The sequence below is a fragment of the Ischnura elegans genome, chromosome 8 (genome assembly GCF_921293095.1).
Source record: "Ischnura elegans chromosome 8, ioIscEleg1.1, whole genome shotgun sequence".
Lineage (NCBI taxonomy): Eukaryota > Metazoa > Arthropoda > Insecta > Odonata > Coenagrionidae > Ischnura > Ischnura elegans.
Genome location: NC_060253.1, coordinates 29,529,233 through 29,673,411, shown reverse-complemented (window position 1 = coordinate 29,673,411; position 144,179 = coordinate 29,529,233). Strand labels below are relative to the sequence as shown.

The 144,179-nt window shown below is 38.9% G+C and overlaps 1 protein-coding gene and 1 long non-coding RNA gene across 2 annotated transcripts; both read left to right on the top strand.

Moving 5' to 3' along the window:
* The first annotated feature begins 10,288 nt into the window (after positions 1 to 10,288).
* On the top strand, positions 10,289 to 12,567 carry LOC124164158. Its single transcript, XM_046541355.1, has one exon. The coding sequence runs from the start codon at positions 10,843 to 10,845 to the stop codon at positions 11,284 to 11,286; it is 444 nt and encodes a 147-aa protein (XP_046397311.1). The 5' UTR covers positions 10,289 to 10,842; the 3' UTR covers positions 11,287 to 12,567.
* Positions 12,568 to 75,581: 63,014 nt separating this feature from the next.
* Positions 75,582 to 138,268, top strand: LOC124163237. The gene is made up of 2 exons (XR_006865738.1): positions 75,582 to 75,655; positions 136,606 to 138,268. It is a non-coding gene; the product is annotated as an uncharacterized LOC124163237 (long non-coding RNA).
* Positions 138,269 to 144,179: the final 5,911 nt, after the last annotated feature.

Here is a 144,179-nt window from a genome sequence, read left to right as displayed (position 1 = left end):
GAGCCCACAAATTTATCCTTAAGTGAATAAAGCAGGTTGACTGCTACTTCTTACAATCAACTTCCGCTATCCAGAGCTCCACAATGGCGATATTTGAAGGACTGTTATTAGTGGAAATACGAACAGGAAATATGTGACGTTTCATTTTCCAGGGAGCTTGAATACGAATAATAATATTTCACGTACTATCATCATCTCCTCCTGCTTTCTCTTATAACCCAGATGTTACCATACGATGTCTTCTTACCATCTTGTCCTAATTGCGTAAAACCTTGCAATGCTTTTGATGTCATTTAATTCATATTATAAACAAACCCAAATAAAATCTGATTCTCCGAAGTTTTTCAGAGGAATCCACCGGAAAGTATTGATGATTGCAATATATACATATATATATATAGGACATTGTTTATGAAGGAGACCTATGGATGGGACATGAGATAGCTGTGAACGAAAAACTTGATCGATTTAGGATGGAATCCTAAAAGCCTTCCGGCCATCATCATCATAAATCAACGACGCCAAAATTGGTTCGACGTAGGTATCCACCCAGTTCTTCAATCAGCTTGCCGTTAATAACTTTCGTAATCCTGTTTTATATCCTTCATCAGCTCCTTCGTATGTCTTATCAGAGGCATTTATCTGCCGTTCTTCTATTCCACCTGTCCTTTAACGATTTTATTTATTTATTACATATTGCTACAAGTAGGCTATTTCCTGGTGGCAGCATTAGATTTTAACAAATGAATGACAAGTCTACCTATCTAATAACATAGTAAAAAAGAGAAAATACACCAATAGTGTAAAAATACATTATTTCCAACATCATAGAAATAACAAATGAAAATTGACCCAAATAACCCGATTTCAAAATCTCTATAATAAACCATAAGTCCATAGCATCGCATTATGTGGCCAGGCATCCTGTAGTCTAATTTGAATGTAGGTTCCAATATTTAAAACCAATATTACTAAATGAATAAAATTCAATGATTGTGTAAGGCAGCATTAACGTTAAAAAAGACTATGCAGTTTTTATATTTTGAAAATTGCATATTTATTGCTTCATTCCAGTGGCATTTGCCTCTTGTTTACACTACACATCGAAGATTGACGAAAAACTTAACATTTTGATCCGCCTCTTCTATTTGGAAGTTTTGATGAAAATATTTTTGCAAGAGGGTATTCCCGGATTGAGTCAGCTCCGATAAAAGTCAGGCAAATAAGATCAGTCATCATACCCCTATGCCCGGATACTCCGGTACTGTTTATTTTATCAGCTCGCCAATATGGCTACCTTCATAACGACCGACCAACCACTTTCTCTGTCTTTCCTTTCCCCGTACACCAAACAATCTTTCCTTAAAAAAATAATTTTGCCAGAATCAGAAAAAAGTGAAAGTTCCTTCCGTCAAAGATGTAGCGACAATTCTCATTCAGTAGACATCCGCTTAATGATGGGTTCGACTTATGAAGGATTCATTATCCTATCAAAGCTGATTCTGCGATTTTTTTTTCAGATTTCGCCGACTTCATTTCCATTCGCATCTATTACGTAATTGTTCGCCTTGTTTTTTACGAAACGCATTTTTTTACATTGAGACATTTTCTTGCCCTGAAGATTTGTGAACTGATTCCTCGTTCGGATTTACTACGCATTCAAAATGTGACGAAATTCACTTTGCGATCATTTACTACACTGGAGTTGGGAAGTTACCATTAGTAGAAAATTAGCCGGCATAAGTTGACGGTGGAGAATTTGCTTTCGTTTCTTTCATAGCATTAAGTGAGGGTAGTATGTTAATGACTGATATTTGGAATCAGGGGCGCAGCTAGGAATTAAGGCTAGGGGGGGGTTTCAGGCGCAGCTAATACATGGGTGTCTGGGGATGTGGTATACCCGCCAGGGTAATCGGGAGGTGCGGTTGCCCTCTGCCAGAAAAAAATTAAGATAAATGGTTCAAAATGTTGTTTTACTGCCTTCTGAAAGATATTTTGTTAATACTCACACTATTTTACAAGCAATATTAATCCAAATAAGTGAGATATATTTAACTTAAAAATTTCTCTGAGCTCTGGGAGGGGGTTTATCCCCCAAACCCCCCCCTCGCTGCGCCACTGGTTGGAATAAGATGGGTAGGTGTATTTTGGGGTAGAGAAGAAATATGCTAGCCACTTTCTGCATTGGTCGTCTGTATACCGTTGAGAAAGCGACTAGCATCGGTCGGAAAACGTTGGGGCCACCCAAACATAGACGCGACGGAGCAGCTCCAAAGTTTTTAATCACCATGACCACCACCCATGATAATTTAACGAAGAATTATGTGAAATCATATTCCATTGCTGACTAAGAGGAAGATAAATGCCAGAAAAATCCATAAATTGATGGCAGTATGACTATTTTACCATTATGTATGTATAATTTTAAAGGGTACTTTGGTAGCCTAGTGGATGGAGCCATTGGTTGCTGAACGTTCTGTCACGGCATTATTTCCCTGATTAAGCTTTCCAACAACAACAAAGAAAATTTTCGAAGTAAGAAGTGGCCTAGGGAAAATAGCTGGCCCTCCTACCTGTAAAGACGGAAATTTGCACGTCTTGGCGTAGTTATAAGCTTAATGATATTGTAACCCCATGTGCAGAATTACTTCGAGTAGCTATCTAAAAGTACATCCTTCTTTACAAGAAAATTGAAGACATTTTTTTAGAGAATATAATTAATAATTTCATCAACATCATTGATAATTAAGATCAAAAATGTGAAACCTTCGCAATAGACAGAGGGGGCTGTCGGTATTTAGTCGGTGACGTCATCAGCATATCTTCGAAAGGTCGATGATACTACGCCGCGAAAAGCTGGAGAAGTAGTCGACGAATGGAAGATAGGAGAATTAGGGATTAAGTATTATGCTTAAGGATTGGCGATCTAGCCCGTAACGAGGGTGTACCCATCTACATTTATATTACAAAAGGCATGTGGGTTCAAACGCAAAATTCTGATTGGGAGATGTCAAGCCGAATCTCACCCAATCTCACGCGGGTGAAAGGGGAGTCCCGGCACATATCACGGAAAATTTTCGGCAAGGAACAGTGAAAAATTTCGAGAAGTGTTTAAGTATTTTATTTTTCAAGTTAACCGCCGTGACTCTTGGCTGCGATCTAAGTAGTCTGAAAGAAAATTCTTTATTAGCCTGAAATATAAATAATCAAGTAAGGTAAAAAAAATAATTTCGACGCAATCAATCGCATGTTATCTCATGTAAAAACTGTCCCATTAATTGTGTGTAATATTTTATCTCTAATTTTAGGCACTGTGAATCGCGCGATTTTTTAAAATTTGGTTCACATATGAGGAAAGGTTGTATGGTTTGTATGACGTAAAAAGAATATTTTATAATTTTCACCTTTTGACCTCATAATGTGGGTTCAAACGCAAAATTTTGACTTCTTCTTAGGGGAGTTTCAATTTTTAACTTTTCTCAGTACAGTTAAGCCTGAATATATTGGTAAAAATTTCCTTTCCAACATTCGCGTTTTCACGTTTTCAGCTCAAGGGAAAATGGACGAATTAGGAAGATTTTGTTTTTCGTCATCATTAATCTTCCACCAAACGCTTCTGATCGTCCCCTTATTCAGAGCGAACGGCCAAACTAATCTTATCATGGGAAATAAATAATTACACCTTTAGAGTTCACTGATTTCCGAAAGGCAGGAATTGTGTTTCATAATTTGGTTACATCCTCATCCCTTTAGATACATCCTCAGGTACCTACCAACCACTCACTATTTATTTTACATCAGAAAAGTTACATCGGAGAGAGCTACGATTTATTCTATAAAATTCTCTCATCTTCTCCAAGTTAACTTGCTCGAATTCCTCACAATTGCATTTTCCTCTGCGATGGAACCTTCGCTCTTGAGGATGGCAGTCTCTGAAAGTAGGTCGCCGCGGGACAGTCATTTCCTCCTCTGCCTGTAGCGTAGCGAGGGGGTATTTCCAGGGGGCCCTGACCCCTCTCCCCCTCACCCCCCCGAAATATAAAAACACAGTTACTTTTATTCATAAAAGAAAACAAAACATTGAAAAATCATGTATTTACTAAATATATCTTGTCAAATGAAGTTTTTTCGTTTATTAAAAGTTTTAAAATTAGTTTCAAACTTTCTACTTAGTACTCTATTGTTTCCAGAATTATCCATTCTGGTTTTGGAGCCCCCCCCCCCCCCCCCACCCTCAACCCCGAACGAAATTCGTGGATACACCACTGTCCTCGGCTAATGCGTTGATCAATGCCGGTGATATTTGGTAGCGAATATCAACAGTAGCAAACAACTGATCAAAAAATGGAAAAAATATGTGTCTCTTTATTTTATAAACTGTATCACAATCGGCATTACACTCGTATAAATTAAAAAAATTTCCGCCCAGAGAGCTTTTCCCTTGCGATTGTGAGGATATTTAGGTACATTGCTCCAACGGTTGTCTTTTGTAATCCAGGGAAATATTTTAGTGATACATAATCTTTTTCCTTCAGAATGACCAGGCCCGTGCTGGACTGCCGGGACACCGGGACGTATCCCAGTACGCCCTCCATAGCCTGGGTGTCTTTGACGCCCTCCCGTTCCGAAACTCACAGATTTTACAGTCAGAATACCAACATTAAACCCTTCCAATTCGATTAATTTTCCGAATATCGTGCTCCCATTCTCTATTTATTTTTTTCTGTGGTTCTCTTTTAAATGTTAGGTAAAGAAATGATATTTTGTAATTTGAAATCAACGTAGAACCGTGAAATACAATGTGATTATTAAACATGGAGGTCATAGCCATGGCTACTCGAATAAAATCATTTTTATCCTTCCAATGCATCATGTTTCATGAAATATGAATTATTTATGTATACTATGAATGTTTTAACATTTTTAAGCTTTCAAAATAATTATATTGTTCCTCTAAATAGTGCTAAACTTATGACAATCCGATGACGAGGTACACTCGTCATTGCGCGCTTTGGCGTCGAAAGTTCATGACGAGCTAGACTCGTCATTACAGCGCAAGGGGTCAAGCAGTTGACTTGATTTCAATGATGCCTCATTTAACTGCATACTAAACACCGTCTTGAGTGAACAAAATAAGAATTTAAATTAAAACAATTCAATGTGGTGAGATTCAATTCAATCTCGAGAGGTTAAGGATTAAAATTTCAAAATTAATTAATCATATTCCACATTCCCAGAATCCCCGGTGGTCCTCCACCTGCATAGTGCTGGCGCCCGCTCGCCATAGCCGTCCACCACACTAAGAAGGGGTCCAGCACGGGCCTGAGAATGACCCGTAATGACACCAGGTTCTGAAGAAGTCGGGATATAATCTTGTTCAATATCTATGAGTGACCTTGATAGAAAGCATGAATATAATGATATAAACTCTATGATAGAAAGGATGAATCTTCAGAGCAAGCATATATTGGGATAAAGGAATGTCAAAATAATTTATGTAATGCCATTTCCTTGTTTACTTTTATGATAATTGCATGTAATTTACCGATATTAGGAGTCCATATTGAACTACCGTTTCGCATCCGCCTCTTCTCGTCGGTGGGCTTATTTCGACCGGCTTCAAAAATAAACTAAGTAAACCTAAGGTTTCCGCGGCGTTTCTCCATCGATTCTCGGCTTTCGGGCGTTCCTCCGCGTTGGTTTGTCAATAGGGGCATGCTTCGCTACTTTTGACCTGAGGACGCTAGCAGGATGGCTGGAGTAACTGTCGTCACCTATGGACAACTCAACGCGGAAGTACGCCCGAAAGCCGAGACTCATATAAACTAATTAGTGGATTAAGTTACTGCATGCGCCAACAGCATATTTGTGACAATTCGACAGCAAAAAGAAGTGCGGGTTTCCTTCAAGAGTCTGATATACTGAGAATCGTGGGATATAGCCATATGGCTACAATAGGCGAAATGGGTTAATTGGTGAATGAGCTCATTGAGGAAATTGTACCGGACCCGATGTATCCCAATTAACCGGAATATACTCTAAGAAGACGGAACAACCTTATAGGTCACATCTTGAGACATGATGGCCTGATGAAGACAATCGTCGAAGGACAAGTGGAAGGCAAGAATGGAATAGGAAGACCCCGAACAAAATATATGGAACAAGTAAAGAGAGATGTGAAAGAGAAGAAATAAGTAGGTGTGAAAAGATTAGCTGATAGGAGAACTGAGTGGAGAGCTGCGTCAAACCAATCCTAGGATTGTTGACCAGTGATGATGATGATACTCTAAACTCCGTGATCATGGCATCAATATGGTTTTCTCCGAGTTGAAATAGCTATACACGCTAGAAGTCACCCACAAAAGCATTGCTTCAGCTTACGTGAAGACGTAAAAAGTTTATGAGGATAAAAACCGATTTTGTTATACTCCCTCGCCAATTCACCATCTCTGGACACTTATTCTCTTACATTATCTCTCTTAATGCTTGGTAATCCATATATTCACGCATAATGGCAGCTTGAATCCACCAAACCTTATCTTTAATCTTAGTTCTCAAAGAATGAATTTGAAACATAATTTTAGAATATTTCATATCTATAGGTCAGCTATGATAAAAGTTGAATTATATTTATGCACTTCAATCTATAAAAGCTTATCTTTAATCTCGGTACTCAATGGATAAATTTTAAGATTACCTTAGAGTTTCTCATACTTATAGTTTTACGAATAGGTAAATTATGACTAATTATTTTAATTAAGCAAAAATAGTTATGCGTAGTTCGTCAGAAAATACGATGCAGAATATTCCCGTCGATCAAAAAAAACAGATTTTAAACACTTTTGATTATGAAAACTTTATATATATTCATTTTAAATAACATACCATGAGGTAGGTATGGCTAATGAACCGCCAATATAGGTATGTCTCAACTTTCTGTCTCAATTAAAACTGGAACATTTGAAAACACATTAATTTTAAGCAAATTAGGTGATAGATATTCTGAGAAAGGTTTGATATCATCAATTCGGAATATTTGATAGCTTTACAAAAGTTTTCTACGTGTAAAATTGTATTTTGATCATTTTGCGTCAGTGCTACATAAAATTACTTACAGCTGGGGTCTCAGATTTGGTTCCAAACTCAACCGGTGTTGAAGACTCTCAAGATAATGATTTTGAAAACAATTTTTGAATATTTCAAAAATTTTGTAAGAGTAAAATTTTAAACAGATCATTCAACGTCAGTGCTACGCAAGATTTCCTGCATTAGGGGTCTCAGATTTCGTTCAAAATTGTTAACAAATGCATTATGACTCTAAACAGAATCATTTTTGGAAAAATGTTTGGAAGAAAATATATATTTGTGCCATTTTTTTTAACATTGACCAATTTTTGAAAGATATAAATAAATTTGTGCCACAAAATTCATTTTATTTTCTTTCTTATTTTTGCAGAAATATTCTTTAATCATGTAATTTATCATATCTTATGCCGGAAACTTAATATTATCTTTTTTATAGAAAGATCAAAGGATTGTGATGTTTTATTGATAATCGAGGGCGTGCTTTCCAATTTTACCGGCCTAAGAGAAAAGACTTTCACATGGGACGGATGATGTTATCATAGGCCGGCAGTGACGCAGCTGTGATTGAACGAAATGATGAAGAACATAGTTGAAAAATATAGTTTGGATGAGAACTCGAAGATCAGGGCTCGATCTATATTTCCTCGATCTTTGATAACTAAAACTCGATTTTCGGTTTCGATCGAAATCGAATATTCCATCATTTTTCAGATAGTTTAAGTACACTAGTTAACAATTTTAAACTTTTTTTTTGCATCTGGCTTGTAAATGGGTGGATTTACCTAATTTTGGGGTGCTGAATACAATGGTAAAATCAGTTTATCTCTAGGACGTCACATTTCCTAGATACACAGCAGAATAAAAATGGTAATAGCGAAAGTTGACACAATTAAGAAAAACAAAAACAGACATTCAGAAAGTTTGAAATCAACACATTTTTGTATGATATATGGGTATGATGCCAATAAAAGATCCAAAATAGTTCAGAAGATATTTTCACCTTTAATCGTCTTTATTTTTTTTTTAATGCGACGACGGATTCTTTTGTTTGGCTTTTCATCACTATCCCTAACAAGACCCCATCATGGGGCACAGGCAAATGCACTGAAGATACATTTGGGTACTTTATTTTATGTCTAGTTTTGCTTGAATGTCCCGAAACATTTGTAAGACAGAAGTAACAGTCTGAATAATGCTCTTTAGGCTCACACTACACCACCGGGACAGCGAATTGCATGCCTCGGCGTTTTCCTTTCAACCACCCGGTTGAGGTTGTAGTACAGGTTATGCAGGCAATATGAGGCGCAAAATTTTTATTTTGATCGCCAAGAGGGCATTCAAAATAAGTTTTATACACCTTCTTAACCAAATCAGTGATTGGTTTTCTTTGGGTTTTTGGAGTGAATTTCCCACACACAAAACAAAAGTTGTCGGGGTGGTTTACATAGCAACGGGATTTACCAGTTGCCATTTTTCTTAGTGCAAGCTTTATACACAAAAATTTCCACCATCTTTCACACGAAACACTCACTGACGATCTCTTTTACTCCACTGGATTACCAAACCAACCATTTACAGACGATTTGTAGATCTTCCAGCTTTCCTCGGCAAATAAAAACAATTAACAACAAACAATTAAACGTTAAAACAGAAGACCAGAAAAAAGCGAAATACTAAGTACGAAGAATTTAAAAAAAACTTTAAAAACCCAAAAATGGTACGTGCTAGAATATTTTGAAAGGCATATTCGGATTCTACGCACCAAATTACATACAAATTGATGTATCACATCCCAGATGCAAAATGGCTGTTGACTAGAGGTGTTATTATAATGGGGTGTATTTTTTCATAGTTAAACGGTATACCGAACTACATATCATTGGGCTCTCTTCGATCAATCCATCATCTCTTAAGTTATTGATTACAAGGGTACACGCGATACTTACAGATAGAGAAACCCGAAGGTCCAAGAAATAAATTTGATTCAATGGATATTTAATTGACCAACAATACTATTGTATATAGCTTCTGCCGCAGAATAAGCAGAAATAATAGATCCAAACAGTGTACAGGAGGCATTTGTAAGGCTCTTCATACTAGTTAAAAACTGTACCAGATTTAGTTGGGTGTTGTTTCATGAAAATATCCATTGCCTACACTTCGAAATTTTATTTTTTCTGTCGTCGGGGGTTGAATTATCTTCTAAATCCGATAAAAACTGTGATAACACGTAAAATAAGGACCATACGCTATATTAACGCCAAAAGATGTTTGCGAATGCGAAATTTTCGAGACCTCATTCCTGCTTGCTGTTTATGAGTGTGGCGAGGGCTCCGAACTACGAAAAGGTATTTTGCATAAGTCCACCTGGGTAGCGCAATGTGTGAAATAACGTGGGAATGGGAGTCGTAATTGAAATTGATACAGTAACAAGGCAAAACGTTACTAAAAATATTCGAATCGTTTCCCCTTTTATTGAAGAATATAAATTGAAAAATCTCATACCGTTGAATTCCCTCTGGGTGTAATGATTTCCTAAGGCGAAGACTGTTTGAGATGCCGTCTAACGGACAGCATTGCAGTTGTAGAAGCGAAAACGAGTCGGCCAAAAATCCCCAATAGTCCTTCGTAGCTAATATAATGGTCCGAAGACGATCCGAAATCGTGGAAAAATCGTAGTCAACAGATCGAATACAAAACAACGTTTGTCATCAAAATACATGAAGCTAAGATGCTTGCTAGCAAAAGTGAAGGAGCATTACACTTAGTTCATAAATTCATCACGCACCGTTCTCGTAACTCATTATTATGACTGACAAGATGATGACAAGTTGGCTAATTATGCAATGAATACAGAAAATATGCCAGAAAATATGGGTAGCGCTACGTGTGAAATAACTTGGGCGTGGAAGTCGTCGTTCCATCGCTATACATGTGCATTCATAGTGGTTCCTTCCGAGTTGTGATGATTGTACATTGCGAGAAAGTCCCCCGCACTAGTCGCCCTCATCTCTGCAACCACTCATCCTCACTCACCACGCGCCTTTGGCCGAGTCTCCGCAGCCGCGCCGGGAATTCCCAGTCTCCCGGCCGACTCTCCCCCCTCTTGCGGCCGGGGGTAGTGTGAGGTCGAACCAGCGGCGAAGGACGACGCTATAAAAACAGAATACACTCTCCCCTGCCCATCACTCGTGAGCCACGCTGTGTGGAGATCACTCACATAAGCACACTCATCATCCACTGCAATACTCGCTCGTGAATTCGTCACATCAGATCCACCTCAACACACCTCCTAAGTGTTACGCTTTTGCCCGTGCGAACGTTTTGGAGAAAAAAAGGAATATCGTGAAAGGACTCCGTTGCCAAGATACAGGAAGTGACAATAGGAGGTCTTATCACCACAAGATCCACCCTCGCATAGCGTTATACCAACAGCACAGCGGATATTTCGCTTCTAACCGCGCAGACATTCAGATCGAAGGAGGTAGCGGTCCCAGTTCCTAAGGTACAGGAGGCGGAAATATTATCTCCATCACCGCAGCACCTGTCCAAGAGCACTTCACCTGCTCCGCAAAATATCTGCAAGGTGATTCGCCTTTGAGCGGGCGAATATTTTGAAGAAAAAAAAAGATCGACTCCCGTTCCAGTCTGACCTCCTTCCCCTTTCCCCTCTTCCCTCCTCCTTCCCCCCCTCGGCGACGGTGCTGCACTCTGCAAAAGGGCCACTGAACTTGCCTGCAAGTTTCATTCTTCGCAATGGCGCTGTCAAGTCCGCTTTTCATCCTCACGGCAATTCTTCTGACGGCGGAGTGGGCTCTACCCGAGTCTGAGGCTCGGAGGCTCTCCCAGGCGGTGCATAGGGACAGCGCGGAGTTCTCCACCCACATGGCCCGCGTCATCGGCTTCCGGTGCTCCGAGCCTCAACCGAGGGCCGTACTATCCAGCGACGTGATCACGGAAGGCATATCGCCCGAGGAACACATCATGCCGCCCATGACCGTCCTGCACCGCTGTGATGGCGGCACCGGGTGCTGCGACCAGACCGAGGGGATGAGCTGCTCGCCGGCCGAGGACGGGGTCGCCACCGTGTCGCTGGTGTTCCGGGTGCAGGCGCACTTCCAGCGGAAGGCTAGGTTCGTGTGGGCCACGGCTACCAACCACACGGCATGCGAGTGTAGGAACCAGAACTCGGTGAAGTAATCATCATTGTGGGAGGAAGGTGATTAGATAGTACCCGTATTCATACTCACTAAGATACCACTGTGCATCCTCCTGCCGGGGAATTGAACTCGAGGACTGCTAGTGTTGAATAAATTGATACTTTGAAGTGTATACAGTTTTTTGAGGAAAGTTACTGAAAGCAAAAGTCATTGGCGTTAGGGAAGGAGAAAAGTGGTTGAGATGCGTGGAGAAAAAGCCGGTGTAAGCGTTGGGCTGCTTTTGTTTTTGTTCTTCAGTCTATTTTCCCTGCTCATAGATAGCCCTATCCTAAGCGACAATCCGGCTATTTCTGAAAATTCGTCTGCATCAGCGGGATACGACCTCCTATCCTTTGGAAGAGGAGCCAACATTTTCACCATCACCCCAGCCCTAATCCCATGGGGTGAATCATTCGGCAGCCATGCAGGCGTGGTATCCTGTGTTTTTCCTGTTTTTCAAAACATTTTTTAAGGAATTTGGGTCGAAACTAGCGGATAGCGGAATTTTTTCAATCCACAGAGACATTCCCTGTGATTTTTATTATTGTTCCTACGAGAAATTCATTCGTCCCACTTCCAATGTATTCTACTTTTCTAGTCAATACCATGTAAATGGATAGCGTTTTTTTGTGAGTTTCAATGAGTGTGTCGTTTAAGCCTTCATTTTTTCGTTTCATTTTTTTAGACATGTACTCTGAGGTCTATTCGATGGTACCACAACGTCTGCTTTTGTCATGAGCGACCAGATATTTCATTTGTGTCCAAAGAATTTTTGTGTGTGTTTTTTCAATGAGACTTTCATATTTGCATTCCGATCCGCATCAGTATTAAGAGGGGATGAGTGTATTCATTATCATTCGGTTGATCTTGGGGCCTCAACGGGAACAGTTAGTGACATCCACGCAAGACGAATTCCAAGAAGGTTGAGGCCGCCTCAGGCGGATTAGAATTCGGATCGTGTCGCAGTTGCAAATTGGCCGATCATTGAAGTTCCCGGGCTCAATGGAGTGATTTAATATTCAAACACCCTCGTTTGGAGGATTTGTAAATATGTACCTGACAATGTTTGCTAATGTCCTCGAATCATCCCTCATTGGTGACTGAATGTTTGTGCACGAAAATTATTATTTATTGACGCAAGACCATACACATTAAAATCATATATATGTTTCATTTTTTAACTATTAAATGCACTACTGAATGTGAGCATGTTAAGTGGACCAACGTTTTTATATGAAATATTTTTAAGTTATCAATAAAATGATTTATATTTAAAATTTTATCTTTTGTGTGAATTATTTTCCCCTTGCTAGTTGATGGATGGATAACTTCACACTTTGGTTGATTGTCATTCAATAATATGTTGCATTTTAAGTTCATATGGGTAATCAATATACACGAGAAGTTATAGAAGGAACCCGAATAAAATTTATTTTGCCACTAAGGTGTGATAGCTTTGAAATGTAAGCATAACATGATTTATATAAAGAAAAATTGTTTTTATTGGAAATCATTTTCCTTACTGACGGACAAAATGCCTTAGGCTTTATACCAGATGGATATGTATTTGTTTTGCATCTGGATGTAATAAGTGGTAATAAATTTTAGGTAAAAGTAACTGAAGAAACCCGAATTAAGTTTTTTACATTGCCAATACGAAATGTAAGCATAACATAGTTCTTTCATATTTGGAATTCATTTTAAATGAAATATTTTTTCAATGTGCACTTCCCGCAATTCAAACTATATACTTCCACAGTAAGCTTAAATGAAAAAAATGAATCTGGGGTACAGAAAATATTGATTCAAATTATTACAGAAATGTTTCACTTAATTTTCATTTCTGTGAATTTGATTTGTCTTTACTTCTTTATTGTGCTAATTTATTCTTATCAAATTAGTCAAATCAAAAAGTACCTCTTCTAAACCTGACTTATCCCTCAGCAACTCACATTTAGGGTAAAGGAAACGATATATCTCCTAGGTTATGGCTGAAGTATAAATCAGATTTAGGAGAGGCACTGCAATTTGATAAAAATTAATTATCACAGAAAGGAAATAAACAAAAATCAAATTCACAAAAATGAACTTTAGATGAAAATATTTATGCAATAACTTGAATCAGTATTTCTTCTACCCAAGATTGATTTTTTTTCATTTGAGAAAACAGTGGAAGTATATACTTTGAATTGCGAGGAGTACGCATTGCCACTGTCCCTATGAATAAAGTCGATTCTTGCTATAAGTTCTTGAAACTTGCATTAAATCATTGTTATCATTTGAGAAAGGTTTATTACTTCAGCCAACCCTTGATATTTGAATATTTATAATTAATTGATCATTACCTCATCAAATTCATATGCATAGTGAGATAATAAGGTTATGTTCTCCTAGTCGTTTTGAAATACATCAGCTCTTAATGCCTCAATCAGTCTAAAACCATCCTGTTTATTATGAGTCTCTAGCGACCTCCAGCTTAATTCGTGCAAAAGTAATAAAACGCTCTCCATTTTCTTGCAGCAGTTTTTGACGAGTCGAGGAGCTTTCCTTTATGTTTTAACTAGTTCACAGATTCAATCTACCTGCATCGCATCATCTAGGCGCTGCTCTACGAATTGTTGCGGTAACTGAATGAATGTCATTGAGTTATTAGATAGATATCAACTCTGCTTCATGTATTCTTTTGAGAAACTTCGTCAGCATATGAATTAAAGTGAACAGATGTGAATTCTTGGAAATGCTTGGGTTTGTTGATGCCAAAGATACTACTTTTTTAATGTTTTTATCAAAAACGATGTATGTAACATAAAGTATTGCCATAAAGATGACAAAGATAGATTATACGTAAAGATAAAAAATAAATTATCGCTTCAAAGAATATTGTGTAATAGAAAAAGCGAAAACTCTTCAATGCAGCTTAACTTCTTTTATCATAATTTTATATTTCTCGCTGCTTTCCCTGGAGAAGTGTTCTATGCCCAGTTGCCCCAAAAATTAGGATACTTTTAGCATTTAGCGAGCTGTGTACCACCCGCCGCTTTGAGCCATCATAGTTGTACTTCCCATCCATCTACTAGTACTTACTACGCTAGCTTTTCTGTTTCTATTATTAATTATTATTTTTATTTGTATGGTATCACGTTCGTGTCTTTAGCATTTTCCTAGTTTCTGGTCTGACAGTTTGTCGTTGACCTGTGTGCTAAGCCATTATGCGGCAAGCGAGTGCGTGTTTGATTAAGGCTAGGTGGAATGCTGCATGCCTGGTTTGAAATCATCCCGTGCCACACACCTCGGTGTTAACTTGCACGATACTTCGTAGATGTTATACTATCGTGTTTTATTTATTTTGCCATGTTATATTTATTTAACTATCCTCTTAGATGAACTCGGATGGGAATCTCTGTCAGACCGTAGAGTGAAAAATAGATTAAACCTTTTATATAAATTTAAGAGCAGCGTCTTTTCTAACGAAGTTAGCCATATCTTACGAATGCCACCATACTACGGAAGATCAGATCATATAAATAAAATAAGAGAGATATACTGTAGAAAAAGACAGATTATCAGAATCAGAACAGATCAGAATATCTTTTTTCTACGATCAATAAGAGATTATAACGGCAGCGTTAGAACTCACAAATAGAATAGGTAACTTGTAGTGTAGCCTGCTAGCTTATCTATACCATAATGCATGTTTCTGAATTTTATTAATATTTTTGACACGATGTGGTAATATAATATGTTAGTATGCGTAACGTTTTTTTTGACCGTGTGGTGTGCATGTGGGAATCCAATTGCATGCTGCATGCTGATTATTGATCACTCCCTGCCAAACACCCTAGAGGTGGCTCGCAGGGTATTATGTGGATGTAGATGTAAAATGTGAAATATTGCAGTGAGTGCTTACGTAAAATTATTTAACCCAGTCTTACATTGATTTTGCATCCCCTTCTCCAAAATATATTCTTTGTAGGCTAGTGCCTTTGTTGAGGAAGTGATTGAGGTTGAGGATGCCCGTCTTAGGGTTGCATCGAGATTCGGAAACATTCAAAATAAGAAAATACTGATCAGACGAGGGAATTCACCCAACATTTTGCTCAATCATAACGCATCGAGGAGTGTTTCTACATTATGCGTCTTTTCCTATTTTTTTCATATCATGGCGGAATGCGCAGTCTCTGAGGCTTCGTTAAAAATGTAAAATTGTTCGATTAAAAGGGCAGAGCTTTGAGGTTGCCCTCTCAAAATTCCCCTTTGCCCAACGCCACGCTTCGTTGGCGGCGGCAATGCATTCTGCAGTCAACCGTGTCTTCGGAACTGCGAAGCGATAACCTCTGTCGGAAGCAAAAACGACATCAATAGTAACGAGATTTGTTTACGCCGCGCTTCGAGGATGTGGTTCTTATCGGGATTGGAGAGCGTGAATTTCATCACGAGTAACGTTTACCTAAAGATGAAACTTAGCGAAAGACAGTGATTTAGATTTTTCATCTTTGATGTAAAAGTTTGGTGCGCATTTTATTGTTTTATTGGAACTTCGTCCGTGTAATACTACGTTAAAGATTTTGTTCCATACTAAATCTAAGGGCAGATAAATACGGGGTAGGGCAATATATTTCACAATGGGGATTACCCCACGTACTTAATTGGATATTACCCAATGTACCGTATTCGCCGCTTGTTACCTTTTCATTGATAATAGATTTACACTTCAGTGGAGGGTATTTTTTATCTGGAGTGGCAGAGGTTACTAAGGGAGGGGTGGAAAGAGTTATTTTTTTTGTAAATCTTAAAAACAGGAAGACTTACCATGACATAACTTATCAGACTTCCCTTGTGTTGCTGATTTGGAGATCACAGTCCCTACTGAAGTTGTCTTCGCATTTCCTTATCTTCAATATCTTGCGGATTCGTCTGGGGTTTAAATATTTTCAGTTTTTTTTACTGTAGCTTTTCCGAAGTAAATCACGTAGTTACGTCCAGCATTTAAGTCGGCCTTAAGTCTTAATAAATATCTGTCTTCTAAACTATTCTATTCCGTGCCGCTGTAAGAGAACTCCTCCTTCTGAAAAATGCCGTAAGAGTATAAATTCTAAGGAAAATGAAATTAGTTTGTATTCAGTCCATTGAGTCCGAGATTCTAAAATGGAATAGGCAACTGTAAAGTCTAATTTGTTCACACTCTCACATGATGCAATGCAGACGCTTCAGCTATTGTGTTTAGCACCTGTGATTTTTATGAGCGCTTATAATTTTTAGGCAGCTTTTAGATGAGATACAGAGGAGACAGAAGGAATAGATGGAGCGAGTGCTTAGCGGAGAGATGTTGAAAACAGTGTTAGAGGGTAGAATGTTAGGAAAACGAGAGAAAGGAAGGAAGAGAATATAGGATTTTTAGATGGAATGAAACGGAATAGGTCTTATTTTGAATTGACGAGGAATGTGCATGATGGAAGAGGAGGCTTCCGGAATTTTTCTTAAGCACTCCATGGAAACCTACCTTAATCGGTAGAATACTTTAATAATGATACTCCTCTCTGATAATAATACTTTTATGCTAGAATGTTTATATGATTCGCAAAGCTCAAATCTCTTCCCTGAATTACAATTAGACAGAAACTATATTTCAATTTAAGTATAGTAATCACTTATCTCCAGGGATGCCGACTTAAAAAAAATATTGGGGGGCCCAAACCGGGGATCTTGCCCCGGAAAATTTTATAAATAGTTAGTTTCAAGTTTTTTAAGCATTTTAGGAGAATCATATGATCAAAATTAGAACCCTGATAACGCGAGTCTCGATATGTGGACACTCCGAACATTTTTTTCCTCACACTCATTACGAATTTTTGAGGGAGCTCAGGCCCCCTCATGCCCCATGGAGTCGGCGCCAATGCTTATCTCCCTCCATCTAATTTGATAACATCCATTTATAATAATAAAAATGTTTCAATGATCTTAAGAGCTCTCAAGTATTTTCCTATTCCACCTACCAACTTGCATTTATAAAGAAAGCAATTTATCGCAATTCTCAGATAGTAAGAAGGCAGAACTATTAGGATATCATTTCATATTTCAAAAGGCAGTGAAATGAAAGACTTACATTCCACCAAAAAATACTTTTATTATCTGCGCTCAATTACCTTCCAGAAAAACGTGGAGAACGTCTTCATGGGACATCGATATATTTATAGGTTGGAGGAAAACGATAAATTAGGAAATATATGTTGCCGAACGGATATATGCAGGAATTCGTTTTTTCCAAGCACATTAAGAGATTTTAATGAACTCTACGTGGGATTCATTTCCTTTACATTTTTTTCTCCTTTTTTTTAGTATCGGTTGGTGTCCTAGCTCTTCCAAACAAGTGGTGTGGCTTGCGAGGTAATATATGTAGATTAATCGCATTCATCTGGAATACAAAGCAGACTTCAGATCATAAAAGCTTTCAGGACGATTTCAAAGTATAGTTTTACGGCCTTATTCTTACTCTATGCTAATAAAGCCGTCATGTCAGTCGGAAAGTTCGTCCACAAGGTTTTCTGCTACCATCTTTATTCTTCTTGAACCTGCATCGAGATATCGTTCACAAAAACAGGTTGGGCAATAAATTCAGGAAAGGACTTACGCATAACAAGATCATGGAGTCAGATTTTTTATGAACCACCTTAAGAAAAGATAAATTTAGAAAAAAAGATGACGAAAGAGAAATATAGACTCACTGACACTGACGAATAGATTATAAAGTGCTTGGTGACGTCGGCTTGGAACAAAAAAGTGACATATTTCAAATATTTCAATGCCACCAAATAAATTAAAGGGATTTACCTTTATTGTTGAAGATGGTAGAAATAAATCCACTTGCTGAAATGAAAAGGTGAAAATCGAAATTTTAATATGGATGCAAAAAATATGTGTGAAAGTCTATAAATAAGAAACAAGTATCATAAAAGTAAAAGTAGAACGATAGTGAAATGTGATTTTAACTTTCCCTCACAACCTAAGGTTAGTCTACGCACTTAAGCTACCGAGTAAATACAACTCGACCGGAAATCGAGAAATCCGGGTTCGAATTCCGGAAGAGTCGGATGATTTTTCCTATGTGGAATTTCGCACGTTTGTGAATTAACTCTAGGTAACTCCGTCGAGTTATCATCGAGGCTAGTCCCGTTACACCAAAATCAGTCAAGACCAAGCACCTCTAGAGTTCGAAGTTCGGGCTTTGCTCTCCGGCGGTGACGCAGCGTCGCACGACCTGGACTGCTATTAGTCGCAAAATATTCTCAAGGTTTAAGTCCACGAATAGGGTGGTTTCCTATTATTTTTTAATTGCCAATGTTGAAAGATTATTACTCATGGAGTACGCATTTCACGACACTTTTGACTAAATATTCACAATCTAAGTTGTAAAATCTAAATAAATATATTTGTTTGTAAACAAAAGATATTTAAGACGTGTGTTAAATCCGGGAAACTAAATATATTTCCGTAATTTTGGCGAGGTCGGTGTAGTGGTTTTCATTTTCTGATGTTGGTACCAGAGATTCCCAGCCGCCTTGACAGATTCAAGCAGTTTCTCACAAATATCCTTCTTCTTTCATCATGAACTTATACTTTACCGTGCGTATTAAGATTCGTCACAAAAAATTTCTCCAAATGAGTGCCGTCTGGACAACCTCTTGCCAAAAACAGCTTCGCTAGCTCGAAGGAGCCATATTTCTCCATAACAGTGCATGTTAAGTTATCCTAAATTTACCGTCAAATATGTCAAAAACGGCTTGTGGGAATCCCTTATTCTTTGGATTATTGGATATGTTATTTTCAAGGAATATATGACCGAAGTTTCATCAAATTCTGGTTACCGAGGCTCTCTAACTACCGTAGGATTATCGAGGGTTTTTCTTTAGTGGAATTTCATTCCTTCCCTAACCTTCCCTAGTGGCGAAAATGACCTACTAAAAGAAAACAAGCTATCAGTCTCCTCCAAACATCATACCATACCATACCATAACAGGAAGTGTGCTCGAGAAAAAACTGCGCAGTTCATTTCGCTTGCTTATTCCATACATTCGTGGAAGGGATGTCGTTCTTTACCCCTCCACGTCCTCCAATCATTTCTTACAATCATCCAACCCTTTCTCTCAATCTTTAGCGCGGTCCTCTCGCGGAGGACAAGACGTTCCTTGTTGCCGATTTTTTTATCGTCGTCCCGCCTCAAAGGAAAGTAAAGGACTTCCGCTGTTGCCCCGCGCGGGGCCCAAGATTCTGCTTGGCCATGCGATTTCCCATTCACAGCACGTTTCTCGATGAACGTGCCATCGGATTCGAGTCAAAACTTCAAAGGGGTGCGCATAAAACCTTCATCATTCTCATTTCACTTTGTAAAATTATAATAAGTTGCGGCTGGAGATCGTATCTCTACAAAAATAATTGCCTCTTTTTAATGCTGAAGCATCTGCGATGACAGCAGGGTAGAAAACAATTTTGGAAGTTTTCTGTGTGTGGTTTCATGCAGGAATGATGAAGCTCAAAAGAAAATATTGTGTTAGTTATGTAATAGCCTTAAGAAGAGTAGTAAACAAGGAATTAAAAAATTCGGAATTCTATATGGAAGTGAGGCATAGACAATGACAGCAGTGGAGAAAGCAAGGATAAAGCCTTCGAAATGTGGTGCTACAGAAGAATGATGAAGATCAAATGGATCGACCAAGTAATTAATGATGAAGTCCTAAGAAGAATAGGAGAGAAGCCTCATGAAAACCTTGATGAGAAGACGAAACAACTTCGTAGGCCTCATCTTGAGACATGATGGCCTGATGAAGATAATCGTCGAGGGACAAGTGGATGGCAAGAACGGAAAAGAAAGACCTCGAACAAAATATATGGAACAGGCAAAGAAAGATGTAAAAGAGAAGAAATACGTAGATGTGAAAAGATGAGCTAAAAGGTTAATTGAGTGGAGAGCTGCGTCAAACCAATCTTAGGATTGCTGACCAATGATTAGAGATGCGTGAAAATCGCAATTGCGATAAATGCGATATAGATGCGATGTGTGCAAATAAATGCGAAATAGATGCCATGACTGGAATTTTATGATATTTTTACGCAATTTTGCCTTTTCGACGGCAAAATTCGTACATTTTGTGCAGAGCGCAGTTTTAATACTCCGCCGATACTCACCACTTAAAGCAAGTGAGCGACTGGCCACCTGCTAGTTGGCTGGGACTTGACGTGGCCGCGAACTACAAGTGGGCGCGGGCAAGCTACACCTCCGCCACTATATGTCTTATTCCTTAATTTATTTTTGTTCCACAACATAATTATTTAAAATATTCTGTATTTTGTCATATAACTATGTTTCACTACATTTCATCGTCATCTACCCCATTATGAAAATAAAAAAATAGACGCTACAAAATGCGATAAACTGTTATTGAAAGTGCGATAAAATAAAAATGAAAGTGCGATTTTCACGTATCTCTACCAATGATGAATGAAGGAATTATGAATATCAAAAGAATAGATCGTGTGAGTTATATAATAGTTCTAAGAAGAGTAGTAAAGAAGGAAATCATTTAGGAATTCTTGGGAAGAAGACGGAACAATTTAATCAGCCGCACTATGAGGCAGATGAATCAACTTTATAGGCCACATCTTGATGCATGATGGCCTGATTAAGACAGACGTTGAGGGACATGTAAATGGCAGGAACGGAAAAGGAATAAGGAATTGAATATGGAAGGTAAACGGTAGAAAAATGATGTTTGGGAAATTAACAGTTGGAATTTGGCCAGGTGTAAATTTTCGTTGGATTAATTTCTTGCTCTTTTGAAAATGCCCAAGGTGTTGGAATGAAGTCCTTGCTTTGAATCCCACAGTAACGGCAGTTCTACTTTCAAAGGTGAAACCGCATAGTAAGGCCATCTATTCTGATCTAATATTTATACTACTTAAGAAGAGTAGGATAGAAGAGAAGCTTGATGAAAGCCTTGATAAGAAGACGGAACAACTTTAAAGGCCTTATGTTGAGACACAATGGCCTGACGAATACAATCGTCGAGGGACAAGTGGATGGCAAGAACGGAAAAGAAAGACCTCGAACAAAATATATGGAATAAGTAAAGAAAGATGTGAAAGACAAGAAATACGTAGGTGTGAGAAGACTGGCTGATAGGAGAATAGGGTGGTTTCCTATTTTTATTGCCTAGATCGAAAGATTATTACTCCTGGAGTACGCGTTTCAGACTTTTAGATTATTAAATGACGATTTCTATTTTTTGCTATTAAATGAAAAGTGAAAATTTTCAAGCGCGCGAAAACGCGACAGCTATGTATGAATGCTGGGAAAAGCCTGTGTGACGTGATTCTCGTTCCGTCTGCCGCCGTGTGAGGCCACCTTGGTGCGAGGCTTTTGATAAAGAACTGCTTAATTATGATTCATTAATAGCCAGTGGAGATGGGAATTTCGGTTCATTTTTGGATTCGGTTCATGGGATATGAGTGGCAATGGTTCGGTTCTCCGAATCGTTCATAATGAATCGAATGAACCGAGTGAATCTCGAATCCATGAGAATCTATCAACATGCTCTATCTAATTTATAATTTCCATTTTAAAAACATCTTTAATAACTTGTTTTCAGATTTTAAAACCCCTTCAATTTGTTTGAATATTATGCCATCAAAAACTTAGCCGTCCTCATGCGAAATGTAACTACTCGTAACGTAAATAAGGAATTTCAAACCGTCAGATTTCATAAATTTTTTAAATGTCCCATTGTATGCAACTATTTCATGAAGAATTTCATACTATATTTAATAATTATTCACCGCCTTTCGTGGGTAGCATCAACACATTCACGTCGAATGGAAATCGTTTTTATTGAACGGTTTGGATTTAGCGGATTTGAATCTTCCTCATTAATCGTTAATTTTGAACGATTTGAATTTGACGGATATCTGACATAAAATCGTTCATTTTGAACAATTCGAGCGGAAAACGTAGATTCAATTCATTCGGTTCATGCCATTGAATCGTTAATTTTGAGCGATTATTTTTGAACGACACAGCTCTAATAGCCAGCATATGTAATAATAATTTGACATGTGTTTAAAATCACTTATCGGAAGGGATAAACGCTTAGTTCTCAACAGAATTCAATTGAAAATGTATTATGTATCAAAGTTACGGGGGGTTTTCCGGAAAACCTACTCAATAAGTAATGTAGTCAATTAAAAGAGCGTAATCAAGAACGAGCTATGTTAGTAGTGCTATGGAGTACGGTAGAATTGATGACCCACACGACAACAGCTCGCAACTCCATCACCTTATCTTCGAAATGGTCAAGGCCATTTCCTTTTTTCTCCGCAAATAGTTTTCTAGAAGTTAGCAACGGAGAATTATCTCTTTTTCATCAACGGAAATATTTATTTTTTAATTTATATCAAATTCAATATTTTTTAGTGAAGCGTGGAAGACCCCTTCAATTTTTTGGTTTGGAGTTGTTTTCGTAGTGCTGATCATATGAACCTTTAACTGCGGAAAGGTATCATGTCCAAATTGGGCGACTTTTCTTTTTTTTCTTTAAGTTGTTGCTACGAGCAAGACTCAACGTTTCCTACTAAAAAGAAGCATCTAATGCTAATAACACCGAGTGGACATGTTTCCTTTTAGTAGGAAATGTTGAAACTTGCACTTAGCAACAACTTAGAGAAAAAATAATCGTCAAACTTGGCAATGATGCCTTTTTGCAGTTAGCGATCCATGTGTGGGAGAGATTACGAAAATATATTCATAATAACTATATATTTCACCATCGGCAATTGTTTCATTATTAATAATATATGCATTACACGTGCATTATTAATAATATATGTAATACACATAATATGTATTATAGGTAAATGAGGGATAGGATAATGAGGGATAGACGTCAAAATTCACAATTTTTAGGAATATTTATGGGATAAAATTAAGGTATACAGAATTTACATTAACAAGCAGCAGCAAGCTGGAGGGGGATGGAGAAAATAAAAAATCTCCTTTTGCCTGTTTACATTTTCAGACTACAGTATATCCTCCATATATTCCGAAGCACTACACAAATGCTTAGAAACTTTCTGCATAAATAGCAATCAAACACTTCCAGCTGCTATTTTTTATTCCATCCGTAATCTTGCTATGCTGGATAGAAAAGAGTGACTTGAATAGTTACCACAGATATCCCTGATATAAACGTTCCGTTTCTAGCCGTGTTGACCTATCCCAAGTGACCCTTGAGGAACGGAAGGTTATCTTGTGTCCTTCCCATTTTGGACACTAGAAAAACATATTATCGCTCCATTAGATGCACGGTACCACCAGAGTTGGGAAAAATGTAGGCCGAGGAGTATTTGAAACACAAAATACCGCTCCAGATGTATTTGAAATGCAAAATACAAAATACTTTTGACCTGTGTTCTTGAAAAACGCACTGCACAATAGTATTTAGAATACCAGTTAAAGTACGACATACATTTGTATGGAAACTAAGAGATCTTAAAAAATATGACCTGCCTGGGAACGTTATGGATATGATGGTTAGAGGCGTTACTTTATGAAATTTATTCGTATTGAGATGGTTTCAACGCGCTGCGTCATCCTCAGGCCTTAGTGCGTTGAAACCCTGGTAGTGATCTAATAAAAATTTTATGAGGAAAAACATAGTTTAATTTTCATTCAATGTTATGGATAGTTGAAAACATGAAGAAAACGATTCTAAGAATAACGAAATAATCTCTGAATCATAGCGTTATAGATGTGTTATCAAAGCTACTTCAACAGTATTTTTTATTTAAAATGATGAAATACTAAAAATCTGCATTAGAAATACAAAATAAATGGTACATTTGGGTTGTGTATTTGAAATAACAAACTCAAATTGCAAATTTTTTTTAAATACTAATGATGAAGATAAAATGGATTTACCGTGTAAGTAACGAGGAAGTGCTAAGAAGAGTGGGAGAAAAGAGAAGCCTCCTAAAAACCTTAAACAGAAAACGGGACAACTTAGTTGGCCACATTTTGAGGCACGATGGCTTGATGAAGGCAATCGTTGAGGGACAGGTGGAAGGGAAGAAGGGCAAGGGACGGCCCCGAATGACATACATAGGACAGGTTATTAAGGATGTAAAAGAGAAGAAATACGTTTCTTTAAAAAGGCTAGCGGATAGGAGAAAGGAATGGAGAACTACGTCCAACCAATTTTAGGATAGTTAACTAATGATGATGATTTCAAGTACTTATATTTGAGATTTTGAAATACTACCCAGCCCTCCCCTTGAGGAACGAATGATCATCTTGTGTCCGAGTATGGCCTTCCAATTTTGGCCTCCAGAAAATATTTTATCGCACTTTGAGATTACAGTCCCTCAACGCCAAGAATGTGAACACTTTACTCCTATAGTTATCCGCCTTAAGGAATGTTTACTCGCGACGAGATTGTTTCCTGTACATATCAGGGCTCTCCTGAAGCGAGCACATTGCAAACAGCTGGAGGCAGACAGCAAATGAAACGAACGCACTTCGACCCCAAGATGTTTCGTGCATGCCTACGGATATGGGTTTTCGGCAGAGATATCAGCACGTTAGAAGTCGATCTCCTCCTTGCTCCTACCGTTGGTTTATCTCACTAGCAGCCCATACCGCAGTATAATCGTAAGCCTCAAAAAACTACCAATCGGTCAAATTAAAATTTATGGTATTTAAGTCATTTTTAGGGAAAGCTGAAAAATAGGCAGACCTTGACGGAGGCACACAGATGTAGAAGAACAACACGAGAAAACCTTAGTAACTTGAACTCGAGTTCAGCCAGAGATAGATAGCGTGTGAAACAAGTATTCAGGCTTAGCTACAGTAACTTCTTAGATTTGTAATGTGCTACAAGTAACAGTTGGAATTTCAAAAAATGATTAATTATATTTACAAGTGCAGTTATCGTTTATTTTCGTAAAACCTTTTGCAAAAAAGGTGGTTTCCATTTTAATTGCCTAAATCAAAAGATTATTACTCCTGGAGTACGCATTTTACGCTTTTAGATTTTTAAATGACGATATCTATTTTTCGCAATTAAATGAAAAGTGAAACTTTTCAACCGCGCGAAAACGCGACGGCTAAGTATGAATGATGGGAAAAGCCCGTGTGACGTCATTCTGGTTCCCGCTGCCGCCGAGTGAGATGACCTTGGGGCGAGATTATGAGCGTCACTGCGATGCAGGCTGCTAGCAGGTAGCAGAGTACACTGCTAGCAGGTAGCGCTTGGCTTAAATAAGGATTACTAATACTTTATCAAACGGAGGAAACTTGCCGACCTTAGGCAGTTTTAATAGGTGATTATTAAGAGACGTTTTCCTGAGCTCTGTACCTCATGCATGCATTGGTAATCTCAGACGATGTAAAACTCCTGACTATTCATATAGCATCTAGGTCCCTGTGACGTCAAGTGGAGTGGCATCGCATGGGCGCCAATCTGGCCTTTTTCAAATGAGGATAAAATTGACCATTAAAATTCGTCTAAACTGGGATTTCTAAAACCAAATAATTTTTATATTATGAATACACTAATGGTGGGTAACGTATCGCAATCAATGCCTTTCGTTTTCTTTGATGAAGGATACCACCCTATTTCGACGCTCCGCGTCATCTTCAGGCGAGGAGTACATTACTGCTGGATTGTACTCCTCGCCTGAGGATGACGCGGAGCGTCAAAACCATGGTAGTGTGCTAGTGAAAATATTCTGCGGAAAAACATAATTAAATTAAATTTTTCATTCAAAAAATTCATCAGATATTAAAACGTCATTTCTATTTATTACATTTGTTTATTTATGCACATATTTTTCGATTATTTCCATTTTATACCATTTAACTGTAATATTGCAGGTATTTCTGGTCTTCGAGACATGAGAAAATATAAATCACAATAATCTTTAGAAATAAATGTGAACAGAATTACAGTTAAAATTAACAATGAAAAATGAAAAAGCAGGAGCAATTTCCACAATTTTACTTTTATTGATACTACCGGTTTCGCTTTTCAGCATTATCAGGTTGACCAACATCGTCAGCATCATCAGGACAACCTGATGATGCTGAAAAGCGAAACCGGTAGTATTAATAAAAGTAAAATTGTGGAAATTTCTCCCGCTTTTTCATTTTTCATTATGTCACGTTTCCACTCCATCTCGCCTGAAACCTCAGACTATATTCAAAATTAACAATTGGAATATTATATGTGAAAAAAACGATGATAGTAATAACATAAGAAAATCTTTGGTGAACGTACAAACATTATGAACGGAGAAGAAAAAAATATGGCAATTTTCTGCAATAGCGAATAAAAAGTAACAATTTGACTGAAAACAGATCCAATTTGATCTTATGAGCTCCGAGGCGCATTAGCTTCTTGGTTCGTGACCTCAGCGTCTGGCCTCGGCACATATTTTCGCTCACGGTCAACTGGTCTCATCATTTCCTGCCGTCTTATGCACTGCCCTCTTAAGGACTTCCGAGAACGAAATGTAAAACTTTCGTTTCGTTTCAATGGCCACAGCTGTGCCAACTTCATTTTCGCCCAACGGAGAAATGAGGCTTAACTATAGGTAACCCGTGCGAAAATTACGCACTTATGCCTAAATTTTATTTTTTTTATTTTGCCTGCTTATAATCACTCTTCATAAGTCACAATAATCTTTGAATAAATGTGAAAAAAATTACAATCAAAATTAACAACTGGAATATTATATGTGAAAAAACAATGATAGTAATAACATAAGAAAATCATTGGTGAACGTACAAGCATTTTTTTAAATGTTCATACTCCACATATTGTCTAATTGTATATTGGCGGCAGCCCTAATGAAATGGAGATCGGGCTGGTGTGGTGGCTAGAGTGTTGGCTTCCTACCCTGTGGGCTCGGATTCAAATCCCGGCGGTGGTAGAGAATTTTCAGAGACTGCCCGATCCCTGCGTGAAAGCTATGTGGACGACATTTCAAGTGCAACACTCCGTCCGTCGGATAGGACGTTGAGACGAGGTCTCCTTGGTGCCTTACGTTGAGAGGAGGCTAATGCCAACGCCGGGTTTCTCTCCACCCTTCCCTCATTGCGCAAATGACCTAATTGTAAGGTGATGGTCGCCTTCTCCCAATACGAGGGTGGGTTTGATAAGGTCGTGACTTTTTGGATAAAATATATTTTTACGGCAAAAAAATGTTTTATTTCTCTATATAGTCTCCTTTTAGTCCGATACAGTTAGTCTAACGTTTTTTCCAAATATTTCATTCCTTCTTAACAATAGCTTTTATCAAGGCCCTCAAAATTAGCGTTCGTTTCAGTGATAACCTAATTGTTCGACCCAAATTTTTAACCGTTTAGCCATTTATTCATATTTTGAAGCAGAAAGTAGCCACAAGGGGCTAAATCTGTAGAATATGCAGGATGGGGTAGCAGTTTGTAGCTTAATTCATGGATTTTTGGCTTGATGATTACACACGCGTGCACGCTTGCCTTGTCTTGATGAAACAGAACTTTTTTCTTCTTCATTTACGGTCGTTGTTTCTTAAATTTAATATCAAATCTGCCTAAAAGCTCCGAGTAATATTCTCCGTTGATCGTTTTACCCTTTTCAAGGTATTTAATGAGAATGACACCGCGTGCATCGCAAAAAAACCACTAGTCCATGACCTTGTTGGCAGAATGACCACCTTAGCCTTCTTTGGTGCACGTTCAACCACACAAACCAATGGTCTTGAATGCTCTTTGGTTTCTGGGGTGTCAACGGCGCAAAGACTAGCTTGGATTGTAACTTACGAACGAACACCAGACACTCCTTAGAAGTAGCCATACAGTTATGCTTATACTCCAGTGCGAGCAATCGCGGCACACATCGCGTGAATAGCTTTTTCATGTCCAAATATTCATTTAAAATGTGATATAGTACACGCTCATTTGAGATGCCCACATCATAAGTCATCTCTCACACTCATTCATTGATCTTCCAGCATCATCCCATTTATTTTATCCACGATTTCTGGCGTTACGACCTCTTTCGGGCGTCCTGCAGTGGCGGATACAGATGGTGGGGCACAGGGGGTGCGCGCACCCCCTTCGCGGGGCCACCCGTTTGGCCAAACATAGCAGAAGCACAATTGAAACATTTATATCATAAGATGGCATTGTCTTGAATAAGTGTATAATCGCTTTAATTAAGAATTTCTGATTCTCTGCATTTGACCAGATTATTTTTTATTACGATAACAGTAAAGTTACCTCAAGATACCTTTTGCGCCCTCCCCCTTGAGTTTTCTCTGTATCCGCTACTGGCGTCCTGAACGTTTGACCTCACTTGAGCAGCTACGACCACAACGAAATTCAGCGAACCACTTCTTCACCATTGAAACTGATGCTGCAGAATGTCCATAGTATTTACTAAGTCTTTTCTTGATTCCAGTGACCGTTTTTTCACGGAAAAAATAATGTTTAGTCAGCACGAAAAAATTCACTTTTTTCCGTTATTATTGAAATGCATATGCTTGTCGCTCTCTATGGCTGTTAAGCGCATACTAAACGACGAAAATTTCACAGGTGTTTACTAATCCATGGTGACTGACGGGATTATTGTTGTTTTTAAATTAACTATGTTAGAAATTCAAAAAGTCACGGACTTATCGAACGACCCTCGCACCATACCATGCCATCTTATATTATACACGTGAGCAAAAACTAAAAAACTGTTCCTGTGTAATAGGAGACCAAGATGTTAAATCTCAGAGGCGATTAATGATAAGACGATCACGTGATAGTGTAAGTGCGATTTGCGATCTTCATGTCGAGCCTGGGAATCTCGCTAAACTAGTGAGGTTCCATATTAAATAAATGATCGACATAACTCGAGATAAATTTGATGGTTGCTACTATTCCGCAGCACAAACAAGTCAAGGCTGTACGTAACTAAGAGAAACGTACTCAATGGGTATAAAAACAAAAGAGCAGTGAAATAGACACTAGCAATATCTGCTTCAGCAGTCATACCTTTTCAATTTTCCTTAACGTTAACTGTGGAAAACAGACCGCTGTTTCTTTGGTTTAGCTATGGATTTAACGGGTTTCTAACCTTTTTTGGAGTTAAGAATTAAAAAACTGTTTGTAGTCGATATACCTCGATCGATTAATCGACGTGGAAAATTCGAAGCTTTTAAGGAAAATGCATCAGTAAATAGTTATGTTTGAGATTAAGATTGAATATTTTGTCAGAAGCCGGTGATTCAACGTTTGAAATGATACCTCGTGTATCACTATAGATTCAGCATTAACGGAGCTTACTATGCGGAATGAAAGAAAAAAGACCTTTCTACAATTACATGTTTCGCCGTATTATTTCGTGGAAATATTATTATTTCCACATAAAATAAATATAATATTTTATCATAAAATAAAATAAATTACTTCGTTCTATTCAACACTTTATTTTAAATAGCAAGACCTAGGTTTCTGCATCTTATGCTATCATCAGGATCATCAACATATCATCAGGATGATAGCATAAGATGCAGAAATGCGGGCCGTGTTATTTAAAATAAAGTGTGGAATAAAACAAAGTAATTTATTTCATTTTATGATGGAGCTGTTCCACAAAGTTACGCCTGAGACCGTGTCTTATATTATAATATTTTATATTTATTTTGTATAATATGATATTTTAATATAAATTATAGTGATATGTTAAATATTTCGTGTTTCATATTCATGCATTCTCATGGTACCAAGATGATTCAAATAATGCCGCCTCTGGCCACGTAATTTACCTAACAACGTTCCCCATACTATTTGTCAACCCACACCTACAATAAACATTAAGCACTTGGTTTGTTGAGGATTATTTTGTGAGATGACCAGGGTTGCATCGAACATGCGTACAACTTGCACGCTGGTATTGCAGGGGCGGTCTGGCCAGGTCGGCTGGTCGGCGATCGCCGGGGTCCCCGAGCTTAGGGACCCCCATAACGCTCGCGTGTATCGTGAGGCATATATCACCATCATCATCTTGTGGTGTTCTGCCCGTCGGCAGGTCCCCAGCCCTAATGCTGTCTCCATTCCCTCCTGTCTCCGGCCATCTCCTTGAAGTAGATAAAGATAAAGATATTTATTTCACTGCCCCAAAATATTACAACATATGTCATACATTAACAGTGAAATTAGACACCCCTTAAGATGAGTCTTGATTAGGGGTTGCCATTACATACAAATAAGGCAATGCTCGGCAGTACATTTTATATTAACTTTTAAACAAAAGTGGCTCTTCTATGAGTCCTTCATAGAAACATTTGTCCATGTGCATGTATACAACCTTGAAAACATACAAAATACGATTAGAATACAGTAATAGGAAAATTAACATGAAATGAAATTATAATAAATTTTGTAACAAAATAAGTTTAAGCAATTAAACGAACAGATTATTTAATTGTCTCAAATAAAAATTCAATATTTTTATGACTAAACAACCAGTCTCTCAGTTTTTTTGCAAATTCAGATTCGCTATTACAACCTTGTAATTTTTGCCAAAGATTTACATACAATTTTGGTGCTAAATAATTAAAGAAATTTTTATAAGCTTCAATTTTTGGTTTAGGAATACAAGTAATTTCGTGGAATCTTAAAGCTTTTGTGCAGGGACAAGGTTTATTTTTATGTCCACCACGATTGTAAAAAATTCTTAACGTTTTATATACAAACAAATGTCTAACTGGGAGGATTTTTAACCTTACATACAGTGGGAAGGATGATTCATTCCTGGAGGTTCTTAAGATCACCCTTAGGATTTTATTTTGAATAATTTTAATTGGTTTAACATTAGAGTGATATGTGCCTCCCCAACAAGATATTCCATATTGAATTCTTGAATTTACCAGAGCAAAATACACCGTCCTCAAAATAGATACTGGGCATTTATACGTGAGAAGATAAAATTTTCTCAAGGAAATAATCAGCTCAGATTTCAATTTGTTAATGTGCATTTTCCAGTTACAATGGTTATCTAATATTAAACCGAGGTACTTTATATGATTTACATGATCAATATTTATGCAATTGTTACAAGCTCTACATTTTGAAGTCAAGCAATGAGAACATCTATAAAAAACGTCATCTGATGGCACCAGTATACTTTTCAAGCCAAACAACATAAACTTTGATTTTACACTCAGAACAAAATTATTACACAAGAACCAATAATTAATTCTATTCAAATCATTTTGCATTTGTGATACAACATCGGAGACATTAAATAACGAATAGCATAATGCCGTGTCATCGGCAAAAGAAGTAAGTTTTCCATGAAATGCCCCGTTGCAAAAATTATTGACATAAATTAAAAACAAAATTGGTCCCAAGATGGAACCTTGAGGGACACCACATATGAAGGACACCTCCTCACTAGTACAATTGTTAATTATTACCCTTTGCGACCTTCCCATCAGGTAACTCTTGAACCAATCGTTTGCAACACCTCTAATTCCAGCCTCCGACAGTCTTGATAGCAATATCTCGTGATTAACAGAGTCAAAGGCTTTTGTTATATCAATGAATAAACCACCAGTCTTATTATTTCTGTTTAAGCTCTCATATAGATCAGAGCAGAATTCCAATAGGGCGTCCTCTGTAGATTTGCTTTTCAGAAAACCGAATTGCGCTTTACTGAAATAATTATTTTTTTGTAAAAAACTTAACAACCTAGATTTAACTATTTTTTCCAGAATTTTAGAAAAAACCGGAAGAAGAGAAATAGGACGATACTGCTTAATATCCTTTCGATCTCCATTTTTAAAAATTGGTACAATAAGTGCGCATTTTAGTTTATCAGGAAACACGCCCTGCTGCAGGCTTAAATTAACAATATAAGTTAAGATGGGTGCCACGTTTTCGTTAATAGCCTAAACAGTATTGGTGGAAATGTTATCTAACCCCTTAGACTTATTGGAATTTAAACTTTTGATTATATTCTGCACCTCTTCAATAGATGTCGGAGCAAGGAAGATAGAGTGCTGAGAGCAGTTTTTAGGAAACCAACTATTATAATCAGGGGGAAGAGTATAATTGACTGCATTGATACGGGCCGTATTTTGCTCTATGATCTGATTGAAAAATTTGCTAAACTCATTAGCAATACCTTGCGAATTCGTTATAAGTTCACCTTTTTCAATTTTCTTTCCTTTTTCGAATATCAGCATCTAATCTCGTTTTATAGGATTTGTAGTAATGCACCAATTTATCATTATACTGTTGTTTCTTCATTTTTTTATACAAGAAATTTCTTTTCGAAATACGTGCACAAAGATCATTAGTTATCCACGGTTTGATTTTCCTATGATTCTTTTTTAGTTTAAATTTTACAGTGGAAGTATTAATATGAAAAGTGAGTTGATGAAGAAATATCTCGTAAGCTAATGAAGCATCGTTTTGACGGTATACTGCAGACCAATCTGTGTCTTGCAGTAGACTATTGAGAGTGTTAAAGTCGATTTTAGATGTGATTGTTTCGTTTTTACTCGAAATAAGTTTAAGGTTTATTTCCATGGAACAAATTGTTAAGTGATGGTCAGTAAGTCCCAGATCAAACGCGTCGCAGTGCATAGGGAAGTTATCACTTGATCGAGCAAAAATATGATCAATACAAGATTCACTAGCAGAAGTTATTCTAGTTGGAGTGTTTATCATTTGTTCCATCCCATGACTAGCCATTAAAATTAAATAATCATATGCCAATCCTGCCTGCTGTAAAATGCATAAGTTCATGTCACCGATGATTAATAAATTCTTTTCCGTCGACCTATCTAATAAGATCTTCAGCTCTTCTAAAAATATTGCCACACGCTGGGCAAGCAGTCTGTTAACGGCAACTAAAGTCAATTTCGTTTTTGGATCAATATCAATAGTAAGAGAAGCAACGTCAGCACTCGTGAAATGAGTCCATTTATTAGAACAAGTCTCCATATAAGTCTCCATATCTTCCAATTTTTACGTTGTCAATAAACTTGAGCCTTTTCCTTCCCCTTCTTCTGATCCCTTCCACCGTTCCCTCCAAAGCCTCTTTCAAAATTCCATCCCATCTCATCAAATGTCCCAGCCAGTTACCCTTCCTTTGATTTATTTTGTCCATCAACGTTCTTTTCTCATCTATCCTATGTAACACTTGCTCATTCCTAACTCAATCCTTCCACCGTATTCCCTCCATCTTCCTCCAAACCCACATCCCTAACGCCCCAATCCTGTCCCTGTCTCTCTTCCCCATCGTCCAGGTCTCGCATCCATACATGAGCACACTCCACTTATAGCATTTCACCCATCTCTTCCTCAATTTTAATTCTTTTCTTCGTCTTGAAAACTTCTTTCGCCATTCCTATCCTTCTTTTTATTTCCCCAATATTTTTCCAGTCATCAGTTATCAAAGTTCCCAAGTAGCTGTTGGTTCTCACATTCTGTATTTCACCTTCTTTTGTCTTCACCCTCATACCATCTACTTTTCTCACTTTTTCTTAACATTTATTTTCATTCCATATGTTTCCATTCCTTCCTCCTACCCTATAAAAGCATATATGAAAGGTGCATTTAAAAAAATATTCGGGTTACTTGAACCAAACTTTTTTTCAACTATAAAATTATATTTCTTCATTACTTGCTTTACACTGTACGCATACTCAGAGAAAAAATATTATATAAATAACAGTGTCATAAAATACAAGGAAACCTAATTCTTTCTTTTAAAGGGTGATTCGAAAAGGTTATTTTAGAGATGTTTTTAGAATTCATCGCAGTGTCTAAGAACAAAAATTCGCGAAATAATAAGTAAATGAACCATAATACATTACCATATTGTAAAATCTGTGAAATTCTCTCTTTTCATAGTGTTTTTATTAACGAAATTGCTATTTTTTATTAACTTTTATCTGGTTTTAAAGAGCCAGAATAGCGTCACACTCTGTTTCCGGGCGTGCGATTGCCTAAAATTTAACGGGGAAGGATCCCCGAATCCCCCGGTAAGATGGGGGCCCCATCACGAGCCCCAGCCGAGGACCCCCACTCACCCAGACCGCCACTGTGGTAGTGCTCTCAAGATTGTCTGACGGTAAACTGAAAGTTATGCTGCTCCGCTTAATTTTGAAGGTGGTTCGAAGGGAACATTGCAATGCTATTTCATTGGATTATTTGCAGTTTTTCCCGAGAATCATTTCAATTTAATTACATAGTATCTCAATAACTTTAATACAAAATTTACTCATGTCTCTCTTGATTATATTGGGTGATGCCACAACTTAATTTGTAAGTACAACATGGAAAAATGGATATCAGTCGGGCAAGGCAACAAAAAAATATAATTGACCAATGACCATACTGGGTATATTTGAAAACGGTATTTTATGCTAATCGATATTTTTAATCTTAATTAGATACCTGAAAAGTAAAAAACAAATTTTTTAACGTCCGGCAAAGCAAACATCGCAGTCGACACTGTGGGTATAAATATTTCTTGGAGTAGATTAATGAATTCCTGAGGAGCACAGCCTGTTGCTTGCTTCCCACATTATGCAGCCTGGTCTTATTAATTTTAATTGCCCTCTGAGGAATGAGATGTCAAGTATTTAAGCAGGAAATTTAGTTTCATTACACTCGTTTCCTCGAGCTTACAGAGATCGTGCCTTCCGACCGCGAACTGTGTGCGTAAGTATTTCGAATGTCGCGTGTCGTTTGCGGTTCGGCGAGGAAAAGAAATCGCGGAAACCGTGGCTCACCAGAGCACCACTCTTGTGTGCACAAAATTAGCGAGGGTAATTATTGCTCCTCAAATCACTCATATCCTCCCGGAGATTCACACCGCGGAAATATTCTGGGAAACTCCCGCGCCCAGGGGTCGAAAACTCTTTGACAGCAGTCGCGGAAGGGGGAGGGAAAGATTCGATTCAAGCATAAATACTGGGTCCGGACATCATGCCTTCATCACTCAACCACTATACCGTTGGCAAAAGAATCCATCCTCGCCGACAGCAGGGAATCCATCGAAACTCGAAATATTGAGCACTTCCCTAAGACTCCAGAGATCATCCCTATCTGAGAGATCTCGAAAAGAGGCCTGCCTTCGAGATTTATCGACTTATCGAGCGACCAAATACAGCGAGGACTCGTTAGAGACTAATTTTGGCCGCAAAAATGGGACCATTATCCTGTGTCAGTTCTTCCCTTCGTCACCGAGCGCTGTTTGCATTGTTGGCGGCCATCTTGTTGATTTCCCTGGATACGGCCTCCGCGAGGCGTGTTCCCAAAAGGAGCCGCCCCGAAAAGGAATTCTTCGCTCACATGCTGAGGGTTCGTGGATTTAGCTGCTCTGTTCCCCAGAGGAGGGCGGTTTCGTCTTTCGAAGTCCTCGTCACGCAGGGGATATCTACGGCGGAGTACATAACGCCTCCTCAGACGGTTCTGCACCGTTGCGACGCCATGTCCGGGTGCTGTGATCAGGCCGAGAGAATGACCTGTGCTCCCGCATCCACCGAGGAGATCCCCTTGCTGTTCAGCGTCATCAACAAATTCACGAAGAAGGCGAGGTTCGTGGTGGCTACAGCGGAGAATCACACGGCGTGCGCTTGTGCCATGCCCTCAGAGAGGAGAAAGTTGGATAAAGTGTCGACATATCAATACAGTGGAAACAATCAGTGAAAATAGTGAAAACTCCCCATGAGTAGGACTCATACGCCTTCTGAAAATGCCAAGATGCCGGCCTCTGTGCCGGCGGGGTTAATTACTTGCATGCCGAACCGAAGGTCACTGGTTCGGGTTCCGCTTGAGTAGATTAAGGCCTGTTTACACGGTACCTACATTAACCAGTACGAGTCAATGTCTGACTGTATGAACGTATGAATGGACACGAAAATGCACTGTGTAACCACCCAACTTGTGCGAATACATGCACAGAAAATAGAATCTGTTATAATTTAGTTCATGCAATGACTCGTACGTTTTGATGCATCGTGTAGCTAGGCTTTTAAATTGTGAGCTGATTGAACCCCCATCATAAACACTGTTCCGTTTCCTGGGTAGTAGTAAATAAACGAAGATGTAAACATTTTTGGACAGGCTCAGACTGAAGGGCAGATCTAAAATTTGGGAGACTCTCATTTATTCATCGCTTACTTGAAATTTGTGGGTTCAAAATTTCGCTCGTGAATTTTCAGCCTGAACTGCTTCAAGAAGGCCGCTATGAGAAATACAATTGCATAAAAGTGTAAAACATTCATCCTATTTGAGATCATTCGCCGAGATCAGCCAGTCATTCTAGTAGCAGGTGATTGTTTTCTTCATCACTAGCTAGGGTTTCCTTTGAGCCGAAGCTTAAAGCAGATTCACTTATTGCAGCTTATTTGAATCCACCATCATAAGTGATGCTTTGTACGCGTCCCCTTTTTCATGAGAGGTCATTTTTCCTTGATGTCATTTTGAATGATGGACGTCCATTTCCCTTAATAAGACTCCGACTTCTAAATTGAAGAAAGCAGACACCAGTATTTCCTAAATAATGATTTTTTTTGCAAGTTATGCTTTTTTTAAATAGGATCTCAAGTTGAAACGTCTATCAATCCTTGCTGAGTGCCTAAATATTTAGTGTTTACATGCCTATGAGTATGGGTGGTTGTAGACATTTTCAGGTGATGACATGACTGATGAATTCTTATGTTTATGTGAAATATTTATGTGTGTATATAGCAAAAGTCCTTTCATTCCGTCTCTATTATACGGTTCATTTAATGGTCCAATAAGGAGTAATTGTTTATGCACGTAATCCTTGCTTTTATGTTGATTGCTATTTATTGTGAATGGAGTTTTTATAATAAAATATTTTAAATTATCATTAATAATATTTTCTGTTTTTTGTGCCTGTAATAAACATCCTCAAATAGAATAATTAAAGTAATACATTAATTGTAGCTGCCATATCCTTGGCTTTGAAGTATGAAATTTATGTTAACATTAATGGTTCCATTTTTCTTTGGCGAATCAATTGACCGAGATTTGGCGATGATTTTATATACGGTCAGCATAGTTTTAACTATAATAAAAGGCTGAAGATCTCTTTAGATAGAAAATTACGATCACAACAGAAAGATATGTGTCATTAATATTTTCTCTTGGGCATATATATCCGTCGGTGTTTGAATGTTTCTAGCACTGATTATTCCTCAATACCTCTCTTTCAAGAAAAAAACTACCGACACATAATATTTATTAGCCCAAACCTAAAATATCAATTTTATATTTGTCTTTTTTGGATGTTTTTGGATTGGTGATGATAATAGCAAATCATAGCTTGAAATTGAAATAAATTGCCGATTCTCCTCGATATTCTTGAATTACATATTCAGCTTCATGATCTAGTATTTTAGTTATTCGCCAAATCAGTGGTTTAGATACTTGCCAGCAAACTTCATCAGTAGTGTAACATTCCAGTCGTAGTCATACCCAAAATATAATTTAAAGTTTTCCAATAAAATAAGCATTAATGGAATTTTTCATTTTAAAATTAGAAAAATTAATGAAGGCTTGGATTTTTAATATTAAATTTAGTGTAAACTTTAGGTTATTTAAAGAGGAAATACTTGTGAATAAAAAGTCAAGTAATTCAATTTTAAATGACATCTGGCATTTGGAGAAGTATTCATTTGAAACGCACGCCTAAAATCTCAATTTTATAATTGTCGTATTTGGATTCTTTTTAAATGGTAATAATATTAATAGCAAATCTTAGTTTGAAGTTGAAATAAATAGAGGAATCTCAACGATATTATTGAAATACACCCTTCTCAGATTTCATTATTGAATGACTTTTCTAACGCATGATAAAGACGTCAGTTTCGGGAAGTAACAAGTTTATAATTCCTAGAAAATCTTTTAATAGGATGAGTTGATTATTTCTAGTGTAGCTGACACATTGGAAATCTGAACGGTCAAGTTAATATCATATTAGAATTTAGAATTTTTTATTTGTCCACAGTGATACAATACACTAGTTACACACTAGGCAGGTATATAGGACACGTCAAAATATCAAATATTAGTTTAAAGTACAATATACACATCGAATATAAAATTTTACACTGTGAAACCTTACATGCTATGTACTCAAATATTCATTAATGCTATAGAAGCATTTTTCAAGAAGATAACTAAAAACAATTTTTTTAAATACAAGTATTCTATTTTCACATTTTATATAGGCAGGCAACTTATTATATAGTTTCGTGCACATTGCACGGGGTCCTTCGGTGGTATGGGTAAAAATTTTTTGTGTGACGTGTAGATCATTACACTTTCTGGTATTGTAGGAGTGTATACTATTATTTTGAATGAAATCGCTAAGGTGTTGTTTTGCATAGATTACAGAGTGGTATATGTATATACAAGGCACAGTTAACAAATGTTTATTTTTAAATAGAGGTCTGCAGTGAGCTCGGTGATGCTGTTTAAGCATTACCCTCAACAATTTCTTTTGAATTAAAAAAAAACATTGTGCAACTTAGGTGAGGAACCCCAGAGCATGACACCATATGATATCCTAGAGTAGAACAGACCATAGTAAAGCATCTTCAACACATCTAGACTGACAGTATATTTGATCACAGACATCAGATAGAAAACAGTATTTAGTTTTTTACATAAGAAATCAATATGCGTTTCCCATCTTAAGTAAGAATCGACATAAATACCAAGGTATTTTACGTTTTTAGCCATACCGAGATCAAAGTCATCATGTAAAGGAGAATTTCTATGTGAGAAGACTGACACTTGTGTTTTTTCAGCACTTAGAACCAGGTTGTTGTTTGTACACCATTCAGTCATACTTTCTATTAATGGTTTTCTGGATCTTAATACTTCAATCTCAGTTTTACTAGATGTTAGAACACTCACATCATCAGCGTATAAAATACACTTATTATTAGGGTTTTCCATCAGCTTATTGGGTAGGTCATTGATAAATATTAAAAATAACAGTGGACCTAGTACTGACCCTTGTGGTACACCTTTGTCAATCTCCCTAAGTGAGGATGAGTAATTTATGCCATTTTGTCGAATGGTTACCTTCTGTTTTCGTCTAGATAGGTAGGTTTTTAGTCAATTTAAAGAGATACCTCTGATGCCTACAGATAAGCATTTTAACAGCAAGAGTTCATGGTAAAAATTTGCTTTTTTTAAAAAGGTTGAAGAAGTAGGCACCAATGGTTTTTTTATGACGTTTTTAATTGTTTTGCTTCATATGGTCATGTTACCACCAGGTCAATGGCCTACTTGCAACATTTTAATGATGATGATAATAATAATGATAATAATGTCTATGCACAAGGGCGGATTTAGTGATGAGTGGGTCGTCACAGGCATACGTAACCCCGTCCCACCCCACCCCAGGCTTAAAAAGTACGTAAAACTTTTAATACGGTTATCATAACGTTCGTCTTTTTGTGTATTACGGAGCCTCAATCATACAAGTCTTGAGGTCAAGTCAAGAAGACAAATTTGTCGGTCATTCACCAATCAGCGCTCGAAATCCCCCAAGTGGGAAAGGACTTGAAAACTGCCATTATAAATTAAGTCATAATAAATTTAAAATATTATTATTTTCATATTAACCCCTTGCGCTGTAATGACGAGTCTAGCTCGTCATGAACTTGCGATGCCAAACCGCGCAATGACGATTGTATCTCGTCATCGGATTTTCATAAGTTTAGCACTATTTTTAGGGACAATATAATTATTTTGAAAGCTTAACAATGTTAATACATTCATAGTATACATAAATAATTCATATTTCATGAAACATGATGCATTGGAAGGATTAAAATGATTTTATTCGAGTAGCCATGGCTATGACCTCCATGTTTAATAATCACATCGTATTTCAGGGTTCTACGTTGATTCCAAATTACAAAATATCATTTCTTTACCTAACATTTGAAAAAGAACCACAGAAAAAATAAATGGAGAATAGAAGCACGATATTCGGAAAATTAATTGAAGTGGAAGAGGTTATAGAAAGAGAATGTATCGTCCGATAATCGTTGTGTGGTTTTTACTCTCAAATATGAGAACTCCGTTTGCCAGTCAGACCCCCCCCCCAGGAAAAAAATCCTGGATCCGCCTTTACCTATGAGTTTGGTTGATTTTAAACATTTTCAGTTGTTCGACTCGAAATCCATGCGAACGTCTGCCAGTTGCTTTATTCCCGGATTAAGGCTTCATAATGCAAAAAACTCGACCTCGACTCGAGAGCGTGGGAGTTGATATATTTCTGGGTCTGGGTCAAGCAGCATCAACGTCGGTCAACGACCCGTAACGCGTCATCGTGACGTGTGGTAGGCGTCATACGAGTATACAAACGTTCGACGTCACCGAACCGACCGACTCGTGCTATGAGCGGTGCGTGTTTGCCGCCAAGAGTAACACCGACTCCCACGCCCCCGTCTCCAGAGCAACACAAGCGAAAGAAGGGGAGTAACGTCAGCTATTTATGGCGGACGGAGAAACAAGATACCCTACTATTGATGGATCGTTCCGGGTGAATTCTAGGATAAACCGCTTCGCTTTTAAAGGTCGTTTTACACGGGGCACGGAATAGGGTAGTTTCCTTCATCAAAGAAAACGAAAGGCATTGATTGCGATTCGTTACCCACCATTAGTGTATTCATAATATACAAATTATTTGGTTTTAGAAATCCCAGTTTAGACAAATTTTAATGGCTTTTTTTTAACTGCATTTGAAAAAGGTCAGATTGGCGCACATGCGATGCCACTCCACGTAACGTCACAGGGACCTAAATGCTATACCAGTAGTCAGGAGTTTTACATCGTCTGAGATTACCAATGCATGCATGAGGCAAAGAGCTCAGGGCAACATGTCTTAATAATCACCTATTGAAATTGGCTAAAGTCGGAAAGTTTCCTTTGTTTGATAAGGTATTAATAATCCTTATTTAAGCCAAGCGCTACCGGCTAGCAGGGTACTCTGCTACCTGCTAGCAGCCAGCATCGCAGCGGCGCACAATATCCTCGCCCCAAGGTCACCTCACACGGCGGCAGAGGGAACCAGAATGACGTCACACGGATTTTTCTCAGCATTCGTACATAGCCGTCGCGTTTTCGCGCTCTTGAAAATTTTCACTTTTCATTTAATCGCGAAAAATAGATATCGTCATTTAAAAATCTAAAAGCGTGAAATGCGTACTCCAGAAGTAATAATCTTTCGATTTAGGCAATAAAAATATAATAGGAAACCACCCAATTGCGCAGGTTAGACCTGCATTAATTTCTTAATTGGTGTGGAATTGCGCGAATGCATGAACGAAATTAGAACGGGCTATTTTGCCATCTCACGTCCACGCATTCTCGCATGTGTTCTAGCAATTCATTGCTTCACACGACACAATTTTGACTGCACCTTCGTGCACTAGTCAGATTGTGCAAGTGCCTGCCCCGTGTAAAACGGCCTTAATAACCAGCCGAAGGCGTAAATACAGGGTGTTTCAGGAGGAAACTGCGATACTTCAGGAGGTGGTATTTGAAACAATTTTAAGCATTTTTGTCCATAAATATTGGGTCGTAACTCCTTCAGAGCAATGGAAACATAAACATTTTGTTGGATGCAGTAACCATGAGTACGCTGAATAACGTAATGTGCAGTGATGAAAGGGATTCTTATACCTATTTGTGCTGATTTTGCTTGAGATATGTTTCCTTAATTTTATGCTATCCACAAAGATAGTTGCGTAGCCAGAATTTTGAAATGGGAGGGGTTTACCGGGGGTTTCCAGACCCTCTCGGAGTGTATGGAAAACATCCTAGGGCAAATAGAGGTTCCCCCGGAAAACTTTGTGAATTTTTTTTGCTGAAATCGTGAGTTTTAGGACTCAGGGCCGTATTCTTAGTCGACCCTACACATCCGCCCCTACATAACAAAAGGCCCCTACATGCGTTTCTCAATCGACCCTACATGAGTGGTGGGGGGTAATTCCGTCGTCAACTTCTCTGAGATGACGTAGATCATAGAGTTTACATTACTTATTTATGACGTAGATGATGGCGCAGCGCCAGTTTTCCACTCTGGTGGTGTAATGGGAACTAACTATTAAACTAAGAAAAGACGTCCGATAATTTTCGGGCGTATTGTTAGGGTAACGGCTCAAGGTAAATAAACAATAGGTGTAGTCCACCAGGTCGTGGCGGTACCTTAATTATCACTACAAATACTTTCATATCAAGCCAAAAGTAGAACCTCATTGTCTTTAAATTTCTTCAAAAGCGGTCTGTACAAGATAGTAATAAGTACGGAGCAAATATGAGCATGACGTGGGAACTTACCTTGCATTATCAAGGTTCGTCATTCGTTTTCACCTTCCGTAGTTAAGTTTATTATGTGGCGAATAGTGGCATGAAAATACGTTCTATATGTATATACATAAACGAAGTATTGGTTTCCCAAAAGTATACCGAGTGCCAAACGTGAAAGAAATTATTATATATTCGTAGAATCAAGGTGATGTATACCGCTATATTGTTCTTATTAGTTCAGTCAATTTTATAATTTATTTAACTTGGTGGCTATAATGTGGTAGTATTATTACTTTTCCGCTGTGTCACTGTACATTTTAAAATGGTTTGTATGAGGTCGTCTCCCTTAATATCCATTGTAACGTGGATTATTTAATCGAAGTGATCAGCAGACGATATTTGGCCGCCATGTTTTTGTAGGGTGTAGGGTTGGTTCGGGTACCCTATATCAAGTAGGGCCCGTTTAGTTCCAAAAACGGCCATATGTAGGGCTTGATTTGGCGTATGTAGGGCGAGATCGGTTTATGTAGGGGCTGATGACGTATCCAGGGTCGGTTGACCCTACAGGGTCGACTAAGAATACGGCCCTCAAAAACCGTAATTTTGTACGAGTAGGTATTTATTGAAAGTTATTAAAAATAAGCCATCTCAATCGTTTTTGACGCCTCTTTTAAAGGCTCAGAGGGGAGGGCGGTTGTAACCCAGACAACTCCCCACACAAAGAAAAAGATAGCTTATTCATGATAAAAACACAATGGTAATTTCCACACTTTTCAATTCAAAACTCAACACCGACCATGGTTTCAAAACATGTCATTCTCAAGGTGATACAAGCAACACTCTCTCAGTATTTATGCCCAGGTATTTTTTTTTTATTTATACATAGGAGGTGGGTAGTGAGGTGATATTTTACATTGTATTGACAATGGGCTTAAATTAGATTTTACGGAAAAATTCGAAATTGCCAATAGCCCGGGTGGACTTTGCAATGATGTTTTATTCTGTACTGACTCACCTCTCTTAAAGTTAAGTATCCCCATGACCAGTGGCGTAACTAGAGATATGCTTTGGGGGGACGACGGGGATTTGAGGGGGGGATGAGGGGGATCATTGGGCGCACCCCCACCCCAGGAAATCGGGATTTCAGGAAAATTTTTGAAAAATTACATGCCTGAAAATGTATTTTGCATCACTTTGGCACTTAAAATTTAACTTTAAGCATAGGCAGTTATAATGTATCAAATCGAGACAAGATTTTTAAATAAATTTTTGATTTGTCAGAGCCTTTTGGGGGATACATCCCTCCCTCCCCCCCCTCATAGTTACACCACTGCCCATGACGTCAAAAACCCCGACCTTCACTTACGCTCCCCTTGTTGTATGTTTTCTGCTATCGGCCTCCATTCATTTGTTCACCCAAACTGTTTCCCCTCCCACATACCTCACACCGATCCTACATGCCCCCACCTCCTACCTTGGCCTAGGTATAAATACAGAGATAGTGTTGCTTGTAACACCTTGAAAATGACACAATTTGTTGAAACCATGGTCAGTTGTTACGTGGAAATTACCATTTGTGTCCTTCATCATATGGATATGGCGAACTTCCACAAAATCAAGCACGAAACGTTTTTATATGATAGCTTATTTTTTTTAAATACAGCGAACTCGAAAATTGCGGTGATTTCATTCATCTTCAAAGCACTGCATGCAAAAAGTGACATTGTACGCAGGCACGTGCAACTACAAGGTTATCAACAGCAAAGGTGAAGTTCGCCGTGAAAAAAATTTAAATATTTTATATATATTTAATTTTTTATGGCAAACTTCATCCTTAGTGTACACTGTACATACATAGGAAAACTCGGGGCAGAATGGAGTATCAAGTTGAAAACATTAAAAAAAACAAGCACGCAACGGTTTAATAAAACTACCTCACATTTTTAATACATCTTTTGAAATGTATTGAACACAAAAATACAGCAATATAGAAGAAAAAAAATCTTAATCATACTTTTTGTCCAAAATTGAAAAATTGTGTCATTTGCCCCGTTCAGCTCCAGCGGAATGTGATAATGTGAAAAGGAATTACAAAAACAAACCAATTATGTGAAACAAAAGGAAAACTCAACTTGTACGTTCTTTTCTTTCAATTTTAATGAACTTTTTGGTGGAGTTCACTTTTACGTAGTCTTTTTGAAGCCTAACCGCAACATTCACTCATAACTACAGAATCATCGGCTTCATTTTCCACTCCTGGACACGGATTGTGCGCCAGTTTCTTGCAAATAGAACAAACGATCCATCCTTCAAATTATTTTGAATGGAAATCGCCCCAGTATAAACATAGAGTTCTTTCTTCTACATCTACATCTACATAATACCCTGCGAGCCACCTATAGGTTGTTTGGCAGGGGGTGACCAATCACCAACATGCAGCATGCAAGAGGACCGCCACATGCACACCACACAGTCGAAGAAATATTACGCACACTAGAAAAATATACATGCTTATTCATAAAAAAAATTGCTAATGGTTAGTAATTCCTAGAGCAAATACATGCAAGGTTAGAACTACGAAAAAACATGCAATGGGTGATCCTAGCGAGCGTTGCCATTAATCCTTTCAATTGAGACAACATTGCTATCCTTAATAGTACGAGGGAAGAATGACATTTTAAATCTCTCTGTTTTGCAGTCTATTTCTTTTATTTTTTCTCATGATCGCGTCTACTATAGTACGATGGTAAACGAAGGATATGATTCACGTCGTCTGAGAAAATATTATCTTCGAGTTTCCTAAGTAAGTTAAGCCTATACTTCGATCTACGCTCCTGTAAAGATTCCCATCCTAACTCGTTTAACATGCTGGAAACGCTGCACTTTTTGTCGTAACAACTCATCACAAATCTGGCCGCCCTGCGCTGTACTGTTATTCATCCCATTTTTCTTACTTCCATTTTTTCTAACTTCCCCGTTTCGCCCCAAGAACATGTTTACGCTTACCCAGGAACTGACACCCGGAAACAACGTTTAGTCCGGCGTTCAAGTATGTGTAACTAAGAATATTTCGACGTAATTCAAACACATACCAAGAATTACTTTAATTTAGACACTCAAATATGACTAATCATTGAAGTAAAATGTAGTAGAAGAAAAAATGTAAAAGAAGAAATGTAAAAGAAGTAACTTGTTAAGTATGCATTTATTTGTTCGTCATTGAGATTTAAACTATTCATAATTAATGTATTACAATATTTACCTCAGGTCTGTTTGAAATCGAATGCCATATTTACTGGAGTAAATGATTTATCATTATTCATGTTCTATTTATTTAGTTATTTATTTATTTTTTCATGTTCTACTCTAAATGTTGCGATGGGTATATGTGCATTCTTAGGTATTTTTTGCTTTGATTGTTTAAGTTAACTTCAAGATTTCATTTCTATGCCCTGATGTGTTAGTTGTGCTAAATTCCATTCGGAAATATCTCATATATTTTGTACAAGTTTATTTTGTAATATCTTTTATGTTCTTAATGGACAATTTTGTCCAAGAACAATAAATATTATTATTATTATTATTATTATTATTCTTTATTCCACAAGATTTACTTGGAGGTCTGCCAGCGTCGGGCCTTGCCAAGACGCTGCCTCAAGTTACAATTCATTTAAAAACAATCTAACTGTTCTACATGTATCCAGTATTACAGATTTTTGAACGTTATATATTGTGTTTCTTTTAAATTTTAATTGTTCAATTCCAAAATTTAGTGATGAATGTATTATTCCTGTTGATGATATTACTATGGGGATGATGGTGATCACGTCCTGTTTCCAGATAGTTTTTATTTGCCTTGCGAGGTCTTGATATTTTTGTTTCTTTTCCTCGTATTTCTTCTTAAGGTTGTGGTCAGCCGGAACTGCTATTTCAATTATAAAGGTCTGCTTTTCTTTTTTTTTATCCAGATTATTTCTGGTCTGTTATGCTGGACAGGTTTGTCTGTGTAAATTGTGTTGTCCCAGTATAATTTGTAATTTTCATTTTCCAGCACTGTAGCAGGGGTGAAAAGGAAATATGGTTCATGATCCACTTTTAATCCGGTAACATACGCTATTTCTAAATAAATAATTTTGCATACATTATTGTGTCTTTTGGTGTATTCATTACCTACTAGATTCGTACATTCGCTAATTATGTGTTCTATCGTCTCACTCTTTGCATTATATTTGCGACATAAGTCATTTAATACGCTTCCGTCTTTGATTATATATTTCCTATAATTCTTCGTACCAATTACTCTGTCCTGGATGGCTACCATTGTCCCCTCCGTTTCCTTATGTAGCTCACCTCTTTTTAACCAGGCATTTGATAGTGAGGCGTCTACACATTCCTGATGAAGAAATTTGTGATGAATGCCATGTATTTGCTTGCTTCTCCATGTGTCTTCTAGCTCCTCTATTTTTTCTTCATCTATCGATTTGTCTCTGACATTAAGCTGGAGTGGTGTTGCTTTATCATCATTTTTTACGACTGACTTATAGAGGTTAGTCGTCTCGCCTTTTTGGAAAAAGTAATTTCGAAATTTATCTATAATTCTGTAATGTAGGTTCTTAATGCGTATTAAACCTCTACCACCATTTTTTCTCTTAATGTATAACCTTTCGACAGCAGCATTTGGATGATGTGATTTGTAATCTGTTAACGCTTTCCTTGTCAATCTATCTAGGTCTTCTAAATCCGTATTAGTCCAATGAATTACACCAAATGTATACGTTAAAGTTGGAACAGCAAATGTATTTATGGCTTTTGTTGTATTCCTGCTATTTAACTGCGTTTTAAGTATAAGTTGAAGCCTATTTTTATATTCTCTTGTGACTTTTTCCTTAATTTCTTTCTGTGGGATTTGAGTGTTCTGCAGTATGCCAAGATATTTATATTTTTCATGTTCTTCCATGTTTTCGATTTTTCCGCTATCTAAAAGAATATCTTGCCCTTTAACGTATCTCCCTTTATTAATTTCTAATTTTCTGCATTTATCTATTCCAAACTTCATACATATGTCATTACTAAAGCTCTCCGTTAATTTCAACATATAATTTAACTCCTTCTGATTGTGGGCATATATCTTTATATCATCCATGTAGAAAAGATGATTAATCATATGTGTCTGATTTCTATCAATTTTTAATTTGAATCCATATTTTGTTGAATTTAATATATTTGATAATGGGTTGACAGCTAGGCAGAACCATAATGGGCTCAGTGAATCCCCTTGAAATATTCCTTTTTTTATTTGGATAATACTACTTTGAATTTGACCTTGAGAGGTATTCAATACCAACTGAGTTTGCCACTTGCTCATTACTGTGTTTAGAAACTCCACAATTGAAATATCTATTTTGTAAATTTTTAAGATTTCTTTCAGCCAATAATGTGGAACCGAATCGTATGCCTTTTGGTAGTCTATGTATGCTATCAATAGATTTCTCTTGGCCTTTTTCGCAGTGTTCATAATTACACTGTCGATTATCAATTGCTCTTTACAGCCTTGTGATTTCTTTCTACATCCCTTTTGTTCCTCCGACAAGATGTCATGTGTCTCGATATGTTTGTAAATCTTTTTTGCCAAAATTGATGATAGTATTTTATAGATTGTGGGTAGACATGTAATTGGTCTATATTTATTTGGGTCCATTGTATTATCGGATTTTGGTTTTAGGTATGTTATTCCTTGTGTGAGGAAGTTTGGTGAGGATTCTGGGTTTTTAAGGATCTCGTTTAGACCAAACGCTAGACTTTTGTGGATGGATGTGAATTTTTTATACCAATAATTCTGGATTTTATCTGCCCCTGGTGCTTTCCAACTTTGTGTGTTTCTTACACTCTCCGATACATCATTTTCTGTAATTTGTATTGCACCCATTTCTTCAACTTCTTTCATCCTATTCCTCTCTTCTTTAATCCAACTTGTCTCTTCTATCTTTTGATCAGCATCGTCAGCCCATATACTCGCCCAATGGGATTCTAGGTCAGCAATGTTTGGGTGCTCCAAAATTTTTTCATTTGCTTTAATTAATTTCTGATAAAAAATTTTCTCATTGTTATGAAATGAGCTATTATCTGATCTTCTTTTGTAGCTCTGTAAGTATCTCTTTAGTCTAGAGCTGGTGACCATGAGCTGCTGTTTTTATTTATCTAAGTACTTGGCGATTTTTTCCTGATGATCTTTTTCTTTATCCTTTGTGTCCAATTTTTGGAATACACCATTCAATCTATTAAGGAGTTTTCTTGTTCTTACTCCTTGATGATATTTTGTTAACCTTCCTATTTCTTCTCTTAAGCATGCAATCTTATATTGTAAGCGTTTCTGCCACGGGGGTATTCGTTCCTCGCAATGTTTTTTATTCCTTCCCGGTGAGTCAATTTTTTGGCAATGCAGACGCAGCACTGCAATAGCTGCACAGTAAATCTTCTAGGCATATTCTTCTGTATTTCTTCTAGGCATGCATTATGCCTAACTTTCTTAGATATAAGGGAATTTACGGATTTTAGTATTTCTCCTGTTTGTTTGCTAGTCTTTAGCTTTGGTAACCGGGGCCTTGCTGTAGGATGAAGACCAAAGAATTCTATAATCGCCTTTTCAACTTCATTTTCAGCTTTCAGGTTCCTGTTTTCGTTTTCCTCCTCAAAAGCATTACAGACGTATGGTTCATTAACACTGATGTCCGTGTCATTTGCAGGAGCATTACTTACAGATTGGTCTATAGCATTGATGTCCAAGGTCATGGCATCAGCTGACATTCCCATTCCATTATCATTCTCATTACCACTATCGGCCTCCCTCTGGATATCCTCTTTTATTTGGTTTAATACTGTTTCTGGGATAAGGTTTCGTCTGATTATAGCTCTAACCTGATCAGAAAGTCTTTGTTCCGAGACGTTTGCCCATTGCGGGAATTGATTAACAAAGTTATTCCTGAGGCTACTGCGATAACCAGTTAGATCTGTTTCCAATGACGTTACCTGATAATATGTACGCATGATAAACGTGTTAATTTCTACAGTCCATTTTCGGCGTACTCTGGGTCGTCCTGCTTGCGTGGTCCCAAGACTGTTACCTTGGGAAGCACAGTAGGCAGTTGTGGCTACGAGGTCTTGGTTGCCACTTCTGTTTTCGGCTATCGGTTGTTCGGGTGACCCGATAGGGGCCTGCCTGTTCAGCCCACTATCACCACTGGCTCGTGTGCTGTCACTTCCAGCAGTGGCTCCAGAAGTGCCCTGGCGAACCCCAGGCAGCGACCTTTCATCCGAGGCTTTATGCCGTCTACTCATCTCCATAAAATGGGTGTTGCATTTTATACCTACTGCCAGGTGATTTAACAGCCGCCCCTAACATGGGAACAGACACTGACCAGGACGCCGCCCAATTTGGGAACAGACGCGCCTGGATTTTGGGTTCCGTTTTGGTCCGCGGGTGGTATTTTATTTCCCACCTACCCTGCATATCTGCCGAGCATTCCCCTATCCGCCACCTGGGGACGCGCCCGATGGGGGACGGAAAACCCCACACGGGTTATTATTATTATTATTATTTTATATTTTTTTATGTTTTCACAGCATTTTTGCTGGTTGTAGGCGAGGTACGGGTATCACCAAGTACTCTCGTCTCTTTACTCTGTTTTGAAAAATTTTCTGACAATCCGGCAAGTATTTAAAATTGCTGCTTTTTGTATGGTAATGAACAAGTTTTTCGGCAGTCCAATAGTTTGAAGACCTTGATGGAGTGAATGAGGCACTACTCCTGTGGCGGAGATAATGATGGGTATTATGTGTACTTTATCTGATTTCCACAATCTCTTGATTTCATTTTTAAGTTCTTCATACTTTTCCATTTTGCTGGTGTAGGCTGTAGTGATATTATGCGAATTAGGTACGGTAATGTCTATCAAGTACGTTTCATTGTGAGTTTTATCTTGTACTACTAGATCAGGTCAATTGCTATGGACTGTTTTATCGGTAATAATTGAACGGTCATAATAAATCTTACAGTGGTCGTTTTCAAGGATGGTTTTAGGTGTGTACTTATAATAAGGAACTCCATTTTCTATGAGTTTATACTTCAGAGCTAATTTCTGGTGTATGATGTTGCATATTTGATTGTGACGGTGAAGGTAGTCTTTTTGAGATAAGTTAGTGCATCCACTTGTGATGTGCTGTATCGTCTCAGAGGCATTATCACATTTTCTGCATCTGTCATCCAACAAATTTGGGTTTTTAATTATATATTTTTCATAATTTTTTGTTTTCACCACCTGGTCTTGTATTGCGATCATAAATCCTTCTGTTTCTGGGAAGAGTTGCCCATGCCTGAGCCATGCGTGCGATGCATCTTTATCGATTTCAGGGGCCTCCAGGGCATGAGGGTGTCTTCCGTGAAGGGATTTAGCTTTCCATATTGACATTTTACTGTCTATAGTAACAGTGGTTTCACTAACTTGCATACTTTCGTCAGATAGGTTTAACGGTGTGTATTTATTGTCTGCGTCACAGATAGTTCTCAGGAGATCCGAGGTAGATTTCTTGCTGAAAAAATATTTCCGTAACTGAGAAAGTTGTGAGTTGTGCTGATTCTTGATGTCTACGATACCCCTTCCACCAAATTTTCTGGGCAACGTGCTCCTCTCTATATTTGAGCTTTTATGGAGCATATTTTTCTCCGTCATTTGGGATCGAATTTTTCTTTGTAGGTCGTCTAGATCTGTTTGTGACCATTTGATTATACCAAAGGAGTATGTCAGGAGAGGGATGGCAAAGGTATTAATTGAATTAGTGAGGTTTCTGCTGTTCAATTCCGTGCGAACAAGTTTCTTGATTCTATTTTGGAATTCAGTCGAAAGTTTTTGCTTTATCGTAGAGTGGTCTAGTCGTCTTGCTTGTTGGAATCCTAGGTATTTATAGGTATCTCCCTCATCCATGGCCTCTATTATTTGCCCATCCAGTAGTGGAATATCATTCCTTTGTACTTTACCTTGGAATATTGTGATAGTTCTACATTTATCTATTCCAAATTCCATGTTTATATCCTTAGAAAATATTTCAGTTAAACGGACTAATTGATTTACATTATTATTAGATCCTGCATATAGCTTGAGATCGTCCATATAGAAGAGATGCGATAGAGTGTGGCATCTTGGTTCTTTTCCTTTTATTTTGACTCCATATTGAGTATTATTCAGGAGGTTTGATAGAGGGTTTAGCGCAAGGCAGAACCATAACGCACTCAAAGAATCACCTTGAAATATTCCCCGTTTGATTTTGATATTATTCGTCTGCAAAAGACCCTCGTCAGTTTTTATGTGCAAGATGGTGCTCCATTTTTTCATCACAGTATGGAGACATTTAATAACTTCTGGGTGAATTTTATAGATGTTTAGTACTTCAATAAGCCAGGAATGGGGAACAGAGTCAAAAGCTTTTTTGTAATCTATGTAGCAACTGTGTAGGTTCCTATTCTTTTCTTGTATTTGTTTAAGAATAATTGAATCAATTATCAACTGTTCCTTGCAACCTTTGCTTCCTCTGTGACACCCCTTTTGCTCTTCCGTAAAAATGTGGTTCTCATCTATATGGTTGTTGATGACTTCTGTTATGCAAGAGGTGAAAATTTTATAAAATGTTTGTAGACAAGTTATCGGTCTATATTTTGATGGATCGTTACATGCGACTTCTTTTGGCAATAAATATGTTTTACCTTCCATTAAAAAAACCGGAATATTTTCTGGAAACTTCAAAAATTCGTTTATATATTTCAGTAGATGCTTATGGCAGCTGGTGAATTTTTTGTACCAAAAGTTGTGTATATTATCACTTCCTGGACTTTTCCAGTTATGGGTTCGGCTAAGAATTTTTTCCAGAATTTCCATTGTAATAATGGGGGGAAGCATAGTTTCTATGTTTTCCGCTGCTGTTCTTTCATTTCTCATCCAGGTCGCATTTCAATTATGGGATGTATCATTCGACCATATATTTGACCAAAATTTCTCCACTTCCTGAGAGTTAGAATTACTTAGGTTTTTATTTTCACAAGAAATAGATTTCTTCTGTTTGTTATTGCCCAATGTTCTGTAAAGATTTCGTTGATTATTTTCAAATTGGGAATTCTGTTGTTTTCTTCTTGTGCATTTATTATATCTGTTGAGTCTCATTTTTGTGGCTGCAAGTTTTTGCTTGAGGGTGTCAATAATTTCTTTTATATTTTCATTGGGCTTGTCGTATTGAGTGTGGGAACGGTATTTTATGAATGCCTTCTCAACTTTTTTTTTAATGATGTACTTGGATTACCAGTCGAAAACTGGATTAAACGTGCAAGGTCTTGTCTTAAGGCATCCACTTTCCGTTCTAATCGGACTTTCCATTTTGGTTTGCGCCAAATGCGTTCTCCCTTGACCATCGGCGGTCTTGGCTCCTCCCCATTGTTGCCATTACTGCTATTCGGGACAATCCTGCCACCGTTGCACAAAACAGCTGTGGCTGCTCCGCAGTATATAAAATCGTGTAGGTCTTGAAATGTTTTTTCATCACTTAAATATACCGGTAATAGTTTTTCATTTATTATACTAATAATTTTTGCAAGCTTGACAGACGATTGTTGTTTGGGTATTCCTGGTTTGCCTGTGGGGTCTAGTCCTCTATACTTGATAAGGCACGTATTGAACTCATCTTCCACACGTTTGTACAGTGCCTCTTCACAAATTGAAGCTTGGTGTTCTGTGACAACCGTGTCGATATTATCCTGTTGTTCGCCGCTGATGTTGGTCTCCCCGACGGCCGCGCCTGTTGTCTCGCATTCAAGGTGATTTCCCATTCCTGTGCTTATGTCATGTGAACTATTATCCGTAGCTAGGGAGTCGTAGACTTCTTGTTTTATTTTACTTAGCATGGGCTTTGAGATGAGGTTATTTCTGAATATTGTTCTAATTTGGTCGGATAGTCTTTGAGGAGTTACATTACAGTTGGGGTACATTTCTTTGAATTTTTCATGCAGCTTTCCTCGATATGCCGTCATGTCAGTTTCATTATTTGTTACGAAAAAATACATACGCATGATAGAGCAGTTTATTTCATGGTTCCATTTCATGCGCATACGTTTACGGCCAGCTTCAGTGGTCTCAGGAAAAATTATTATTATTATTATTATTACTAAAATCTTCCGAAGTTAGGAAACAACAGTAAAAATTTGCATAACTCACAGTTCACGTGATAACACTCAATTAACCAAACCAACTTGGCTGCAGAAGATGAGAAATAATATCTATTCCCAATATTCAATGATAGCTAACAGCCCCTCCTAGACGAAAAGAAACCCGAACCCCATTCTGCCCCGTACCCCGTTTTACCCCGTGTTACTCTATCTGCATCTACATCTAAATCTACATAATAATATAATAAAGTGGGAATGATGGGAAAAGTCCGTGTGACGTATTTCTGGTTCCAGCTGTAGATGTGTGGGTGACCTTGGGTCGAGGCTTGAGCGCTGATACGACGCAGGCTGCTAGCAGGTAGCTGAGTACTCTGCTAGCAGGTAGCGCTTGGCTTCAATAAGGATTATTACTACCTTAAAACGAAGGAAACTTTCCGACCATAGGCAGTTTTAATAGGTGATTATTAAGAGACGTTTTCCTGAGCTCTGTGTCCCAGGCATGCATTGGTAATCTCAGACGATGTAAAACTTCTAACTACTCGTATAGAATCTGGGTCCCTTTGACGTGACGTGGATTGGCATCGCCTGGGCGCCAATCTGGCTTTTTTCAAATGCGATTAAAATTGACCATTGCCATTCGTCTAAATTGGAATTTGTTAAACCAAATAATTTATAAATTATGAATACACTAATGTTGGGTAACGAATCGAAAGCAATGCCTTCTTTGATGAAGGAAACTACCCTATTGTCGTGGAGAATTGTGGCCCTCTGGACGATTTGAAACCGATTTTTGTCCTTGCATTAAAAAAGGTTAAAGACCCCTGTTCTAATGTCTTCTACCCTAGTGCATTAAGCATTTCAGTAGCACTGTCTCCTCCTTTATTTCCTTAGTACAATTCTATCTACTTTTCTATGCACCATTTCTATATTTCTTATTTGTGCATTCTCAAGTCGCTATGCATCTATGATTTATATAATTATGTATGCAATGCTGTTAGGACTGTACCAATCTGCCCATCATTATTTCCAATCATGGGCGTACCAAGCGAGGGGCAGGGGGGGTAGCTTCCCACCCTCCCCCTAGAAGCAAAATTCACAGAAGTCTTTAAGCAAAATGAGTACTGAAATGAAACGAAATCATTCGACAAATTTTCTTTAATCCCACGAAAGATGATATGTATTAGTATAACATATGTAACTAAAATAAAACTATTTTTTCAAGGAAATAATCTCATAAACTGATATCAAAACTTGGTTTGCCTCCCCCTAGACCATGGCTGTCCTTCCCTAGTTAGGATCCTGAATACGCCCTTGTTTCTAATGCCGTTTCTTTCCGCTGAGGCTTAACGTCAGTTAGCACCTGCCATAACCTGTTTCATATTTGACGCCGAGGACTCTCATGTCTGGTCACGCGCAACACTACCGTTCTAATTGTTGAGCTTTTCCTCGCCAGTTAGCGCTAAGTGACGGGCAATGTCGTGGTTGGTCTCGCTCATGTTACGCGGAGTAGCCGCGCAGGCGTTTGGTGCTGTCATCTGTGGGAATCTTGAAAACCAGATGGATATCCTGTAAGCGTGAGTGCCTAGCCGAAATTAATTGAATGAGTTGTTTCCGGAACGCGATAATATCAAAGATCCCACTGATTTGAGGTTCGTGGTAGCGCCTCTATTTTACCACGAGCAGTCGCACGTCACCTGTGTGATGAACTATGTACCCTCTGCGTTTTTTTTATTCTCAAGTATCTTTTCATATTTTTATGTGTAATGTAGGGATGGTCGGATCGGATACCTCGGATCCAAATATTCGCGGATATTGCCCTTCATCGGATACATCGGATCCAAAGTCACGGAAGACATCGGATCTGGATCCGAAATTCAAAATAATAGCTTCAGTGAATGCAACGCAAGGGTGGAAAGACTTCCGATTCTATCTTCGAATACGCCGTCGCATGCGATTGTTGTCCTACTCATGAACCGTTTTGTTTGCAAGCTCTCGCAGAGGTTACGTAGTAGAACTTCAGCCGTGGAAAATAAAAAGGCAAAATATACTGGCACATAGTGCGACTCCTCCCAAGAGATTGAACAATCATCGGGGGAATCTCAGCGTCAGGAATTTGAAAATGCATTTGATTCCGAAAATATCCGATCCGAAAGATCCGGCTACGAAAATCAAGGATCCGATCCGAATCCGGATCGGAAAAAAATCCTGGATCCGTCCATCCCTAGTTATCAGGGTTCAAATGTTGATCATGTGACTATTCCTGGTATAAAATCATATTTTTTAATCCCTCTGGAGGGCCATCAGAAACAATGAATTCTAAAAAATTATTTTGGGAACAGTAACATAAATGTGGTTTTGCAATTTTAGGCATTGTGGGCGGCCCCGCAAGAGGGGGGCCGCCCACAATGCTGAGGTCGTGCGCCTCCCATATGTATCCGCCACTGTTCCCAAAATTATTTTTTAGAATTTGTAACTTTTTTATATCATGAGATGGCATTGTCTTGTACAAGTGTATCATCGGTTTCAATATAACTTGATAGGGTAGTTTCCTTCATCAAAGAAAACGAAATACATGATTGCGATTCCTTACCCACCATTAGTGTATTCATAATATACAAATTATTTGGTTTTAGAAAATCCGGTTTAGACAAATGGCAAGGGTCAATTTTATCCTCATTTGAAAAATGCCAGATTGGCGCCAATGCGATTCCGCTCCACGTGACGTCACAGGGACCTAGTTTCTGTACGAGTAGATAGAAGTTTTACATCGTCTGAGATTACCAATGCATGCATGAGGCACAGAGCTCAGGGGAACATCTCATAATAATCACACATTAAAATACCTAAACTCTGAAAGTTTCCTTCGTTTGACAGGGGAATAATAATCCTAGTTTAAGCCAAGCGCTACCAGCTAGCAGGGTACTCAGCTTCCTGCTAGCAGCCTGCGTCTTATCAGCGCTCAAGCCTCGCCCCAAGGTCACCTCACTCGGCGGCAGTGAGAACCAGAAATACGTCACACGGACTTTTTCCCATCATTCCTATTTAGCCGTCGCGTTTTCGCGCGCTTTGAATTTTTCACTTTTCGTTTAATCGCGAAAAATAGATATCGTCATTTAAAAATCTAAAATGGTGTAACTCGTACTTCAGGAGTAATAGTCTTTCGATTTAGTCAATAAAAAAATAATAGAAAACCACCCTATTAAAATTTGTTAGAGATTATTTTTTCATTACGATAAAAGTAAAGGTGGCTCAAGATATATTTTTCGCTCAACCCTTGAGTTTTTTCTGTATCCGCTATTGTTAAATGATAAGAAGAATTAAATTTTTTTCAACAGTTTTCTCGTGGTCGAATGTCATCTCTTAGGTGATCTTCCGCGAAAGCTTCTTCTACGTGAATAGTCGCGTGGAGGATCACATATCATCTGACAGATTTAAAATGTAGATACAGCCAAAGCATTTGGGATTAACAGGCGTAGGATTGTAATGGAGATATGATTTTTTTTGTCATCATCATTGGTCAACAATCCTAAGATTGGTTTGACGCAGCTCTCCACTCAATTCTCCCATCGGAATTCTGCAATCGCCTATGAATATACCCAGTGACGTTATGGCAAAGTTAGCAGTGTCGGAACGCACTTTCCTTAACTTTTTTTTAGAAGTCAAACATTACGGAACATTCAAAAACTGCTACGGGCGAACAGACAGCTTTACCCAGATTTTAAGCGAATTAGGCTGGGAGTCGCTGAAGACTCGAAGGATACTCGCTGGGCTTAGATTGCTTGAACAATTGATAATGGATATCTTTAAGAGAGACACAGAGAACATAATATCCGAGCCACGCTATATTTCTAGGTCCGATTGAAGCGAAAAATTAAGAGTGATGTTTTTCCGAACGGATAGATATGGGAATTCGTTTTTCCCTCGAACCATAATATCCCTTTAATAAACGCTATTCCCAACTTCGTTAGAGAACTTCATTTTTTTATCTGCAAACGGCTGGTGTCCTAACACCCCCTGCCACACGCCTTTTAGGCGGCTCTCGGGGTATTATTTAGATGTAGATTACTCTGTATGTTATTATAACAAGTTATTATTTACATTTCATAACATTTTTTTTTATTTTAGTTACGAATTTGTATATTATAAATTTTGATGCAGAAAATTTGATAAGACTGTTATTTGACTATTAAGTCTTTTGTTGACTATTGCCGGAACGGTGTTCCGTGACACCCCTCGTAATACCATGTTATTCCGCCAAAATAAACTCCATCACTGCTCGTTGTTTACAATGCACCTCCGTTACAGAAGACATTTCCACAGCTCCGTATAGCGTGGTCACCAGTCGGAAGTAAATGCCACTATACGAGACAAAGCAGGAATGGAGATATCATTCCTAAAAACTGTTGTTAATAAATCACAACGGACGCGGTAAAAACCCGAATGGAATGGAGAGATCATGTAATCAACGCCGCGAAAATCTTCGAACCTACAAAGCAGGAATGTTTAAAAATTCTCCACCAGATATTCTAAGATTTTTCAACAAAAATTGGCTGTGAAAAAATATGTGTTGCAACACTTATTGAACTCATCTCGTGTTTAGCTTGCATCGAGGATGCATCCTTGGCTTGCATCCTACGTGACTTCATGTCTCATTTGAACACTTGACAATTAAAACAAGAGAAATAATAACGAAGTGAGACAAATATGACACAAAAACTTGAGGGAAGGCCAGACAAAACGATTAACGTAGATTCACTCCATCTTAAATCTAGCGTTGACGATGTACTATAATGTGGTCCTGAAAAAGCTTTAAAAGACCCTCATAAAAGTTCGGATTTGAGTTTCTCCTTTAAGCAGTCTCAAAAGAAAAATACACTTTGTACTTGGATTGTGGCCACCATGAACGAGTTGAACGCTGGTTACTCCCGACCATCGAAGCCAGTCAAAATTTCTCAGGTTCGTAATGGCAATCGCTTTTCAATGATGCTCCGGAAATGACATGAACATGAGCACTTAAAAAGGGTAAGATACGTAAGAAATGTGGACTTCCACAAGACTTATATGCTATTCGTTAGAGGGAATGACTACTCAGGTAGTCATACAGTATTGGTAGCATGGAGAAGAACATCCTCTCTTTCGCAATATTTTGTGGTATTCGTCCGCCGTTACTGCCGGATGCTTTGGATGACGCTAGATAAATGCGTAGGTGCTATCAAGTGGACTAGAAAAGGAAAATTTGTCGGATTCGTCTCTACACAGATTCTCAAAATTATTTCACCGGACGTGGGGAGAATTTGGACTCCCAGCCACGACAGCGTTAGCAATAGTCAAGTACGGATTTTCCTGTCATACGCGTCCTTCGAAATTAGGTCAATGCACGGAATCCTACACGGAAAAAAAGTTTAGTTAGAACTATCGAATTCTGATGAAATTTATCAAACTTTTGGATTCATATGGCATATTGAAAAATTCAGTAATAATTACCCAACCAGTTTGATAAATTCTATCAAACTTATTTGGTAATTGTTGCCGAAATGGCCACAGCAGTTGGATAAAAACTATCAAAATCGAAAGGATAATAAAACCGATTTAGCGTGCAAATGTGAAAGATTTTCAACCCAAAACACACTATTTTCATTGAAAATCATAAAATTAGAAGTTAAACGTAAGATTCTGCAAAAGAAATACAAATAAAAAGTGGAAAAATATAAGCCTGAATGAAGCATTGAACGTAGGCCTCCCCGCGTGGTAACCACGGACTCTAGCAACTAGTCTAAATCGATTGACATAACAGTTGATTACTCAAACGCCGTAATATATTTTTGTTGCAAATAATCAACCTTTGTTTTGAAATGTGAATAAGGTGTGACTACAGCTTCCCTTTTTAAGCTTAAGAGGAATACTTGATGCACACAATTGCATTAAGTACTCCATATGAATATCTAGTGCAGATGCGCAAGTAAACTTTATTTGCAGGCTTTTAACGTCGATATGGAGATGACTTTAACGTACTGGGTGATATCCTTAGCATGGATGGGGTCTAGTATGTCGACTTTTATCACATGTTATTAAACATGATCGCGACTGATTATACCTCAGAAATATCTCTAATTAAAGTCTTAATGTGTCGAAATATACAAACATTTCCTTACAGCTTTAATATCCAAGATAATACGCTATTCAATCATTGTCTTTGATGCACCAGCTTACGATAACATTGCAATTTAAAGCAGGAACAAACAGAAAAATTAACGTAAACAAAATTAAAACGTTATCGCAATATTGCAAATAATGAAAACAAAATCATTTCTACCAACCTATCTTTTATGTAAGGCCAGTTTAAGAATCTTTCAATTGCAAATGTGTATTTGTATAAACAAAAGAGGAACGACAGACCGTTCGATAGATTACGAAACGCTTGGTAAATTCTATCAAACCAAATTTGCATAACAATGTAGAGTTTGATAATTTTTACCAATCAAGCAATCACCTTCGTAAAATTAATCATAACTTCGATGAAAGTTACCAAACTCAGAATCGTATTAAATTAGTTCAGTTATTTTTACCGAACTCATTCGTACAATTGACTACATTATGAAATATCAAAATGTGTGATGAAAGATATCAAGAGCGTTTGGTAAAATAAATTAAGTGCTTCATAATTTACATCAAAGTTGAAGTACATTTAACAAAAATACTCCCTATCACACCAGTTTGATAGTTTTAATCAAATCTTTTTTTTTTCGTGTAATGGCGTAAGCGTGACCCGGATTGCAATCCTTTTATGGGAAACAAATATTAAACGTACTTATTTTAAATTCCCCATTTTCCTCAGGTGCCCAGCTGCTTCATAAACGACACGCCGTAATCGACGTCTTTTCAATGGACACTTAGAAAATGTCTCATTTCGCAACAAGACAACCCGTAAATTGCTATTCCGTAGCCCCTTCCATTTCTATATATTTTCTTAATATCGTGCTCCTATACTCTATTTACTTTTCGAATGATTTTTTTAATTGTAAAGGGTTATCATGAAATGATATTTCGTAGCTTCAAATCAACTTAGAGCATTGAAATAAAAAGTGATTATTATTTCGTATTGTATCGTATATATTAAGATACATGGAGAACATCCATCGCTACTCGTACAAAATCATTTCATTACTTCCAATGCATCATATTTCATGAAATTTGATTCTTTATATACCGATACCTCCACTGTAAAAACGCTCAACAATCGCCCTCTGAATGAAGTCCGCTCATTCAGTAACCCTTGAAGTACTAGATGTGCGGATTTGATTCGGTGGGCGATTATTATTATTATAGTATTCTACCGATTAAGGTAGGTTTCCATGGAGTACTAAAAAGGTGATCTAGGAGCCTCCCTTTCCTTCCAGCACTGCCTTCTTTAATTCACTGTAAGGCCTACTCTCTTTCAATCTATCTAAAAATCATATTCTTTTCCTTCCTCTCCCTCGTTTCCCCAACATTCTACCCTCCAACACCATTTTCAACATCCCTTCACCGCTAAGCACTAACTCCATCCAAACCTTCACAGAGCGTTATTGCAGTGGAGTTATTGGTATGCATACAGTGTAGAGAAACTAAGGAAAGCGCAGAATTTTGTTATTGAAAAAAACATTATTTCAAGTAATCCGAGTCTTTTTTTCATTGCACCTTCCATAAGCTTTTCACGATTGGCGCGACCGTTGCGTTGTGGTGGCCCCCAAAGGTCTGGGCCCTGGACGATAGCCGACCAGAGGAACTGACCAGACCGCCCATGTTAGTAGCCTACGATCGGCACAAAGACGGTAGAGCGCTGAACTTCAACACATTCAATGCGGGCCCGATTTTCATGAACGTCGCGTCGTCAGAATCGGCCGATAACATAAGACTGTAAAATAGGGAGATGTTTTCGCGCCATAACTTCCGTTAAAATACTGCTATTTACAAACGGAGCACACGGGTCGAAAGAGGGAAGCTTGCTGAAGGTCATGCACATGATTGAAAGACTCGGAAGTCGATATTAGTCACGTACGGAGGTGGAGAAAGGCCCCCGTCCGACCGGAAGAGCTCGTCAATTGACATGCTACGTATTTCGGCTTGGACGGGACCACGTCAATAGGGTAGTTTCCTTCATCAAAGAAAACGAAAGGCATTGATTGCGATTCGTTACCCACCATTAGTGTATTCATAATATACAAAGTATTTGGTTTTAGAAATTCCAGTTTAGACGAATGGCAATGGTCAATTTTAACCGCATTTGAAAAAGTCCACATTGGCGCCCAAGCGATGCCATTCCACGTGACGTCACAAGGACCTAGATGCTATACGAGTAGTAAGGAGTTTTACATCGTCTGAGATTACCAATGCATGTATGAGGCACAGAGCTCAGGGCAACATGTCTTAATAATCACCTATTAAAACTGCCTATGGTCGGAAAGTTTTCTTCGTTTGATAGGGTATTAATAATCCTTATTTAAGCCAAGTGCTACCGGCTAGCAGGGTACTCTGTTACCTGCTAGCAATCTGCATCGTATCAGCGCTCAAAGCCTCGCCCCAAGGTCACCTCACACGGCGACAGCGGGAACCATAATGACGTCGCACGGGCTTTTCCCAGCATTCATAAATAGCCGTCGCGTTTTCGCGCGCTTGAAAATATTCACTTTTCATTTAATCACGAAAAATAGATATATTTAATAAAGTGAAATGCGTACTCCAGGAGTAATCTTTCGATTTCGGCAATAAAAAAATAATAGGAAACCACCCTACTAAAGAGCAATGAAGCCTCCTGTAACCGAAGCTCAATCAAACTGAGTGTGGTCACTATTACACTAGGAATAGTGAAAAAACTTTACGAGGTAGAAGAAAACTAACTACAGTTTTGCAATCAATAAAAAAATTGAAGTCTACAGAAAGAGGTTAAAAATTGTTCACTGTGTTATCCGTGCGGAGTGCCTAGTGTGATATTCCAATACACGTGTAAAAGAAGATGTCAATGGAAATAATCAGCGCATTCAGTCTATTTTTCGGACCGTAGACTGAAAAATAAACACAAACTGTCAGATAAATTCCAGAGGAATGTGTTTTTTTGAAAATGTTAGCCATATCTTGCGAACGCCAACATACTATGGTAGGTAAGATCATAAAAATAAAATAAGAGAGACATACTGTGGAGGAGATAGAGTCAGAAGGTCCTTTTTTGCACGGCAAACGAGAGACTATAACGGCAGCGTTAGAACTCATAAATAGATTAGATGGCTTGTATTAGATGGCCCACTGAATTGTGTATAGCTTAATGCATGTTTCTGAATTTTCTCATTAATTCTAACAGCATTTTTTTGCGTGTTCTAGCGATATTGTCAGAAAAACTTAATGAGTAGTTAACAATTTTTGCCTTTGATTGAATGTGGTAGAATTATTTATGAGTATGCGTAATGTTTTTTGGATCGTGTGATGTGCATATGGGAATGCAATAGGGTAGTTTCATTCGTCAAAGAAAACGAAAGGTATTGATTGCGATTCGTTACTCAACATTAGTAAATTCATAATATACAAATGATTTGGTCTTTGAAATCTCAGTTTAGACGACTGTTAATGATCAATTCTAACCTCATTTGAAAATGGCCAGATTGGCGCCCATCCGATGCCACTCCACGTGACGTCACAGGGACCTAGTTTTTATACGAGTAGATGGGAGTTTTACATCGTCTGAGATTGCCAATGCATGCATGAGGCACAGAGTTCAGGGAAACATGTCTTAATTATCACCTATTAAAACCGGCTAAGGTCGGAAAGTTTCCTTCGTTTGATAAGGTATTAATAATCCTTATTTAAGCGAAGCGCTACCAGCTAGCAGGGTACTCTGCTAACTGACTTCATATTCATACTTAGCCGTCGCGTTTCTGCGCGCTTGAAAATGTTCACTTTTCATTTAATCGCGAAAAATATATATCGTCAATATATATAAAAAATCTAAAAGCGTGAAATACGTACTCCAGGAGTGATAATCTTTCGATTTAGGCAATAAAAAATAATAGGAAACCACCCTATTGTATGGATGAAAGCTTCTCGGGTTTCCAACCGGGTCAGGGTCTGCATGGTGTAGGCCGACGTTTCGTTGGGAGACTTTCCCAACATCCTCAGGGCTGATGATATCTATTTTAGGCAATAAAAAATAATAGGAAACCACCCTATTGTATGGATGAAAGCTTCTCGGGTTTCCAACCGGGTCAGGGCCTACACCATGCAGACCCTGACCCGGTTGGAAACCCGAGAAGCTTTCATCCACGCTATTCACCGGGAAAAGCTCAGATTCTTCACCCTATTGTATGCTGCATTAGGGTGTCCCAAAAAAACCGAAAGTTTGAAAGTTGAGGGGGCATTTCCATTTTCCTATGCGAATGCATGAAAAAACATCCCATAAAAATTTTCAGCTCAATCGGACAATATTTGACCCTGCCGAAACGCATTCAAAGTTTGAATTTTTGAGTTTTCCAAATTTCATGCAATGTTGCCTACCCTGCAGGAGGTTCGAGTGTTAAAAAACAACCAATTTGAAGTTCAAACCATCTCCTCTAGCTCTATAGTCGTTGGCAGCGACACTTGAGTCAAAATGAGCTTCATAGCCACAACTCGGTGTGTTTATAAGTCCCGCTCGCCGTTGCGGCCGCCAGGCGCCAGCCGAGTGCATATTGCCCCGCCGTGTCGCGCTGAGATTCGAGTTTTGCGCTTTCAGAACATCGCTCTTTTTATGTTAAAAGCATCCCGGCTTAGTCTATCAGTCACTCGTGGAGTTTAGTGTTGTGCACTAACTGATAACGTGAGGTATTGTCGTGTGTTTCGAGGTCGAGGCTGTTTCGGCGGTGGCCAGAATGAGCGTGAAGTCGAAGGGTACGCCTGTTATGCGAAGTGCGACAAGTGTTTGGTTGGTGGGTTATGAGTCCAAACATTTTCCCGGCAATGGTAAACTCCCAACGCTGCGTGAAGTTCTCAAAGTTTTCTTTTACAACCTGCACTGTTCTCCAGGATCGATGTCAGCGGCAGATGCATCAAGGATTGCAATCAAAGAGTTACTTGTTGTGTGGGGAAAGTCTAATATTCCTACGCAGGAGGTTCGAGCAGCCAAAGAAGCTCCTGACAGCTTACGAGAACTACCGTGCCCTTGGGAAAGATAAAAATAAAACTAGTGAGAAGCCAGTGTCCGCAAGAGAGGAATTCAGCAAAGTGCTCGACCGTCTGTTTGACATCGGCTGCAAAGACGCCCTTTCAAACATTACTGTGGAGGAGGACAAGTTGTTTTACATATCTATGAAAACTGATTGAAAAGGATATATGGCGGGTATTGATATTAAGTGTTGTAAGCGTTTAGAAAACCGTAAGAGACTTCAAGAAGAGGATTTTTAAGGAAAAAACGGCATGAGAAAAAAAAAGGAAATATTGGAGTGGACCTCGTTCGACAGATGTCTGCGGAGAGTACGACAAGCTCGTCGGATTCGGAATAAAGTAATTTTTCCGGGTGCGGGAAGGCTGACCAATATGGCGGAAGAAAGGGAGAAATAACATTTTGTTACTTTTACAGAATTTGAAATGCGGACAAGGTCTGGAAAGCGCCGTAGAGTAAGTATAATGTCCGACAGCCTTGTGACTGCTTCCCTAGAGCGGACTCAGACGTCCTCTGCCGCTGGGTCTATGATAGTCCAGGCTGTCGCCAATGCGACAGCATCTGCATTGGGTTTTAAAGGGGATGAAATCCATTTAGTATCTTCCAAATCTCATCTACATAGAATGAGAGTGAATAAAAGGACCGAGACAGCAAGGCTTATCAAGCAAGACTTTCACCCTCAAGCTCCTTTAGCATTGCACTGGGATGGGAAATTACTTCCAAGCAATGAAGACGACAAGAGGCTGTTTGAAGGATATTTCAAATGTAGATGACTTTATCAAATTTTGTATTCTTCAGCTGCAGGTTCGTAAATGGTAAATGTCAGGATGTTCAGGGTGATTTAAAGTCCATCCTCAGGATTAGTATTTAAAATTATGCCCCACATTATTTTAGAACCACCATCCTCGAGACGACTACAAAGAACTTTTGGAGTTGTGTATAGTGTGGGTGGGTGGTGTGGTTCCCAAGAAAGAGAAGTATGTGGTTCGCCCCCCCAGGCCCAACTGACAAATCACGGTGGATGAATAAGGAGCTCTGCGCTTTTAAAACGTGGATTTTTGGCAAGCAATTGCGTTTGTCGACACATGACAGTGACAATTTATTCAAATTGTGTTGCTTCATTGCAATTGCATTTATGAAACATTGGTACACCTGCCCCGTGGCAGTGAGCGCTCCGAGAATGGATCTTGAGCTACTTAAAGTCCTTGGTCGGAAGAAAGACCCTCACTACGCAGCACCTTTGGCCAAGTTTTGTAACCATCTATGGTTAAAACTTTCGAAAACTTGAATTGTATGGCCCTCTTCGATGAAATGGTTTCTGACGACGAGAAAAGAGACATTGCGGAAGCAATCAGAGACAATGAGGGGTCTGATGATGACGCACCTCGGGCTACTCTTCCGCCTAATCGACCTATTAGTGAGCTGACTCTCGCTGACTTCGCTTTGAAAAATTCTGTGAAGTTTTTCAAAATTATTGGTATTTCGCCGACATTTTTTTTGCGAGATCCGTGCACATGGAAAAGTGACGAAGACTATCAGAAGGGCCTATCTATAGTTCAACACCTTAAGGTTGTTAATGATACTGCAGAGAGAGGAGTTCAATTAATAAAATATTTTCAAGTCAAGAAAAAATTGAAAAATGATGAGGCTCAGAGGCAACATCTGTTACTAGTTGTTAAGCGGCATAGGAAAATGTATGAAAAAAGTGGCAAAAAACTCTAGTTTTTCATATTGCTTGTTGTTCACAGTGCATATGTACCCGCATTGTGACAGTATACTAATAAGAGAGCATTTTCTTTCAGAGGTTTCTAATTTAAAATCCCCCAAGACCCTTAGAGCTAGGCAACATTGCATGAAATTTGGAAAACTCAAAAATTCAAACTTTGAATGCGTTTCGGCAGGGTCAAATATTGTCCGATTGAGCTAAAAATTTTTATGGGATGTTTTTTCATGCATTCGCATAGGAAAATGGAAATGCCCCCTCAACTTTCAAACTTTCGGTTTTTTTGGGACACCCTAATGCTGCATGCTGGTGTTTGATCACCCCCTGCCAAACACCGTAGAGGTGGCTCGCAGGGTATTATGTTGATGCCGATATAGTGGTGAGATTTTTGTGTGGTTTAGTCGATTTTGAATTAACGGTAATAGTAGCGAGAAAATTTGCTACAAGAATTTTTATATGATTTTTATCGTACATTTTACATCTTTGGTTATGCTAGGTCTACCATCGTGGAAGAAGAAGCCTCGGAATGAAATATTACGTTGAAAAAATGTGGAATTTAGAAGTAAACAGAGGAATATGTCCAGCCGATAAGTTTGATTACCATTTTCACGTTTGCTTTCATTGCAATTTCTTCGTGTGATATGATAGTATGAACAAATGCGACTTCTAAACAATTCTTTTATATTTTTATTTTCTTGACGGCCAAGAGGTATTTGTTATGCACTCTATAATACCTAGTCACAATGCCGTTTTACACGGTACAAGAAATTGCGCAATTCGACGTACGTGCGAAGGCGCAATTAAAATTGCGTCGTGTAAAGCGGTGAATTGCTGGAACACATGCGAGACGGCAAAATAGCCCCTGTTCCAATTTCGTTCATGCATTCGCGAAATTCCACGCCATTTTAAAATTAATGCAGCTCTAACCTGCGCAATTCCGTGCTCCGTTTAAAACGGCCTAAAGAATTGGCCATTGTGGTGTGACGTTACGTTGTCAAAATCTTGGCGATTTTTAACAGAAACCCTGGTACAAGGAACTTTTTTTCATATGCTGCTGATCTAGAGAGGGAAAAACACCACAAATACATGCAAAATAACGAACGAGAGAACAATGACATCATAAATACATGACGGTACACCGATATTTATCATGCAGTGGATAATACCTATTATCGGCGCAAAAAAGATAGAACGCTGGCCTTTAAGCATTTGTGCAAAATCATGGCGAAGCTCATTAGGGTCGTGTCATACATATATTGTTTTCCTTTTTGTTTATTCGAGTTCAACAACAAATCATTAGATGATGTTTAAACGAAAACAATTGCATTTACGGACGAAAGAGTGAAGGTCGCGCGAAAAACTATGACAACGGCGAAACGGTCGTCTTCCTCTTCCCGTATTGGGCAAATCATTTGATTGATGCATTTCATTGTTTTTTTTAATAGAGAGAACGACATTTTTGCATTAAAAATAGCTATTTCAAATTAAATGTAGCCCATTCTGTGATTCTTTAAATGGTTGAAAGTTAGATTTCAATTTCCGAGGTGTAGAAAAGAAAATGAATATCGTAGTTACATGTGCAGTATGTGAAAAATATTTCTAAACTTTTCATGTAAGGAAATGATTATGTTGTCCTCATACTTAAAACAAATCAAAAAGACGAAAATCGTCGTTCTGGTAGAGTGCATTGCTGCGGGCCGCATCTACGGCAATTTTGTGATCGTATACAAAATTTTACATTCACGAAATAGCCAGCTACGAGTTGCCTGGTTACATAATTTGGCATCTTCGAAATGTCCGTTTACCTGATATTGGTTTCAGGGTGCCGTTTTTTTAAGTGACCGGTCACTTCCGGTAAATGGGTTTTTTTTAAGTACCTACTCTTGGTATTTTTGCGAATAAAAGGATTGAAATGCGGTTTACGCCTATGCCATTACGATTCTATACATTGACCTAATTACAACAGATGCATGGCACATGATGGGGGAATCCGTCATTTACCACCCCTAATGCTTTCGTGGCTGGGATGTAAAATTTTCCCCGTCCCGGTAAAATAATTTTGAGAATCTGTGGACAAAATGTGTCTTTTCTAGTCCACTTGGTTGAACGACATATCACTGGCGTCATCAAAAACATCCGGAGATAACAACGGACGAAGGCTTCAGAATTATTGCGAAAGAGAGGACGTTCTCCTCCATGCTACCTATATATGCGTACCAGGGTTGCCATTCCCTAGAACGAATGGCAAATGACGTCACGTAGAAAGCAAACCGTGGCGCGAAATATAAGAGGCAGCTGGAGATTACAAGGAAGGTGACTGAAGTTGATAATAATGTATAACATTTACATAATACCGCGTAAGCCATGTGCTACGACCTTAACTGGCCTTTACATGAGTTTGGCCGGTAGCCGCTGAGGACTTGTACAGACATTGCCAGGCTTACATTGCCTAAGCAATTAGCAACAGATATCTTTCACGGTAACAAAGAGATCATGAATATTAAATCCTCTATATCAATGGCTAAGTTCTAACAACACGTATCTATAAAATAGAAACTTCCCAGGAGAGCAAAAAAAGGTTTAATTTTTTCTAATGGTACGCTAAAATTAAAGACCAAAAATTCACAAAACGGAAAATGAAGCACACACTTTTGTTTTTTCTTGAATTTTATTTTTTAATGTTATTACACTTTGTGTTAAGATACCTCTGTCAGACCGGCAAAATTTTGATACGCGTGTTGTCAGAACTTAGCCATCGATATGTTCCAGGGGCCAGCAGAAACGATTAAATAATAGAGATGTTTTAACGTACGGATAGGTGTCAGAATTCGATATTCGAGCAAATAAATTCTAGCATGGTAGATTAGATAACCGATGTCTTTCTTGTGACTCAGAGAACATTGAATGCAAGAGCCCCGTAGCCTCCAAGTCTCCAGCAGCTTCCCACTTAATTCGTCTAAAAGCCTTGTAACGCTTCGTACTTGGCGGTAGCACTTTTGATGGAACTCGAAGCTTTGCTTTGTTCTTTCATCTGTTAAAAGATTAAATGTATCTAAGCCGTGTCCCAATTACTCCATTAATTATAATTCGGTGGTAGAAAGATTCAAGTTCGAAGAATGACTTCTTTCCCGAAATATTTTACCTCAAAAATGTACATTAAATTCGTGTTATTAATCTCTACTATTTCAAGTTTCTATAATCTGCAAGTTAAAACTTGATCTGCAAGTTAGTCTAGAGTTAAGTCAAACCAATATTAGGATTGTTAATTTATGATGATAATGGTAGCAATGCACCTATTTTTTTTCTATTTTTCTAACCACGCCGGGCGGCTTGATATAACTATTGTGGGTATCACCAGAATTTTTATTTGTTTCTTTATTTTTAGCATTATATTGACAAAAGTCATTGTTCGCTTTTATAATGTTCTGAATATTCACCACTCAACCATTGGGTTTATAAATGCAGTGGTTCTATCAGTCTGATGGGACGATATGCCGTGGTCCCCATTGACTTCTTTCGATGAGACCACGCTTGCAGACGCCGGGTTTCTCTCCACCCTTCTATACCTGCCTTTTTCGCGAGTGGTGCTAGATATCTTAGCTGTCCATCGCCTCCTCCAAATAATATTCCATACCAGCGGTTCTTTGTGTTGTCGTTACTAACTAAACGTTACTAAGACAGAACTAACATACCAACTGATTGTTATATTTTTTTGCATATCCCATTTATTTTACAACTATTTAAGAGGTATTATAAAAGAAATTCCGAACCAATATTTTAAAATGTGTTTTTAAGCATGTTCCCAAATGAGGACACGCCGCAAAATGTTGTTATTACTTGAAAATAAATGTACACTTGCCCAAAAAACTAAGTTTAACAATGAAATATATATTTATGTTTTGAATTAATGAGCATTTGTTACTAGAGAGCGAGTCTAGGGAAAAATATCGAATAAACCGCATATTCACTGCAGAGGTGATGAAAATAGCCAATTTTGAAAAGGTATAATTAATGACCAATATTCCTTATTTTTGAATTTTTCGAACTTCTTTCGAGAAACCCCCTCATTTCATGGCAGTTGGTGTAAAAACATATCCTTTAAAATATTATTGCAATTGGATAACGGGAAGACGTGCCGCATCGCACTCAAAGTAGAGAAATTTTGGCATTTTTGGCTGTTTTTGGGATATTAATGGCGATAAGAAGGCACTGATTTTTTTCAACTGATTTTCTATGGCAACCAACAATAAATTGGACATTTTAAATGCTGCAAGTAAAATATTTTCCAATTGTGAGCAGTGGTGCCCGAGGTAAGGCCCCAAGAGTGAGCGCGAGCCACCCCAGGCAGATATTTTTTATGGTTTTACGATGAGTGAGAATGATCAACAAATATTGATCGTATGCAAGCCGCGTGCCACCCAAAATATAGACTCTTTTCCATTCTGTGTCGGTAAACCTTTTTTTACCACAACTAGCCAGATTGCAGTGAAACTTTTCTGGCGGGCATTTGCTTAGGTAGTGAGTGTAGTGTATTGTTTGTGTCAGCAGAAACGTACATTCTAGACAGCAGTGATTTTGGATTTGAAAAAAACAAAATACATTGAAACAAGATTAATGAGATTGATATGATTATGCAAATAGTCCCCATATAAAGCTATCTTTTACTCTTTTTTATTGCAAAAAGCGATTGACTTTTTTCTTTTTTGGATTATTTTTTTTCTATTAATCACGGAAAATAGGGTGGTTTCCAATTATTTTTTATTGTCTAAATCGAAATATTATTACTCCTGGAGTACGCATTTCACGCTTTTAGATTTTTAAATGACGATATCTATTTTTCGCGATTAAATAAGAAGTGAAAATTTTCAAGCGCGAGAAAACGCGATGGCTAAGTATGAATGCTGGGAAAACTCCGTGTGACGTCGTTCTGGTTCCCGCTGCCGCAAGTGAGGTGACCTTGGGGCGAGGCTTTGAGCACTGACACGACTCAGGATGCTAGCAGGGAGCAGAGTACCTTGCTAGTTGGTAGCTCTTGGCTTAAATAAGGATTATTAATACCTTATCAAACGAAGAAAACTTTCCAACCATAGGCAGTTTTAATAGATGATTATTAAGACATGTTTCCCTGAGCTCTGTGCCTCATGCATGCATTGGTAATCTCAGACGATGTAAAACTCCTGACTACTCGTATAGAAACTAGGTCCCTGTGACGTCACGTGGAGTGGCATCGCATGGGTGCCAATCTGGCCTTTTTCAAATGCGGTTAAAATTGACCATTGCCATTTGCCTAAACTGGGATTTGTAAAACCAAATAATTTGTATATTATGAATACACTAATCTTGGGTAACGAATCGCAATCAATGCCTCTCGTTTTCTTTGATGAAGGAAATTGTGCAATAGACAATGAGTACCGTCAATGATTTGCTAAAACCACAAGGAAAGAGGCGATTGTCCCAGTCTATATATATATATCGAGTCCGAATCTGAGGCTTGTTGACAAAATTTCGTGGCATAACATTGTGAAAAAAACTAAAAATAATGGAAATTTTCTTCCTGTTTTTTACTCTGTTTGTAACAACTTTCGAGAAATATGTTCTCAATTCAGATCATAAACAGCCCATACTTTTCACCCTTTGTTTTTTCTCCAACCGACTGTAAAGATCCCAGCAATTATTCAATTTTTACAACGCGTTTATAAACTCAATTTTTGTTTGCCTTGTTTTCCGGATCAAATCTGCAACTCAATTTTAACCCACACTTTCCGGTTATTTGTGAGGATGAAATTTTCAGGATGACACAGAAACAAATGATGATGCATTATTCAAACCCTTATATTAGGATTGGAACTGTATCTCGAATTGATTTCAGAATTTAAAATTAAATCTGGAGTTCAAAAAATGGCCACCGAAATCCGATTGCAGTGCTGCGAACGCTAAAAAAAGGGGAATGTTAGAAAATCACAACAACCAATTGGTTTACATCAAAGTTTATCGAATAATTGAGGGGCCGTATAATTAAAACAAAAGGGGTAAAAGTGAAATAGGAAAAGGAAAAGTGGAAAAAGGAGGAGCTAAATTGAAAACATGAGAAAAATAAGGTAGGAAATTTACTATGTTCTCCTAACATTCCCTGAAGTGGCCTTCAGCCATTTTAAGAAATTATTTATTGGAAAAAAATTGTATAACCAAAATAAAAGTGAAATAATTTTGCTTAAATAAATAATATTTCAAGCTATTGTACAATGAAAAAATGATGAAGAAACTAAAAATCAAACAAAAAAGTCAAAAAGTTTTTAAAATGCAACAAAAAATGAAAAAATCATTGAAAACTCAAGAAAAGCAATGATTTCGTATTGACATCTAATCTAGTCCAATCGGACCATTTCCGACTTCCGATTTCGGTTATGTTTAGTCTTCATAATTTTAGTGCGCATTGCACGCGCTCCCCACTTTAAAAATTCTGATAATTATCGCAGTACTGGATCGATTTTAGTTGCAGGTAGCAGATAGAGAATTATAGTAAAATTCTGAGGAGGCTAAAAGGCAGGCAGTCGCAGTTTTATAGAAATAAATTACACAGTACTCTCAGCTGCCCAAAATTGAAATAGATTTAAATGCAGTTTTTTATCTAGCAGCCACTCATCTAAGTAAATATGGCGAAAGTGGAATTGAAATCCGGTAGGATTTTCCCGCTAAGTGATAATAGTCGATTATAACGAAGTACAATATCGGTAAGGTTGGTGAAAGAAAACTTTTCGATTTCGTTTATAAATATTTTTATTGGTTCAAAAATATTTATATAAATATAAAGCTTTATAGTCTCATTCACTCAAATTACCAGGAGTCACAGTTTTATACAAATAATTACACAGTAGTCTTATTTTTAGCCGCCCAAAATTGAAGAAGGTTTAAATGAGAATTTACGACGGATTGTTTAAACATTTTTTTAATTTTTTAAGTAATGACATAGAAATTTAAGCATATGATGCTACTAGCAGTCCAGGTCGTACGCACGGCACCACAACCGGAGAGAAAAGCCCGAACTTAGACCACGAAGAGGTGTTCGCTCTAGACTTCGAATCCCGGTCAAGGCGAATGATTTTTCATCTGTGGATTTTTCGCACAATTCGTAAGTTCTAATTTACCTGTATTGCGCTTCGCATTCATGTACCACGATACCTGCGCGCGCGGCCTGGCGGGGAGGTCACTTTAAAACCGCGTGGCACTCAAACTGTTAAGATCGAAAATCGAGTTTTAGTTTGGGAAAATGTAGATTGAGGAAATTTAGATCGAGCCTTGATCTTCGAGTTGCGACCTAAACTTGATTTTTCAACTTTGATCTTCATCCTTTCGTTTAATCACAGCTGCGCGTGCGTCGCCACTGGCCTAGAGTAACGTCATCCGTCCCATGTGATAATCTATTCTCTAAGACCGGTAACATGGGAAAGCATGCCCACAATCCACAAGAAAACATAACAATCAGTTGAATAAAAAATATTAGTGAAGCCTAACGGTTCTAGGCTGTGATCCTAAAACTTTAATAAGCAAATGTTTACCGCTAATAATTCACGCGTGTATCCTAACTAGACTTTCTGAAATTTTTTACTACCACTCAAACTGTGTATTTATTGTGTTATTTGGTTGGATGGTAAACATGTTTTGGTACAAACCGTGTTTTTTTAAAGAAAGGTCGTTTTTTTTATTAATCAATCTTTGGGTTCAAATTTCGATTTTTTTATTCCAGTTTTTCATTTCGATAAAAAATCGACTGCTCAAAAATTCGATTTGAATTTGTAAAGCTTACTGTTAATAATTCAAGTAGATTTTTCATACTGCTAAAATTTGTTTATTGTGTGTTTTTTTTTAATTAACTAGCATGCTACCCAGCTATCTCAGGAAGGATTGTACCCAGAGAAGGGGAGACTTAAAACTTCAAACTCATGGTCATATTTGCCTCACAATGGGAAAATATGAAAGAACGTAAGAAAAAAAACAATTTGTGGGAATGTGTGGTCAAAGGACATTGAGGTTATTCTTGGGACATTTACCTATGAACGATGAAGTAGCGAGGAAAAGGAGTATTGGGAACTGGAGGTCACCAAATCAGCCCTCACTTCACACACAGCGCGCACAAAGATAAACAAACATGGCAGAGTGAATGGGGATATTATCGGAAGGTGGGAAAGTAAGCAGAGGTTGGGGAATGGGTGCAAGTCGGTGCAAAGCGCACTTGCAGGGTTCGGTAATGAGAAATCGATGAAAAAAGGACGCATCGAACTCAACCAAAAGTAGCAGTACCGGCTCCAATAGCATAAAATGCGCATATCTACTACTTTGACCGCAATCGGTACAGCCATATAGAAACGCGTCGTGGACAGACAAATAGACATCCTCTTTTATGCACAGAGATAATAAATATATATTTTTACAAAATGTTCTTTTCAAGAACCGTTGATTTTTTTTTTTCAATTTTATCGATCTTTTGGTTCAAATTCATAATGATTTGCTGAAAACTCAAGCTTTTCGATAAAAAAAATAGATTGTTCGAAAAATCGATTGTGATCGACATCATTTTTTCATCACTTCCATCTTATCAGTGGAGAAGCAGCTGGTCTTCTCCCCTGCCCTCGTGAGGCTGTAACTCGAGGACTCGCAGTGCGATATTTTCCTCCTGGACCGCGAGCCGCTCGTCGACGCAGGCGCAGGCGGTGTGGTTCCGCGCCAAGATGGTGACGAGCCGCTCCCCGCGCGCAAACTTGGGCCGGATCTTGAAGTCTAGCCGCACCACGGCACTCTCCTTGGGGGCGCAGGTCATTCCTTCTGCGTGCATACAGCAGCCGGAGTGGGCATCGCACCTGCAAAGCATACGAGGACGAAATACCAGGTGAGTTCAAGTTAAGTAATGCTCCTAATTTTTTTTCAGGAAAGTTTCTCGGTTTTTACACCGGCGTTTCGAACTCCCGACGTTTCGAACAGCGACTTACTGTTCATCCTCAGGGGATCTTCCGAATGCCGTTCTTCTCAGCAGGCTTTCTGAAGCACCGAAAGCGCTTGTAGAATTGTCCCGGTAGCCAATGGCCACCACTAGCAATGTTGTCAAAAAATAATAAAAATAAAAATGACTGTTGTTTGCGTGGAAATTTGGCAATATTATTATTATACTCTCCATCCATGGTCAGGTGTAACCTGATTGGTTCAAGCGTGAGGTGCTTTTCCCGCCATTTTTTTTGTATATACTTAAGGTATTTCATCAATCATTAGTCCAAATCAGCAGTACTTGGAGATCAATAACGAAATCCCTTATATACAACAAAAATGGCGGGAAAAGCACCACACGCTTGAACCAATCAGGTTACACCTGACCACGGATGTATACTTGTGTGTACTTGTGTGTATTGTATGTATACTTGTCAAATTTCGAAGAAAGGCATTCGGAAGATCCCCTGAGGATGAACACCAAGTCGCTGCTTGAAACGTCGGGAGACACGGAAAACATTATCCGGTGGAAAACCTGAGAAACTTTTCTGCACCTGATACGCAGGGAAAACCAAAGATCATACGACTAATTTTTTTTGCACGGCCAAATTTGGACCACTCCGCTGAAGCCTCCATCAACAATCGTTCTATTTTGTTGGAAACGGGATTTCGTCGTATCCATAACAAAGCAGACCACCCGACGTTTCTCGGGATGACCAGGAGTAGAACTCGAGAGTACCCTGAGATGTGGGAAACTTGGAACCTTGTATTCATGGTCACATGGCAGGATTATTAGGAAAAGGAACAAAGAAGGTATGATAATGATATAATTATGTAATAGAAACCAATGGAAAAAAACAGCTTATTAGCAAATCAGCTTGTGGAATATTTCGAAATGGATTGAAAAAGAACATTTCGGGGTAGCGGCGTTAAAAAGGGGGGAGGAAGGATTAGGAGCGCATTTCTTTGGGATGGTGATCTAAAGTTTTCATTCGGTATCCAAACATTGTTTTGATGAGCTACCCAACACTTTGATTCTCACACCCAAAATACTCGTCCATCTTCTTTGGATGTAGTAACCAACGGAATAGTTGAAACAGCCAACTCCTCATCACCAATTCCGTTTGGGCGACACATCCAAATGTATGGGCAAGTCCTTTCCTTCACCTCAGGTTTGAGTGTGTCATCCAAACCTACGATTCTCATATCCAAAGTGTTTTTTTTTTCAGTGTAATACCGGATATTTAGGTCAAAATTTATTAATTCCTAAATCCTTATTGCTATTTTCCGTTGACCCTAGGTATCGAAATACCTGCTCAAAACCAATAAAAATCTTCCTTGGCATTTTATATTTTGTTTTTCGCAGTGGCTCGACAATTCATCATATTACACCAATGTTATTATCACAACACTATCCTCGATATGCCGGGCACATTGGTGAATTACGGTTTGTGCCATTTGTGGTTTGAGTCTCCAAGAGTTGCATTGCCTACCTATAGGTAACCGCAGAGGCGTAACTAGGAATATGATCTGGGGGGGGATGGGATGGCCTGGGGTGGCAACATGAGTCCGGAAAAATTTTTTAAAAAGGACATGCATGGAAATATATTTTACACCATTTTGGCACGAAAGAATTAATTTTAAGCACATGCAGTTATTATATGTCAAAATTAGACAATGGTTTTAAAGATTTTTTTTATTTTTCTGAAGCTTTGGGGGGGATCTATCCCCCTCATCCCCCCATAGTTACGCCACTAGGTGATCGCGAAATACGGAGTTACTAAAATCGCATCTGTAACGGAAGAGCCTTCCAAAACAACGAGAAGTGATTGAGTTTATTTTTGGGGGAAACCAGGGTATCTCAAATATTCATAGGCGCTTGCAGCATGTGTACAGTGAACTGTCAGTGGACAAAGGCACGGTGAGTCATTGGGCAACGTGTGTATCATCATCGCCGCTACAGGGATGATGAAACACAATTTGATCATACAAATAAAATGAGAGAGATAAACTGAAGAAGAGATTAAGAACGTCCTATTAGTTTGATTACCATATTCACATTCGTTTTTATTACAAATTTTTCTTGAGATATGATTGTATAAACAAATGCGCCTTTGAAACAATTCGTTTTTTTATTGGCTTCACGACGAGCCGATATTTATCATGCACTGTTTAGCACCTAGTCAAAGAATTGGCCATTGTGGTGTGGCGTTACGTTGTCAAAATCATGGAAATTTTTAACGTAAGCCCAGACACGAGGAACTCGCAGGGTATTATGAAGATGTAGATGAAAGACTAATGTGACAGTTTGCGGTGGTATTTTCATTACCGGGATAAGTAAACTAAGAGCTTTCTCGAAGTACCGAGTAAACTTTTCCGGAGGATGACCCCCGAATCCCCTTAGCTAATGGGATCCCAGTACTACGTGCAAAGAAGAGCTGCCAGGTATATATCCGTGAAATATCTAGGGGTTAGACTCAATAATGATCTATCGTGGAATAAACATATTCGAGAAATAACCGGTCAAGCCAATTGTAAAATGGGTTTTGTTAAAAGAATATTAGGAAAGTGCGACGACAAAGTGAGAGAAATTAGCTACTTTTCCCTCGTTAGGCCACGTCTAGAATACGCTGCCAGTGTTTGGGACCCTCATGAAAAACGCTTAATAACAGAGAACGCGTGCAAAGAAGAGCTGCCAGGTATGTGAAAAGTCGTTACGATAGTCTTGTTAGTGTAACTGACCTCTTAGATAAACTCGGATGGGAATCTCTGTCGGACCGTAGATTGAAAAATAGACTAAACCTTTTAGATAAATTCAAGAGCAGTGTCTTTTCTGACGAAGTTAACCATATCTTGCGGACGCCAACGTACTACGGAAGATCAGATCATATAAATAAAATAAGAGAGATAGATTGCAGAACAGACAGATTCCGAATGTCATTTTTTCCACGACCAATAAGAGATTATAACGGCAGCAATAGAACTCGTAAATAGATTGCATGACTTGTAGTGTAGCCTACTAACCTATGTAAAACTAAATGCATGTTTCTGAAATTCTATTCTATATTCTATTTCTAACAGCATACAGTAGTATAGTTTGTTATTATACGGGACGTATTTTGGACGGTGTGGTGTGCATGTGGGAGTCCAAATGCATGCTGCTTGCTGGTGATTGATCACCCCCTGCCAAACACCCTAGAGGTGGCTCGCAGGGTATTATGTAGATTTATTGAGCCCCAGTCGAGGGCCCCAAATATCCCCTGAGTACGCCCATATCCGGGCGCAAATTATTTTTATGGCGGTATTCGTCAACACTCACCGGTGAAGCACCGTCATACATGGCTTGATGTACTCCCCCTCCGTGTATAGCTCCCCGATCACCTCCGAAGACTTGTAAGCCCTGGGCTGCGGCCGCTTGCACTTGAACATGAGAGAGTTGTAAAGGTTCCGAGCGTAGCACTTCTCGGCGGTGGTCGTGGCGGCGTTTTGGCGGCCAGAGCCTCGTGCACTTCCCGACAAAGCGAGCAACACGAGGGTGGCGAAGAGGACGGGACGTGTTGATAGAAGAATCGCCATTTGAGCTCTTCCAAGTGACTTCGTTGAACGTAAATGTGTGTGTACGCTAAGTTCACGACTGAAATGGAAAAGAATAAGCAGCATTAGATAACTACAGTAAAATTCGTTCATAACGGGTTCTTTTCTGCGGCCAAAACACGGCCTAATCACTTCGACCTGAAGACGCCTGCTGGAATGCAGGGGAAACTGTTGTCACCAACGCAACCACGACGCGGCGAAACCCGGAAAATGCAGCCTACAGTACCAGCGCACCGCGGAAGCCTTCGCACCAATCAGCTTATGCACCGAAAACGTCGTGTGAACGTCTACCCCAGCAAATGAGTTGGCACCGAGAGGATTAACAGTTAGGGGTAAGAATCCTTTGAGTTATATTTTTCTAAGCGTGTCAAAAGGTATGCCTACCCGGCTTGTTGTTCAGCCACAAAAGTTCTACGCGGGTAGTTCAATTAGTAATTGTCAGGATTATTAGGGAAAGGAACAAAGAAGGTATTATAATGATGTGCTTATGTAACAGAAATCAATCGAAAAAACAACTTATGGGTAAATCATCTTATGCGCCAAAAAAGGTACCCCTGTAAAAATTTTGCAACGAGGGGATTAATAATTACGTGTAGAATGCGCTGTGTCTTGTTTTCCCTTTTCAGCATCTCAAGAGGTATGCCTAGCCGGCAGGATATTCGACCGCAATAGTTATAGGAGCGGAGTTGAATAAGTAATGCATACACTTTTTATTTCACGGCCAATTTCTATTGAAAATATTTGGAATTTCTTGTGGTACTTTTTCACACATTCTCGCTTCGTCTCGTATAGTTACATTAACTTCCGATTGCCGACCGCGATATTAGGAGCTGTTGAAATGGCGTCTGTAACCGAGGTTCGTTCCAAACCACGCGCAGTGATTGAGTTTCTTTCGGCGAAAACCGGGGTATTACACATATTCATAGGCACTTGCAGTATTTCTACAATGCAGTGGATGGAAGCACGGTGAGTCGTTGGGCAACGCGTTTCACATCATCGTCGCCAATGAGAAGATGAAGAAGTTATTGGTCAAGTACGACGTTGGCTACGGCATTGACCGGTGGAATGGTAGCGTGCAGACATATAGGCCCTCCCTTGAAGGTGGCGTCAAGCCGTAGAATTAAATGGATATTTCGTTAAAAAATGTAGTGCTGTGTAGCTAAAAGATTAGGAGATAGCATGGTGTATTTGAACGGTGGGTAAAACAACCACTGTTTTAGGAAAAAAAGTTGAATTACAGATTGAGCTCCCCTCGTGTGGCATGATATAACAAACGGTAATGAGGAAACGACGTAAAGGACGCCCTTGATGCAACCGCAAGTAGCACTACGGGTTTTGGGAGCATGATGTGACTTGGCTTTTGTTTTATTTTACCTGGCTCGGGTGAGGCCATAATCCGGCCCCTTCTTCCCCCGAGCCAGGGACCTACTAACTTTGTTACTACTAACTAACCTATGTGCACCGACTTACTAACTTTGATAGCAATCCGTGCAGCCGTATGGAAACGTGAATACGAAATTCGCTTACAACGAATTTCAGTCGACGATCTTTCTATTTTGTTATATGCCGGCCTCGGTGATGGCGGGGTTAAATCCTCGCACGTCAAACCGAAGGTCGCAGGTTCGAGTCCCGCCTGGGTAGGTTGCCCCTACCCAGGGAATGGTTGTGTGCGATATCCGTTGTGTCATGTTATTTCATCCTATGTAAAAGGCCTTAAATGAGCTGTTTTCGGGGCGATGAAAAAATAAATAAAATAAATACATAAAATATACGGGATTTCATCATAATAACGGGATTTGCCCTAAAAATCACAGGATTGACGGCTAATATTCCTCAAATCGTCTTTGTTTAAGCTACAGGAACATTTAACCATCGTCCTGCACTTTCCATCAAACGGCTGTTAAGGGAAGGATTTTAAGATAGGCAACAAAACTATTTTTCGATGGACACACCTAAGAACAACTGATTTTAAAGTAAAGAACGCCTAAGTAGCGAAGATGGTCGTAATTCCTATATAAGAGATGAAATAATTCACGTGAGACCAAAGAATAGTTCGTAATTGCGGGGATTTCGTATCACCCGAACTCGTTACATGCGGAGAAAATAAAATTGGTGATAATAGTGAAGTCCTGGGGACCAGGAGCTCATCTCGTTATAGGCGGGATTTCATTACATGCGCAATAGATATAAGCGAGTTTTACTGTGTATAAATAGGTAGTCGATACTGAAAAAAAATATTTTCTACTGTCACAACTTCTAATTATCCATTCCCAATAATTGTACAGGCTACATGTCAAAATTAAAACTGTTACAGACATTTATCCAAATACAAATTACTCTGCCTTAATTATTATTCACTTCTACGTGTCTTTCGTATGCCTTACCTTCTTCCAATCACATGGTTTTAAATTGTCCTTGCTTTTTTGAAGCAATTATTATTCCATTACCTTGCAAATGGAAAGGGACAAAAAATAATAATCTTGAGGAAAGCGCACTAAGCGATGTATGCGATATACTATGGTTAATGTATGTATATGGCCGATCAAAGAGGACGGACAAAAATTTACACTTAAAAAACGCAGAAACACATAAAAAAGGGACACTCACAAAAACTAGCAGACGTTTCAACGGCTTGACCCGCTATCTTTGGTGCCGAAGGTGTACTGCCTTCACAGGCAGTTCACCTTCACATCTGCTAATTTTATTTAAATTTCTTTTGCAAATTGGCTGGTTGTGGTGAGTTTTGATCTCACCGGTACAGCAAAAGTATACGCGCCTTCGGCGCTGACAATGAGTGACTTCAGAATAGATGGATTGCTCTCACCTTTTGGCTGCGCTGCGGAAAGTTTTGAAAACCAATTATAAACCACGGGTAAGTGGCAGAAGAAATCAAGCTTCAGCGGGAAGGTAGGTATGGTGCGCCTTCTATGCAGTCCTCGTGTCTATGATGAAATGGCCAAATTTAACCGAACGTTCACCTTAAGAGAGTGTGGTTTGGCTGCGTCTTCCTTTCCTGCGGATGTTGTGCCTCTGTCTGCACAGTCGCCTATGTCCCCAAGTCTCCTATGAGATCATATCCCGATAGCTTTTTTATATACGAAGGTCTTCCTTCATGCGTATAATGCTTGGCTGAAATCGTCCGGCTCAAGTGACTCACCGCGAGGAAGAAGCAATCCCGCTCGCGAGACACTTTTCCCGCTCGCGAGACACTTTTCCCGCTTGCCCATTTATTCCATTTGGGTTTTAGACGCGGCTTATGGAAAGACTTGGTGGAGTGATTTTGTAAACAGGAAGAGCCGTGACGCATTGGTCGCCCAGTGAACGGGTGAATGGAAACGTTCCATCTTCGGACATACAAAGCGGTTCAAGGAAAAGGTACACTAACGTCATTTTCGAAGTGGAATGACCTATATTGGTAATCTGAAACACTAATATCGCAATGGTGGATTCCCGTGTCGACCGCTAAATTTGCCGTCGCCCACAGCATATTTTATTAGGTTTACAACAGTCGCCAGTTGCGAAGATATCGGTTTAAAAAAAGCCACGGGGAAATAAGCCTAAAACGGGGTTGTCAACCATGTATTCACGGTGGAACTTGGTTTTTATGGCCTCAACACGGTTATAACGCTATTCGTTCATATGTCCCGCCAAGCTTAAAGTGTAATCATTAATAAAACATCGGATATATTCGTCAATAGATTTCAAAAGCCTCGTATGTAACGTCGAAAAAAAATTCGGCTCGAACTAACAAGAAGTTACCTTCGTAAAAATGACTAAAATGGACGAAGTTTTGAATTTTTATTAAAATACTGTATTGTGGGTTTACTTATACATTACACTGTATTCGTTGAATGAAAACACTTAATTTTGATGTCTTTAATACATCACCATCATACGTCAACTATCCTAAGATTTGTTTGGCGCAGCTCTCCATTTCTCTCTCCTATCCGCCGACCTTTTTATTACGACTTATTTCTTCTCCTTTATGTCCTTCATAACCTGTCCTATGTAACTTATTCGGGGCCGTCCCTTGCCCTTATTCCCTTCCACTTTTCCTTCAACGATAGTCTTCATCAGGCCATCGTGCCTCATAATGTGGCCAACTAAGTTGTCCCGGCTTCTGCTTATCTTTTCCCCCACTCTTCTTAGCACTTCCTTATTACTTACACGGTCAATCCACTTCAATACATAAAATGTAAATATTGCAACACTAGTACTCATAAATGTAGTTGTATTCGCACAAATGATCTTTTAAAAGTATGTATTTCCTGAAATACCGTAACTTTTTATTTTTCCTGTGTTATTAATTAATTATTCAAATAACAATTTCATAGATTAATGTGCATGAAGCGGAAAAAAATTCGAACAACTGGAATTTTAAGCAAAACGATTTCGTTGGTATTTTGTTTTTGTTGACTTCGTGTTTTGGCTTGTTCCAACACGTTTGCTGCTGCTGTGCTCTCGCTAAAAAGTTTCTCATTTATACCTTTAATTCTCTTGGATACCTTTATTCACCTAGCCACAATATTCATTCCCCCATTCCCAAACCGTTTTGTTTTCACCCACTTTCACTAATTCCACGTCAACCTCTTCCTGTAAATCACTTCGGTGACAAAACATTCATATTTTATCTTAACCCGTTTTAATCTACATCTACATAATACCCTGCGAGCCACCTCTAGGGTGTTTGGCAGGGGGTGATCAATCACCAGCATGCAGCATGCATTTGGACTCCCACATGCACACCACACCGTCCAAAAAACGTCCCGTATAATAAAAAACTATACTACTATATGCTGTTAGAAATAGAATATAGAATAGAAATTCGGAAACATGCATTAAGTTTTACATAGGTTAGTAGGCTACACTACAAGTCATGCAATCTATTTACGAGTTCTATTGCTGCCGTTATGATCTCTTATTGATCGTGGAAAAAATGACATTCGGAATCTGTCTGTTCTGCAATCTATCTCTCTTATTTTATTTATATGATCTGATCTTCCGTAGTACGTTGGCGTCCGCAAAATATGGTTAACTTGGTCAGAAAAGACACTGCTCTTGAATTTATCTAAAAGGTTTAGTCTATTTTTCAATCTACGGTCCCCCAGAGATTCCCATCCGAGTTTATCTAAGAGGTCAGTTACACTAACAAGACTATCGTAACGACTTTTCACGTACCTGGCAGCTCTTCTTTGCACGCGTTCTAACTCTGTTATTAAGCGTTTTTCATGAAGGTCCCAAACACTGGCAGCGTATTCTAGATGTGGCCTAACGAGGGAAAAGTAGCTAATTTCTCTCACTTTGTCGTCGCACTTTCCTAATATTCTTTTAACAAAATCCATTTTACAATTGGCTTGACCGGTTATATCTCGAATATGTTTATTCCACGATAGATCATTATTGAGTCTAACCCCTAGATATTTCACGGATTCAACTGCCTTTAACTGGGTGCCCCGAATGATATAGTTACGCTGTAGGGAGTTATTCTTCTTCCAGAAATCTGGATATGGATATGATTTTTAAGGAGGATGGACAACTTTCAGACGTTTTTTCGTCGTCTGGAGCGTTCAGCAAACCAAAATGTGAGAGAGCAGTAGCGTTGCGTCCACGATGCACTATGTCCCTTCTATTTATTTAGGCATAGGAGTTCCTGCGGTGGTACCGCTCTCCTCGCGCATTTCCTCTCCTCATGAGTGGGCCTTTGTTGGAATGGTGCGACCTCATTTCGTTTTAAATTCTGAACAAGGGTTACTGATATCCCTCAGGATAAAATTTTTGATAGCGTTGACATTTTATGCCACGATCAACTATCAAGTAAGTACCTTCCTCGAGTCTATTCCATCCGCCAGGTTTACTCGTCTAAAATGTACTATCATTTGCAAAAGTCTTGCAACAAATCGAGCGGCGCCACTTTCGCTCCACAAAGATTGTGCCCGGAAATTGTATGGTTATCCGGTGTATGCAACAATCCAATACTAGTCTTCATGGTTCAATGCATGGAGAACGGGTCATTGGGTGGTTGAGGTATTTTGTCATCCTTTTCAGTCTCGGGATTTGACCGCTTCCATTTAAGTGAAATTAATGTTCATGATATTCCCCCAAACACATTGTAGCAATTAATGCAGTAGGAAAGATCGAAGGTAATTCCTCGGAGAGATTTTAAAAAGTTGGTAGCTTGGCTCTTTTTGAGTGATCTCAGCTCTTTTCAGAGAGCTGGAAATCACGAGTCGTTCACTGTGAACATGGTAGACTTTTGTTTACATCTATCGACTCGGGTTGATGTTTTAATACAATATATACGGCATATGATACGAGGCAGCTTTGAAATTCCCAGTGTTTCATCATATAAATATCTGAGCAAACACGTAAAGTATGAATTAGTTAAGCTGATCGGCATTAATCGTTGCGTAAGTAATAACAGAGTTCTCCGACGTCCGTCAATCGGTAAAGATGTATTCCTTTCCACTTATTCAAAGTATGACGAGGAAAACTTAATTCCAGCCTTAAGTCCCATTTTTAATGATTGTCGGATTTCAACAGGTATTGTTTGATAATATGTTCTACAGCTGAATTAGTGTGAATGCGAATAATAACTCTAAGCTGATATGTCGTTGATGATTAAGTTATCTTATTTAGATGCAATCATTTACATATACACTGATGAATTCGGGATAATGTAGGATACTTACTTAGCATTATTAATTGAATTATCTACTTGCATTAAGTAGGTTACATTGTATTAGGAAATGTGTTTGTTGGCCATACGTTTTATGTTTAAGGCATCAGTGGAACTGCAGCTCATTTCATAAAACCTTTCAAGTCGAGTAAGAAGGACGTAAGCAAATCCTAACAGAATTTCTGTTTGTAATGAATGTATACGCTTGCTTCATTAGAAATACAAGTACCGAGTTTGAAACATAATAACAAATAATAATAACTTAAAAAGACGACACCATACCGAAGTCGCGGGCGACAACATCATTGTATTCCTATTGTATATACTAACCAGCCGAAACATAGAGTATGCGAAAGCCTCCGTGCTCAAGTTATAAACATATCAACGAATAAAAGACTAATATACCGAGAAAGTGATTATTTTGATCAAATTCGTTCAAGTGAGAAGCCGTAGCAGAAGCACATGAAGGAGCTCAGTGTTTCAATACCAACAAATAATCAAAATTACGACGTGATAACCTTGAGGTAGAAATAGCTCAGTGGATAAACAGTCGGGCTGATGAGAGGAGGGGCTCGCGTTCAAGTCCTTCCCATCGCCGAAAATTTTTATCCTCCGCACAGCCGTATTTTAAAGTTTTTTTATTTTTGAAATTTATGTTAAGAGGGTACCAGATGTTGCATTGAGCATATTTTGCAACAAATTCTAATTTAAATGACCGTGCGACGGGAATCATGCGTAGTTGGCTCGGTAGGACGAATCAATTGCGTTTTCTTGAAGGAACTCCAATCGGAGTCACTGGTGAATGTAATTCCTAGTGCTATATGGTTTCCTTTACAGGTCCGTAACTGCTCAACATTATTAACCTTTGGAATGAGAACTATCGTAATAATCTAAGGTTCCATATACGTAATTTCTTAAATAGATCAATTTTATCTGATTAAAAAGAAAATTATGAATGATATTTTGCAGCGATTATGCTGCCCGCCTATGTTGTATGCTGCCTATTTGTCATCAACTTGTCGCCATTTCCTACCAAGTTAATTTCTCCAGTAAAGTTTTTCAGAACAATTTTACCCTTTTTCGTTTCGTAAATGAGCAGTGACGGAAACTTTTCTTAGAGATAGAAAAAGATATAAATTAAGTGAAGAATTTTACTTTTAAACCTTAGGCTTCAGTATTCTACAATCAGTGTTTTTTAATACAGTAATTTTGTTGGAAAGAGACAGAATGTGAGACTAGCTTATCTACTAAGTACAATCCTAGGAATAACCTATGCAATGGTAATCCTTAATCGTGCACGCACCACGGCGCTTATTTTTAAATATAGGAAAGGCTTATCTTGAGGTGTTTATCAACTATTTTTCTAGTGCGTATTTTCTTCAAGCAAATTGTGGCATCGACATGTATATATGATAGGGCTACAAATTGGCCCTATTTTCACTATTTTGGAAGTACGTGAGAATCACTTACGGCCTGCAAGTTTTACTCCAGGTAACCTACTTCCTCATCCCTTGCTGGTAAAGTTGGGATAAAGATGTAGGGCAAGACGAGGTGCAGGACCTATTAGCTGACGTAAAGAACTATTTAATGCCAATCAATTAAATATGGTGGAGACGACAGAGTCGTGTTTTTTTTCGGAAAATTGCCAGTTAATTTTTTTCATTTATTAATTCTTCTATATCGAACAAATATTTCAACAACTTAATATAAAGTGTCCTGAACGACGTTGAATCCCTAAAAAAAGGGTTACGAGCGAGTTGATTTCCGTGTTCCTAATGGCGAAATCGTGCCCCCAGCCGGCCTTTTGGGGTTTACCATTGGAAGCCAGGCGTCATCTCACCACTCTTTTAACGGGTAAATATTTTCAATTATCTACTTCAGTCAACTACGGGTACAAAAGTAATCTCAAACGCCGCGACGACTTAACAACATCTACGCTCGTTTACTCAACTGAACATCGTAATGATTTCCTACGTCTCACTCCCGTGTCACGATGACCCGTTCGTGAGTCGTTCCCGAGCGACCATGAAGATTCATACCTAGATAGTGATCATTCAATCTTAATGGTGGCCAGAAATCGACAATGGAGCGAAAGTGGCGCCGCTCGATTTGTTGCAAGACTTTTGCAAATGATAGTACCAAAATCCAAGCACTTGGAAAAAATAAGATGGAGAAGCAGGGTTTAAGTATTGGATCATATTTTACCATGATTTAACATGTCTCGTTGTTGTGCCAGGTGAAGTTTTATGTGTAGTGTATTTTAGAAGGAAGCGAAACGATTGATGATTTACGCAGCGAGAAGTCAATGTTGTTCCACTCGCGGCATCCAGTTACAATGAATGATTTATTGAATCTGACTGACTACCCAGTGGTGACGAAAAACGAGTTTTTCATTTCCTGTCGTATTCGAATTTTGTACTCTGTTAAGCATTGTAAATATATGTAGAATGGCTCAAACAAAGAGAGTATTCCACAAAAAGAAGAATTTACTAGCAGGTTATAAAACAAGTATGGAAGTAAGAAAATAGGTAATTAATCGGATGCTACGTGTGCTGTCAGATGCTTTAAAATACGCAAAAAATAATGCATAATGAACAAAGTAAAATCACCAAAGTATAAAAAGATAAGAACAAGCGTGAGAAAAATCCATCCCGTTAACATAAAGATTCGTGGAACAACCAGACATTGGCGTTTACAGCAGCAGAGAAACTATCTTGAAAAGTTGATCACTTTTTCCCGCAAAGTTTCATCCTGCTGTTTTCTTCCGGAATTCTGTCATAATAAATATTTACCCTGAGTTCGAAGCTCTAAGGAGCCTAAGTGCGAAAATTTGATAAAAAAATGGAGTTTGTCCCCGTGTGGAATTCTACAAAAAATCCTCTTGCAGCTGAGAATGCATACATAGAAGTAAAAAAACAGATGCTACATATGGACCATGTTACTCTATGACAGCGAGGCTTGGAGTTTGACAGCAGCAGAGAAGTCAAGAGTGGAAGCCAAGAAGCATTCAAAATGTGGTGCTACCGAAGAATGATGAAGAGAAAATGGAGCGACCGAGAAAGTAATGAGGAAGTTCTGAGAAGAGTGGGAGATAAGAGAATCCTAATAGAAATCTTAAGCAAAAGACTGAATAACTAAGTTGGCCACATTCGAGGCATGATGGCCTGATGAAGACAATCGTAGAAGAACAGGAGGAAGGGAAGAAGGGCAGGGGACGTCCCCGAATGAGTTACTTGGGACATCTTATACAGGTTGTAAAAGAGAATGCATGCGTCACCATTTAAGGGCTAGCGGGTAGGAGAGAGGGATGGAGAGCTCCGTCAAACCAATCTTAGGATTGTCGACTTATGATGATGACGCGATTCTTCGTGTATTAAAGAAAAAATCATATTTAATGAGTCATATTCGATGAATGAGTAAGCCTTCGTTGTTTATCGCAGCTGACCTTCATTCCCTCTATCGCATTACGATTCAGAGGTCAATTGGCTTCTTTTGTCTCGCGCATATCGCATTAGCGTAAGATCGCGCAATGTTTATGTCTCTGCCGGAATTTGCCATTAAATTTATCACAGCCTCTCTCTTCGATTCACATGTGCAAATCCTAAAATTCTCGGAAATATCTGGAATGACGCGCTTTCCTTTATGAAAAATTAGATCAATAATGTGCCATAAGGTCGCTTTCAGACGAGACGAAAAGTCTTATCGTCTGAAAGGGGCCTGGATTTCACGGCGCCGCACAGTGGGCTAGACTCGAAAAAAGCTGGCCAAAACCTCAAAATCGATTTTTTTGAGCTAGGAAGTTGAAACTTCGCATACATATTCTCAAATAAATTGTGCATACCTTTTCAGATTATTTATTTCCTGTGTTTCCATGTTAACAATATATGTGAGGTCAAATTTGGACAAATTTAGCGAAAAACGGCGACCCTCGATTTTTTCTGAAAATTGCCGAATTTATCCTCGTGTAGTGGTTTCATGAATAGACATATCGACAAAACTGTTATATAATCTTGATTGACACTTCTTTTTCTTTCATTTTAAGGGTTTTAAAGATTTTGTGTTATCAATAACCATAGATATATCACAAAATGGCGGAGCCTGTTTTCAACCCTTTTTTTACATAAACGTAGAGAAAAAGTAGATATTATCATTGACTTACACTAAGTAACTTACATCATGTCGTTCTTTGAAGCTTCTATATTGTGGATCTAAAGTCAAACCTTGCACCAACTTGCAACCTCGAATTTTAAATCGTTTTTTCCCCCTTTCAGACGAAAAGTCTTATCGTCTGAAAGGGGCCTGGATTTCACGGCGCCGCACAGTGGGCTAGACTCGAAAAAAGCTGGCCAAAACCTCAAAATCGACCTCGAAATCGGCATGATGGCCTGATGAAGGCAATCGTAGAAGGACAGGTGGAAGGGAAGAAGGGCAGGGGACGTCCCCGAATGAGTTACACGGGACAGGTCATAAAGGACGTAAAAGAGAAGAAATACGTCGCTATAAAAAGGTTAGGTCTGGGCGTTGACAACAGCGAAGTCAATTGTGGTAGCAATCGAAATGTGGTGCTATCGAAGGATGATAAGAATAAAATGGATTAAAGCAAGTAATGAGGAAGTGATAAGAAGAGTGGGAGAAAAGTCCTACATAGACCGTAATAAGAGGACAGAACAACTAAATTGACCTCATAATTAGGTGCCGTAGCCTGATGAAGCAATCGTGGAAGGACAAAAGACAAGAGACGAAAGACAAAGGAGGAAAGGATTGCAAACAAGGAGGTTGTAAGTATCTCGAGGGGGCACCACTGGTTTCGAGCATGGAGCGACTTTTCACCCCGGAATGGGAGTGCTTGGGTAGGACAAGCCACGCCCACTTTGACCAAAGCATTGACAATCCCATAGGGGTCAATACTAACTATTTGGTGAATTTTTTGGTCATAACTCGTTGATACATTGAAATAAATTATGGAACGCACAATGTAAACCTTTTTTTTCCTTACTTCATTGATAAGCTTCGCTAAGTTACGACTCGAAGATCTTTTCCCAGTGAAAAATTATTATTAATCACCTCGGTTACGTTCTACAACCGGGTCACCTGAAGATAAAATTTTACGAGAGTAAACTAGTCATTTACCTCCACTTATACCGGAATTTAATTTTATTTTAGCCAACGGAAAATCTAGCAATTACAGTAAAAAATATATTTTCAAGGATATAACCACCAGTAAAGTGGCTAACAGACACAGAGTTAATACATTAATAGAAGTATTGCGAATGATGGGAAAAATGCTATGGCAATCGCCGGTGAAATACTTATGACTATGGTAGCATTTTCACTCAATGTAGTTCATTTTCAGAACAAAACTTAGCCACCTCAAAATATCAGCCGTAGACTGAGTACAAAAATTGTCAAACCAAGATGGCAGAACTTCGACCACGCCAAGAACTCGGAAACAGCGCCTTCATATATCTACTACCTCCTTGATTGCAAAAGATAGCCCCGAACGAGTTTACGTATATAACAAGTTATGAAAGACTCTAGAATTACTGAACATTAGAAGGACCGTTTCTGTCATTTTGACGGGTAAGCACCTTCTTAAAGAAAACCAGCAATGTATGTATGAAATCACCGCAGGAGCAAGTGACTTCGTACGCAGTCACGTGCACGGATGCGAAGACACCAACGGATGAAGTTCGTCATGAAAAAACATTTGCCTTAGCCGTGGGACCCGGTCTTATCACATATTCCCGCGAAATGGACTTGACTGGAGCCCCACCGACCCTGCGGCCCCGAATAGGGTGGTTTCCTATTATTTTTTTATTGCCTTAATCGAAAGATTATTACTCCTGGAGTACGTATTTCGCGCTTTTAGATTTTTAAATGACAACATCTATTTTTCGCGATTAAATGAAAAGTGAAAATTTTCAAGCGCGCGAAAACGCGACGCTTAAGTATGAATGTCGGGAAATATCTCCGTACGTCGTATTTCTGGTTACCCCTCCCGCCCGGTGAGGTGACCTTGAGGCGAGGCTTAGCTCTGATACGTCGCAGGATGCTAGCGGATAGCTGAGTACCTTGCTGAACGGTAGCGCTTGGCTTAAAAAAGGTTTATTAATACCTTATCAAACGAAGAAAACTTTCCGACATTAGCCAGTTTTAATAGGTGATTATTAAGACATGCTTCCCTGAGCTCTGTGCCTCATGCATGCATTGGTAACCTCAGACGATGCATAACTCCTATCCTCTCGTGTAGAAACTAGGTCCCTGTGACGTCATGCGGAGTGGAATCGCATGGGCGCCAATCTGGCCTTTTTCAAATGAGGATAAAATTTGACCCTTGCCATTCGTCTAAACCGGTATTTCAAAAACCAAATAATTTGTGTATTATGAATACACTAATGGTGGGTAACGAATCGCAATCAATGCCTTTCGTTTTCTTTGATGAAGGAAACTACCCTATTATATGCAAGCTGGAAGAGACGGCCGCTTAGGAGATAGGGAAAAAATATATTCATAGAAACAAATGTTAAAAACTTCCCCCTTATTGTTTATCACTTCACTTTTATTTTATTTTTTTGATCGTTTACAATATTATTTATTAAAATTTACTCATTTCAATTCACTGCCAAAATGGGGAATTACTGGAAAATAGTAAGAAAAAATATGTACTTGAGAAGTACTAAAAAAAAACTGCTAATAAAATGATTTGATCTAACTGGCTAACACACCTGACCGGCAATCGGGAGATCCGGGTTCGAATCTCTGCTGACTTCGAAAACAATCGTCCAATTCAGGATTGATTGGTACTGTTGTCTGCCGTGCGGTGTAAGTAGTCGTAATAATGATGATAGATGTATAATGTTGAGGGATAGAGATTATGATTTGCCGAGCCCCTCTCTACCCGTTGAGATGATTGGGCGAAAAAATCGCATAGCGAATGAAGCGCGCAGGGGCCAATGCGACAGTTTAGGGTAGAGTTTATGTTACCAGAAAATGAATACTTGGAGCTTCTTGGAGGTGAGTCATCACGCAATACAATAGCTCAGTTCACCACACTACACTAGTCTTGGATATGGGATGTTAGGGATGAAACTAACGTTCGGAGGTAATAGTCAATGAATGCAGGTATTCTTTCCGTTAGTGAATTGCATAGGATAGACCAGTGTTTCCCAAACTTTTTCGAGCCACCGCCCCCCTAATCGGTAATCGGAGCCACCGCCCCGATCCATAAACCTATACTCCGCGCCCCCGTAATCGGTATCTTTAAAATAATAATCAGAATCATATACTAATTAACCAAATGAGGAACATTGTAGTAATTAAATTATAAACAATGACTAATAAAATGACCAATAAATAATTAGGTAAGTTCTCTGTGCCGTGAAGTTGTACTAACTATAGACCAAATGAAACTAAACCCCTTCAAAAGTTTCCCTTGTGCAAGAAAGACTTGGAAATATTTTTCAACCGGTCTTACTTTGAAATGTAAGAAAACACATGGTTTAAATTACTTCCATGAGCGGGAAACAAAGTAAACTTTAGAAGCGGAGCTTGAAAATAAAGACAAAAGGAAGGTTACGGAGCCTTCGCATTTGTCACATTGTCAGGAGCCTCCGGCGCCCCCCTGCCGCCCCTTTGGCACTTTTCGCCCCCATAGACTACGGCAACGCCCCCATAGGGGGCGGTAGCGCCCACTTAGGGAACTATTGGGCTAGGCTAGACTATAGGACGGCCAGGATGGTTGTTTTTTTTATTTTTGGGAGAATGGAAAAATGTGGAGTGCGTGGATTTCTGGGGCGGGAAGGGGAGGATGGAAAGGCCTTTCTTCCAGTGGAAACGAGACACAGGGCGGGCTCGCGGGGTTGCACTCCCAAGGCAGGGTCTGTAAGCTTCGCACTTTTCACTCCGCCGCGATAGGAGACCGATGATGCTTCCAAGGAGTGGAGGGAAGGGGATGAGGACCCCCGCACCATCACAGAGACGGGCGGGCACTACTATTATTTTTTGAATTTGTTTTATTTTATTCTCAAACCTCCGAATACAGCTCATATTGACCATTTTATATGGGGGTATGCAAAAAATTTAACAATTGAGCGTACACGAACAACCATGCCTTGGGCAGGGGAAATCTAACCCGGCGGGACTCGAACCCGCGACCTCTAGTTTGGCAGGCGAGGACGTTACCCCACCGCCATCGAGGCCGACAACATTTAATTGTGAATAGTGTTTATTGTTCATATACTGAAATATAATAGTGAATATTGTTTATTGCTGTGTTATAGATACTACTAGCGAAACCATGATTTAATATTTCTACAGATAGGAAAAAAAAATCCTTCGAGGAAGGAAATTTCTACGATTTTCCGCAGATAGGCCTTCCTCCCAGTGGGGCAAAGATATCTACAATTTCCTAAACCATCTCCACTCCAATTCCATCCATCATTCTGAAGGTCTTTCCTCCCTCCGCCACTTCCTTTCCCAACGCCCAACTCCTCATACCCCCAGCACCGACTTCCTCTTAGGCTTAGCTAATATCGTCGTAACGCACAATTCATTCTCTTTGAACAATAAACACTATTCACAAATCAAAGGTTGCTAGATGGTAGTAAATAAGTTGCAAAGGTTATAGTATATTCAGTCTCTCCTAGGCAAACCTCTACCTAGACCAATTTGAACAAATTTTCCTTTCCCAATATCCATTGAAGCAGACTGGCTCCTTTGGCTCAGATTTATTGATGACATATTCCTTCTATGGACACATGGTAATGATTCCCTTGGCGTTTATATTGCTATTCTCGATTCCTCATCCTCTCTTTGTTTCACCTCAACCATTTCTAATTCCCAGATTACCTTCCTTGATATCAATATCTCTCTTGTCAACAACAAATTTCTCACCTCTGTTCATGTAAAATCCTCAAATAAGCAGCGATGCCTTCACTTTCGCAGTTGCCATCCGTCCCACACCAAACGCTCCCTTTACTACTCCCTTTCCATTCGAGGCCACTGAATTTGTAGTAACCCTGATGCCGTGAATAATTTCCTTCGCAGCCTTCACCGTTCCCTCCTCCAGTGAGGCTATCAAGAGCCCCTCCTGACAGTGGAGTAGCCAGGAATTTTGCCCGGAGGAGGTGTCCAAAACCAGGGGGGAATTTTTTTGAAAAACAGGGCACCAAGTAGAGGGTTTTAAACTATTTTTAACACTTTCCATTATAGAAAAACTTCATTTTTCAATGAAATCTTTTGTAAATTCATCATTTATAATATCTGGTTTTCTTTGTGATGCAAAGTAAGTGTGCTTTTAGCAGCGAGCACTGTGCAGCGAGTTATAATACATTGTAACCGATCCAAAACAAAAAATGCATTGATATTTATCCAAAGAAAAATAATTAAAATTGAAAATACCCGGCGGCGGCAGAGAATTTTCAGAGACTGCCTGATCCCTGCTTGAGTGTTGCGTGGAGGACATCTCAAGCGCAACACTCCGTCCGTCGGATGAGACGCTAAGCCGTGGTCCCCTTGGAGCCTTTCGTTAAGAGCAGGCTAATGTTGACGCCGGGTTTTTCTCCACCCTTCCGAATTTCACGGGTAAATAAGGTATAATTATTAGTTTTGACCGAAATTTATATATGTGATAATGTGATCTATCAAATTCATGGCTTGTCAATGCTATTCCACGCAATTACACGCATTAAAAAATTGGAAAAAATTGAATCGCATTGCACTCATCACCGAGCCGCGGGGCGGACATTTATGAAAACCAATTACCCTTCCCTCATTGCGCAAATGACCTTAGCTGTCGGTCGCCTCACCAAAATACCATACCATACCATGCGAATAATTTTCTCTGTGGAATTTTCGCAAAATAACTTTGGCATTGAAAATGTTATCGTATGCAACGCAGCGACGTGATATCTTATTTACATACAGTACTATCAAAATGGTACAAATATGCTGCTTGGGATGATGAAGAAGCGATCGTCTCGCGACAGTGGCTTAGCCAGAAATTTTGATAGGGGGGTCCAAACCCAGGGGTGAAAATTTTTGAAAAACAGGGTACTTATTAATGGGTTTTTAACTAATTTCAACATTTTTCATTATCGAAAAAACATAGTTTGTTTAAGAAACATTATTATGATTAATGGTTTATCAATTTATGTATCACTGTCTCGCGACCTTGCTCGCACTCTGCATGAGGTCTGCTACGTTGGTTCAAGCCCGGCAAGGCGCAAAAGGTCAAGGCCAGGATGCAGATGGGATGAAAGGTTCCTCAAAACTTTCGACATAAATTAAAAGCAGGGAAATTTTTACAAGAAGATAAAAGATGGAATTAAGGAGTGCCCATTTATTGCGTGTGGTGCTTAATGGGAGGGGTATGGGAAACTCACACGTGGAAAGGCAATTATCGAATAATTTTTCACAAAGGTACTGCCGAGAGGAGGCCCAATTCCGTCTCATAGAAGGTTGATTTCTGTTGCCACTTCGGTCGCATTTTAATGGGTTTTCAAAAATGTCCGCCCCGCGGCGCGGTGATGAGTGCAATGCGATTCAATTTTTTCCAATTTGATAATGTTTGTATTCGGGTAGTTTTCTTCATCAAAGAAAACGAAAGGCATTGATTGCGATTCTTTACCCACCATTGGTGTATTCATAATATACAAATCATTTGGGTTTAGAAATCCAAGTTTAGACGAATGCTTGTGGTCAATTTTAACCTCATTTGAAAAAGGCCAGATCGGCGTCCATGCGATGCCACTCCACGTGACGTCACAGGGACCTAGTTTCTATACGAGTAGATAGGAGTTTTACATCTCCTGAGATTATCAATGCATGCATGAGGCACAGAGCTCAGGGAAACATATCTTAATAATCACCTATTAAAACTGGCTAAGGTCGGAAAGTTTCCTAATTATATTTTAAGGTATTAATAATCCTTATTTAAGCCAAGCGCTATCTGCTAGGAGGGTACTCTGCTACCTGCTAGCAGCCTGCATCGTATGAGCGCTCAAAACCTCGCCCCAAGGCCACCTCACTCGGCGACATCGGGATCCAGAACGATGTCACACTGGGTTTTCCCAGGATTCATACTTAGCCGTCGCGTTTTCGCGCGCTTGAAAATTTTCACTTTTCATCTTATCGCGAAAAATAGATATCGTCATTTAAAAATCTAAAAGCGTGAAATACGTACTCAAGGAGTAATAACCTTTCGATTTAGGCAATAAAAAATAATAGGAAACCACCCTATTGCGAGGAATAGCATTGACAAGCCATGAATTTGATAGATCACATCATCTTACATGTAAATTTCGGTTAAAACTAATAATTATACCTTATTTCTCCGTGAAGCTCGGATCTCTCTGTCGTAGGCGACGCGAGTGGCGACTTTTGTGAACCCATTTCCATGAGCGGTGGAAGGCAGCTTGGGGTGGCAACCGAAATAAAACCTCCGCTGGTCCCTGTCCGTTCCGCTGTTCGGCAACCTCCCGCAGTCATAATCGCCGAGAGCTGATTCAGGTTTCCGGAAAATCCCCGCGTGACAATTACCCGAATGACCTCGCCACATTTTGCTCCTTCTCTCTTCCAGGAATCCATATGGTCTGCGTCCAAGAGGGAAAGTCTGTAACTCTGTTTTCTCTGGTGATTGCAATCGAAACAACGTTATAGTCAAAACCAGTACAATTTCAATAGTTTCGTTCCCGGGAACGAAATGTAGAAACGAAATGGATTTAAACCCGGGTGGCTAAACCCAGGGTCGAAATTAAATCGGAGTCAAAACTACTTCAGGTCGAAACTAAACGAAAACTCTGGGATGAAACGAAACACAGATAGGTAATGTTTCGCATCGGAGGGACGATGTGCTTCACCTTCGAACGGTTATAGGATAATTACCTTCGAGGATAATTAAATATCTCTCTTTTTTATTTTACTCTTTTTTCTTTTCTAATCAGGATTTTGTTATATTTCATCTATTATCATTATTTTTTACCCAAATTGATTTAAATATGTTATGCTTTTTACATCACCAAAGAGATGGAGACGTGACAGTTATTTTTACGAAAGTATTCCACCAATTAAGGTATGAATCACTTTCACAAAGTTACACCTCAAACCATCTTCTATATTCATGGTGAAATAAAAACACCATCTGTTGATTTTATCTTCTATATTATTTCTACTGTATAGATATATGCCTTTTTCTCAACTTATACGCAACCAAACTCTACAAATGAGGTACCAAAATGCACAGAATTTATCAAAGAACATGCGACGGCATATCTTACTTCCTAAATATTGCTATTGTTTCCTAAAATTGGTTTTTAAAAATTTAAAAAAAATTAAATAAATTTAAAAAATTTAAAAAAATTAAATAAATTTAAAAAATTTAAAAAAATAAAAATAAGTCGATAAAAAATTATCGATTCCGGCAAGATTGTCCTCATCCCAAGAATACAGTTAACGCCGTCGGATCCCACCATGCCTTTTAATTTGACTCGCAGACAATTTCCCATTAAGGTTTCTATGCGATGACTATTAACAAGGCTCAGGGTCAGACTTTGCAAAGAGCTGGCTTATTCCTGCCTGACCCTGTATTTTCTCATGACTAACTTTATGTAGCATTCTCTAGGGTAAGATCTTTTCAAAATATTTTTGTAAATATTAAGAAAAACGCTAAACAAGTATTAACAAAGGATAGTGTAATTACTTCCAATATTGTGTTTAAAGAGGTCCCCTGACTTCAATTTGTAAATGAAAATTCCAATTAAATTTGTACATAAAACTCTGCCTTTTTTTCTCCATTTTAAAATTAGAAACGCACCTATCCCTCTCTGGACTTGCATTGAAAAGATCGGGGGAAGCCCGCTGGGAGCGGGCGCATCACTCTCATCAATTTTTAATTAAGGTATGCTTTGATCATTCAAGAACCATTCTGCCAGCTTTATCCATGAAAACACTTCCTTGTTTCCACATTTTTTTTAAATGACTACCGGTTTCAGCTTTTTCGGCGTAAAAGCTGAAACCATAGCATAAAATGCACGAAATGTTCATTTAAAAAATAGTGTGCATTTTTTTATATACTTGATAATGACGTAACAGCCGAAAACGGTAGTAATATTTTAAATAAATTGTGGGTATGACGAAGTGTTTTTCATTGCTAATATGAAACCCTTCCACCACGTACAAGCTAAAAGTTTTGATTTAAAGTCTGGCAGTCTTCCCTCCTTTCAAGAACTTCCCAGTTCAATTCACAATAAGGCCTACACCTTTCAGTCTATCTGATAATCATCTTCTTTTCCTTCTTCTCCCTCGTTTATCCAACTGTCTACCCTTAAACAGCGACACCTCCCCGCTCAATACTCTCTCCGCCCATAAGTACCCTCTGTCTCATCCGTATCTCATCTATATATCAACATCATCTATCTATATATTTATAGAAGCTGCCTCCCCTCACTCACCCACCATGTCTAAAGGCCGTTTTACACGGTACACGGAATTGCGCAGTCTGACGCACGTGTAAAGGTGCAATCAAAATTGCGTCGTGTTTTGCGGTGAATTGCTAGAACACATGCGAGAATGCGTGGATGCGAGAAGGCAAAATAGCCCCTGTTCTAATTTCGTTCATGCATTCTCGCAATTCCACGCCATTTTATAAATTAATGCAGCTCTAACCTGCGCAATTCCTTGTACCGTGTAAAACGGCCTTAAAGCATTCCAAGAACGTCAGGACGCCACGAACGTGACGTCCTGACGTCCTTGGATGGGATGGATTTTAGTGCCTCCTCTGATGCCTCATTCACTTTACGATTGTTCCAGCGATTGTCGGAACTATCGTGCATTCACACGACGATGGTTAAAACCTGTGCTGCCCTCCACTGCTGACATCTAAAGTGAACGGGAAATTGACGGTTAGCAAAGCTGTTGATGCATGCAGGGACAAGATATTACTGCGTTCAACGTGTATTTACCGAATAATTTTTTTTCCGCCCATATTCTTCTTTCCTAGGACAAATCCATGAAAAAATTGAGTTTCACGAACTTTTCGTATTTCTCTTGTCGTTTCCGTTATTCCAGCGCCTAACCATCGTGTAGTGGCACGTTCGGAACTACGTGAACTATTGTCAGGACGTGCATTCACACGGCTAGTTCGGCCAACTATCGTTAGGACGATCGCTCGGACAATTGTAATGTGAACGAGGCAGTCCCCTTGGTCCTGCTAGTCAACATAAGAGAATTGTCCACTCAAAGTGTATGGACATCACGGAGGTGCGGGATTCTGTGAGAACAATTATACACGTCACGAAATTCTTAATCCCAAATCACGTCACGAAACCCGTTTTGCCTCCTCAGACAACACAATGTGCGCACGAGAGAACTCACCTCACACCCTCAGAAAGGGTATGGACGTCACGGTGGTGCGGGATTCTGTGAGAACAATTATACACGTCACGAAATTCTTAATCCCAAATCACGTCACGAAACCCGTTTTGCCTCCTCAGACAAGACAATGTGCGCACGAGAGAACTCACCTCACACCCTCAGAAAGGGTATGGACGTCACGGTGGCGCGGGATTCTGTGAGAACAATTATACACGTCACGAAATTCTTAATCCCAAATCACGTCACGAAACCCGTTTTGCCTCCTCAGACAAGACAATGTGCGCACGAGAGAACTCACCTCACACCCTCAAAAAGGGTATGGACGTCACGGTGGTGCGGGATTCTGTGAGAACAATTATACACGTCACGAAATTCTTAATCCCAAATCACGTCACGAAACCCGTTTTGCCTCCTCAGACAAGACAATGTGCGCACGAGAGAACTCACCTCACACCCTCAGAAAGGGTATGGACGTCACGGAGGTGCGGGATTCTGTGAGAACAATTATACACGTCACGAAATTCTTAATCCCAAATCACGTCACGAAACCCGTTTTGCCTCCTCAGACAAGACAATGTGCGCACGAGAGAACTCACCTCACACCCTCAGAAAGGGTATGGACGTCACGGAGGTGCGGGATTCTGTGAGAACAATTATACACGTCACGAAATTCTTAATCCCAAATCACGTCACGAAACCCGTTTTGCCTCCTCAGACAAGACAATGTGCGCACGAGAGAACTCACCTCTCACCCTCAGAAAGGGTATGGACGTCACGGTGGTGCGGGATTCTGTGAGAACAATTATACACGTCACGAAATTCTTAATCCCAAATCACGTCACGAAACCCGTTTTTCCTCCTCAGACAAGACAATGTGCGCACGAGAGAACTCACCTCACACCCTCAGAAAGGGTATGGACGTCACGGTGGTGCGGGATTCTGTGAGAACAATTATACACGTCACGAAATTCTTAATCCCAAATCACGTCACGAAACCCGTTTTTCCTCCTCAGACAAGACAATGTGCGCACGAGAGAACTCACCTCACACCCTCAGAAAGGGTATGGACGTCACGGTGGTGCGGGATTCTGTGAGAACAATTATACACGTCACGAAATTCTTAATCCCAAATCACGTCACGAAACCCGTTTTTCCTCCTCAGACAAGACAATGTGCGCACGAGAGAACTCACCTCACACCCTCAGAAAAGTTTCCACGTGCTCGTTTTGAATCTAGTTTTTTTTTCTTCATCCACGTAGCATTAGTAGTTGTGGTCCCCTCAACACATTCAAGCCTATCCCACACACACGAATTTTACGACTGAGGAAGGGGGGAAGGCCACCCACCTCCCCTTCGAAACTCCATTCATAACCTCCCAAATTTTATACATTGGAATGACCGCGCCATAGGCGCGAACTTGTCAGCTGTGCCGGTGAGACATTTCTCACCCTAACAAGCCAGTTAACAAATGAAGACAGTAAATGGCGTGCGTGTATCGTTGTCGGTGTAGTGATTTGTTCGCGAGAAAGAGAAACTTAAAATTAGACTAAACCTTGACAATTACACTATAATCTTAACAATAATATTTGACATGGCATTGCGTTGAGAAATCGATGAGTATAATGTTACATAGAGATTTTTTTCCCCTGCTGTGGTTTCATTCTTTTTATTATTTTTTTTATTAATTTTTTTTATATATATAAATATTTTTTTTTTTTCGATTTTTTATAGTACAATATGTACCATCTTTTATCATTTCTTTTGATTGGATATAATTTTTTTGTGCGTCACGTTTTATTTAACTAACACCTCCATCACTCACTCATCTAACCCGAATGTTTAGTTTGAATAGTTGCTAACGGGGGAAGTCCTTTTCCTTGCCCACCTCTCACTTCGGGGATTTAGTTTGGGGTGTCCGAAGGCTTCACACGGGATTCGAAGATACATCATCGGCCAAGGTAGAGAAGTTTATGGATAGGCGGGTGTTGAGAATAGAATACGATCGACGATAAGCATTCGGGCACCCAATTAAAGACAGTTGAATCCGAAAAATATCTAGGAGTTAGACTCTATTATGATCTACCGTAGAATAAACATATCCGCGAAATAACAGGTCATGTTAATCGTAAAATGGGTTTTGATAAAAAAATATTAGGAAAGTGCGACGACAAAGTGAGAGAAATTAGTGTTTAGGACACTCATAAAAATGGCTTATTAATAAAGTAGAACGCGTACAAAGAAGAGCTGCTAGGTACGTGAAAAGTCGTTACGATAGTCTTGTTAGTGTAACTGACCTCTTAGAGAAACTAGGATAGGAATCTCTGTCAGATCGTATATTTAAAAAATAGACTAAGCCTTTTAGATAAATTAGAGTGCATTTTCTTTTCCAACGAAGTTTACCATATCTTACGGACGCCAACATTCTAAGGAAGATCAGATCATATAAATAAAATAAGAGAGATAGACTGTAGAGGAGAAAGATTCAGAATGTCTTTTTTTCCACGTTAAATAAGAGATTATAACGGAAGCGTTAGAAATCACAAATAGATTAGATGACTTGTAGTGTCCCTCCCCGAAAAATGTTTTTAAGATACATGGTTCAAAATGGTGAGTTTTATGGCATTCTGGGGTATAATTTATTAATCCCAACACTCTTCTATACGTATATTAATCAAATAAAGTAAAATGGATTAAACTTAGAAGTTTTTCTGAGCTCTGGGGGAGGGGGATTTATCCCCCTAACCCCCCCCCCCCTCCCTTGCTGCCAGTAGCGTAGCCAGGAATTTCGTTCGGGGGGGTCCAAAACCAGGGGGGAAATTTTTGAAAAACAGGGTACTGAGAAATGGGTTTTAAACTAATTTGACACCTTTCAAAATAAAAAAAACTTCATTTGTTGAAGATATCCTTTGTAAATTCATGATTTTTCAATGTTTTGTTTTCTTTTACGAAGGAAAATAACTGTATTTTAATGTGTCGGGTGGGGGGTTCCGGACCTCCACCCTGGCTACACCACTGCTCGCTGCGCCACTGCGAAAGGAGAACGCGTGAGGTTTGGTTACGATACCATGCGAGCAGATTCAAGACGTTAATACGACGGAGGTCTGAGAGCGACTGAATTCCCGAAGCGCTAGGCCGCGCCCACTGTCCGCCGATTGGGTAGGGGAAAGTCACGTGTCGATAAACTTTCCCTCCCCTCACCTCCACTTGCTTTAGCCACGCCTACTCCCAGATAATATAAAATAACCAGAAAGATCGGTTTGGCGCAGCATTCCGTACAATTTTCCTCTCATGCGCAGCTGATGAGACTATGCGAAGGCCGAATGTGGTATCCATCACCGGAAGATTTGCATGATGCATTCACGATGAGAAGGGCTACCCAGTGTCGTGCCAGAGAGGTCCTTCCGACAATATCACTAAAAGACAAAGTTTTCTTGATCCTTGGATTCATCGCTGGCTGTGCCGTTACGTGGGTCATCCTTCGACACCGTGCAAGTGAGATGCCGGCGACCCCAAGGGATGGTCGCTGCGGAGATTCAAATCTGACGATATCCTCGGAGGGGATTTCTTTACCAGAGAGAGTTTTCCGGGAAGATGTGTTAACGTGCACCAACTTCCATGAGACTGACGAGGACAAATGTGCTCCCAAATGCAAGGAATATAACCTCCATGAAATGATCGATTTGGTTGAGATTAACGTGGAACCGCAGTTGGGCGAGGAGTGGTTTCCAGCGATTGGAGTACTCTGGGAGTAAGTTGTCTCACCGCCTCCGGGCGTGTTTTTCTATTTCACTGGCATGCTTTTTGTGTTTTTATCATCATAATAAGTCAGTTACCCTAAGATTCGTTTGACTCTACTTAATATTATGCCTAGTTCACATTACGATTGTCCGAGCGATCGTCCTAACGATAGTTGGCCGAACTAGCCGTGTGAATGCATGTCCTGACAATAGTTCGCGTAGTTTCGAACGTTGCCACTTTACGATAGTTATACCCCGTTTACACTACGATCGTATCGAGGTTAATCGGAATTATGGCACGTTTACACGTCTAAAAGTTATCATAGTAACTCAGTGCCGCCCTCGTTGTAGAATTGTGTCGGATAACAACTAACGACGTGACTGCGTGAGAAAATTGAAATCCTGGAAATTAAGAAGCAAAAGAATTTTAATGTTTTCATGTGCTAAAGCTAAAGTTAGACCGAAGTGTTGGTAAAAATTTGGTAATTATGTACTTTCCGGACACGCGTCTTTTTGCGATTCTTTTTTCGTCCAATACACTCATAACAGTGTCCTGGTTACGAAAATGATAATTTTTTGTGGCGAAAAAGCCGGAAAATTACCTAAAAAGCGAAAAAATCGGGAGAAAAAAATTCCATAAAAAGTGGTCATTTGGGTACTCAAAATGTTTGTAATATTATGGGAAACACAGTCATGCAAATATTTTTAAATCGAACGTAAAATAAGCTCATTACCACGTATTACAAGCTGAAATTACTTTCTGGTACTGCACCGCGCGCAGCGATTCCTCGCGTACACCGCGAAATGAGAATATGCCGAGGTGGGTTTGGGTTGGGTCAGGGCAAGGTTTTTACGTAGAAATCACTGTATTTCGGACTTGTGTGTAGATTCTTGACATTTCGACCCGCCCACATAATTTCGCTAATGCCACCATTAACCCGTCTGTCGGAGTCAGTCTACACATAAATAAGAAACATACAGTACATAAATTCCAAACATTTAAAGAATGTAGGATTCATCATAGGCGGATCCAGGGGGGGGGCACGGGGGCACGTGCCCCCCCCAGACCCTTAAAAATATGATAGATTTTTAATACGGTCCCATTATAATTTCGTTCGTTTTGTATAACAAGGTATCCTTGTGCCCCCCCCTGAACAAAATCCTGGATACGGCCTTGCTTGTGCCCCTCCCAGAAAGAAATCCTGGATCCGCCCCTGGGATTCATTATGAGAATCTGTCCAAAATTTAACAATATTCATGCGATAAGGACAGTAGATACATCGCTTTGCTTCGTTCCAAATTAGAATATACAGTCAACTGGTCACCTTATTATAATATCGACTCAATCCGGCTTGAACGTGTCCAAAATAAATTTCTCAAATTAAATAATTACGATTTAGGAATGTCTCTGTCTGATTATAACACTTGATATCTTCAATACCTTGTCAATTTGAAAACACTTGCACCACACACGATCCTCCAACAATGCCCTATTCCTCTTCAAAATTATCAATTCCTATTTAGATTGCTCTTAACTCCTTTATTAGTAAATTTTAATGGATCCCGCCATAACTATACAAATCCTCACCAGCTTGTTTTTAATTACCATAGAGTAACTAAAACTAGTCATAACAGTCCGTGAAGCCTTTAAGACTCTAGATTCTTCGAGAGAATATGTCATAAAAATTAAAAATATTCACGCATTAAAGACAGTACATATTGCTCTTATTATTCAACTAGAAAAGACTTCTAAATGTTATAGTTATTAGTGGCGAATTTTATCGTGAAATCTTTTATACAACGATTTTAATTTGTTAATATTTTTTGTATGTTTGTTATTTTCCATCATCTGTGAAGTATAATGTAAGGATACATGGTTATGGGTTAACCTGTAAATAAAGAAATACATGAAAGCGGTATAGTATAGAATATTCGATAAAATTTGCTAAATAGAACATCAGAAAAAACTTTCCCCTTACGTCCTTCCATTATCTGCCCAATAATGTCTTAAATCGTTGCCATATATCTTAGTTATATTAGAGTCATTTATGAAATATCAATAATTGTACCGAGATTGCAACGGCGCGAAAGGATTGCATATTTATCGATCTTCATTTCCTAACTCTTTTTTCTCGGCGCATTAGCGCTAACCATAGTAAGTTCGCCAGTGTTAGGCACTAAGGCCTGCGATGGTAACTCTGCGCATTTACACGGCGTTTTGAGCGCGTACGGATCAACGTCGATACGATGGTAGTGTAAACGGGGTATTAGACGCTGGGAGACCGGAAAAGGAAGCGACAATTGAAAGACGAAAAGTTCGAGAAGCTCTCTTCGCTCTATTTTTCCCCTGAATATTTTTTTATTTAGTTGTTATTTATTATTTTTTTATTATTATTTATTTGACTTTTTATTTATTTCCATTGGTCTATTTTCATTTTTTTAATTGTTTAAAAAAAAATTTCCTTGGTGGACACCTTTATATTTGTATAAAAATTACTAAGTCTAGAAGAAGCAAAGACATAGGACAGACTCATAGGAGAGTAATTTGTAGAGGCAGTATATATGTGGTGGGAACTTCTGGATCGTAGTTCCATATGTCAGTAAGGAGTGTATTTTTCGTAGCCCCGAGCCTGGACGAGTTGAAGATTTACCTATATAGGAGGGACAGTGTTTGCATTGAATAAGGTAGATTACATTCCTGGAAGTACAGAAGGCCAATGACCCCCTAATTACCAAACGGATGACGTATGTTTTTTTTCCTTTTTTCAGTGTTATTCCTTTACCAAGAGCAATCATAATTTGTAGTTGCTAAATGTAATTCATATTCATTAGTCACATACGGAAGGAACGTATTAGTCTTAAGCTAAACTTTTGATTGCATCATTCAGTTTATTTGTGATATTTCTTAATGTTGTGACTGTAAAGCTCTAGTCACATCGCAGACAGAAGGGATACTATATGATAATACTATATCCTGTGAATCATTTTGATTACAAGGTATATGAATAATTTAATATATTTATGAAAGTCATGTTAATAATACGAAGTTATTTTTTGTATCTTCCATTGAGGAAGTCCGTATTAAGGCAATATGCTGCCACGTGCACTTATTTAACTTCAATTTCGATGATAGTTTCAGTTATGTAAACATAAAATTCACATTCGACAAACTTAGAAATTATCATCTTGATCACCGCAATATATAATTATTAGAGATCCATGAAATTAGCGAGACGCGATATCGCGAGATAACGCGAAATCGCTAAATAAAACGAAATTTCACCTTTTACGCGAAACAGCACAACCATCTTGAAAATGTTAAGGGTGTGTAAAGCTGACCTCGGTTTACTATTTACTATCTCAGAATCGTGGACTTAAAATGGCTTAACAGCCGGCACGAGGGAAAGACTTCTAGAGTGGAAGCTATAGGATTATGCACACAGGATCTCTAAACGGTAATGGTGGGATTGGAAAAATGATCAAAGAGCGCCGGAATGCGTGTAAAAAGCTTCCTACAATACAATGAAAGGATAGTTATGGTAAAGTAAGTACTAAGCCGGTAGATCTACAGTGATACAGATTTACATACCTACGACAGACTACGAGGATGAAGAAGTTGAAGACATCTGGGCAATTCCATTTGTGACGGAATTACTTTTAGAGAAACTATGCAATAGAATATTTCGATAAAATTGTAAAATACAACATAATAGGGTAGTTTCCTTCATCAAAGAAACCGAAAGGCATTGATTGCGATTTGTTACCCACCATTACTGTATTCATAATATACAAATTATTTCGTTTTAGAAATACCGGTTTAGACGAATGGCAATGGTCCAGTTTTATCCTCATTTGAAAAGGGCCAGATTGGCGCCCATGCGATGCCACTCCACGTGACGTCACAGGGACCTAGTTTCTATAGGAGAAGATAGGAGTTATACGTCGTCTGAGATTACCAGTGCATGCATGAGGCGCAGAGCTCAGGGAAACATGTCTTAATAATCACCTATTAAAACTGGCTAAGGTCGGAAAGTTTTCTTCGTTTGATAAGGTATTAATAAACCTTTTTAAGCCAAGCGCTACCAGGCAGCAAGCTACTCAGCTATCCTCTAGCATCCTGCGTCCTATCAGCGCTCAGAGCCTCGATCAAGGTCACCTCACAAGACGGGAGGGGGAACCAGAAATACGTCACACGGAGAGATTTCCTTACCCGTTGCGTTTTCGCGCGCTTGAAAATTTTCACTTTTCATTTAATCGCGAAAAATAGATATCGTCATTTAAAAATCTAAAAGCGTGAAATACGTACTCCAGGAGTAATAATCTTCCGATATAGGCAATAAAAAAATAATAGGAAACCACCCTATTGCAAAAATTCTAACTGTGCATGATCAAAATTCATTTATGACGATAATTTTAATTTACAGAAACAAAATTAATTATCTAAATACCTTCTAAATATGCTCAAAATTAACATGTGATGGAATTACTCCCAGGTCAACCTCCTATGTGTAATGATGTCAAACATTTTCAAAACTCTGTGAATCCAAGTGGAGTTTGGAAACTTTTAATAATGCTCTGAACAATGTTTGAGTCATCGCTTATGATAACATAATTTGTCAAAATTGCAAATTAATAATATGTTTATCACAGTCATAAACAAACACGTGACGGAATTACCGTGACGGAATTACCAATTGCTTCGTGTTCCAAACTCAAAAAGAATAAGGTCATTTAACTTCAAACAACTCCGAATCAACAGTAAACAAAGTATTACCAGATAAAATTTAAAAAATGTAGCTTTTACAAAATAAAATTCCCACCTTCTGTATATTCAGAGCTTCCTGCAGTTTCCCGTCTGTGTCAGGCCAACCAGCCCTTCTAGCAGCAGTCATAAGAGACACAAGCAAGTTTTTCCAAGACATTGCCCACTTCTATATGGAGATGTTAAATTTAAAGACATCAAATTTGGACAGTATTACTTCAACCTGAGTTTATGGATATTTTATATGTACTCATGCAATGTACCGTCCATTCTCATTAGCCCATTTTTAAGTAATGCATTTTTATAGTGGAGATAAGGAGAATGTAGTCAACTGCACTTAAAATATTTTTACAGCTTACCCAAAAATAATTTATCTCCTTACAATACACAAAAACCTTGTTACAATGTTAATTACTGCATAACCTAAAATATCAGCTCAGAGTTCGGTGACTGCAATTTATTCAACACAGATATCTAAAATGAATTCTTATTAAAACACATGCAAGGTGTGTTAGAAAAGGAATAAGACTGATTTTTTATTCACTAAAGTTTTTCTTTTTTTTTCAAAATATAATGTTATCGCCTTCAAACTTGTTCCTTAAGGCAGCTATATACTGGCGGAGGTGTTGTTCCGACTCTTGGTATTAGCGCTGGAAGTCTTAAAATGGCATGTCTTTTAACTGGTCGGTCACAGTCTTTTGTAAGTTCTCCAGAGTTCCAAAATGATGCCCTATGATGACAGTTTTCAATTTCAGGAAAAGAAAAAGTCACAAGGACTCAAATCAAGGACTCAAACGGTGAATAGGGAGGTTTAGGAACAACAGCAATGCATTTAGAGGCAAAAAATTCACCAATGGAAATGGCCGTGTGACACGGGACATGTGTAATGTCTGTTCTCCCAAGAATCACTCTTGGCACAAATCTTTCACATTTTCAAATCGTCCATTAAAATCAGATGCACGGTGAAATGGTTTAAATTTAAATGGTCACTCATAATTTTTTTAACATCATGTTTAACGACGGTCTGAGCTCACAAGAGTCCTCACACTTTAAGCGTTTTCGTTAGTTTTTGAAGTTGAAGGTCTTCCAGAGCGAAGTTCATCTTCAACGTGTTCTCAGCCTTCCAAAAATGATTTGTGCAAGCGAAAAACTTGTGCTCTTTAGAAGTTATGTTCCCCATAGGTCTGTTTCCATTTTTCAAAAGTAGCATTCGCGAATTCACCCAGTTTAACGCAATACTTTATCGCGCAACGTTGCTCTAAATTCCGATGCTCCATTTTTGTAACACGCAACAAAAACACAACTTCACTTATGGCGCTGTCAAAAATAATGTGCTCGATTTATGTAGTTGAAACTTGCACTGAGGAAGTGGAAGAGATGAAAAAATCGGTCTATCAGAAGCCGGTGGACACAACGTCGCCAGATCGCCCGCAGTACTGCCATTCTCATTACTTTTCTCACACACCTCGTATTACCTAATTTTAGGTAATTCTGTCACAGTAATTCCGTCACGCTGCTACGAGGCCGCGATTAAGCATTTTTGAGAGAATCTAATTTTAAGACCTTAAAGGGTGTCTGAACCAACCTTTCCAGGAGTAAAATAAAATTACTATGCTAAAAATTTGTGATAAAATAAAAACAATTTAGAGTTTTTGTGACGGAATTATCAATTTTGCATGTTCACTTATATCTGTATTTGAAAATCTGTATACATTGCATATTAAAGTTCATATTTGTTTCAAAATGTTGTCAAAGCTATAATACACAATGCCCACAATGCAATAGAACACTACTTATGTTGTTTTATAATAAATATTACTCTGTAAACTATAATGAAATAGTTCATAACTAATCTCTGGCAGCCATCTTGAATTCAACGTTCACCAAATGTATAACTAAGTTGTCTGAGCTAATCCAATACTGATTTCATAAAATTCAATCATTTAACTGTTGACTTATCAAGATAAAATATTTCCAGCCTAAATTTTAATTTTAGAGAAAAAGTTGACATTTTCGTAGAAATGCCCATCTACGATGATAAGTATCGGGGAAGTAATCAAACGGGTAAGTGGTGAAGAAAACTTTATCGTTCTAGGTGATTGGAACGCTGTCATCGGCGAAGCTCAGGATGGAAGAATAACCGGAAAATATGGATTAGAAAATGGAAATGAAAGAGGATAAAGGCTCCTGGAATTCTGCACAGAACATAAATTAGTGGTTGCCCACACACTATTTAAGAATCACATGAGAAGAAGATATACATGGAAAATGCTAGGAGACAAAAGAAGAATTCAAGTAAACTATATTTTAGTAAATCAGAGGTTTAAGAACCAGATAAATGACTGTAAAAGCTACCCGGGGGCAGATATCGACAGTGATTATAATCTAGTGATGATGAAATGCCATCTGAAATTCAAGAAATTGAAGAAGTCAGCGATGAACGCATGGCAATTAGAGAAGAAAAGGAGACAAAAATCAACAGCACTTTCAAGTAGTGGAGAGCAAGACAGGATTAGATCAGACTGAAAAATCAGTGGAGAATAGCTGGAAAAAACATCAAAAGTGGGCTTCAGGAGGCCGCTAGAGAAGTTCTAGGGAGAAGAAAATGTGTTAAGAAAAAGCCATGGATCACAGATGATGTCCTAGACTTCATTGAAGAACGGAGAAAGTATAGGATTACGAATATTGAGGAAGGACAGGCTTGCTACAAGAGAATAAAGAACGAGATTTGCCGCAAGGCGAGGAAAGCCAGAGAAGCGTGGATGAGGAACATGTGTGAGGACGTGCAAAATAACCTCGTACAAGGGAAAGTGGAAGCGGCCTTCGAATAGAGAAGAACCATTTCAAGGAACGAAATATAAGATGTGATACCGTAAGGAACAAGAATGGAAATATTCTAATTGAAAACGAAGACATAGCCGAGAGATGGAAGGAATACCTGGAGGAATTATACAACGGAAGCAAACTTAGCTCAAACATTATCGAAGAGGAAAGTGAAGTTGGAAAGGATGACATTGGAGTGAGCATCTTAAGATCGGAATTTGGCGCTGCAATAAAAGACCTGCGAAAGAATAAGGCCCCAGGAATAGATGATATTCCAGCAGAGCTAATTAAAAATGCAGGAGAAAAGGTCTTAACTCAACTGTATAAAACTACTTGCGACATGTACTCAACAGGAGATTTACCTAGTGCCTTCGAGAAGAACATCATCATTACCATACCTATGGACCATATAAGCTACACGGTCTAAGCTCATACCCAAAAAGAAGAGAGCAGAGAAGTGCGAAGGCTACACATTCGTCTAAGATTCCTACAAGAATCATTTACAGGAGAATAGAACGAAGAGCAGAATGAATTCCCGGATGAGGACCAGTTCGGATTTAGAGAGAGCAAGGCCACAAGAGGAGCAATTTTGGCGCTTAGACTCCTCATTGAGAATGGAATGGAGAAAAACAAACCGGCTTTCATAGCATTTGTCGATTTAGAGAAAGCATTTGATAAGGTGGAATGGAATTTAATGCTTAGAATTCTGAAAGAAATCGGAGTGCTCTACAATGATAGAATTGTTCATAGTTTGTTTAAAAAATATGTTGCGATTTGATGACGACATAGCACTCATGGCCGCGACAGAGGAGGATTTGAGGAAGACTTTGACAAACATGGAAAGGACAATGGCCAGATATCAGCTGAAAATCAACAAAAAGAAGACTAAGATATTAGTTTGCAGCAAAAGGAAGGAGACTAAGACAAAGATTAACCTAGGGAAGCATAAGCTTGAAGAGGAGAAAGTTTTCTTACCTGGGAAGCGAGTTACCAACGATGGACGATGCAAGAAAGAAATAGCTAGTAGATAAGCGCAGGCGAAAAGGGCTTTCTACAAAAAGAAGAACCTTCTTACAGCTGACAGTACAAGCTTAGAAGTAAGGAAACAATTCATCAGCTGCTGGAGTATGTTTCTGAGAAGTCAAGGGAGTCAAGTTTCTATGGAAGCGAGGCTTGGACGCTGACATTAGCAGAGAAGTCAAGAGTGGAAGCATTCGAAATGTGGTGCTACCGAAGAGTGATGAAGATAAAATGGATCGACCGAGTAAGTAATGAGGAAGTTCTGAGAAGAGTGGGAGATAAGAGAAGCCTAATAAAAATCTTAAGTAAAAGACTGAATAACTAAGTTGGCCACATTTGAGGCATGATGGCCTGATGAAGACAATCGTAGAAGAACAGGAGGAAGGGAAGAAGGACAGGGGACGTCCTCGAATGAGTTACTTGGGACATCTTATACAGGTTGTAAAAGAGAATGCATGCGTCACCATTTAAGGGCTAGCGGATAAGAGAGAGGGATGGAGAGCTCCGTCAAACCAATCTTAGGATTGTCGACTTATGATGATGATGATGACGCGATTCTTCGTGTATTAAAGAAAAAATCATATTTAATGAGCCATATTCGATGAATGAATAAGTCTTCGTTGTTTATCGCAGCTGACCTTCATTCCCTCTATCGCATTACGATTCAGAGGTCAATTGGCTTATTTTGTCTCGCGCATATCGCATTAGCGTAATATCACGCACTGTTTATGTCTCTGCTGGAATTTGCCGTTAAATTTATCACAGCCTCTCTCTTCGATTCACATGTGCAAATCCTAAAATTCTCGGAAATATCTGGAATGACGCGCTTTCCTTTATGAAAAATTAGATCAATAATGTGCCATAAGGTCGCTTTCAGACGGGACGAAAAGTCTTATCGTCTGAAAGGGGCCTGGATTTCACGGCGCCGCACAGTGGGCTAGAATCGAAAAAAGCTGGCCAAAACCTCAAAATCGATTTTTTTGAGCTAGTAAGTTGAAACTTCGCATACATATTCTCAAATAAACTATGCATACCTTTCCAGATTATTTATTTCCTGTGTTTTCACGTTAACAATATATGTGAGGTCAAAGTTGGACAAATTTAGCGAAAAACGACGACCCTCGATTTTTTCTGAAAATTGCCGACTTTATCCTCATGTAGTGGTTTCATGAATAGGTTTATCGACAAAACTGTTATATAATCATAATTAAAACTTCTTTTTCTTTTTTTTAAGGGTTTTTAATGATGTTGTGTCATCAATAACCATAGATGCATAACAAAATGGGGGAGCCTGTTTTCAACCCTTTTTTTACATAAACGTAGAGAAAAAGTAGATATTATCATCGAATTACACTAAGTAACTCATATCATGTCGTTATTTGAAGCTTCCTTATTGTGGATCTAAAGTCAAACCTTGCACCAACTTGCAACCCCAAATTTTAAATCGTTTTTTCGAGCGTGCGGTCGACTCCGGTTCTGACCCGCGGCGGCGGAGAGTACGGCGACGCGGCAAGCGCGTGGATGCAATATGGTCTCATTCACTTTTATATGTGGATAACAGATATAATAGTGATAGAAAATAATTACCAGAAAGAAAATTAATAAATATTACTACGAATGACTCTTATTATGCAATCGCTGGGCACTGCAAGAGGTGCAGTGAAAGGTTTATTTTTTTTAGTGCATTCCATATACTACTACGGAGAATGGACTTAAATCGTGTGCTTAAAGTAGGGAAACGGACTCTTTTATGAACAAACAAACTCTATAATAATAACAAATAATATATTCCTTAAACGTGATGGAAAATGGCTCAAGACAGTACTTGATTTTGCCGAAAAATCAAGTACTGTCTTGGTGCTGAATATTACATTATTCTTATCCAGTAAGTTTATTTAGTTTATATCCTTGATTTAAAGTAATTAATAACTATTCCTATGCAGCATAATGTACAAGTTGCTTTAGTTAAGCCAGGGCAGGTGGAAGTCAAGTCGTTTCAAGTCGTTGGACGTTTTCAGGGTTGTAGCAAGAGAACGAAAAACGAAACCTAGTCATGAAACCACTACACGAGGATAAAGTCGGCAATTTTCAGAAATAGTGCGAAAAATCCACAGAGGAAAAATCATTCGCCTTGACCGGGAATCGAACCCGGATCCCTCGATTTCCGGCCGAGTGCTTTAGCCAGTTGAGCTACCGAGGCGTCATTTTTCGCACTATTTGTGCATTGCGGGTGACTCCGTAAAAAGTTATCACCGTGGCTAGTCCCGGTATACTTTCATAATTTTCAGAAAAAATCGAGGGTCGTCGTTTTTCGCTAAATTTGTCCAACTTTGACCTCACATATATTGTTAACGTGAAAACTCAGGAAATAAATAATCTGGAAAGGTATGCACAATTTATTTGAGAATATGTATGCGAAGTTTTAACTTCCTAGCTCAAAAAAAATCGATTTTGAGGTTTTGGCCAGCTTTTTTCGATTCTAGCCCACTGTGCGCCGCGGCGGTTCACGCCGTGCCGTGAACCGTCGCAAAAATTCGTCGCGTCTTAAAGCGGCCTCAAGGTAGCACTGTGTGTATTTCACGCCGTATAAGGCGCAGCGCCGGGCCGGATTGAAATGTGCGCCATGCCGTCAACGGCGCGATTCTACTCGTTTGAAGACATCCGTAAATACCTATGGTTATTTGAAAGCACTGCGCCAATTCTAATACGGCCATCATCTTCGGCGTGAAATAAAACCAGTGCTACATTGAAGCCGCTTTCAGACGAGACGACGTTTCGCCGGCTCCCGTTCACAGCAAGGCGCCGTGAAATTCAGGCCGCTTTCAGACGAGACGACTCTTGCTCACTCTATGATATTAACACAATTTGAACCGTTTCTTTCAATTGGTTTTATCATAAATTTTTAACAATTAAAACTCTATTAATTATTATGTAAAATGCTTAACAAACATAATCACTCACAAAAAATTATAAATCGCCTAGAAATGTGCAATAATTGTAAAATTATAATAACACTGCCAAGGTTTTCTTTAACAGCAAAATAACATAGTTTTTAAATAAATTTAAGCAACAAAAAAACCACGTTCTTGGGCCTCTAATTCTTATTAAGCTATACAGGTTGTTTTTTGTTTAAAATACGGTGCAAACATGCGTATAACAAGTGATAATATAGCCGTTAGATTGAATGACCGCACACTGGCACTTTGAATTACATTCCTAATAAGTATTCCTGCAAGACTTTATAGCCATTTTTATTTTATATTGGGAATTTTAATGTGTTTCAGTTCCACATTTAAAAACTATGTTGACGAAGGTTGCTTCGAAAATGTGACAGACTAACCTATAACTTGAGGACGTATGGTACCATCGTAGGTCAAATAGTGCCTTCACCATCTTTTAACGCGATACAATTGGGTTATGTAGTTTTCTTCATGAATAAGAGCCACTTTAAGAAACTGATTCATAACATCAATATAGTTATGCATAAAAAATGAAATACCTTTGTGGTTTGTGTGTGTAAGATTATATTTCTAGATAATTATAGTATCATTGAAAATTAATTGGTTTTCATGAAATTCGTTGTTATTACAGCACGGAAATTAGGACTATATCAGGAAGTGAGTGAAGAAAAGCGATTATCTTGGAGTATAGGAATAAACACTTAGAATCAAATACACGCTAGTCCTTTACGCATACTAAGTTAATGCTCGGAATCGATCGCTAAATAAACGGGAGGTCTTGTTGATCGATGATTGACAAAACGGCGAATAAACCACAAGTAGGATTGATTTACTTATTACCGGCTTTATTTTGAACATGAATCATGAGTCATTTGAGTCACTCCGTGATTCAATTATTATGAATGAATCGATCACTATCGCTATAATCCTTTTCAAGTATCTCTGCGACTGGCCCAATCGTGCGAGCTCGGAATGTTTCGACGGCGTCGCGGCAGGAGGTGGGACTTACGACATTAGGGATGAGGGGATGGGGAGAGGGAGAGACGCAGCTTTTGCCATGTTTCCTCTTTGTCAATGCATGGAATGCCTTGTTCAGATTACGATTGTCCGAGCAATAATCCTAACGATAGTTGGCCGAACTATACCAACTAGTCTCTGTTCATTTTATCTCTGCGGGTGAGCTGGTATGTCCAATGCAAGTGGAGATGAGGGGAGGGAATGTTTCCCGACATGTGACTTTGCCTTTGCCTGCAACCTGACTGATTGAAGCCTCTCCATATTTGAAATAAATGAGTAAAACTTTGTCAGGTTCACTATTATATTAATATGGGCACGACCTGGGTTTCGTAACGTAGTCACATCTTCAGGTGACTCAGTCACTTCTTCACTGAGTCACAGACTTCAGTCACCTGAAGATGTAACTCAGGCATGCCGACTTACAAAAGATATTGGGGGTACCCAAACTGGATATCTTGCCCATAGAAATGTTATATGTAGTGAGTTTTAAGTTTTTTAAGCATTTTAGAAGAGTCATATGATCAACATTAAAATCTTGATAACTCGAATCTAGATATCTGGACACTCCGGGGCAGTCGACAAGCCTGACAATTTTTTTCCTCTCACCCATAACGAATTTTTGAGGGCCCCTCAGGCCCCATGGAGTCGGCGCCACTGATGTAACTATGTTACGAAACCCGGGTCGTGCCCATATTAATATAATAGTGAACCTGACCAAGTTCTACTCCTTTATTTTCAATTACAATTTTTCATATTTAAATTGAGAATATGAGAATATTTCGTAAAAAATTTGTCGATACATTCATTAAATTGCAGAGGAAATAAATTTTTCATGCTAATTCTATATTTATATGAATGCCGATGAACATCTTATGCAGGCCCTGGACTTAAGAATAGGTTTTCTATCCACTTTTATGATTATTCAACGTATTTATGACTATCCTTCATGAAAGAAAACGAAAGGCATCGATTGCGATTCGTTACCCACCATAACTGTATTCATAATAAACAAATTATTTGGTTTTAGAAATACCGGTTTAGACGAATGGCAATGGTCAATTTTATCCTCATTTGAAAAGGGCCAGATTGGCGCCCATGCGATGCCACTCCACGTGACGTCACAGGGCCCTTATTTCTATAGGAGCAGATAGGAGTAATACATCGTCTGAAATTACCAATGCATGTATGAGGCACAGAGCTCAGGGAAACATACCTTAATAATCACCTATTAAAACTGCCTATGGTCGGAAAGATTCCTTCGTTTGATAAGGTATAAATAATCCTAATTTAAGCCAAGCGCTACCTACTAGCAGGGTACTCTGCTACCTGCAAGCACCCTGCGTCGTATCAGCGCTCAAAGCCTCGCCTCAAGGTCACCTCACTTGCGGCAGCGGGAACCAGAATGACGTCACCCGGAGTTTTCCCGGCATTCATACGTAGCCGTCGCGTTTTCGCGCGCTTGAAAATGTTCACTTTTCATTTGATCGCGAAAAATAGATATCGTCATTTAAAAATCTAAAAGCCTGAAATTCGTCCTCCAGAAAAAATAATCTTTCGATTTAGGCAATAAAAAAATAATAGGAAACCACCCTATTGTTCGCTTTATCTACTCTGGTTGCTCTTTAAGTAATTTTTGCATTCCTATGCTTGAATATCTTATTTCACTCGGATTTTTTTCTTTCCATTTTCGTACTTATTATCGCACTAATTTCCGATGGAATTGATATCATCACAAGTTTTCTCTTGGATTCATATCACATCTGGTTTTATCATAATTATTGATTTCTGTCGACAATGCGCACATTGGAATGTACAAAACCCATTCTTTTTGTACCAATTTAGCGTCATTGTGCCACCAGGGCGGCAAAGTACACGAAATGCATCAGGAGAAAGCGGAAACAGTGCCTTGTAGAGGCGACTTCTGCGGAAAAAAATGAGCTACAATGCTAATGGATTACTGCAGCATCTAGAAAGTTCTATGAATTTGTTGTTGGTAATAGGGTAGTTTCCTTCATGAAAGAAAACGAAAGGCATTGATTGCGATTCGTTACCCACCATTAGTGTATTCATAATACACAAATTATTTGGTTTTAGAAATACCGGTTTAGACGAATGTCAACGGTCAATTTTCACCTCATTTGAAAAAGGCCAGATTGGCGCCCATGCGATTACACTCCGCGTGGCGTCACAGGGACCTAGTTTCTACTCGAGAGGATAGGAGTTTTACATCGTCTGAAATTACCAATGCGTCATGAGTCACAGAGCTCAGGGAAACATCTCTTAATAATCACTTATTAAAACTGGCTACGGTCTGAAAATTTCCTTCGTTTGCTAAGGTAGTAATAATCCTTATTTAAGCCAAGCGCTACCTTCTAGCAGGGTACTCAGCTACCTGCTAGCAGCCTGCATCGTATCAGCGCTCAAGCCTCGCGGCAAGGTCACCTCATAGGGCGGCGGCGTAAACCAAAAATACGTCACACGAACTTTTTCCCATCGGCTACTTAGCCGTTGCGTTTTCGCGCGCTTGAAAATTTTCACTTTTCGTTTGATCGCGAAAAATAGATATCGTCATTCGAAAATCTAAGAGCGTGAAATGGGTACTCCATGAGTAATAATATTTCGATTTAGGCAATAAAAAAATAATGTGAAACCACCCTATTCTAGGAAAATTTCATTTCATAATGAGTGAGTAACCGTAACTTCGACGGGAAGTAATCTACCTTCCGAATGCATGAGTATTGTCAATAACGTAGTCCCCTTGTGTTTGTTATAAATTGAGTAAGACGAATGCGCGTAGGAACTTCCCTTTCGAACATCATGCACTGTGTTACTTGTGTCATCGTAGTTTGCAGCTATAATTTGTATCTGAATTACTACAGTGCCGGGTAATCGGGACCACACGTCACAAAACTTGAGCTTTAATAGGGTGGTTTCCTGTTATTTTTTTATTGCCTAAATCGAAAGATTATTACTCCTGGAGTACGTATTTCACGCTTCTAGATTTTTAAATTACAATAACTATTTTTCGCGATTAAATGAAAAGTGAAAATTTTCAAGCGCGCGAAAACGCGACGGCTAAGTAGGAATGATGGGGAAAAGTCCGTGCGACGCATTTCTGGTTCCCCCTCACGCCTTGTGAGGTGACCTTGATCGAGGCTCTGAGCTCTGAAAGGACGCAGGATGCTAGCGGGTAGCTGAGTACCTTGCTGGCTGGTAGCGCTTGGCTTAAAAAAGGTTTATTAATACCTTATCAAACGAAGAAAACTTTCCGACCTTAGCCAGTTTTAATAGGTGATTATTAAGACATGTTTCCCTGAGCTCTGCGCCTCATGCATGCACTGGTAATCTCAGACGACGTATAACTCCTATCTTCTCCTATAGAAACTAGGTCCCTGTGACGTCACGTGGAGTGGAATCGCACGGGCGCCAATCTGGCCTTTCTCAAATGAGGATAAAATTTTACCCTTGCCATTCGTCTAAACCGGTATTTCAAAAACCAAATAATTTGTGTATTATGAATACACTAATGGTGGGTAACGAATCGCAATCAATGCCTTTCGTTTTCTTTGATGAAGGAAACTACCCTATTGTCGACGGTAGACACTATCATACTTTAAATTATATTTCAAAGAGTGATTAATGTGCAATAACTTATACCTACCTCTAAGTTCTGCAATGCGATGTTTAACTACAACTACAGCCATCCATTCCGGGTGGCGAGGGCAGAGAAGGACCATTAAACTAGGTTGCAGGTGTGCACCATTACATTTAGAATATAATTATGGAGCAAAGTTCACATAACCTATTAGATTCTTAACATTACGTAATATATGAGTTCTTCAGGTAATTAACTTGCGGGTGAACATAACCATTTGGCCGGCCCTTATTTTTCAGAATTGAGAAAAGTTACTTTTTCCTGGTCTCAAAATGATCCAAATGAGGTTTATATTCACGTACTAAAATTTGGTTACTTAAAAATAACGGCAGCCCGTGCCCTAATTGTAAGTACTGAGGACCCTCAATTGAGTTTTTTTGGGGCAAAAAAAGTGCTACTCCTATGTAAAACGTAAAAGCAAAGTTATTTAGGGCCGGTTTTCTGTTTATTTCCACCTATCTCTTAGCGTTTACGAAATACCGTCCGTCGTAATGCCTCATTCACATTACGATGGCTCCAGCGATTGTCGGAACTATCGTGCATTCATGACGATGGTTAAAGCCTGTGCTGCCCTCTAGTGCTGACATCATAAGTGAACGGGAAATTGATGGTTAGCAAAGCTGTTGAGGTACGCAGGGACAAAATATTACTGTGTTCAACGTGTATTTACCGAATAATTTTTCTTCCGCCCATATTCTTCCTTCCTAGGACAAATCCATGAAAAAAATAGTGCTTCACGAGCTTTTCGTCTTTCCGTTGTCGCTTCCTTTTCCGGTCTCCCAGCGCCTAACCTTCGTAAAGTGGCAACGTTCGGAACTACGTCAACTATTGTCAGGATATGCATTCACACGGCTAGTTCGTCCAACTATCGTTAGGACGATCGCTCGGACCTAGAACCAGCCCCATGACCAGCCCCCTCCAACTCCCGGCCGCTAGGTGGCCCAAAAGCTTCCGTGCGAGGGAATCGCCGATAGATGGTACTAGTGGGTGTTTGCGCGTCCAGCATTACGAAATTGCATTGAACCAAATACAATACTTGATCGCTGGAACAACGAATTTAAAATGCCTTTAACTGAATTGAACACTAAGAAGCAATTTAATAGCCTTTTAATTTCATTGACAGCCAGTTAGAAAGTCCATGCACAAAAAACATTGTCTTTAGAAGAAATTGAAAATGAGATGTTGTCGTCTGCTAGCAGTCGTATTTTATTAGCTCTACTTCGTAAAAAAGAAGTTATTTGCGTCCTGATCATCATATATTTATCGCTAACGGCATACTGCCTGACATATAATTATCAAGGTATCGGTCCCCCAAAAAAAATTGGCGATACAGACAATCGAGTCGGCGTTTCCTCCTCCAAGGAACTCCAGCGCAATTATGCTGAATGGGGAAATAAGTTTTGGCTGCAGATATCTCCTTTAAACTCTCATTAGGTCACCTTAAACAGGCAATCCTAAACTGGTAGCTACCATGATACGGTTATCTCCGATTCAGAAATTACAAGATCCGCAATGAGAAAAACTGGCCCAAAATTAATTACTGAAAGCTTCACATAACGACTCATATTAAGATTAGATTAAGACTTAATGGTTATTCTGAAATGGAAAATGTACGTTTTAGAACCCTAATTAAGACTTTAGGCACAACAAAAACACCTTGCTAAATTCTTAACCCAAGAAAGTCACAGAAATACACATCACAAGATCAACCGAAACAGCAACCAATGTAAAGGAAAAGGGGACGTCTGGGAACGGTAGTTGAAGGAAGTGATTGTTGTTAAATTTAAAATGCATTTATTCATGAAAGCACAAGCACTATCATTAACACTGTACAGGCGAGCTTAAAGGATAAGGGCAAAGGTTGGAAGTGTGAAAAATGTAAACAAATCTCGAAGTTCATGAAGATTTTAGGGTTTTCCACGGTTGTGGCAGTATCACTTCCACCAAAAGATCTGGAGATGAATGACCGCCTAGAAATAGAAATTTTTCAAAATTAGGCAAAATTTAAAAAAATATATTTAAAAAATGAGTTGCAATCCTAGGTCGTATCAGTTATAAATGTGGAATGACAGTACTTTTACCACGAAAAATCTCCACAGTTAGCTAATAATGGCGTTACACGAGGTTATGTCACACCAAAAATGTGAGGCTTTGAGGCACGAGAAAAATATCATAATGAAAGGGTGGGGCCAAATTTTCGATTGCAAATATCAAGAGGTAAATTCATCCTTTCAATTCTTAATATTACCACCATTTACTCTATTCTCATGACTTCCTTTTTTATTACAGATAGTAACCCCTGCCCCTTTTCAGCAAAAAATATCCTGACCACATTACTGTTGTTGCACTTTGTTTACAACTACAACAATTTCTAAACTGCAATGGCAGCAAATCCATAAAGTAAAAAAATATGAAATTAATTATATTTCAACATCCGTAGGCGGATCACCGTTAGTCCGTGTATATTATTGTACGCTAAACAACATCAATACTTGCATAAAATGAGCATGGATGCAAGCATAACTATCGCTAGGGCGCCATAAATATTATCCCACCAGATAACAGAAGCTACCATTATAATTTCACTGTCATTAAGTCCTAAAACTAGAGTAGGATGCACATTAACACTTTCACCATGATCATAAAAACATAAATTCTCTGCACAACTGTATCTAATAGGAATGAAACAATACAAGTTTTCAATTCGTGGTGGAGCGATATTTTTCCTCCTCTTTCTGTACTGACACAAAATTCTTCACTAAATATCTAAAGCCATCAATTAATTGCAAAGCGAGCTACGAAACCACCGAGGTTATGCAATTGTAATTAAGTACAATAACACAATTAGTAAAAACTGATGGAACTATGCCTCCACGGCAACATGGCATGATATTATTTCGGTATTATGTGAAAAACATGAACCATTGATTTCCCGCGAAGATAAAAATAAAAATTTCCGTAAATAAATATCGGATGCTTTGCCATATCCTCTTTAAAAACAAGAGAAAGGGCATGCATGGAAGAGTAAACAAAGCCGCCATTGCAGATACTGCAGTATTTCCGCTATCTATTTGCACCGCTAATTTATTCTTAGCGAATAACACATATTTTCAAATAAAAAACGAGGTCACTGGGATCTAAAACCACGAAAAAATTACCAAATTAACGATAACAGAGCCATAAAACTAACATCGGTAACCCACCGCATTTTGAGTACTTACCACTGCTTTGAAAAAACTTTTATTTTCAGCTCAGCATTCCTTCCTGGTTTTCCTGTATCTTGTAGAATTATTAGACACATATTAAAAGCGCATTGCACGAACCATCTTCAAATTTAATAGCTTTTTAGCAATATAACACATCTTCCAAGTGATGAGCTTCGCTGGTTCACCATTGAAATGAATGTAACAGCAACGCGATACTGGGCGCGCGACAGGCTCGCAGCGCCACTCTGTAACGAACTAAAAAAATTGAATAACGTGGGAGGATTTTGGGACAAGCCAACCAGCGGCGTAACAGCCGAGTTGGAGGGGGCTGCCCATGACACTTCCTATCCCACTCCATGGGGAACCCATGGTCTTTTATTGAAGTCGTTTCCTCAACCTGCCGCACGTTTGCCGGAGCGGCGCCACGTATTCTGGAGGGCAAGAATTAGCGGGTAAGTTAATTTCCGTATTGTTGAGCGCATACTACAGGTGAGTGGAAATAGTCATTTTTGTAATTAATTAAGATTTAGTTTTCATTTATTTTCGAATGTTAGTCTTCTGCATTATTTCCTTATTGTTCTACATTAATATTTCGTGGATATATATCGCGGATTTACTGAAAAAAGGAAAATGCCGTGGACGTGTGTGCTACCGCGTTGCACCACTGGTTATGGCCACAAGACTTCGGGGATTTCGCTTTTTAGAGTCCCCAAGGACCCTGAGAAGCGATGAAATAGCTGTACGATTCCTTTTTTGGTGGGCTAAAGCTCCAAAATTTATACATATTTTAAATTACAGGTTCTGCTGTTCCAGTGGTCAATGTCATTCACAGTGGAGGAATGAAGTAACACTGAGAAAATGCAAGAAGTGCGACGGCTTTCATCAACTATTCATCATTCTCTCCTACTAAATTGAATCTCTTAGAATGATTAGTAATTAGAAATAGAAATTAGTAATAGAAAGAATTAATAGAAATGTTAAATTGTTAGTACTTAAAATTTATTTTTCATGACATTACCTTGCATTGATTGTATAAATAATCTCAGTTTCAATAGCATTGTGTAATCATTCTGGAAATGTAGATTTGATGTGTGTGTACATTATATAAGTTGGAAAAATGTGAATCGTTTTCATTCTTAATACCTCTTTCGATGATTTCTTTTAATGCAGCTGTTATCGATGGTGCGTGCAACTCTCATGAAAAGTACATTTACCGCGTATTAGCCTGTGGTTTCTGTCGTACTACTCATCTTATTTTTGGGCGAGGAATAATATTAATTCAGATTTGCCAGCACCTGAAAGTGATCAGACATCCGCAAATCCCTCGGATTATATCCATTGCACTGTTTTCGTGGAAGTTTATTCGGAAATTATTTGCAAAATCTCTTTCGTTCTTATCTTTCATATGGTATTTTACTTCCTTAAATCTCAAATTATTCCTTTGGTGAGTAGGCAAGCATCGTTATAAAATAGCCTTTAACGGTAATAATGGTACTTCCGGAAATTATTCACCCTGTTCAACGATTAAATATGCCTATTCTATACCCGCAAAACGTCCCTAGGATAGAATCATTTTTTTAGGTTTGCTGTGCCCTGCCATTATTATTATCACTTGATCGAGACTCAGGAGATTAAAAACATTAACATACGTCACTTCATAAGAAGTATTTCACTTCGGCCTTGGTAAGAAGCCGTTTGCGTTTCTGATATTATATTTGTTAATAGTGTTTGAAAGCAAGGAATAACATCTATATTCTCATTAGGCCGTGGAAACATGCCGATAGGCTCAGAGGCAATGGTTCGTACGTAGCTTCTATGACAGCTTATATTAACGTTTACCACAAGATAGCTATAAATAATTATTTCCTTAAAAATACCTTTCCTCACTACATAAGGTTTTAACTGCTGACAATCTTTCGTTATGGCTGTAACTGATTTTACAAAGGTATGGAAGCAGACGAAGCTGAAATCCAACGCCTTCCATTTGATTAATACTCACGTATGAGAACGATTTCTAGGTATTTTTCGCTATAAGATGTTAAGTGCATATGAACTTGTTAACTAGTAACCACTGCCGATGTGTTTATATTCATTTTTGCCATAAATTAGTTCATAATTACTGAAGTATCGTATACAGATACGTAGGAAACTTGCCCTTCAGGATAGGTGGCGCCCCTACCGGCCTCAACAGGAAACGGCTTCATTAAATGACCATGCCTGAACGGAGAGTGTCCAGACCTTCTCATATTCTAAGACCGTGCCTAGAACCCTACATAAGGACGATTGTCTTCGTGCGCTCCGATCGTCATTTGTCCAAAATTCGTGTCGCAAGTTAATATGGTGAATCCCGCCGATGGCAGCGCCGACCACCGCTGATTATAATTTCAGTGTTTTTAGAAACGATTGTTGAAGTGTAAATGTTTGCATTTTGATATTATTCGTATGTTACTTCAACTGCCTTTGCGAGGATAAGACTCTAAATTACTAAATAGACTGGATCAGGGTAAAATTGTGATATATCGCTGCAAGTATGAAGACTCTGCCTTGTTCTAGTGCAATGTATGCTGTTTCAAGATGAGTAATTCATTAAATTTCTTTTTGTCTCGAGCAATCATTCTGTTTATTGCCCGTTTATTCCGTTGGAATGCAAGGTACGTATTCGGTGATCTTAAAATGAAGAAAATCTTTAAAGTCGTTTTAGGTGTTCGGTTAGTACCTATGGTGAAAGAAATAGTATTGCTTGATACCTACAAAATCCGTGCGCATCGATATCGGCATCAGTGAGGGTGAGAGTGTTGTATTTTCAATGGGCGATGCCACGGCCGTCTTTAAACAGGCCGGAGTGACCGATGTGGCAACGTCGCGCGCCCGTCATCTAGGAGGCCTGCGGGATTGCTCTCACCTGCGACCAAGTGTATTGTTTCGGCGTAGAATATTGGCAAAAGAAATCGCTTTGAGGCAAGGAAATCCACTAAAAAACTGCTGTTTTACTTACCACGGGATAATCGTGCATCCATTGCTGATTGTGAAACAGGAGCAGACAGGAATGATACAAATTAGTCATGTATAAAACATGATTTTATTGAAATATATAGTCACCGAATTGAAAGCAGTCACATAATTGTAGAGTATTTTCTCTTATTGGAAGAGTGTCTAGCGACATCCAATCTGTTATTCCTCACTTTAGTATAATTATTTAGAAATACATTTGTCAGAGTTTTAATAAATCTTCCAAAAAAATAACTGTTCGGTACATTGCACTGAAAACAGCTGTCGTCATAAATTCCTCTTAAATTATCGTCAAGTAGGATAATTTTAAGAAATGTAGCCTGATACTTGGGTTCTGCTAGAGTCATAATGGCCAATGCATGAAGACCAAAACTTATTACAGACATGCAAGGAGAAATAAGTCCGTTTTACACGGTACACGGAATTGCGCAATCTGACGTACGTGCGAAGGCGCAATCAAAATTGCGTCGTGTAAAGCGGTGAATTGCTAGAACAGATGCGTGACGGCAAAATTGTAGCCCAATACCAGGAAATCCTGGGTAAGAAACTAGAAGAAGGAGCAGAGAACCTGAGGGTAAATGACTTGGAAGAGAGAAAATGGGCTATGGAAGAGACTGCAAAGGAGACCATAGGAGAAAGAAAGAGAACAAGGAATGAAGAATCGTTTGATAATGAGTGCAGAAAAGCTATAGAAAGGAAGAATATAGATCGAAGGAACACCATCCAGATAGAGACAAGACAAAATGTCGAAAGATATACAGAAAGCAGAAGACAAGCAAATAAAATACTACGAAAAAAGAAAAAACAGTACTTAAAAGGGTATGTGGAGAAGATTGAGGAATTGAACACAAAAAATGAAAGTAGAAAGTTATACCAGGCAATCAAATGGATGACAAATAAATTTCAACCAAGAACAAACGCATGTAAGGATAAGAATGGGAGGTTACTTGGAACAGAGGAAGAAGTAATGGGAGGATGGGCCGAGTACTTAAAGGAATTGCTGAATGTCAATGAGATATATGAGGAGGATGGAGAAATGTTGGACATGAGGGTGGACACCAGTATTAGTTGGCCATCAATTGAGGAGGTGGAGGAGTCGTTAAAACAGCAGCGGAATGGGAGAGCTCCAGGGGAAGATCAAATTGAACCGTAGTTAATCAAGTATGGAGAAAAAAATTTAACAAAGAACCTACATAGACTGATATGTGAAATATGGGAGAAAGAAGAGATGCCTGAGAAATGGAAGATTGGTTTAATTTGCCCTATATTCAAGAAGGGAGATAAATTGCAATGCAGCAACTATAGGGGAATCACATTACTAAATGTCACTTATAAGATACTTTCTTGTATACTGCAGAGGAGACTTAACACGTATGCTGAAGTAATCCTTGGTGAATACCAATGTGGCTTCAGGCAGGGAAGAGAAACAACCGACCAAATCTTTGTAATGAGACATGCATGCATGGAGAAATGTTATGAGTACAACATTGACCTACATATGCTTTTCATTGATTTCCAGCAAGCTTTCGATAGTGTCAATAGAAGAAAAATGTTGAAGGCATTGGAGGGATTTGGAATACCAAAAAACTAATTAAGTTGGTAAATATGACTATGGAAGGATCTCAAGCTATGTCGGCCTATATCGGGGGCAAGACTAGTGAAGCCTTTAAGATAACAACTGGAGTAAGACAAGGAGATTCTCTATCAGCAGTACTATTTAATCTGTGTCTACATGAAGCCATGAAAGAACTGGGGTTAGAGGGGATAATCGTGCATAAATCTACTCAGGCATGTGCCTATGCCGACGACATAGTTCTAATGGCACGGAATATGGATTCTCTGAAAGAAATATTCAAAATCTTAGAACAGAAGAGTAAGAATATAGGGCTCAGAATCAATGAGAGAAAAACGAAATACATGAAAATTTCGACCACGGAAGATAGAAGATGGACTCAAAACGTTACATTTGGGCAGTACAACTTTGAAAATGTAAAATATTTCAGCTACATCGGTACTAATTTAAACTGTAAGTACTCAATGACCGAAGAGATCAACAAGAGGATAATGGCTGGAAATAGGGCTTACTTTGCTAATAATAAGCTCCTGAAGTCAACTCTTCTATCTAAGGAGATGAAATTCAAGATCTATAAGACACTTATCAGACCGGTCGTGACATATGGAGCAGAAACGTGGAGCATTTCCGCTGGAAACGAGCAAGCTCTGCGGATATTTGAACGGAAAGTTTTGCGAAAGAGATATGGTCCCGGGACAGATGGGGTAACTTGGAGGATAAGAACAAACAAGGAAATAGAAAATATTATCCGAGGCGAAGACATAGTGAGATTTGTGAAGACCCAACGGCTAGCTTGGCTAGGTCATGTAAAAAGAATGAGTGAAGAAAGGATGCCTATGAAGATTCTACATGGAAATATGGATGGAAAGAGAAAAAGAGGAAGACCGAGGAAAAGATGGATGCAGGATGTGGAAGAAGACATAAAGGCTATGAGGATTGTCAGATGGTGGGAGAAAGTGCAGAACAAGAGAGAATGGACAGGCGTCTTGACGGAGGCCAAAGCCCATACCGGGCTGTGGTGCCGAGGAAGTAGTAAGTAGAGACGGCAAAATAGCCCCTGTTTAGCGAAAATAGAACATGGGCTATTTTGCCGTCTCGCGTCCACGCATTCTCGCATGTGTTCTAGCAATTCACCGCTTTACACGACGCAATTTTGATTCGCACGTACGTCAGATTGCGCAATTCCGTGTGCCGTGTAAAGTCTTTGAAATAGGCATCTTCACTACCCTCATTTGAAATACATGAACATACACATATATCAATGGTTAAGTGCTGCAATGCCATCCTGACAGCATACCCACAAACGTAATTGAGACCCGAATATTCCTCGGCAGTGATTAATATTGGTTTGCTCATAATTTCCAGGGGGTCGAACTGATTAGAGTATGAGCTCATCATCTTCCAACGCTTCAACTTCAAATAAATAACTTACCTTCGACTACAGCTAATATGATAGGTTAAAAAATGAATCTTCTAACGTCATCTCCTGCAAAAATAGGGTTTAGAGGAAGAAAATTAACTTCAAACGAGTCATGTCGAGTATCTTATTCACCACGAGTCCACTGTTGTAGAATGATAAACAAATAATAAATAGGCCTCCTCCGCGTTGTTGCCAAATATCATCCCTCCGGCCTGTTTAAAGACGGCCGTGGCGATGCTGTCTGTGTACGTGAAAGAATGCCCGCATAACAATGCAATTTGGGTTCAATAACAATGCATCGATCTTGAATAGCGGAGCAGTTGTTTAAGTATACTTCGATTTCAGAATCATTTACTTATTCAATCGTGGATACCTATGGACCGTGTATACCTCTTTTTTAATGAGTGATATCGAAGCAATTTGTTTCAATCGTGAAATGAAGGAATAAATATAAATTCGTAATGTATTCATATGACGTAATGTAATGTGAGTGTAAAATTAGAAATTAGTAAAGTTAATCACTGCTCCCACAACGTAAATATTATATTTCGAGGGTTAAATCAATCATTTACTATACATACCTAAAATGTGAGCGCTTCCATGCCTGTATAGCGTCCGAGATAATGGTTTAAAGTCATCAGCTTGTGCCGAAAGATTGTAAACAATGATCCGCCATGTTTCAAATGTGTCTGTAGGCTGCACTATCACCTGAGCTTTCTCGAAATAGTCTGTCAAGATATCATGGCGAACAGACCTGCATGCTGCAAATTTCTTGTATATTCATTCATTTATCGATTTCCTTCCTTGATTATATCGTGCACCTGAGGTTAATTGGCGGATTTTCGACTTTTTCAGGCAGTTAAAACAGTATTTTACGGATGGCACCGGTGCGAATATAATTTCACTTCGCTGTACTATCACAGACATCTGGGTTTATTCCATCCCATCAAATAGAGATATGACTATAATCTAACTCATCCTATCAGAAAAATTGGTAAAACTCATCATTGTTCGCCGTAATTCGGTTAAATAAAATTGAGAAATAACATTGTTTCCCTATTGTAACGTCTGCTACCAGCCTCGCATGCGGTGGGCGGCGCCACAGCGGCCAAAGTAGGAACTTGAATTACTTGCGCAGCCATTGATAACATGTTTCAGATCGGACATTACCGTCCTTATATAGGGTTCTTGGCTCGGACAATCGTAATGTGAACGAGGCATAATGCAATCCACCCCCCAGGGCGCTACCCCGCACCGCGGTGCCGCTGAAGTAGGGCCCAAATCACTTACTAGAGACTACTACTGTGACATGAATAATGTTGTTAAAACCTGCAATGTCAATTTTGACCTTTCCACGCCGTCCTATGTACTGGGTACCAACCCTATAACCCTTCGTCATTCGCGTCACACTTTGAAACGCTATTTGTCGCGCGGTGTCTCACAGACACAATTTTGGAACAGTTAAACAAAATGCATGAAAGTAGAAATAACTGTTTAAGGAAATAATGATAAGCGAATACTGTAATAATGAAAGGCATAAAATCAAGACTAAATTCAGATATTGAACTGGTTGGCAAAGAAAGTGAAGATAATAATTGGCTCAAAGTTATTTACAGGGAGAGAAATACTGCGTGTTTTTTCTATCACCTAATGCAGGGGTTCCCAAACTTTTTTGTACCACGCCCCCCCCCCCCCCGCTACACAGATCAGCTTTCCATTTTGCAATACCCTATTTCCATGGTGCCGTACATACCAACTCCTACTTGCACAAGTACTTGTACTCGTACAAGTATGTGCCTACCTGATACGGTGAGTAGGTAGATTTTTTTGTTCACTGTTGAATGCGGTAACGCAGAATGGAAAGATTATGAAAACTTAGAAAGAATTTATTTCATAGATCTGAGGAAATTATTTTTGCAATTTTTTTATTTATTTCATTTGGGTGTCACGCCCCCCCTGGATTTTCTCCACGACCCCCCCCCCCCCCCCCCCAGGGGGGCGCGCCCCCCAGTTTGGGGACCCCTGACCTAATGGGTTCGAAATACATTAGAATTATTGCGAGAAAAGCCGTAAGAAATACGTTTCATCCATGGAACCAAACGAGAATTCCTGTCATTACTTTTATTTCCTGTTATTATTATTTTTTCCTTTAAAGTTTCTTCAGTTTTTACTTAGTTGTGTCAGTGTGAAGAGCACGGGTTCTCACCAAGGTAACTCTTTGCTGTTGAATCGTGTTGAGAAATTTTCTCGTGATATGACAGGTTGAAATTATTACAGCCTTTTGCAATTTGATGTATGTATTTGGATGGAGGTTGAGTATTTTGAAAATGTTTTGTGTATGATCTGGGATGATACCGGTAGCTGAGGTGACAATTGGAGATATATAAACCTGTTCCATATTACATATTCTTTTTATTTCTATTGCCCATTCTTGGTACTTATTTATTTTTCCGGCTATTGTCTTTTCGATGTTATTAGACGGTGGCACAGCAATATCAGCTATGTAACAAGTTCTATATTTCTTGTCAATCAACATTATATCTAGTCTATTATTAACTATAGTTTTATCTGTGTGGATTGGCAAATTATAGTCAAATTTGCGCTGTTTTCAAGCACTGTTTCGGGGTAGTATTCATAGTATGGGGTCTTGGTATTGTAACGTTTAAATTAATTTCTTTTATTTTCACACGTCACTTACAAACATTTTATTTCACTTTAAATAATACAAACTCGGGAGCAAGGGAACACCCGTCCGCCATAACTATCACAATCCGACTCCACATTTTACTTCCTCCCGCGCCGTCAACAATCCCAACAATTACCTCTGCTGCTTATTATTGCTTTTATTTCGTCACACCAACAACCAAAACAAACCACTCAAAATTAGGTGTTACATTTTCCCCATTGGAAAAGAAAATGGAATGACATGCAATTTTCTTTTTCAAAGCCTTCAAAAACAAAGTATTATGGGTTGCGGGCGTGGCCCCAACGCCTTCAGTCTTGAACTTCCCCCTTTCCATCACACAAACACAGTTCACTCCACTTCACACACCGGCATTTCATTATTCCATCTGTCACACTTCTCTTACTTATCACTCCCCTTCTCCGTTCACTTTACTCATTCATTCATCACTGTCATCATTCATTCCAAGCATATAAATACCAACCATGCACTTAATAAACAATCAACAAACACTCCTGCAATCATCCATATCAAATTATTACACATGTATTTACCCTCACTTTTCTCCTGTCACATCACCCTTCCACCGTCTCTCCAGGGTGTAACCACTCTCACCACCTATCTAATTGCCCCATTTTAAATTCTACTCTCCTCCTTTTCTCCTTCCTCCTTCTTCTCTCCACCCGACCTTCGTCCCTTCTTACGTTACCTTCACGTATCCTAAATATTCTCGCGATCCTCTCATTGTCAGAGTCACCTTCTCCCGCCGATCCAAGCTCGGTTATGTGACTGCTTCCTTCCGCCATCATGGAATTGACAAGGTGCTGTCGCTCCGGTTGGCGCGCCTCCGCTACATTGTTTAGTGCAGGTCGCTGATCAGCTGATCTCTCGCCCGGCCAGTGAAAGTATCCATCGCCGCGAAAGTTTTTGTCTCGTCGTCCCTCTCTCTGCTGGCTCGACGCTTGCCACTCCTGCTGCTGCGACTTCCTCGAGTCCCATCCGTGCTGCTGGTTGTGCTGGAACGCGCCTCCCGATGTCCTCCACGCACTCTCCTCACGGGGTCCCAATGTATTCCTCCCATCAAACGTCGGTACCTTCAACTGTACCGCGGATGTCATTGTGACGCCGGGTCTCGTGTCTTTCTCACGCACGATGCGTTGGACTGCTTCCTCATCTAGCCCAGCTGCCTTTGTGGTGGATTCTTGTCCAATCTCGTCCGCCATCTTCCCGGGCACTTCCTCCGCTTGTTTTTCCTTTCTCCCCTCACATTCTCGCCGAAACGCCGCTAGCCCTTCGTTGATGCTTTTCATTGTCTCCTCCAACTTTTTGTCTCTTTCTTCTTGTTTACTATCTCGCCTCTCCAATTCTGCTTCCCATTTTCTTTCTCGACTCTCCCGTTCTTCTTCCCATTTTCTATTTCGACTCTTCTGTTCTTCTAGCATCTGTCTTAGTAGCACCCGTAGGTCACTGTATCCTTGGTCCTGCGTCTCCATCTCAAACTCATGTGTCTCTATATCTACCCCTTCTTTTATCAAAAGCGGTTTTAAACGCTCCTGCAGCTCAAATTTCGCCCCTTGGGTCGTCGATCCCCGATCCCTCAACAAACTTTGTAAATCCACCTTTTTCAGTTCGTAAAATTTTTTCACTCCCGCCATCTTGAATTCCCGGTCTCTACGACGCGACTCGTTCCTCAGGCGTTCCGTGGTCTCGATCCTCTCGAGAAGTCGTGCCCTACACGTTGCGGCGCCAAAATGTAACGTTTAAATTAATTTCTTTTATTTTCACACGTCACTTACAAACATTTTATTTCACTTTAAATAATACAAACTCGGGAGCAAGGGAACACCCGTCCGCCATAACTATCACAATCCGACTCCACATTTTACTTCCTCCCGCGCCGTCAACAATCCCAACAATTACCTCTGCTGCTTATTATTGCTTTTATTTCGTCACACCAACAACCAAAACAAACCACTCAAAATTAGGTGTTACAGTATCTATTAACTTGTGTTGGTAGGTCAGTTTTAGGTGGATAATTTTTGCAACTTGATTATGTCTACTTAAATATTCTGTATTAGCTAACATCTTACAGCCATATTTAATGTGTTGGATTGTTTCTGGCACTTGAAAACATCTTCTACATTTGTCATCGGTTATGCTTTTATCACCCAGGATGTACTTAGCATCATTTTTAGTGCGGACAACCTGGTCTTGTATTGCAAGCATGAACCCTTCGGTTTCTCTATAAAGTTCACCCGATGACAACCATTTGTTTGATGAGATTTTATCAAAATATGGTTGATTGAGGTCACTGATGTGTCTTCCATGTAATTCCTTCTGGGCCCATAGTTCTACCTTTCTATTTAATAGAACGGTTCTTGTGTTGGTTGTTCCAGGGGTCGTGCCATTTTTTAGATTTAATGGTGTTAATTTAATGTCGCCATATACTATTGATTTTTGCAGCATCGAACTGTTCGATTTATTGTAAAAGAAATGTTTTAGTCCATGAATTTGATTTTTGAGGAGCTGCTGTATATCAATTAACCCCTACCTCCCATATGAGGGGGTAGCGTTAGTATCTCTATTGCAGCCTTTTGGTGATGTAAATTAAATTTTGTGAATGATATACGTATTGATCTTTCTATGCCTGCTATTTCGGTTTTGGTCCAGTTAAATACTCCAAAGGTATACGTCAACACAGGTACCGCAAAAGTATTGATGGCTTTGATTGTATTTCATGCATTTAATTCTGTTTTAAGAATGGATCTTAGTCTTTTATTGAATTCAGTCGGTAATTCCTTCTTGATCTATCTATGCTGTATTGATTTTGCTTGCAGGAATCCAAGGTATTTGTAGTTTTCATTTGCTTCCATAGATATTATTGACTCATCGTTCGTAATTTTGAAAATACTATGCTTGATTTTTCCTTTTTCTATGTGAAGCAATCTGCATTTATCCAATCCGAATCACATGTTTATATCAGTGGAGAACCTGCTTGTGACATCCATAAGGTACTTGAGCTGTATTTCATTTGAGTCAAAGATTTTAATATCGTCCTCATATAGAAGGTGAGACAAAGTAAAACTGGTGTTTGTACTATTTTTTATTTTATATCCATATTTAGAGCTATTGACGGAATCTGATAATGGGTTCAATGACAGGCAAAACCAGAATGAACTCAATGAGACTCCATGGAATAAACCCCGTTTTATGTCAATGTTTGGTGTTGCAAAGCCTTTACCCGATATATTGACCATTAGGACTATTTTCCACTTTGCCATAGCTGCTTCTAAAAATTTAATGATGGTGCCGTGGATTTTTTTTAGTAGTCAGAACTTTTAACAACCAATTATTATTATTATTTATTAAACATGCTCGAGAACCTCGTTCATTATCGTATATCTTACGTCGTTATAGTTTTCAGCACGGTGAAGAAACATTAAGAAAAATTTAAAATTTCCTCTTCCTCACTGCTCTAAAATATTTTCATGTATGAAAGAAAAATATCAAAAAGATAAAAAACACAAAAATATCTATGATATTCACAGCAGCGATTTGAAGTGAAAATGATCAAATTAAAACATGAAAAACAGAATGGTAAGAAAAAATAATAATTTAAAATGAAATAATCGACGTTGAAGTGGAAAGCTCTAGGTGAATGGTAAAGATAGTAAGTAAGTCAAAGGGATTGAACTAGTCCTACTGGGATTTACTCAAGAATTTTGTTTTAAATATGAAGTAAACCGTGTGTTTGGAAGTGCTAATGACGTATAAAAATATATAATACGACCGCAAGATTGTTTTATTTTCTTTTATCTAGTTTTTAAAAGCCAGAATAGCGTCAAAATCCATTTATGGGCGTGCGATTTCCTAAAACTTTCCTGGGGAGGAGCTCAGAGTCCCCCGGTAAAAAGGTCCCCATCATGAGCCCCAGCCGAGGGCCCCTAATCATCCCAGACCACCCCTGGTAACAAGACCACCCAACGCTCCTCAATTTCTACAACAAGACCACTGGCAGCAAATATACCGACATTGCAACTTGGTTATTAAGGCCTTGGCTGTAACGTCAACACGGATATAACGTCTTTCGTTTCTAAGTCCCGCCTAATGAAAAGAGTATGCATTGATAAAACTATATATTTATCCTCAATGTATTCCAAAATATCGTATATAAGATCTACAAAATCCGTCTCGAAGAAACAAATTTTTTTGCTTTAGGTTGGAGGACAAATTTTCAAGTATAAGTCACGAAATATCAGCAATTTTTAATCATTGTAGTGGAAGAGGAGGCTATTTCATGACCGCTCCGGCGCGTGTTAAAAATACTCAAGTTTCTGTATCGTCTCGTTTCAGGTGCCCTGAGTATCTCGGTTGCTGTTCGAACCCAAATCACATCCTCAGGCCCTACGGAACCGTTATGGTGAATCGGACGTACAAAGTTAAAGACGGAGGTAATAGTATCAGAGAGGAAAAATTGCAATGGCCGATCTTGGAAGACTGCAAGTGCCGGCCCATGGAGGATTAGCTAGACCAGACCCACGATGTAGAGCTTCCTCAGCGGTCTTAAGTGATTCCTGGATTACCTGCCACCGATGGAAAAAAATGATCCAGTCGCTGCCAGATCTTCCGTTGAACACTTCTTTTTATCAACTATATTTGGACACGTTCCAATTTACATAGTGAGGACACCTGGAAGGAGTTTCCATGTACAAAACGGCTGCATACTTATGAATTTTCTCTTGACGTTGAATGATCATAGTCTATTCACTTTATGTCTGCGGGTGAGCTTTCGTGAGACCCCGGACACTCTCGGATGGCTTCGCTGATAGGGGAGGGGTAGTAGCGAGAGAGAGAGAGGAGGAGCGAACATAGCGTTTTAAATGTACTTGTAGATAGCCACCCCACTTTGTTAGTGGAAAAGTGCGAGTGATAGGTGGCCACAGGTATTTTGGCCCCAGCGACTAGATAATATACCTACTCATATGGAAGGCATTGGGAATAATCCTTTCACGGAAGCCTATGACATTGTTAGCTACCACGCTGAATGAGACACCGTTGGTGGAAGGCATACTTAGTCACATACAAGAAGAACGCGTGAGGTTTGGCAACACTACTACACGAGCAGATTCACGATGTTCACTCGGCGGAGGTCTTCTCACTGAGACCACGCCTACCGTTTGCTTACCATTGGCAAAAGCAAATTCTCATGTCGAGAAACTTTCTCTCCCCTCATCTCCATTTGCTTTGGACACACCAGCACACACGCAGAGATAAAATGAACGGAGTATAGTTCCCATGATAATTGCCTCTCACGTGGTCGCACTACAAGTTGATCATTTCTTGACAATTACGTTCGAGGGAAGATACAGTATTGCCTAGTACCCTTTTTACTGCTTCACAAAAACTGCTGCTATTATTTTTTTATAAATGACCCCCACATATGGTTAATGGTGAACCATTCCCAGTAGTGGTTACAGAAAACACTCAGGGAGGGGGCGCAAAAGATATTTGAGGTGCCAACAATTTCATCGTAAAGAAAATAATCAAGTTACGTGCAAAGTTTAAGAAATTTTTATTTAAATATATCACACACACATACAAAACGGAGAGATCAGAACTCCTAGGTGGGTCCTCTGAAGGATAAAACACACCGGGGCCGGGAACCAAGTCCGAGACTTCTACGCAATATTTTTACCCGTTTTATTTATTTGTATTTAATAATATATATATATAACAAACATAAATATAACTTGCAACCATTGAAATCTGATCGATCATGAACTCGGTGCTATGATATTTGTCTATGAAACGTTACTTTCCTTGTTTTCCACACATGATGGTTACTCTGGAGAAAAGTTCAATCCCACTGTGCTTTTAATTGTATTTTCCTTTTATATGAAATCTAATAATAACATTGTATCAATGTATATAAACTTGCACCAGAGAACCAGCATGATAATATTTAAATATAAGGAGTGGTGATGTGATAATCAATAAAACCATTCAAAGCTGTTTATCCTGTTTTTTTTTTTTTTGCTCGGAAAGCACACGAGTGTTATCTCTCAAAAAAAACATACCAGAGTTTTTGTTTACAGACCACGATAAAAAAATATAAATATGGAATTCCGATAAGTATTGCATGAATCTTGTATTTGTAATTCCATAGCTTCCAATTAGACGAGATGTATGTTTAAAAGATTCAGAATTGACATTTGATCACAGTGCGAGTTGTGAATTCCGTCATAATGAAGAAGAACAGACGCCGAATTTGGAAGATGTAATTAAGAAAATGGTAAAATACGAGGGTAGTTCAATAAGGAAGTATATCATGTTATTCACAAATCTTATTGTGACACAGCACAATATTTCAACGTAATCTCCTCTTAAGGCCCCTTTCAGACGGGACGGCTTTTCGCCGGCCGCCGTCCACGGCACGGCGCAATGCCTTTAAATGACCATAGGTAGCTATGGATGTCTTCAGACGAGCCGAATCGCGCCGTGGACGGCAAGGCGCCGTAGACGGCCGCCGTGGTATCCACGGCTCCCATTTCAATCCGGCCCGGCGCACGACGTCCACGGCGTGAAATACACTGTGGTGTATTGGACTGTTCAGCGAAGAAATACGGACATGAATAATATTTCATCGTTCCCATATTTTAAATTCTATTTTTGAACGAGATGGGAGAGATTGTAGTGGACGCTGACGCTTTTCTACCGAATCCAAGTCATGTGCGTGTGAGATATGTCCAACAGCTATCAACCTATCTAGAACTAATCATTTATTTAAATGGAGAAATGGAGAAAAAAGGCTAAATTATGTGTATTCTATTAAGTAATAAGACTAACGATATAGGTAAAAATAGTCTATATGACTATATGTGCATATCAATTGTAAATTACGCCGAGTCACGGCATTCCATACCATCGGGGAGCTGCCGTGGACTGCGCGCGCGGCAAAAACATCGATTTTTATTTTGCTTGATTCTAATGGTCGCAGCTGATTTCTTTGGAGGGACACACTAAAACGTTTGATGTCATTTAACGAAAATATCTTGAGGTAACACGGTGATCCTTTTATTGCAATCCCAAATAAACACAAAATTTCGACGAAAAACAGAGTCCTCCAATTTGTATCGTATCGACGATAAATATCGCAAGACAGCGAAGAAATTGGGTTATATGAAATGTAAATTAAATGTGACACTAAATACATTATATCTTATACGTATTTCCCTTGCTAAAAAATTCACTTTCCAACGTCCGTCGAGCACGGCATTCCCCGTGGCCAGCAGAAAGCTCCGAACTGTGCCGCACGTTCGAAAAATCGATCTTAATTTCGGCGTCGCGGGTGGTCGCTATTCTCCTTTCGGTATCATTCTCTATAGGTTTTCTTGTATATGTGGTGTAAATATCTCGAGGTAACTCGGCGACCTTTTTTTTATAATCCTGCATGAGCATGAAAGTGGAACCTGAGGATAGTCATTTTAACTTCTTTAAAGGAACTCTACCAAGCCTGCATGACCTCATGGATGCGGAAACAGTTAACTTCCAAATCGAGGTATTGAACATTCTGCAGATGATACAGTAGTCGCGAGCAGTTTCTTCTCCTCTAGCAGGATCAAGTCATTCTCCAGCATCACTTAATTGTACGCCGTCAAACCAGTCAACTTATTCTGTGAGAGAAGTGGTAGTGTTTTGGGATGCAGCGAAAGGTTTCAACTTTATCAATATTTTGTGTATTTTGTAAAAAATTCTTTGTATTTTGTTTTTTTCTTCCTTTTTGATAATAACCTATCAAATGAGTCACTCATTGGCTAGTTACAGATTTCATATTTGTATCGAGGTTCCCTAAACTAAAGTTTATATATCAGCAGCATAAATAGACATTTGAAATAATAATTTAAATTTAATTTAAATTATTATTTTAAAATTCGCACCTATCCATGATAACGACTCAAGAACTAGTGAATAAATGTAGCTGATGGTCGTGCCGATTGCTTGCCGTACTGTTCTCTGTATTTCACGGCGCGCCGCGTCGTGAACGGCGACCGGCGGAAAGTCGTCTCGTCTGAAAGCTGCCTGAATTTCACGGCGCGGTGCCGTGGACGACGGCCTACAACTAGAACCGCTAAACTTTCCAACCCCACCAAAACCGCGGCATGGGACTTTTTTGTCCCATTGACTAAATACGTTGATCCTGTCATGTTTAAGTATAATTGACGTTTTTTGTGGTTTGTGTGAACAAAACACGTGTTTAGGTAATGTTTAAAACGTTTTATTAAGTATCACTAGGAATACAGTAAACTTATTTTGACGTGTTGGTTGCAAGCTCAGACCGGCAGACGCGCCGGGCAGAGGAGACGCGGCCGGCGCTGCGCGAGTAGGCGGCCGGCGCAGTGCACAGATTATTCCCTTCTGCGCTTCTAACTGGCAGAATAACGGTATCTTTGCATCGATCCCCTTCGTAATAAACTGTTATTATGCTATATACAAAATAAGTGTACAAAAAAAAACTGAAATTGAATGTTCTCCCCATATGGGACAAAAATCCCGCGGTTCTAGGTAAATCGTCGTTTTTCTCGCAAACAAAACATTGCACAATATTTTCAAAATGACCATTCAAAAGAGCATAAAAAATGAGTACAAGTCAGAAAATTTCAAAGGGATCAAACCACTAATACATGAATGGCAAACATTCGCAAAGGGCGATGGGACAAAAAAGTCCCGTCCGCGGTTCTAGTGTTAACACATTCCTTCCTCACCATATTTTAAAGGCGTTACTGGAATTTTGAAGGAAATGTAATATTTTTCATATTTTTTTTTCAACAAAGCTAACTCATGAGATTTGATGCTGGGACCATTTTTTGTTCCTTTATGTAACAATACCTCCTTTTTATAAATTTGAAATTACAATGTTGTTAGTATTCGTATCAAATTGGAGATACTTTCCCGCAATACACGTCTTCATTTCCGCTGTTTTTTCACCCATCATCAGTATGAAGAAAACTCAATTAAACCTTGTTATTTTGTAAAAACAAACTCTACGCAGCAGCATGATACAGCCAAAATTAATTTATTGGCCTGGAAATAATACTAATTTATATGATTTTATAAGTTTCATTAAACAAAAGTAAATATTAGGCGCGTTAACGATATTATTCACGGATGTATTGTTCCCTATTTTGAATAATACGCTTGCGTCATAATTCCCCGGCAGAGATAAAATGAACAGAGTATAGTGGCTGCCATGACGTAATTGTTACGTCATGAGCACGAAACGTGTTAATGCTACGGCTTGACACCACCTTGAAGGGAGGGCCTGCATGCCTGCACGGTACCATTCCACAGGTCGATGTCGGAGCCAACGTCGCACTGTATCAATAGCTTCTTCATCATCCCCTCAGTGGCGATGATGAAGCACGCATTTCACAACGACAGGGCGCGTTGCTGACGGACAAATTGATACGAGTTTTACGGGGAAATTAGGTATAATAGTTTCTTTCATCAAAGAAAACGAAAGGCATTGATCGCGATTCGTTACGCACCATTAGTGTATTTATAATATACAAATTATTTGGTTTTAGAAATCCCAGTTTAAACGAATGGTAATGATCAATTTTAACCGCATTTGAAAAAGTCCAGATTGGCGCCCATGCGATGCCACTCCACATGACGTCACAGGGCCCTTATTTCTATATGAGCAGATAGGAGTTTTACATCGTCTGAGATTACCAATGCATGCATGAGGCACAGACCTCAGGGAAACATGTCTTAATAATCACATATTAAAACAGCCTAAGGTCGGAAAGTTTTCTTCGTTTGATAGGGTATTAATAATCCTTATTTAAGCCAAGCGCTATCTGCTATCAGGGTACTCTGCTACCTGCCAGCAGCCTGCATCGTATCAGCGCTCAAAACCTCGCCCCAAGGACACCTCACACGGCGACAGCGGAAACCAGAATGACGTCACACGGCGTTTTCCCAGCATACATACTTAGCCGTCGCGTTTTCGCTTAAAAATGTTTGCTTTTCATTTAATCGCGAAAAACAGATATCGTTATTGAAAAATCTAAAAGCGTGAAATACGTACTCCAGGAGTAATAATCTTTCAATTTAGGCAACAGAAAAATGATAGGAAACCACCCTATTAGGGGTGCAAACCGAAATTTACATTCATAATGATGTGATCTATCAAATTCACAAATCTTCAATGCCATTCCTTGCGTTTGCAAAGACTACAAAGCAAAACATTGGGGGCGTAGTACAGTACACGCTCCCAATGCTCCCAAGTGCTCCCGCTTCAAACGCTACAGATTCGTGGTCCACTTTCGCTCCTATCGCTCCCAGTGCTACCCTACTGGATCACGGCTGGAGCGATTGTAGCATTTGTTAGTCGTTTGTTTTACTAGTATCGTCTGCTCGGATATTAGATCGTCTGAATTAGGGATTGTTATAGCCCCTTGTACTTTACTTAGCTTGTTAGAGAGGTCAGTAATATATATGACAAAAAGAATATGACCATGGGGTACACCACAAGAAACCTATTTAATATTAGATCTTCATTGGATACCATGATCGAACACCATAACAGACCGATGCTTGTCCTGAAGATTTTACTCACTGGTTTGCAAATCATCTAACAACAAGGTGATAAACTTAAACCATAAAGAGCAGATCATATGATACAAATGAAAGAAGATAAGACTGATTAAATACCTTATTAGAGAAATTTCAATGAAACCAAAAACAAGCCTAATTAACTTAACTCACCTAAAAGCCTGCGTTTAAACGATGCACGTACAAGTTAATGCCTGTTTGCGTGAATTATTTTTGTGGACCGAAACGGAACATATACGAATGTTTGAACCAAGCTAAAATAGGTTCAATTTGCCGATCATGCATTTGCACAAGTTGAGTGGTTACACGTGTAACCATTTAACGTGCAACAACGCAACCGTACGGTACATTTCGTGTTCTTTCTCGCGTTCATACATTTAGACTCGTACGGGTTTATGTAGGGGTAAAAAGGACTTAAGTGGAGTGTCCTTTCTACGATTTATCAATTGCACTCATGACATTGTATGACAGTCTCAAAAGCAGTCCTACACTTGAACCAATCTCGTCAACAACAAGCCTTAAGCATAAATGCAATGCGTGTCAACCTGACCTTAAGAAAATTACATAAGTAAAATACAACCGAACATCAATAATTGATTAAACTTAAGTTGAAGATTAGAGGAATATATCATCATTTAACAGAGAATACAATCTTCATGGAGAAAGGTTGGCCGCCACAAAGCAACAAACGGAATACTTTGACTAGAAGTTCACGTACCCTAACCTAAGAAGTCATATTCTATCTCAATTTCACGCAATATCAAGTTCAAATAACTAATAATTGATCTAAATAACAAATAAATCAAAATAAATTACAAAATGAACAGAAGTAACCGACGGAATGCTTCGACCGGACAGTTCACTCACCACATGCCTTATTAATTTCGAATAGCCATTTTCTATCTCCACTTCTCGCTAGCTCAAGCTTAAACCACTAATAATTAAATAATATTATACATAATTAATTATCACAACAACCAAGTTTATAAGATATCTTGGACTTGCCGCTCAATTTCTTCCTCGATCTGGCCCGTGGCGAACATTGACTTGGCGTGGGGGCCTTCACAGTTCGGCGTTCATTGTGAAACCTGCCTCACCGTAATATCCCCCGAATAGTTCTTTAACCATTTATGTTTTCAGCATTTACCATCCTGGCTCTCTTAGCGACTTCTTCCATCAACGCCGAATGACCATATTATTGCTGGCCAGGTCCACAATAGGGAACTTGCATATATTTCAGATATAATCAATAGCCCCAAAATTATTTAAAAATATATGTTTGCATACCTCGGTGAAAGTTTTTTTATTAT

Coding starts and splice junctions, on each gene's coding strand:
- LOC124164158 (XM_046541355.1), top strand. CDS start 10,843: ATGGCGCTGTCAAGTCCGCTTTTCATCCTCACGGCAATTCTTCTGACG.